The following is a 124014-nucleotide window of genomic DNA, read 5'->3' as shown; positions in this document are numbered from 1 at the left end:
AAAATATCACACACACAAAAAGATTATTTTCAGGTTGTGCTCAAGTCTTTTCACACAGTTCTCCACAGGCGTGCCCGAAAGGGAAACTAACGTGCCTTGAAGCTGTAATTGTGCCAGACTGATGAGACACCTTCAAGCCCAGGGCCCTCCAGGACGTCCCAGTTACCCCAGTTACTCTCCCAGCTGGCTGCACCGGTCAGGTCCAGCCTCAGCGGGGGATCCCGGGCCAGCCCCAGGCGCTCACCTGGCTCCTTTCCCCCTCCCTTACCCCTTCTTCTGCATTTCATGGCCCGTTTCCCTTCCCTTGCTGCCCCAATGGCAGATTTTACCCTCCCTGCTTCAGGGCTGACCCCAAGCTCCCACCCACCCGCTCAGAGCGTTGGTCCCTGGCCAGAGACTGGTAACGTGCAGCCAGCGAGACCCCGAGCCGTGACCCGCCGGGGGGACAAGACCCTGCGCAGGGCTGGGAGAGGACAGACACGGCCTGGAGACCAAAGCTGTCAAAAAAAATAATCGTTCCAGCTGGTGGCAGCAAAGCTTAAAAAATCGGGGCTCTGCCTGCAGCAGGTGCCTCGGCCTTGGGGGGCTTGGGACAAACCGGGGTGCAGCCCGGGGTGGGAAGCCCACGACGCCATCCCCACGCTGTGACAAACCCGCTGCGGGGCACACGGCAAGGGGGGACGCGTCCATGGGCGACGGCAGCGGGTTCTGCCGGGCGCAGAGAGCGGCTGCAGGCACGGCCCTTGCTGGGGGCACCCGCTGCACCCCATTGCACCCCCACTGCACCCCATTGCACTCCCACTGCATCCCACTGCACACTCACTGCATGCCTGCTGCGTGTGAGGCTGCACGCCCGCTGCACACTCGCCGAGCTGCGTGTGAGGCTGCACACCCACCCAGCTGCATGGGAGGCTGCACACCCTCTGCACGACCACCCAGCTGTGTGCAAGGCTGCATGCCCACTGTGCACCCACTGCACACCCACCCAGCTGTGTGCGAGGCTGCACGCCCGCTGCACGCCCACCCAGCTGCATGGGAGGCTGCACACCCGCCCAGCTCCATGTGTGACTGCACACCCGCTGCACACCCATCCAGCTGTGTGCAAGGCTGCATGCCCGCTGCGCACCCACTGCACACCCACTGCATGGGAGGCTGCACATCCACTGCACGCCCACCCAGCTGCGTGCAAGGCTGCATGCCCACTGTGCACCCACTGCACACCCACCCAGCTGCACAGGAGGCTGCACATTCGCTGCACGCCCTCGGCCTTCGCCCGCAGCCCAGTCGGTCCCAGCAGAGCGAAGCAGAGCAGGACCCAGGCACAGCCCTGCCGCCCAGCCCATCTCTTCTCACCCAGATCCCAGCGCCCTGCCCGGAGCGTCACCCTTCGCTCCCTCCCTGGCCCTTGGCGAGCGACCGCATCCTCCCGTCCCTCGGCACCGCGTTTCTGTATCTGCTGAAGCCAAACAGCACAAGGGGGTTGGGGGGAGGCTCGGAGCTAGCTGCAGTTGGGCAGAAACGCCGCGCTCCGCAGGGTTTAGGGGTTTACAGCGTCCTCCTCTGCACACTAATGGAAAACTCAAAAATAATTCATTGTGTCACCCCGCTACCTTTCTGACTCCTATTTCATGCTTCCATATAACCCCAACAATGAAGGTTCCAGAAGCCACCTGCGTCCCCCAGCACCCAAGGGGGACGCACCGCAGGCTCGCTGGGAGGAAGGGCAGCAGGACTCACCCCGGCTGTCGGCTTGCGGAGGCCAACTCGGGGTCAGCCGGCCACTTTGGCCACCCTCGGGCCACCCAAGATGGGTGCACAAGTCCTGGTTTGGGGGTCCGCACCGCAGGGTCAGTTCAATGCTGATGCCGGGCAGGTCGCCGTCCTGCTCCAAGGCGTCACCGTTCAGGCTGCTGGGATCTGAGCTGCCGGACCGAGGAGTCACAGCACCCCAGCTTTCCAGCCCCCAAACCCCACGGCAGCTGCTTGTGGAGAGGACAGAACCAGCCCGGGGGGAGCGGCTGCCCGAGCCCCCTCCTCGCCCCGCTCCCCAGGGATGCTCACCCCAGGGACCGTGGGGTGGGTTGTCCCCAGCTGACTCCCAGCATAGCACAAAACAGCTCGGTTAAACATCAAACCTCACTGTAAATAATTCATTCACTGAAACCAAAACAAAGAGAATCCCAAACGACCAAACCCCGACGCCGTTTCCTCCCCGTGCTCTCAGAAAGGCTCACTGAAAATCTGGGATGGGGGAAAGCCAGTAACAAGGATCCAACCCATCATCTCAATCTTCCATCCTCTTTCCCAGGGCCAGGCGTGGGCCCACCCTCCCCAGGAAAATGATGAAGATGAAGCATTTTTAAACCAGGTCATGGCATTTATGCTGTTCTTACTGGTAGGTGCGTGCAAGCTGAGGGTGGGGAAGCGTGGGGCTCTGCCTGCGGCCGGTGCCTTCCAAAGCACCATGGTTCTTCGGACCCCCCTCAGCGCCATGCTACGGCCAGTGCTCCCTGCCCGCTCCCCTCGCCGCAGTCCAGCCCCCCGTGCCTACACACGGCATCGTGGATTTCCGCATCCTGCAGATTGCCCCTCGCCTACTTACCGGTGCCGGTCGCTACTCAAAGCAAACTCCCAGGGGTTCCCCAGAGCTCCTGCCGAGGAAGGCACCCGCGGGCGATGCTCATCCTCGCGCCGGAACACGGGCACCCGCGCTCGCCCGCACCCGCTCCGTACAGCCCGTACCAGCGTCCGTAGGTCAGCACTTCCACCATACCCAAAACATTTATTTCTCCAAAACTATTGCTACTGACAATGGATACAGTTTGTTGCCCCAGGATGGATTTAACATTTCCAACACATAAACTCCTAATACTGTACAATACTGTACCAAAAGGAAAAAAGGATGTACCTCCATATTGTACAGTTATATATACAAAGTACAATTTTACACAGTTTAATATATACACCATATATATATTGGTGTAGAAGACATGAAACAATGGAAACTGTTTTAGCAAGAACATTCCATCCCACCGTGAGACAACCGCTGTCACAAAACCCCAAACCCCAATGCGCCAGATGAGCCCGCGACCGCAGGACTCGGGCTTCAGAGCAACAGCGACGACAAAGCCCGCGGGACTTTGCGCCCCAACTTTCCTACATTACAGCAGAACCACACCCCTGCCATCCTTCGGAGTGCACCAGAGGTGGTTTTCAGTAATTGCCCTCTTTTGGCTACATCGAGCTGGTTTTTGAAGACCCTGCTGCTCACGAGTATTGCTCCAGCAGTTTGGCACGCTCACGAGTCCAAGCCTGTTGGACTCTGGTTATCCAAATTACAGGACTCTGCCTGGAGAGAAAGGCTGGTGAAGTCCGCTTCAGACGGAAGGTTACTACAGTGCCTTGAAAAGGAAGGGTCCACCTATGGTTTCCATTGCAAACTGCTAAATATTTACCCTGTATGAAGCTTGGTAGATCAAGTATTAGTACAGTAGGGAGCTGCCCTCCCTCTCTGCCTTCGCTTCTTTTTGGCCCATCGTTGAGAAACACCACTCTCTTGTCTCAAACCACGTTACAGGAAGCACAAAATAGAATGGGGGAAAAAATCCCCAACAAACCTTACATTTTCCAGGCTTTGAATTGCTCTTTTGGCACCTCTAGATCCACCGAAATAGACTCCTAGAACCAAGCCTGGAAAATCATTCCTCTGCCTTCCGGCGGGGCGGTCAGCGGACGCAGAGCGATGCAAACCCCCGCAGCCGCCGACCGCCCCGCTGGAGCCTCGGCGGGCACAAGGCAGCGGGTCAAGTATTTTTTATTTTTTCAAGTACCAGGTTGTCGCACACACAGAGAGACAAGCAGACAGCTGATCTGGAGAGAGGATTATCTTCGAAATCAGTATGTAAGCTCAAATCCCAAAGCTCGGTCCAGTGCTCGGTGCTGTCCCAGAGCAGCAGGCTGGAAGCATCCTGCGAGGAATGACGTTCACCCCCGGGAGAACATCGCTCCCTCCTGCAAAAGCCTCTAGTGCTAATGGTCTGCTGAAGAAACAGCTTTATCTCTGCAACTGCATTTGTGGCAGGGTAGCCAAGGCCAGATCAGACCACTTAAAGGCTCATTATTTTTGTGAAAACAAAAAATCTCAAAATGAATAAATCCCCAGCTTGTTAAACTCATTTTCTGTTCTGGACAGCCTCATTAGTGATGGGAGTGTCCACACACTTCTGGTTTCCTTTTAGGTTTGAGCAGTTTTCCTAGCTTGTGGCTTACAGGCCAGTGAGTAGACGTATTTATCCTTTGCAGCACATTCCTCTGCAGTCGGGGCTTGACCCTGCCAAGCGCAGGTACCCCCGACCTGGCCCACTACACCAGCCCCACACGCTTGAACTGGGAGGGATAAGGCGCAGAGGCGGCTCCCGTGCTTAAACGCACGCCCGTGCTCACCGATCTGCTGGCTGAGGGCCCGACAGCCCAGCGTCTCACCGAGCCCAGCACACAAACCCTCTCGATGGGCATCCTTCCATCATTCTGCTGCCTCTGTAGCAAGCTGCGCCCTGCCGAGAGCACAGCCTCCCTGTGCCCTCCACACGTGCTCTGCCGGGTGAATCGCGTCTCAAGGGCAGTCCACGCCACCAGGCACACGTGTGTAAAGCATCCAGAGTGCTAACTAGAGGCCTTGCTTTCTGTTGAAGAACATCTCTCCAATGCTTAACAAATCCCCAAACCTATACAACGTTCGACTGAATGGGAGGGTTTGACACAGAGGAGAAATAAGGCAGCAAACTCCATCTGCGACGACCTCTTTTGCCTTAATATTGCTAGAGCTCTCCCAAGACCGCAGGCGAACAGCCGAGCGACTGCTCGCCCTGGACCACGTGCAAGGTGGGGAACTGCAACAGATGGAATTTCTTGCCAAACTGAAGTGTTTTGATTCGGTAAATAAAATTACGAGAACTTGGTTATTCTTAACCTACTTTTGTGCAAGAACAATCTTGCCTTAAAAAAAAAATTAAAGAAAAATAAGCAAAACTCCCAACATATGAGGTATTCATCACAGGAAACCCAAAGACTCTTTCTGAACAGGTATCAAAATACATACATATACAACAATCTTTTTCTGCTGTCACAGTGCACTCTCATTATGTAACCACTTCCATTCCAACCGAATATCCAGCACAGATTGAGTGAGAGAGTTTGATCACGACCCACTGCTTCGACACGAAGAACAAATTCACAAATTCATAAACTGCGAGCCTTTGGATTACCTTAGAGAGGCAGAAATTTAGCAATTGTTAAAGCACACTGCTCAACTCCCAGCTAGGGAAATAAAACATAAAAGGTTAGAGCTTCAGAAACTATGAAGATTGATCACCTAAAATTGCATTTTATTTTCAAAGTTTTGCTTTGGATTATTTCAATCCAACATCTGATGAACAAGAATCCTTTGTTCATACAAAGCACTATCAAACAGACATACGCTATTCCAGTTATCAAACACTTCTTGTCTTTATATTTGACACAAACATTACATAAAAGTCAGGAAAGAATTGCTGTGGAAGAGCTAGTATTTCTTCTGAATATGAAGATATGAAGTAACATTGATACCTCCCCAAGCAAACCACCGTGTCGTACTTGTCCACTCTACACTGGTCTCTTCTACAAGACGCCCACTGGTTTCGCAGGGAGCGGTGCCGACATTTCCAGTTTCTCCTTCCCACCTCTCCTGCAACGACTGGTCATGAAACACTTGTGGCAAATGTCCTCTCCGCCCTGTATGTTCACAGAGACAAGCTAAAAGGTTCCTTTTTTTTTTTTTTTTTTTTTTTTTTTTTTTTTTTTTTTCCCTTTTTCCTTCTATTCTCCCATGTGTGTGCACGCATGTGAATTTTCTGCTGGCTGGCCAGACCCAGAGCACGTGGAAGAGGAAGGACCATCTTCAGCCTGCCATATTGCTTGCTGGAAGGGTAAGTGTCAATCACAGTGCACACCAAAATTCCAGTTGAGTTGCTCAGGATACAGGTTATCCTGCTGAGCGTATTCCCCTTGACAGCAGGATTGTCCCCGAGCTGTGGATGCTAGAGATAAGCACAGTAATTCATATACAGACAGTCGCTGTTACAGTAACCTGAAGTCTTTTTCCTCTATTAATTCCCATGCATACTTCAGACCTCGAAGACAGAAAAGAGCATCTCCTCCAAATGTGCTGTGCGTGGCTGGACACTTAGAAACATGAATGCTAGGCATAAAAATATAAAGAAAATAAGGCATTACAAATGAGTCAAATTTACAGAGATCCTGCTCTTGACACAGATTCACTTTGGTCGTTCGAGACCAAAAAGAAAGCAAAACCAAAAAATCCCTACTTAAAAGTAAATGCCAGAAAGTTCTGCCTGAGCAAAAAAATTACCAGTTTAATTCTATTTTTTCCCCAAAAGAAGCAGCGATTCCTTGGTGGTAGAAGTCCATCAGAACCTGAGAGCCAAGGTCGCTGGTCGCACTGCTGGGGATCTTCCCCTGCGAGAGGAACAGGGTGAGGTCCGGTGACAGTCACAGACGTACCGCGGTGCTTCCCCACGGCAACTGCTGCTACCCATCAGCTAAGGAGAACGGAATAATGCAGAGGGTTCTCAGGGAAATCTTGCCGGTGTTCCCCAATTTTCATATGTTCTTGATCTGGGGCACAGAGAAAGCTGGTGTTTTTAAAAACCATCATTAATACGGATGTCTTACTTCAGTAGAGATGGTGGTGTGCATGTGGGGATGGACAGGGACACCACAAAACCCTGTTCATTTCTCTGAGTAACATCCTAAATGAATCGGAAAAGTACACTGAAGAAACTGTTCTTAGAAATGCAAGATTTGCTTCTTTTTTAATTACTAAGTGCCAATTAAAACAACATTGCAGTCACAAAGAAGCTAGGTGTGAGCAACCCACAAATCTGAAAGAAACTCAGCCAAACAGGAGAGAAAAATGACAGTTCTTATCTTGTCCTTGCCTGAATTTATTTGATGAAAACACAAGATGTGCAGCTTTTTTCTAAATCCCAGGAAAGTTTGGGAACAAGGTGGACGGAGGGTCAGCCAGTCTCCTCTCTTGCAGAACTGTGATATCTTCTTTACCGTTGTAAGTGGCACATGCCTTTTTTTTTTTCTAATTAAATAAATGTTAGCATTGTGGAAAATTCTCAGTAGAGTACAAAAGAGTTCATGCAGCCTGCTAGCGGCTGAAGCATTTGCTGCCTACCATATAAATACAAACACTACGAACTCATCCGCACCTCTGCGGAGCCCTGCGGAGGCATGCCAGTCTGCCAGCGAAGACGCAGGGAAGCCACTCCAGAAGCTGCATGCTGCCACGTCACCGTCCCCAGCAGCGTCTCCGACACCGCTCCACAAGAGCGGAGATCCCTAAAGCAGTTCGCAGCGGCCACAGCCACCAATTGAAGCATTTGCAACCAGAAAGAGGGAGAAGATACAAAGCTTGAGAACTTCTGATTGAAGTTTTTACAGTGCTTGGAACTGGGATTTTGGTAAGGATCCATCTTGATATATGATCAAAACAAGAACGTGTGCGTTAGTAAATGAACTCCCATCAGAGTACGCTTAGTTTTCAAAAGTTAACTTGTTTTTACATTCAGTCTCCTGAGACCACACACCACATCATAGCCTACGGGCTGAAAAATACACTGAAAAACAATAAAGCTGGGTTTTTTTTTTCAGTATGGGAGAGCAAAGAGGGAAAACAGCTAGATTGTCCATAAGTAACAACTGGGCTCTTTCTTATGCTCCTAAACCTCAGGAACATGTTTGTTTATATTTGCACAGACACATATTACGTATAACTCCACAAAATCTAAGAGCGTTCCAGAGTAAACTATTTTTCATGACAAGCGTCGACTAAAGGATGAGGCTGGATGGCCAAGAGCTTTGGCACTGGGGGAAGGCATGGGGGAGCAAACAAACCAAACCAGAGGATGTGACGGAAGTCGAGACAGACCCTTAACCATCGTGGCACCAGCGGGCGATGTAGTAATAATAATAATGCACAAGAAACAGGCATGTCCAAGCTCCACGTAACCAGTGGCACCAAAACATGCAATAGACTAAAATCTATCCTATTGTTTCCCTGTGATAAACAAAACACAGAATCTCTAAGTCACTACACCAGTCCTCAAAACATGACGCCACTAAATACTTCTTTCAGTGGTCAAACACTTGAACGAGGCATCAACTAGAAACCAAGATCCAACTCATTGCTTTTTGTGTGTTTTCCTCCTCAGCTTCACAGTGACCCGACACTGGATTTCCTAAGCACGGCATGAACTGTTTTGCCTTACGAACATCCTGATGCGGGTACATGGGACAAGGTCGTTACCGCTTAGTTTACTGCCAGGAAGTGCTCCCTGCAGTAAGGAGCAGTTCACAACTGACCTTCAGCAGAAGTTCAAAAACATTAGTTAAATAGGAATTTTAATGTCTTTAACCGAGTCTCTTCATCTGAAACAACACAGTTATATCCACAGAGCAGCATCGAGTTTATCAGACAGTACATGACTTGTCAGCAGGCTGCTGAGACGCAGAAGAGGCAACGCCGGGGCTCGTGGCGTTTGTTTTGGGGAAAACCGTAGGCTTCGGCCGAGTTGCCGGGGGTTTCACCTGGGTGGCCATTTTGACCGACTTCACTGGCCTGAAGGTGCACGGTATGTCGCTGGCCGTGCTGGCACTGCGCTGGAAAGCTGGCTCAGCGTCCTTGAGGATCTGCGTGTGCAGAGGGCTGGAAGGTTCCGAGGTGGGGGCCACCACCGGAGACGTTTTCAAAGGCTCCAGGGTGTCCAGGACAACATCTGGCGTGTGCTTCACGCTGCTTTGCCTCTCCAGCTCCCGCAGCTCGTTCAGAGCAGAGTTCATAGTAGCTTCGATATCCTGCAAACACAAAAGAGGAATCGAGTGAGTAACAGAACCCAGACACATAAATACAGAGATAAAAGTCAGCCTTTGAGAACAACGTGCTTGTTTTCAGCCTGTAAACACCAACACTCAAATCAACGGGCAGGTCACGGACCTTTAGGTGTCAAAGTGAAACCTACGCCAGACTGCACAGCATTACATACTGAAGCCAATAATAAGCAGTAATATTTTCCATCAACAAGGAGCAAAATAATTGCTAGAACTTTCTTGATCCTAATCCTTTACTGGTCCTGATGCTGCTTGGACTTCAAAGACGAGTATAATCCCAAAACGCAGCAACAAACGGAAAAAGCATGCCATTCAAAGTATTAGGATCAGTTCTTGTACTTTAATTGGCATGTGAGATTCAGGAGAGTAAGTTCTTGAAGAAAGGATTGATGACTTTGACACTGGCTGATGGGCCACACATCGAACGCCGAAATCCTTGTGTGCTCCTGCTGCCTCGCTGGTTTGCCTGCTGTCCGAGTTGTCTTCCCTTCCCAGCAAGGTCTTATACAGGACTCAAAGTGCTAATGTTTTAGAAGACACAGAAGGTATCAGAAACATATATAGAAATTAAATTTAGCACTTCTCCTTCCTCTTATAAAATATTATACTTATTTGTGAGTAACTGTTAAGAGAACTTTAAGGTAAAACCGTGGCTTTTCGTGGTCTCAGCCGCAGCGGGACCTACCCGTTGGCTACGGCCCGCACTGCGGAGCCCACTGGTGCACAGAACTCGCTGGAGAGTGGAGGAGCTCGGCCTTTCTGTGACTCACAGTTTGGCTACAGCATTTCAGCTTCCTGCGAGGTTTTCCAGGGGGTGGGGAAGGTAAATCAGTCAAGGAATGGTGGAAGAAACCAGAGGCAGTAATCTGACACCTCCGAGTCTATCTTAAGGCCAGGCAGATTCTACTTTTGAAGTTAGGGAAAATATGTAAAATGCACAACGATCACAAGATGGTGTTTGAACAGACACTACAGGGCAAAGAGAAACACTAATTTAACACAGCTTTCCCCCCCACACCCCCTCTTCCTCTCCTCTTTTCTTTTTCTCCCCAGACTCTTCTCCAGTGAAATCAATGGAGTTACGGTTCTGGCAGAAGAGGAGACAGAACAACTTCAGTTAGAGCTTAATTGAAAAAACAAAGAAATGGATTTATGTCAACCAAAGCCTTGGAAGGACAATGAAATATGAAGACAATAAGAACCGTATATTATAATTCCATTCGAATAAATGGGCTAAAGATACTCATAACGGCAAAATACAGCCTTCCATCAGAGTATGTATCAGATTTTTATTTGGACCTTGTTTGTTACTTGACTTTGCTGTTTTGTCAATAAAAAATGATGTTTAACTTTCACATATTATCCCCCAGCTCTTTGGAAACCAACAAACTCCCAAACCAGGCAGAGCAGTCAGGTCTCCCAGGGCTGGCTTTGTAATCCGAGAGCCAAGCATTCCTTGGCTTTAGATAGATCCATGGCAGACTGCAAACAGTTGGTACAGACAACATACATGTGCAGGCACATCTAAGGGCTTGGAGGGGGAGCAAGGGGAGAGCCTTTGTGGAAGAGGGAAATCTGTAACGTTTACATCGGTCACCCCAGTGGTAGCTGTCACTTGGTCCAATCGAAGTCTGGCTGTCGGTTGTTTTCTGTTCTACTTATGAAACCACAGATGCACGGGTGGGAAGACACTGCTTGCCTTTTTGTGAACAACAGTCACTGCTGTGGCAGGTTACAGTCCCAGGGACAGGGACAGGACAGACCGCTGTGTAGAGACGAAGAGAATACACACACAGACGAGGAATCGGTAATAAACTAGTCTGTGCCAAAATTAGCAAAGATATAGAAAAATATTCAGAACACCTTTCTCTCTAAGCTGCACAGAAGGAATCTGAGCAGACGGTTCCTTGTGGTCTGGTCAGTGTGTGGAGTCAGCCCCAAAAGCAGAGCTCTCTGCAACGTTAAAGCAGAGCTGCATACACATTGGTAACCTGCTCTCATTTCAAGGCACTTGTCTAAATAACTAACTAATGAAAACTTGCAGTATTATGTTCAAAGTTGGGTTTTAATCACACACTGAACCCTGTGAGCATATAAAGATGCCACTGTGAGCACCGTGCAACTCAGCAGCCTGCTTTTATTTTGACTCTACTACTCCATATGCTTCCAATGTCTAACCACAGGCAAGTTTGCACAAGTGACAGCAGAATGTTAAATTGACATTAAATACTTTACTTTTCTCATGTCTTGAAGTTATGATTATTTAATTTTTTGCTGACAGCTTTGGAATCTGTGTAACTTTCTGAAATTGACATTTTTATTGTTGAAACTGAATTCCGAATAATGAAGAGGGCCAAGTTTTTTTATAGAGGAAGGACCTGACTGTTTATCCTCACTCATGAAAGCAGTCTCAGTGACTCGCGCAACGTGAGGCTGGAAGGCTAGACTCAAGCTGTGTAGTAAGTTAATATTGCCTTGAGAGAAGGGAAGGGATATGAGATTAAATCAGATTTTGCATGAAAACATCTCATTGTATCCAACATCCTTTAAGTTTCCACAAGAAATCTTTAAGGCAAAGCACTCCTATTTACCTGTGCAATAACTTCAGGGTCCATGGGCCGGTGGTTGTTGAAGCTCTTGGACCTCCCTGCGGTCACAGTTTTCCGGATCTGGGGGCTGTCTATCCTGTTCTTCAGAGACGAGTGCCGGCTGATAGAATTGAGGCTGCCGTGGCCACTGATGGAGCATTTATCTGGAACCTCCTTGGGAAGACTTTGGCTCATAATGGGCTGAGATGAGGGTCTGGAACCGGCTATGGCTCCTGGGGAGGCTGGTTCTGCCATTGAGCTACCTAGTCCATGGCTGTCACTTTGACGGAAGGCTCTTCTGATGCTGCCTGACTCTGGTTTCTTTCTTTGCCTTCAGTCACAAAAGCAAAACAAGTCAATGCAAGCAGGTACACACAATGGGCTGTAATTTGAAGATATCCCCCCAAAACAACACAGAGGACAATGGGAAGAGACATCAAAATACCCAGATTACAAACACAACCAGGATTTTAGGAGTCATTGTGAAACAGTAAAATCATAACCATTCCAGTTTAACACTTCTAACAACAAGACTGAGTTTCTGGCAGCTGTGCACATTCATAGCAAAAACAGAAAACTTGGATGGAACGTAATTAACCTGGTCAAGAGGAAAAGAATTTATATTTGAACAAAAAAAAACCCTCTGTGCCATCAACAGGTTTTGATGATGTGTTTTTATTACATTAGAAGAGCAGAGCTACAATTTTTGACTGGAGGACACAGTATAAGTCTACTAAGCTCCTGGCCCAAGGCATCAAGTTGTTATTTCCAGAGATTGGCAAGCGAAGAACCCCATAGTCTGGGGTTAACGATCATTTCCAATATTTGCTGGTGGTAATAGAAGTTTCTTTTTCATTGCTTTAGCAGGACCATGAGGCATTATCTAAGTAGGGCTACAGATATACCAAAAGATGATGTCAAATGGATGAGCTGGTCCAAACAATTTAGTTTCTACCCCAGCACCATGTGGTCTGACAGCACGATTCCATTCAAATCGTATGAAGGCCAATGCAGCAGAATACTTTATGCCATAGGTCTGAAGCTTGGCATCCATTATACAGGGAAGGATCCATTTATATATAGCACCAGCCCCATGAATAACTGCAAGAAAATGTTAACTCCAGTAGGATTTTGGCATCCAAATAATAATTCAGTGGGTGGCACAACTGTCATTGCGAAACCATCTGATTTAATTTTGCCCAAGTCTGTTCACACATAGGTCAGAAGATTCATTCCTAAAGAAAAAACAACAAAATGAGTCTTATGCTAGTATTGCTAAATACCAGTTTCCCTACTAAAGGGAAAATAAAAAATGGAGTGGACGTTACCCAGGCTTCTTAAAAACACTACATACAACACTACCACAACCAGGAGATGGTGAAGCTCCAGCAAAGGGCTGTTCGTTATACAAATCTTCCCATAACCAGCAGAATGGCATACTTCAATGGCTCTGACAACAAACACCACAACAGAAAACTCAGATCTCAAGCTGATACAGATTAACATAGCTTCATAGGTATCAGCGGAACTCTGCTGACTCCCATAAACTAAGGACCAGGCTCTGTGTAGGACATTAGCAGGTCCAAACCTTTAAAAAGGACGCACTTCTGTTAAACTAATTGAGGGTTAAAAATATCCACTCCCATAAAACTGTAATTATCATATTAATACCTTCACTGCACAATAGAGAGATGTGGGGTTTTTTAATACTAAGGAAATAATCAGAAAGATACAGGGGATAAGCATGCTCTGGAATAATTAAATAAAAGATCAAGAAATTTAGTCTGTTACTAGCTTAAATTCCCATTTTTTTATTATGTTGAATGTTGGCTAAAGTAACAATTTCTGGTTGAGGCGGTGAAGTTAGAGCAACAGGGAGGTGTGTGGTTTCGCTGCAAGCATATGGTTTAGTAACCTAAGGTGAGAAGTGCTGGAGAAACAAGAGAATGTTACGGGCAATGCCAGATGGTGGGCCTTAAGGTATGTCATTTAACACAAAACGTGATACTAGTTTCTGAAGAAACTGTCCCCCACCCCATAAAACAAATCATGTTAAAATGTAAACGAGATATAACAAATCACAGAACGTAACAAGGAATGGGAACACACAATTACAAGGACTCGCTTTGCTGTTCCCCTCCCCTTCTCTGTGTGCTTAGCTTACAAAATAGGACATATTTGGGAAACCAGGAACAGATGGCACCTTGGGGATAGGGAAGAGAAGCCAGTGGGATTTTAAACGACCTTTGGCCACACTGGTGACAGAGAGAGAGGGGACAGCAAAATGTGAGCAAGTTAGAAGCAGGGGAAGCAGAGAATAATGGTGGCAGGGCTCATTAGTTCACCTTTTTCAGGGAAGGAAGTATTTCACTGTACTCATCACGAAGATCTTTACAGTTAGGTAAAATAACGCAAGGCTGTTCTTACTTGTTGATGTTTGCAAGGTAAATATCTGCGACGTGACCCCCGCTTGGGCAACTGGCACCAGCTCTAGCAGTCACTTTTTCTTCCGGTGGCTCAGAATTTATTTCTATTTCAGACTTCGGACTGGATCTTTCCGAGATACCGTCCTCACTAGGAAGGAGGAGGGAAGGAAATCACAACCAAAACAGGACCAACAGCACCAAGTTTCAAATACAGCACCGTGTATGTAAACATACATACAGGACAACAGCACTGTGCTAGCATCTTTCTCTTAAGAATCATTACATCTCTCTCAAATGAGCGAGCCTGCTTTCTGTGAGCAACCTGGAGATCCCAGCTGTGCATCCTTAAGAGGCTGGCAGCACCAGAACAGTTTTTACATCACACCTCCACACACATGGACACCTACGCTTCTGCGGAGCTCGGCTTGTTTCAAGAGGACTCCCTTCTCGCAGGGAAGGTCGAAGGATGAACTCTCCCCACCTGGTGTCAACACCGTGACACAAATGCTCCATTCCACACCTGAGTTTTAAGCAAGCTCATCTTGCAGATGGGCTTAAAGTGTAACATACGTGTCTTGAACGACGATATACTGATGAGGAATAAGGCCGTCAATTCCATTGTGGCGTCCCTCCCACCAGTCATCTGAGGCCCGCTGATAGAGTAAGAGAGAAGCTCCTTTTTTAAAGGACAGCTCTCGTGCAGTCCTGCCAATGTAGTCGAACTTCGCTATTGCTTCTATGGGCTCACACTCTAGGAGATAGAAGGGAATAAACAATCATTCACTAAACACTTGGGCTCAGGTAAGTATTCAACAGTTTAAACCTACCATAAAACAGCTTATGACGAGAGCGTGGAAGAGGACAAAGTGTTGCTTCTTAAGGCAGCAGAGGGTTGAAGCAGTACGACTCAGAGGGGAACCCCTATAACATGAGGATGTTGCAATTTCAGCATTTACCTAATCCCTACGTGGTGGACACATTCTTGTTTTCCAAGTCATAAATCCACTTACAGCAAGTGAAGTGTACAAAGATGGAAGTGGCAATGGCAAAATTAGCATCTCATTATAATAATTAAAAAAAAAAAAAAAAAATCAAAGCTGGGGAGCAATCAGGTATGTTCCAGAAAAAAATCTGCCTGTGGTACGCTTTCTTAAAGGCAGCTAAACTAAACCTCCTGGGCAGGCAAGCAGGAGTTGTTATTAGCATTTAGGGAGGGAAACATCCTCTGATTCCAAGCTGCTTCAGAAATAAAGCGTCTATTCAGAAGAAAATTTCTGCTGCCTGTGAGGTTCACCTGACCCAGGAGACCGGATTCTGGCACCGTGGGAGGCCGTGCTATTCACCGAACCGTCGTGGAAGCTAACGAAAACAGTCAGTGCCTCCACCGCCACGGTTTGTGCAGCGAGCAGAGAGCAAGCGGCTCCCCTGGGCTCTGTACAGCCGGGCTGCACCCTGCACGCCGAGCACAGCGGCACCGCGCTCCAAATCTGACTGCTCCTATCCAAAAAGCTCACGGAAGAGCTACAGCTGTGCTGGGTCTGCAACCAGCCACAAATCCGGGTCCCTGAGGACTCTGATATTATACAGAGGAACAATATGGCCATTTAGACACTTGGGAAAATCAGTATGAAATTCACATGGAATATTTTTAAGACTTAGAAAAATCTGCAATTGGTTGAGTCTAAATATATATTAAGTCAGCTCCCAATTCTAGGCAGGAATCAGGGGAATGGAGATGAGCTCAACCACACAGCCCCAGTGGACTTCAGCCTCTAATTAGTTTAAAGGAGCTTTAACACAGCCAAGCAGTCCATGGAAATTGAGTTCTCTCCTGAAGAAGCTGATTTGTGGTTTCTCTTCCTGGTCAAGGAAAGACTCGCCATTTCATACAGAGATCTCCTCTGCATCACAGGAAGCTTCTACAGTGCAAGAGCCAGCCAAAAAGGACTGGAAGGCCAAACGTGAGCCACAGCTTTTACAACTGTTCCTCGGGAGAGCATATGCTCAAAAATTAGGTCTCCAAGGCTCCATGCAGGCTGGGCTTGAGAAAATAGATAGTGTAACTGCATCGGAGCGAGCTGACGCTGCAGTACCATCGTCTCATCAGCTGGTCTGGGAGAGCAGAGCAGAAACATCCCCCACCAGAGAGCCCCATCAACATCTGCAGTTACAAAGCACAGTGACGGAGCGCTGAGGGCAATCAGCCACAGGATCTGCTAGATCGACCCCCCAGCAATTAATTTCTCCATTACTAAACCAGGCAGCTCAGAATTCTGTCAAATCACACATGTTGGGTAAGCCTGTGGTCAGCCTCACACAAGCCCCGTTATCAGCCCTCAGCAACCAGTGGGAGACTTGCAAGGGTGAGAAGAACCTGGCCCACGTCTGCAGCTTGTGATAGCCACCGTGCTCCAGACTCCCCAAAGCACGTGGTTATCTGGTTTTGGCTCCTTCTTTCCTCTTGCTTGTTTTGCCTCTGGAGCCAGCTTCTTCGTAACACTAAAAAAACGATACTGCTGTTTTTTGGTGTCCCCCTCCATTTATGAAGGGGATGGGAGTGTGGTTTTGTAAACTCCATCTGTTTCATTAAGAAGTGTTTATTGTTCCAGATGAGTGCGGCACTCAGGTTTCTTATGTTTCCAATTTGCTTTTTAGGACTCTGGCTTTCGTCCAGAGAAGTGATTTTAGACTCTAATTTCCAGTAGCTTTTTTCCTACTACAATTCTGCTCAGACAAGAAAGCTGTGCGAATAAAGAGCAATAAGGCTAAGCCAAACAACTACCCCTGCCAGTCTGACAGCCCGTGCAGGAAAGCAGCAGTTTAAAATCTTTCCACTCCTACACATAATTTAACAAACATATGACCTGCTTGTCTTTCAGCATTTCTGACCTCTATGCCTGTCTCAAATCGGAGTGTCCACTCACTCGGACAGTAAGGCCAAAGAGCATCGTACAGATGCTCTACAAAACACAACCTCTCCCCCTACCCCAAATCGACTCCTTCCTTCAGCGAAGGCGGCTGGGATGACAGCTTTCCTTTGGGAGGAGGAGTGCCAGCCTCACGAAAGAGCTAAAGGAGCAAGTGCTTGGTCACATCTAAAGACCGAAGAAGTGAAAAAAACCTCTGTCCCACTGAGTCGGAGTTCTGTGCTGCACTTCTGATGAGCACGCCCACGGTGTGACACTGCACAGCTCAATTAGAAGGATGTGAGACTCCTTCGTCAACCAGACTTTGCTGCTCCCTCAAAGAGATAGAGGCCCAGCTCTCTCCTCTGCTTCGGCGCCAAACGCTCCCTCCCAAATGCTTCCTATGGAATATTCCATGTAGGTTGCAGAACTCCATCCAAAACGCCTCCAAGTTTTACCTTGCTCAGGGGCCCCACGCAACCTAGTTCCAGAGGCTGTAAAACAGTGTCGTCTCTAATCTCTGACTGCTCATTTTCCCATCATTGTGCCCTTGCAGCTACACGAGCAATCTAAAAATCCCATACAGACACAATGCCAAGCACACCCCATGGTGTTTCAGCCTGCAGACTTTAGTCCCAGGCCTTGCAGATGTGGGATAAGTTGACCTTTCATTACAGCAATGAAATTGCTCCTTTTTTAGGTGCAAACTGGAAACGGACATGTTGTCATGCATTTTTAAGAAGCTAACACTTTTCATAAAGAACACCCTGTTCAAGACAGACAACGAATTCATGTTTTGTTCCTGTCTGCTTTGTGTTTCCTCCTGACAACCTCGGTGAGCAGTCGCTGTGAGAGCGCTTGACCTCGCCGAGGGAGAACTGATTTTCCACCATTTCTAGCAGTGCTCAACATTGTTTCCTTTGTTATTGTTGTGTGAACATCACAAAGCCTGCAGGAGCACAGCAATGCCATGGGAAAGACTTGTTAGGCAACTTCTGGAGCAAAGAGAGCAGAAAGCAGCACAGGAGCACATGACAGGGCTATTGAGCAAATATCTAAACACCAGCCCAAAAACGATGCCACCTAATTTTAAGGGAATGCTACCTTCTTCCCACCTTTACAACTGAGGCCATCACAAGTACAACCATCACAGAACCTACTTCGATGATTGCAAGGGGCCAAAACCCAAGAATAAACCCATATTCTGTCCTGCGTTGGTCAGTCTGCTTCACACGCTGCTCAGTGCTCTGGGGATCACCGTTTCACATCAGTAATATCATCTTTTCCTCTGCTCTGGATGGGGCTCACGGGCAGCTGCTCCCCATCGCAGAAGGAGGCTCTGCAGTATCAACAACAGACACTCCAAGACTGTGGTGTCACCTTTCCCTCAGGAAATACCGTGAAACTCTCAGCGTTGGCACTCCTTTTTTCACTAATCAGACAAGAACGGTAACAGAGTTTGCCAAAGACAACCCAAAAATTATCAATTAGAGAGGCCACCAGGACCTTCTACCACAAAACCTGGCTCCTAGTGGAAGACAAACAGTTCTTTATTGAATTTGCCTGCTTCCTTACAGCAGCAACACTGGGGCTTAAGGCACTCAATTACCTTGCCAAAGCTAGCAAAAGGGGAAATGCCTGGCACACGCAGAGGGGAGTGGGAGCGCACACTGAAATGTATCCAGCCTTTGGCTCTGCGCTTCCCCCATGACTTCCAACTCTAAGATCCCTCTAGGGTACAGAGGAGCTCAAACAGTCGCGCAAGCATGGAGTGTGCCCACGCCTGCTGCTGAGTAAAGATACCCTTGAAAAAAGGGATACTTCAAAAACAGTCAGGTAACTTCTAAAGATCCCTGTTGATCCCATACCATTTTACTTTTTGGCATCAAATGCTGTATGTGATGTTTCAAGTGACTATCCTGATCCTAATGCCACTTTGGATCTGACTGAAATCAAATTGCAAGGCACTACCTTCTCTGCCTCCCCCACAGCAGGTTGCACCAGTTAACCAAGGAGTTAATAGACTGCATACCATCATCACTGGTGTGGTGTTCAGCCGTAACGTCCTGAACCGAGTCTTCCGTCGAGGCTCTCTCTCCGTGAGGACTTTCACTACAACAGAAGGAAACAGAGACAGTGCTTTACACTTGTAGAAATTGAGTTTCCTCATTTACAACAATTAAAGATAACTTAACTAGAACATCCACATTGGAAGCCAATATCTAGGTCCTGCTGTGACACACACTTTGGGGATGACACTGAAGTCTGTGCGTCTAAAAATCAAGCTAAGTTCTTATTTGATCAAGCAAACTGAACATCTTCGTTAACCTTCTTGTATGCTACCAGGGAAGTCCAGCTTCAGATCTTATGACCCAGACCTCTGGAGATGTCTGGAAGTCAGATAGCAGTGGCATGTTTGGTCTAGCTCCTCTCTGCCATGCCAGAATTATTCCCTCAGCTGTGTTCTCCACTGCTCTAATTAGCTCATTAGATGACTGAAGAAATAGATGCCACTTCCTGGGGGAAATTATTTCTCAATTCAAAAGTATTTCCAGGCCTGAGTTTGTCCTCTCCCTCCTTCTCTTTTATCACAATTTTAAATTGTCCCATTCATTTCACTGAACGACTCCCAAGCCAGATAAATTGCCTGGAATCTTTATTTACAGAGCACCTAAACCACCACTGTTTTGCACGAAGAAAAGCTTTGAAAGGATCAATAGACAACAAGTGGCAACCAAAGGTTATGTTTTTGTAAGAAGCTACACGAGCAGCTCCCTCAGGACAGGAGCAGAAAGGAAACTGGGAGAGGATCTGCTGCCTCCCTGCAGACCTGCTGCCAGCGCTGCCCACCTGCCCTGCCTGCTCCTCTGCGAGGGAGAAAGGGCTCGCTCCTCATCTCACCCAACGCTGCTGCAAGACAAAATGTGTTTGCTGCACTCTTACGCTAGCTCATTAAAGGTGATTTTTAATTCTCTTCACACAGTAATAACTTCACCCCTCATTTTGGCCTTGCAATGGTTAAACAAGCGATCACGGATGTTAAGTGCTCTCCCTTTTGCAATCTACCTCCTGTACTCCTTTCGAGAAAAAAAAAAAAGGAGATGGGATAAAATGTTTGGATAACTCTGGCGTCTCCTTATGCTTAGTCCACATGACACAAAGCTGGCCCACCATCTTCTGAGTCAATACCTCAGGAATCAACCTTTCCCATCCTTTGCAAAACCTTTATGCTACTTAATAAAGTTTACAGAAGAATCTGAAGCCAAATGGAGGTCCCAAGAGGAACACAGCATTGAGGGCTAAAGTTTCACACAGACTGTGAAGTAATGTCGCGCAGAGCCAATGCTACAGACCCAAATACTGCACAAAGACCACGTGCCTCTTCCTAGCCGTGCCTCCAACAGCACTTTCCACCAAGAAACCCGTCCTTGCTGCAGACACAGGCTCTCTGTCACCTGAGCCCCGGGATGCCGCAGCGGTTAGTGCTGGGCTGCTGGGTCTCACCCCGAGGGCTCCACAAGTGCAAGCACTATCTACTGCTGGAGGAACACAGTGCAAGCTGAGCATCTATAAGCCATCTTCTTCCCGGCAATTCTGATGGTCTCACTCGCCGGTATGCAGGACTCCTAGACTCTCCCCACGCTGTCCTTATGCAGTCTCGGAGGGACAGGCAGATGCAGCACAGTCCTAGGCTTGACTCCAAGGCAGTGCTTCAAAGATGCCTGCAGCACAGCCCTGAATCTGTCATCAGCTCCGAGCCTTCCCCTACCCTCCTCTGCCCGAGGCGAGTCGTTCCGCGGGTCCTCGGCAGCTGCCGACTGGAAGCGAGCGCTGCTCGCAGCAAGAGCACAGAGCACAGGGGCCATGGCACGGAGCCCGGGCAGCCTCCACGCCGCAGCACCGCCGCCAGCTCCCCAGCACAAAGACGACTCAGCCCAGTGAAGTGGCACCGGGCGATTGCAAACGTTGCAGGCTCCGAGCCCCGATGAATCAGCTGAACTACAAGGATTCACTCTGCTGCCTGCATGTTTTGTGGCAAGAAGCCCTATGAGCAGTAACTAACAACTATCTAAACACCAGGGCTATGAGAAGGCTTGAATGGGAACCAGATGCTTCTTCCTGAATTTAAGTGGTCTCCCTCGCTTGCTTCTGCCCTTCTCTCCTTCATAGGGTCTCAGGTCAGGGTGGCTGGGAAGGACAATGAAGAAAAACCAAACGCCTTCGGAAAACTGGTGTTCTGTTCCAGGACATTTTGCCTCCCACCTACTCACCCGAAGCATCACCCATACCAAGCGTACGGAACATTTCACATTCTTACTGCCTTCACCTTATGGGACAAAACTTCTGGTCAAAGGCAATGTGTTTCTTGAAGGTCATACAGATTCTTAAGTTTTCTTTTTTTCTCCACAATTCTGTCACTTATAACATCAGCTAAAAACATCAGAGTGAAGGGTAAAATTAACAGCATTTCCAAAAGAGGCTCTGGCAAGTGTTCCGCATACAGCAGTTCGTATAGAGTAGCCTCTCCTCGCTGCACGTACCTGGAATGAGCTGATATTACAGCTACTCTGAAGGAAGTCGGGGAAACAAGGCTAACTCTGTCACCAGAGTGACTTCATTTTAAAGAACTATTTATTTTAGTATATGAAAATAATCATTTGCATTCCTGGGACACTGGAAGAGGGAAAGAGCGGGAGAGAAGCAGGACACAATTTAGCATTCCTCATTTTCAGAGGGAGAGATCAGCTTGGCCAGTAGGAAAGAAAACACCTCCTTTCCTTCCCCCACTCCCCAACCTTCCACCCCAGATGACAGGAGCCGCTCTGGCTGAATTGTTTCCAGATGTGGCTTTCAGACTGAACACGCGGCCGGGCCTCCTGAGCTTTAAGCTGGATGGAAACGGTGATTTTGCATTCCTCCCTCTTCCCTCCCCCACCACCAGTGCTGCCCTGAAAATTAAACCATGCCACAGCTTTCTAGGTTCAGTTGCAAGTGACCCCTGTGTCTGAAGCAAAGGCACTCAAGACAAGCAGAACAAAAAAAAGAAGGCCAAAGCAGGAGAAAAAAAGAAAGAAAACATAAAACAAAGAGCTTGACTTTGGCAGCTACCACACCAGAACATCCAAGAAAATCCCTACACAACCTTGCCCTTCAAGATAAGCGAGCTCTGTTTGACAAATGAATAGCTACTTCCTACCAGCTTATTTCTTTAAAGTTGATGACTCTCCAGAGATACGAGAGCCATCTTCTCTTCCACAAAACAGACTTTTTGAAAGGCTGGGCCAGATGCTCCAATCCAGAATTAGTCAACACAGAACCCATGACTGTAGCATGCTAATCCATAAATAAATATCCAGCCATTCCTCCTCTCCTCAGTGGTATCTATCATACCAGTAATCCTCAGCGTTTCCACCTCTGCTATACACTGGACCCTCCAGCTCCCTTGGTCCTGGGAAGATGTTCTCATGTTGGATGATGATGGTTTTGATCAACTCATTGACATGAGCCTGGCAAGAGACTTGATCATGACCTTCAGGCACAGACATCAGTGTTGGCCCAAAGCAGATGGCTAAATTGTAGGGATCCATCATGTTCTCTTCACTGAACTGAGATAAACTGCAAAAGACAGAAGTGGGGAGGAGGGTTAACAGCTGAAAACAACATTATCATCATCATCTTCTGCTGGAGAACAGAGCTGAGCTGGGAAGGTTTGCTCTGGGCTTTCTACTGTTTAAAGCTGATCAGCTGGGACATGGATGTCCTGGGTCCGTGTAAAAAATGAGATACTGATGGCATTTAAAGAGAAATGAATACAAACTCCAAAGGGAGTTTGAAAGCTCGAGACTATGTGAAAAGTACTGGGTGCTGCCTTTACACAGGGAGGACATTCTTCTTTAATCCTTCTGTATTATTGTTGTTCATAGTCCACTTGCAGCCCAACACTCAATACCAGTTATATCAGGCGCCCTCTGCCTAAGTGCATGTGATCAAGCGTGCAGATTGTTATATTCTTTCTCCAAAACCCAGGAGCTTCTAAGTGGGCCTTTTTGGGACTTTTCTTTCAGGATTTCCCAGCAAAACTGAATCTTATAGTTTCCATATGGTGCCATTTTTTAAAACACAATATTGTCTTATGTTGTATTTCTCGCCCACCTAAATGGCATTCAAAGGGCTTTGACAATGTATATACAACCTTCTGGTTAGGACATTTCTCCTTTATGCTACCTCAGATGTCAACACAACATTACTGGAGGACACTGCTGACTCCTCACTGCCAAGCTGTCCAGGGAACCAGGCAGATGCAGCATACTCACTCTCCCCCACTGACACTATGTAGTACTCGCTGCTCCTTGCTCCTGCGAGACCCAGTTTCCAACTCTTTTCTATGACTTTTTGCTTGGATTATCAGCACATTATTCACTTTCATTTCTGGAACTCCACTGAGATTGCACTCGTATCATTGGGATGAATTTCAGCAAGGCTGAAGAGCTCAGGAAGGCAGATGCAATAGCAAGATGCTGTGACATTTGTACCTTGAACTGTTGCTCAGATCACACGCAGCAATGTTAAGGCTGGTTCTGCCATTTATCACGTTTATACCAAGTCCTACAACAGGGCCACGGGGCTCTCACGGATACTCACTGATTGAGGAATGCAAAGAGGTATCTCATTACAATCAGCGTGGTCTTCGGCAGGTTCAGAAGCACTTTCCGGATGTGGAGTGCTCTCTCTTGTAAGTTATCCATTGCTGAAAGGAGGAAAGAGCATCAGAGTCATCGTATCACTACAGCCACAACTTGCCACTGAATCTAAATGCAACCAGTACACTATGACGGTTCCTGTGCAAACCATTAAGAAGGGCAGCCAGCAGAGCAGCAGCAGCAGGAGGAAGGAAGGGTCTGCCCATTTTCCAGATCCTCCAGTGCTGCCCGCCATGGGAATGCAAAGGCTGCAGAACCTGCTGGCAAATCCTTTGACAGTGAAGGTCCCTGAACACATGAAACTTCACTGCAAGTTCCTTCCTAGCGTGGGAGCACTGGTTGTCATCTGTTTCAATAGTTTTGGCACAATAGCTCATTCAAGTTAGCTCAGAAAGGTGGGTGTTCAAAAAAGAAACTGTATAACTCTCAAAGGAAAATTAACATAGTTAAAGGGTGAGGCAAAAAGCTCTGTGTGCAGCAGCCTACTGAGAAGTAAGTGGGCAGCATAAATCATCTCAGAAGGGAGAACTTATTTGGAAGCAGATTTTCCTTTTCATATAATGTGAATTCAACTCTGTAAATGCATTTATCAGCAGAAGAAAACTACGAGTCATTTTAGAAGCAGTTATCTTCTGCTTTACTTCAAAGGCTGCCACCGCAAAGGCCATATCGTTACTTGGACAATAGAATCATTCTTCAATTCTGAAGGACATGGCAATAGTCAGGCCATTTAAAATGGGGTTGTTTATGTACAAAAACCACAAACTACCATCTGCCCACCAGAACCACCTTTAGAAACCATCAAAAATGGTAACAACTGGACTGTGACTGATCTCATGGTTGATATTCTTTAACAGGAGTCAACAGATGGCCCATCGTGGTTATGAAGCTAGAAGGTATACGATCACTACCTTGCCAACTGCAGAGAGCAGCAGGCATACAGCCAGTGTGTATCAACCAAAGTCCGGGAAAGCCCACAGGACAAGAAACCCTGCTGGTGATCCCTGCTTCTGAGATGGCCTTTCTGAGACCTTCCAATGAGAGGTCTTAAAGATTATTTTTCAGAAGTGGAGGTTTTTGTTTTAAAAGAATCCTGTCACGAAGCACTATCTCAGAAAAATCCCTTACACAGCTCTTAAAATCTATTCATTTCTATCTCCCTGCTCATTCATAAAAAAATTGCTATCAGAACGAGGCTGGCTGTAACTACCTAGTTACCTGTAACGCCCAGACTCTGGCTAATAGAGCCCAGGATACCAGTGCAACGGAAACCCAACCAAATAACCATAAAAAGCTCATGCTGGAGTCACAGAAAAAGGGGGAGGGGAGGAGAGCAAAGTGGAAGATGAGACTGGAAAAATGAATCCTATTTCTTTTCAATTCTTCACATACTTACTGACACAGGCAATCAGATCGTGAAAGATATCCTTGGGGAAGAGAGGGTGCTCCAGCCCTCGAAAATAGAGCTTCAGAACTCCTGCTATTGAATCCATGTCATGGTCGTTCTGGTCCCCAGCCAACGGATCTTCCCCTTCATGATAAGCAAAGAAAAACAGGCAAGAGAAATCAGAATACTAGAGAAAAGAATCAGAATGGAAGGATGCACCTCAGCTGAAGAAAATGCTTTACACAGCACAAAGTTAATGCCACCTACTCCAGCTGCGCTACAACCAGTGTGAGGCAGAGAGAGAACCCCCCTGCAGATCACACTCGAGGAGAGAAGCCTCGGGCAGCAACCCCAGGAGAGCGGGACAGCTTTCTCTCAAGCCGCGTGCAGGCTGGCCCCGGCTGGTGCCCACGCAGGGTGGTCTTGCTCCTCAAGCAGCAGCAACACTTCCAGGCTCGGTGCTCCGGGTGTTTCGGTGGGGTATGACCTACAGAGATCCTCCACAGAGGTGAGCGTTACACGCAGCCAGGAGCGGGTCCTTACGCAAACGCACAACCGAAGCTACGGTGTGAGAGGCCATTTGGCATCGTACCCTCGGCTGCGAGCACGCAGACATCTAACGCTGAATTGGCGGTGGGGAGGGAGAAGCATTTCTGGGACAGATGATTTGTCACTGCAGATATGCCACAGTTTGTATTACAAAAGAAAAGATGCCCACTTAAGGAGTTGCTCCCTAGGGAAAACTCCGTATCAGATATAATTAGATTTAATGACGGGGCAATCCTCAAATTGAAGCTATATATATCCATTATGTGACTGAAATTACCAAAGCTTGCCTATTATCTTAATAACACACAGGATAATAAATGGGCCACTACAAACCAGAGCATTCTCCTTGATATTAACTGCCACCAAGGGTTCTGGATGAAGTAATAAACTGTAGAGACATTATTGTTAACTTTGTCAGTTCTGTATATCATATGCTTTACAGAGACAAGTGAGATGAAGCAAAAAAAAAAAAAAAAAAAGAAAAAAGAAAAATCATCTTTTTATTTCTGCATGTCCTTGCTGGAACAGTTGGCTGTTTTCCCCAAGATCACTGGTATTTCCTTTATTTAAAAAAAGAGGTCTTTGATTCCGATATCAAGTCTATACCTGCAGCCTGTGATACACATTTCTGCTTCCTCTATTCCTGAGGATTTCTCAGGTAGATGGAGGTGAAGACAGGAGAAATTAGAAAATTAGATGCCACATTTCACACATGTTGTCCATGAAGCTCCTCACTTCCCAAAAGCAAAATAAACTTGCTATGCCTAATTAATTACTGCTCGTCTCTTCCAACAGCAAGCACAGAGACACACTAACTGTATTCTTACAGAGTGATGGACTCAGGGAATCAACACGAGCGCTGATGTTTCCAGTGACCCACGCAAGGCTGGGGAGACGGGCTGCCAGGCCTGCCTGAAGAGCAAGCTCTTCTGAACCTGCTCTGCTAGGGAGAGCAGCCCAGCCAGAAGCTGATGAGTCAGGAGGCTCCCAGCCGTTCGTTGCCTTTGTATGGAATGGTTCTTCACACAGAAAATCAAATCTATTAAAAGCTATGTCAAGTTAACAGCGTCTTGAAATCTACTCTCTCACTTGCTGATACTTAGAGCAAATGTAGCCAAGCTGTGCCTCAAGAACACGGAAAACACAGAATTTCATCCTCTAGCAGCCAGCCTGTTCACAATGAGCTGGGAGGAGAGGGCAGGAAAATGCAGTCACACCCAGTAAGGAAATTCTCTATATCCTTTAGTGTTGAAAATAATCAATAAACTATCAGACATGAGAGAAGATTGAATTCAGAATATTTATTATACAGACACTCTACAAGATATAAAGCATGATGCTAAACAACTGAGTATTCAAGGTTAAGGACCACTGGAAAAGTGTTTGGGCTAGACTCACTTTGGAACCACAGAAATCAAAGGAACATACAGCAAGTCACATTCAAAACATTTAAACAAATTAATACATTTGGCAATAATTTCTGAGATCCTCCTTACCTCTCTCGAATGCATTTTTTATGTCATTTACTTCAACTTGTGACCCAGACACTCTGAATATCCCCTCATGCTGCAAACCTGTAAGATAAGAGATGTTGATAACAATAAAATAAGCTGGCACCTCCATCAGCTTCAGCATATATGATAAAGGAAAGGTAAGTAACATGGGCAAATGTATGCTGTTTTAGAAGCTGTCTTTCCCTGTATGTCCAGGCACATACAGAATATGTAAAAACAGAACTCAGCACCACAGAGAAATATTAACCCTTCTTCATAAACTGACAGAACAACTGGATTATAACAGCCATGCATGTTATCTTTCACTCTGAAGGATCCCCAAAGGATTTTACAACCCAGAGAAAGTCGTAAATATGGCTAAGTAAAATATGGCCAACTACACAATGAAGCAGCTTATTTTGCAAGAGCGATACCGCGGAGGCCCAGAGCAAATTAGCCAAGTGAAACGGAAGCATTTAATTACCCCAGCATGACCTGCTGTCTAGGGTTTTAGGACAGTCTTTAAGACATTCTTGCTAAAAAGTAAGCGTTAGCAATGTCATTAAAACCAACTATCAGATAGGTGAGATGTTCCAATATACTACCATCACAGCAATTTTGTTGATACGTGTAAGATGAGCAACAATGGTCACAAATCAACTAACGAACAAAGTATATGCTTCACCTCGAGAAATCAACTCCCATTCATTCCAGCCTTTTAACCGCAAACCTTCTGAAACAGGGAATGCTGCAACGTCTTTGCTTTATTTAATAATGATGGCTATAAACCGATCAGCTCTCCTGAATGCTTCTGTGGCCTCTTCCTCTCCATTTCTGTGACCGTTCTTACCACAGTGCAACGAAGCCTTTGCGCTACGTGGCTGTGCCTGGTAGCTGTGACACACAGCTACGAACAGGGAAAAGAAACAATTCCAAGTGCAGAGAAGCAAGAATGAAAATGACATTCATCCCACACCTACGTGGCAAAGCATTCAGAAATGTCAGGCTACCTCCAGCAAAATCCAGTCCTGCAGTGTAACTGCGTCAGGCAGGCAGTTTCATCATTTCTTCCACCTAAAGTGGATTTGTTGTATAAAACCACATTCCTTCTAATTACAAACTGTACCTGTGATGCCACAATCTGACATTCAGAGCAAAAAATCATTTGAGTCTGTTGGAAGAATCTTTCTGTTGGGGACATAAGCTAACCCAGGAGGCTAAAAAATACAACCTCCCCGTGGCCCCAGTTTCGCATTGCAATGTGGTTTCAGTGATTTTTCCAGCAAACGTCCAAGTATGGCCTTAAGGAAGGATTACAGCACTTGGTTCTTTCAAGTGATGATGAGAATGGGACTCCAGATTATAGTTTCTAACATGGTAATTAAACAATGAAAATGAAACGGGACCTACTGTCTGGCTCTGTGTTTCGGTTAATGAAGATAAATTCAACCTCTTTCTACATATGTTAATTAACAGCTGTTTCATATGCTACTAACAAATGGTATCGATTAAAAACAAAAACAAATTACAATAAACACATAAAATCTTTTACAGCACTCAAGGCTGTGAATTTAACCTTCGAAACAGGTATAAATCATCTCATTGCGGCAATAAATCAGCAATTAATTCACTACTTGACCTCCTACATTCAAATACTCTGAGTACCCCTCCTCCTCCTCCAGGAAAAGGACGATTATTGTTGGTGAAGGCCACATTTCAGGGCCCAAAGCAAGGTGAGTGGAGGTGAGGCATGAGTGGCATCCAAGGATGCAAACCTTATTTTACAAGAAAGAAAGGGATATTCTTGGAAGAAGAAGATCTGCAAGGTCAGTTATTTGCAATAACTACTTGGAAAAGTGATCACACACAATACCAACAATGCAGCCAAAAGTCAGTGATTGTTTCTTTACGCTGCAGTCTCTAGGATTGCTCTGCACAAGCACGGTGTCCCGAGCTACTCTGAACGCTTTTCAGAAAGCTTCTCTGTCACTATTGATTCTATTGAAATATGACAGGATACCTTTCGTCCATGAACTCACCGTGCCTGCTAATGAATCGTATGCAGCTCTCCACGACCAGGGGAATGGCTTGGGAGGAATCCTGCGCAAAGAGAGATTTAAACAAGAGCAGCAGTCAGAATGCAGAGTGATGGTAAATGTGGACGCGGGGAGAAAAAAAGAAAAGATACAAAAAAAGAAAAAAGACTGGAACACAAATTCATCCTCTCATCAGCCATACTCTGCTTCCATGCAGTTGCAGATGTGTTTAGTTTCTGGACTGATTACCAAACACCTCAAATTAAGCAATGTCAGGACTGCACCAAACTCCTGCTGTTTTGTCACACACATTTAAAATCGCTTATCAGTACCCTACGGTCATGATCCACTCAGGAGCACCATAAAGGTACTGCTCATGGAAAACACTGTCTTCAGTCCAAACACAGCAAAACCTTCTAGATTCCCAGTTTCCAGCTTAAACAAGGTTAACTGAGACTTTCAGTATGGAAACAAGCACTTCCCCAGCCTCTGCTTCACAGCACCGCAGATGACTCCTCAGACACGCGAGTTTCGGCAGTTATTCCTTCCATTTTGGGGAACAGCAACTAAGCAACAGAAGTGCTGCAGTTGGCTTAGGGTCAGATGCCAGTGATTAAAGCTACCATGTGATTAAAACTTCCAAGTTTCTGTTTACATATAGCCTTTTCTGCAGTAGTCTTGCACCGCAACAGCTCCTCTAATTAATATTAAAATGCTCATTTGTTCAGATGCTACAGTATCACACTTCAACAGGCTCAGAAGGGTGACAGTCCTCTGCTCAAAAGCATGTGTTAAAAAACCAGTTCAACCATTTTCCCAACTTGTTCAGGATTAATGGTTTCTTCTTTTAATGAAATGTCATAGAACTTGGTCATACAGTGACAATTAATAATCTCTCTACTAATTAGGCACAGCCAGTTAGAACTAGTTTTCTCTATGCCGTACAGAACACCACCAACCAGTTAAGAGTACTTCAGCAGCCATTCTGCTGCTCAGCTGGCCCCTGAGGACATGCTTTATTAATAATAATCCAAACAGCGTTATAACCCCCAGACTTCTGTGGGAGTTTGAGAGGAGGAGCCCACGGAGAAGCACATATTCTGGGCCTCCAGCAGAGATTACAACTCTCAGAGCAGTTATGTTTTAAACTATTAGCTCACAATCAAAAAAAACCCATTAAAACCACACAGAAGTGATTTCACATAGGCTACTGCGAGCTGTGGATCCAGTATTTGCAGACAGATTAGTTTTTAATTTAGGTTTCTAAATCAGAGACCAGTCTGTCAGCTTTACTCAGGTCAGAATATGTTTCCGAGACACCTCAGAAACTACTTGTGAAAATGGCAATCCAGACACGCACAATACTTCATTTTCAGCATAGGAAAGGACCATTTTTAGAGCATAAATACAGGAACAATTCAGCTCAGAAAATGAAAAAGCTTTGACTGCACACCGAAAAAACCTGCTCTCTTACTTAATTTCAGATACACAGCGATCCTAAGATCTACAAAGCAACACCCCAAGACAGACTGTGTGAAATGAAATTCCAGGCCAAATTTTGCCTTTACAGTATCAACAAGAAACACCTTGGTTTTCCCCTATCTCAAAGAAACATATTTTAGCTCATCAGGTACTAAAAAGTAACAGATTACCCACCACAGCCAGGAAAACAAAGCATCGCTGTTCTAAGTCTCTATTACAGGGCAGCACAACCAGGCGAGCAGTTCCCAGTTCAGCAGCCTTACAGGGGCATATGGGTGAAAACAAAGGGAAAGGGGACAAGCAACCGACAGCATGAAACCTCTGAACCACGGCTGTCCAGACAGCTCACGCCTGTTGGCCATTTTCAGTTCCAGGTCTGCCAAAACACAGAGTAAAACGACTTTAAATTTTTGCCAAAGAAAATGAATCCAGGCTGTGGATTCATGTTTTACTGAGTTCAGCTACTGAACGAGCACACACCAGTGCCACTGGAACAAGACTGAAAAGAGAAGGAGCGAAGGATAAAAACACTTCCCTGCTTTCCACCTCTCCTCCTCTACACACACACACACCCCTATCGCTGTCTTGTTACTTACAGAAAGGTTTATTACCTGTTTCCTTACGGTGGAGCTGCGCCTGCCGCTGATGAGATCAGAACCGCCCGTCGGTGCAGGAGGGAAAAACAGAACAGAAAAGTCAAGATAACCCTCTACCACCATTGCTCCCCTTCGGTTGGTATCCCAAACCACATGCATTTTGGAGGGGGGAAGGTGTCAGATATACAAGTCAACCATAATGACTTAGTCTCATTCAATTTATGGAACTTCATAAAGATTTTAAGTGACTTTAAATCACGAAACCTGAAACAGACACAAGGGAGCCGACTGCCTTGACAGAAGATTACCCTTGACACCTGAACTCCAACCACACAGCAATCTGTTCGATAGGGCTCCTCGTTCCCAACGCAGTGTGTTAGAAACGGCACATAGCTGTTCTCCGAGACAGCCTCTCTACGAGGGGAGCAGCAGGCGGGAGCACGCTGGGTCCTGCCGCGCTGTCACCAGCGGCCGTTGGGGAGTCCTTCTTATGGTTTCTGATAAGACTTCAAATAAATAAATAAAACAAACCCCCTCAAAGACCAGCACACACCAGCTAGGCTACGCCTTTTCAATATAAACCACGATGGCCTCATTTATTTATGTTGCCAGATATTAATGGTAGAAAAACAGGAACACAGCCTTCCTTTGCCAGAATTTCCCCCTCAAAATTTATTACTGAGGTTTAAAATTCCTATAGTTTCTTGTAAAAATGAAGCACGAGAGACAATAGTAGAGACCCTAATGTATCATTGAAACCAATTCCCTGCTAGGGCAGATGGCTCCTGAATTATAAATAAGGTGATTAGAACTGTGATTTTTAAAAAGACTGTAAAATCCGTTAATTCAGGGGAAATTCCTTTTATAAAAATCAAAAACACTGAATGAAAAAAAGAGAAATCCGATTCCACGGGCTGTCACAGACAATACGGTCTATTTTAAACTATTAGCAGTAATGATTCTTTGATATTTAAAATTGTTTCATGATGAATAATATTTTATTATTACAGATGTCAGGCTCTAATTAGGACCTGTCAGCTATGCTTTGCTGTAAGGAATGTGAAAAGTAGTAATGACTCCCGATCAGTAGTAATCACCTTCCTTTTGTGAACAAGGCAGGATGATGCACAGCCCCTGCTCCAGCTCCTCCTGCCCAGCGGAGCCCCTTGAATCCATCAATTTGGAGATGGAGATTTGTTACGTTTCATACAAACCCCATCAGGAGAAGCTTAGTTATGGTTCTGTGATTGGTCCTAATTACAACTGAAAAGTTTATTCTCCAAGACCTCTACACTGCTGCGATCCAGCTCCATGACACAGCAAGTGCCAACGGGACAAAGAGTTTTCCACTTTACTTTACTCAGCCCCGTACACCAGCCATACGGATAAACCCTGCGGAGTCACGGGTGCATCTCTCTCTCAGAAATAGAAATGCATTTATCAAAACCTTAGCTTGAAGAATATTCCACCAGACAACAGTCCCAAATTGAACAGTTTCTCGCACCTGCCCATCCCCTTCCTGATCCAGATTAAATGCACCGGGGCAAGAAAAAGTGCTAGACCCCCTGGCCTTGGTTATTTTTAACCCCAGTTGCTTTCCCAGCCTGTCGCAATGGCAGCCCTGCCAGCAGGTGTACGGTCACGACTGCGGCGGCCGCAAGCAAGGAGAGGTGGATAAGCAGGCACTGCACCACAAGGAATACTCATTACTCAGCTCAAAGGTTACTAGACATCTGTATAAGCTGCACCACCACCTTGCACAGAGGTGGTGTAAGTAGTAATAGTAATAATGATGGTATTTTAAGCCATATTAACTAGCAGGAATTTGCTTATTTATTAGCTAAATTAACATCTTTTTCTATCAAAGACATATCCTGGGCCGGTAACTGCTCTGGAATGGCAGTGTCCAATATGCATCAGATGTTCCTTATAAAAATTATTCCCCGAGCTGCACCTACCTGGCAAGGGAGCAGTCAGTCCTTTGACCTGTTCAGACAACAAAGAAACACAGCATTAGGAGAAAGGAATGGGAAAATACTTTCAGTGGCTTTGTAAAGTCAGTTTTGGAAGGAGGTGGAGGAGGAACAGCATCGGAAAGGGAGGGGGCAGCTCCGAGGAGCCGGGCAGGGGCTGTGCTCCTGCCGGAGCGCTGCTGGGAGGACCCCCGCAGCCCACCCCACCAGCACAGCTCCGCCACACCGACCAGGAGACGCAGCAAACAGCTCGGCCTGCCCGAGGACTCTTCCTCTGGAAAGCACTGTTTCTGAAAATGAGGTCCCTGTGCATTCTAGTTGTTGAGGTCTGCTGCCAAAAACCTGGGCTTGTCAACCTCTCCCTCCCTTCCCCCTCCCAGGGGAACTGATGGGGCGAGAGATTATACTTTATAAAGCCATGCAGTAAGACCGAAAACATTCACGGATTTGTTAGCCCACAGACTGAACGTGCTGGCATTAAGCTATTTTGGGAGACAGACGTTTCATGATATTTTCCACAAACATATTTATAACAACATTCCGTTAACTTGCACTGAGTTTGCAAGGAAGCAGCCAAGCTAACGACTCCTGCTAACGCAGGCATCATTTTAAAATCACGCAACAAGGAGTAAGAGAGACAAAAAACTAGCACGTGCCTTTGGGAACGGCACGGGCCAGATCTTTTGCTGGAATAGATAACCATCAGCAAAACCCTACTGATTTACAATAGCTGAAAATCCACCTTCCCTACAGTTGTCTTCCTGCTCCTGGGGAGATGGAAGAATGAACGAGGGGAATGTCTAATTGCTGATGGCTGACAATTAGTTGAACACATCTCGATAGCCACTTTCCTCTCCCCACGTAAAGCCAAAACAGTGCATAATTTACATGAAAATGTTATTCTGCAGCAGAATTTCCAGCCATCTGTCCCATTTCCATCATAGAATATTCATATATATAAATTACATGGCTGTGGCAACATCAGGGGGCTCCCACATCAGGGTGACAAATGTGTACAGTAGGCAGGGAAATAATTACTTGTAGCTAGAAAGACTTGCTGCTATTTTTATTACTGGAACTTGTCATCTTTAGATTAAGGTAATTTGCAAGAAGACTACTAAATGTCACCTGAGGATGGGGCAAAGAAGAACAAAAATTGTAAGCAACCCCTCAATTTTCCAGGGACTGAAGACATGCAGCTGTACGCACATTTTTCAGTAAAGCTTCTAATCATGCTCTGGGGACTCGTGAAAGTAATTTTATTTGCCCATTTCCCAATTAAGTGACATTTTATGGATAAGCCTAGGCATGGTCCCCAGTTTGTACCATTAACCTGCTAATGTGGTTTTGGAGGCAAAATGCACCTCCCTTTCTCAGCTCCTTTTGATCTCTCAGATGACAGAAGTGATTTTTTTTTTTTTCCAGACGCTGCTGGAGCTCACCCTGACACACACTGGGTCCCTTCACAGAGTGACTAAGAAAGCTCTGGTATTGCAAAGCAACTGCAAAAAAACAGAAGCAGCCTTTAAATCTACATGACGATACAGAAATTGCATTTAATTTCCTCTTCTTTTCCCTCCACCACAGTTGGAGCTGGGTTCAAGGGGCAGGCAGGTTAAGAGGAAATAGGTCTCGGTATGCAGAGGTCAGCTATGATCCCGCAATGCAATTAGTCACAGGGGCAGCAGGGGTGTCGTTTGGAGATATTTAGAGGCAGAAGAAAAATACCCTAAGGACACAGATCTTTGGCTTCATCCACCCTTTCCACAGGACAGCTGAAGAGGCGAGCAACTTTAAACAATAAAGCTCAAAACAATGGCAACGTCCTTTCCTTACCTTCTGGTGGTTTGGGTCTGATAAACATGAAACTCTTAATTACTGTAGCAATAAGTATTTTATTTTTATAGTGCATTTTTAAACTGAAAGCAAAGCACTTCAAAGACCACATGCTGTTTAAGTTTTCATTCAGCAGATTTGCACACCATAAACTGTGGGGAGTCCAGTTAAGTTACATATCCAAACACAAGCCCTGCTCCAGCATATAAACCCAGGAACGCGTTGAGCCATTTTTCGACCTGACATTTAGACTGTTAAAACCTTCTCCTCTGCAAATACGAGGCAGGCAGGTTTCTATGGAAACTTGGATGCATAGTTTAAGCGTGTTTGGCCAACAGGATTTGCCCATACCATGAAGGGAAAGAAATCTTCCTTTGTTCTGACACTAGCAGCAAATGCATATTCAGTTCTGGCTGCTGCCCCTTGACTAATGCCCTCTGGATAGGCAACATACTTTACATGCTCTGAAATTTGTTTGTTATTCTCCTAATAAAAGCCCATGCTCACATAACTTAGCTCGGTCTGGACTGAATCCACAGAGGTGAGAAGGCCCTACACTAGCATGCCAATGACACTTCTGACCAGCCTGACAAGGGAATACTTCTCCACTGATCAGTAAGCTGTAAACCACAAGGTCTACCCAATACAGAGTATTAAGTGAGAAGCAGAATGTGCGTGTATGGGGAGGGGACAGGATGAACAAGCGGGCATATGCTTCATTTCAACAAATAAGTGATGCACATTAGTGATTCATTAAGCATTTTTCGTTCACCATTAATCAAGCAGCCATGTAGGTCATTTGGCTTCTCCATCATGCAGATTGGAAAAATAAATTAATAAAACATGAGTACGTCCACTTTGCATCGGTAATCCAAGACCGTTACACTCATTGAGCGCAACAGCCTGGCTAGCAGCAGCGACCAGCAGGTCCCACACTCACTTTCTCCCAGGGTCTTCTGAAGAAGGTCGTGTTTGGCTTGCAGCTTCGTTATCAGGTTCCTGCCTTCCAGATACTCCTTCATTTTCTGTGAAGGCAGAAAAAACCAAGATCATGAGTTGACAATTAAACTCTCCGATCGCATCTTTAGGTTACTGGATTCGGAACATAATGCTGAAGTACAGAATTACACCGAAATTTACAGTGCAAAGGATGAACTACGTCCTCCTGGTTTACATATCCAGGCACATCTGAAGCTCAGTCCCAATGTATCTGCAGCGCAATTTCTATTGTTTCCCTGGGGAATCAAGCTGAATGCTTGCCATCTTTTAAGACATCTGAGAAGCTGTCATGCGTCTCCTCTCCAGACAGGGTGAGATGGAAATGCGCTTCCCTCGCGCGTCACAGGCAACTGAATGAGCAATCTGTTTTAACCAACTAAAAGGCTGCTACTGTGCTTATTCTCTCACTTAACCTCTCTCACCCCACTTTACTTGTCAAATAGTGTGTCTGCCTCCACGCTGGATGATACACAGGGTTGCAGGGGGGGTCACAAGACAAAACAAATAAAGATATTATTTAAGCTCAGATTTGTTGTCTTGGTGAAATATTATACAATCATGCAGTCGTTCTTCCCACTTCTTTCTGATTTTTCACAGCTCTGCAAATGCTAGTTTTCTTTACAGCTCTTTCATCTTTTACGTTGCAGCTCAGGACAGCATTATTTATCTTCACCATGCCGCAGCGCATAAAATACTCCGCTGTACAGTAGCTGTCCACATTATAATTAGGACATGTTTACACTCAAAAATAAATAGCACATAGCTCTTCAAATATCACAGGCCATTCTTTAGAATCATGAGATATCTTAAAAATCCAGCTAGCAAAATAAACACAAAGAAAGCATTCTCATTTAATAACAAAGTGTTCCAGTTCTTCTCTTCAGCTTTCCCCAACTCTGTTCATCATCTTCCAGTTCTGCTCTGGTATTGCAATTCCTTGAGGTGAAAAACAGCATTTTAGCAATGAGCGTGCCTGGACCCTGCTTGTCCTATGCAGGTCGTAACACTGGCAGCCTGCGGACAAGATGTAAAGAACCAGGATTCTGTATGTACATACAGATCTGCTGCAGCAGTACTGAGGGTGGGGGGAATCCTCCCAGGAGCTAACGAAGCCGCCGCTGCGGGCTCTCCAGCAGCAGTGCGTACCGACACGACCGACAAAATAGGCTGAGCTGGGACTTAAAACCCAGACTCTGGCAGTTAATTAACGTCCCTGTGGTTGACAACACTGGAAGAAAAATTTCACAAGAATGAAGACCCTTTGGAGAGTCTCAGCATTTCCTGCTTCCTACACCAATACTTCAACTTTTTGTTGCTGTGTTAGAAGAGAACAGGAAGCGTGATCACTGTGGCAAAAAAAAAAAAAAAAAAGTTAACCATATTTTTTTGGAATTTCCCTGTAGAATCTGTTTGCCAAGCCCCAACGATGTATTTTGCTCAATCAGTTAAATTTTTGAATCCCATTTTGACAGAAGAAAACATGACGAGTATAAGCTGCAAAAATAACCAGAGAATTCGAAGAGGGGATTTGAGGATAAATCCAGTTCTGGGGGGTGCCAAGCTCCCCATCTCGAAGTCACGATCAAGCAAAGAGACAGAAGGGCTAAAAGGCTCAGCTCCAAATAGCTCAAACAGCAGCTTAAAGATGAGCAGATCAACTTGATTTGGAAGAGCATTAAGCTGCCCTTTGAAGCAGATGTAAAATTTAAGCTCAGCCTACGGGGCTCGGTTCCGCGCCAGGCTGCGGGGCAGGGCAGAAGCCCGCTGCTGCTGGCACTCGCAGATGCTCCGGCTTTGAGGAGCTCGCAGCGGTGACATAAGAGCATGGCCTGCCCGCAGACGGGTCCCAGGGACTGTCTGAAAGGACAAAGAGAGAAGGTTCCTATCCAGTGAAGTATTTCATGCGTTCTTCCTATTTCCTCATGCCTAACATTCTGTACCCTGCCTTTAACCAGTACGCTTATGAAAAAATAACTGATTTCAAAATAAGGCTTCAGGCTTTTTTCAGCGCATTACAAAGATCCACTAGCATTTGACTTCTGGCTTAATAAAAATGGTCCAAAAAAATATCGAACTACAGGAAAACTCCTAAGGATTTCACTTCTGGCAGAGCACAGCTGGAGGCGGAGTACAACCAGACACAAGTAGAAACATCCTCAAGTCATGTTATTTCCACATTGAAAGAATTAAGAGGTGAAGATCTGTTGTTAGTCAGAGATGGTGTGCATTGTGCACCTACCATCTCCCCCAAACCATGCAACTTTGACACCCTCTCCATGCCCAAACTCATCGTGGTATTTTTCCAGTGAGAACCAGCTGTCAGGCGGGATACGTAATGGAGTGAAATGCAAACTAGACCATATCTGCCTGCCCTGGGGGAAAGGAGATTCTGTGCTTTTGAGTGTAGAAAGAAAAACAGTTTCTGTCACTGTCCCACATCCTTAACTGTCTCCAATCTGGAAAGCTCAGCAGTTTTCCTCCCTCCCTCCGCCCCCCAAGCATTCAAACAAGGCACTCGATTGAGGGAGCGAGTGAATCAGATCCCCGCTCCCCTGCGAGCGGCTGAACGTGGGAACAGTGGCACATTGACACAACCAGCATGGCATTTCTGGAGGACTGATTAGCAGGGGAGCTTTCTATAATGCTTACCCATGTCTTAAGGGTTTGGTAATAACAAATTTACATTCATTTCTAAAGCGCTTCACAGAATGAGCATTGTACTAGGTTTTAATCTTTCTAGAGGAAAAAAATCGCTTTTCAACTAGGAACTAAAATTATCCCTTGTTTTAGAGGTAAAAAGAACCAAATCAGTCATTCCCCTTTCTGCCGCTCAGGTAGGGCAGAGTGCCAGCCGTACGGCGACGAGCAGGACGACCCCAGCGCTGACGGACACCCTCGCTAGCTCCGATTCCGCCAGCTCAGGAGGCAGCCGCGCAGCCATGGCAGCGGCGATGCCCAATGCCGGCACCCAGGACACAGCCCCATGTTTGAGCGCCCTGAAGTCACCGCTGCTTCCTTGCTTTAGCTGCCTGCATTAGCTCAGGGCTAAGTCAATCCCCATTCCTGTGCTCTTCACGGACAGGGGGGAGTTTACGCTTCCATTCCGAACACAAACCTTCCTTCAAAGCCCTAACCACAGAGCCAGCTCGGCACCAGTGTGCAATGATATGCCTCTGGTGGAAATGCAGCTTCTATCGGTGTAGAGACGCTACAGTTGTACTCCTTCCATTAAATCCTCCTGGTGCACTGTATTTACCCAAGAGCTGTCTAGCTAGCAACGCAGCACGTGGCATTTCCAACTCGAGTTACACAGTAATACGGAACATTCTTTCAAACTAGTGTTTTTCTTTCAGTTCCTATCGCTCCGCATTTAGCACATCATCAGGTACGAGGGGATCGAAATCTTTATTCTGCACTACACTCTGTTCTTTCCCCCTGCACAAAGAATGCCTCGCCCATCTTGCTACAGAGCTCTCCCCTCAGCCTCATTAATACTTATCCCAGCATTTTTGCATACACTGAAAAAACTGCTCTTTACAGATTCAAAGCTTGAAATCCTTCTAAAGGGTATTTTGTCAGCCTGGTCAACAGTAGATCAATCCAGCACCTGATCAGGCTGGTTAAAGAGGGACTCCATGAACAGCTTCGCTCTGTTGATAGTTATTTCACCCACATGGCGCAGGACGGGACAGATTGCACCTCTGCTCACGGGGACGGCTCCGCACTCCTGCTGCGACCTCACTGCTCTGCAGCAGGATAACACCACCATGGCACGGAAAAATACCGCACCCAGATACAGTCCGGGGTGCGGTCTCCTATCTGAACTTACAATAGTCTCTCTCTAGACAGCAAGCACTTAAGAGTTTAATCAAAAATCATTTTCCTGGTTTCTTCACCCTGGGCAGAGTGGTCAATCCCTTCTTAATCACATCAGTTTCTCCAGCCACTTTTCTCAATAGCCAGTCTCACCTTCTACAAAGGCTTCAATTTTTGTAAGGCAAGACCTGGCAGAAGCCATCCTGCCAGCTAGAGGAATTTGCACAGAAACTTCAGACTTTTAATAAGCAACACGACTCTTGGAAGAGGAACGTAAAGGGCATTAAGTATAGCAAAAGATGCACAAAGGAATGACAAAGTAACCAGTATAAGAGATATGATCTTCATCTGCTATTTTGAAATATTTTTAAAATGGAAACGAATGCAACAGTTTAACATATATCTCATTCAGGAAAAAACATACAGTCTGGTATGAAATTCAATATAAAAAGCTCTTAGCATCTTGTAAAAATGCACTGACTCAATTAAAAGCTTATGTGAGCTGAAACTGTAAGACAATAATAACAAAAAATGGAAGAGCTAAACATTCTTTTAGTTTGTATTATGTTTGAAAATTGATATTTACAAGCTATTAAGTTTTCTCAGACAATTCCTTTTTAGATGCAGAAGAAATCAAATTTTACACAATTTAGCCACAAAGTTTGCATCAACAAAGGTATTCAATATGTTAGTAAAGAATTCAAAGCATCCATTTTTAAAACCTAATATGCTTACTCTGCTTGTCCAAAATCAATTACAGAAGCATTTTTGTAAGATGATGGCATCATTTTGCACTTTCTTGTGACTGTAATTCTAAATACATTCTATGTGCTCATACTGAAAATTAACTCCTTACTGTGAAATAGAACTGCTCCGTCTCCTGCTGGTTGGCCCGTCTCTTGGCAATGCTCGGTTTGCTCATGAACGTTTCTGAGACAGTGGATTTAACAGACTCCATAGAGTTGCTGTACTGAAAGCAGTCAGAGACATCAAAGTCCTCTATCGTGACTATATCCTGGATTGTCTGGAGTGTAGCTTCCATAGTCTTCTTAACCTGTCCAGCAAGAAAGAGTACTTAAAAAACGAAGACAGTATGTTGCAAGTGAAAAACAGAGGTAGTAAGTATCCTGGAGCATTTTCCTAATTAACAGATATCACTGGTTTCACACCCTCTGTTCATTGCCAGCACAGTCCATATAAACAAAGGGCTGGCAGCGCACAGAACCTGCCAGAAGTAGGAGAACGCCTGTAATGCTGTAATCTTACAGGCTGGGATGAGGAGGAGATGTAAGGAAATATAACCTCAAAGCAAAGAGTGCTGGAACAACAATCTTAAATAGTCTGCTGTAACTACATCTACTGGGCATCAAACATTAGGTATTAAAAACAGGACTTTGTGGCACTGTACATTTTTACTGCAGGCCAAAATCAACTCACTAGATGTAAAGGAGTTGCAAATTTTGCCCAAAGAGGATTAAAAATGCTTGAACACAGAGGTGCAGGTTAGGTATTTTGACCCGGTCCCAAACAAATGGTATTGATCTAGTCTTTTCATCTCAGATGACCAATTAAACAAAAAATAGCTCTTACCATAAATTACGCAAATTCACTGTCTTCAATTCAAAACATTAAATTCCCCTTTTTCTATTTGCTATTCAAATACAATTTCTGCAACATAGCCAGTCCTATCAACTTAAGGATGGGAAAAGAGATATGTGTGGGTATTTTAAAGGATGCTCTCCAGGCACCCAGTTTTCATGTGAATTCACACGCTAATATCCTGCTGGCCTCAGTTATCTCATTCTTGAATTTCATCACAAGTCTTCATAGAAGAGGACCACAGAAACTAGATTCTTCCTTAATTAGTCCCCACTCCCCACTGGAAGTAGTAAACGGGTTGTTGCTTTCGGTTGTTTAGCTCACCTCTTCATTTTCAATCTTCAGCGTAGATAATCTGGACTGCAGTTGCTGGCACCTCTGCACTAACTCACTCTGGACCGGCTGTTGGGCACACAGCTGAGACTCCTGGAACAGAAACAGCATCGTTTGCAGAGGGCTAGGAAAAAAAACCCCAGATAACCAAGAACATGGCAAATAGTTCGTTGTATTTATATAAACATCCTCCAAAGTGCTTAGTTTTAAATCTTTGTAGCCCTGGATTTCTACCAGTGGAAAAGGTCTGTGTTCTACCAAACTGCAGTTCCTTTCCCGACTGTGCTGAGAAAAGCAAGCAAGAAAGTGAACATGAACATCAAAGAACTACTGAAAAAATCAGCTACTTCCAGTAATGTAAGCTTGTCATGAGTTTTTGAAAGTCTGATGGTCCTCTGTCACAGGTGTTAGGCTAAACCACACCCTAAGACCTCAAGAAGCGAGCGTGCTTGTCAGCACATCGAGAAGAATTTGGTTCAACGTATCAGCCAGGCATCCTGGTGCAGGGGTTTGCGTGGCTGAGCTTGCTTGGCTGAACCACCTGTACACTACAGCAACAGGCACGATTCACCATTTAATGAATGCAGTGAAGGCGAAAGAAAAACCAAAAGAACAGGTTAGGGACCTGCCAAATATGCCAGAACAGTGGGCTTCCCTGTACTGTTAAGAATTAGTTTTATTTTACAGCATGAGGCAGCTTTTCCTTTTTGGTTTGTTTTGGGTTTTTTTGTTGTTTGTTTGTTTGTTTTAAACAAAAATGTTGACCTCATTGCATAAGGCTATTGTTTAAAGACAGAAATTGGAGTTTTATCACACAGGTGCACATATACCATCATATGTTCAATCTGGTGTATGCAGGACCATTGCAACAAGACTATCAGTCTGCATTTATTAACATCCCTTCAGCCTTGAGAAGAACGAAGACAAATGATGCAGTGAATGTGAGCTGTTAACTGACAGTCTGCAGGTAGCTCTTTTTCTCCCCACGGCCTTACTACCAAAGCGCAGAAAAAATGAGGAAGGTTATTTGCAGTGTGAGGGTTTCACTTAAGAGAGAAAAGACAAAGAAAAGCCTTAAGCAGCAACTGTAAGAAGAGGCTGACTGCAAAAGCCCATCCTTACAGTTTTTCCTCAACATTTAGGAGGATAATCTAGAAATCCAACAAATTGACCTAAATTAGTACAGTGTACATGTGCTCCCATTTAGATTTCTGAACCGGTTTCAGCTTGTGTGACTTTAAACAGTTCCCAGATGAGAAACTACATCTTGATAAACCTAGAGAGACACACTTTCATTGCCAAAAAATGAAAGCCCTGTGACTGCCTTGTCTCACAATGAAGATGCATCAAGCACCACTATAAACCATTCGTGCATGTGATTACACACTCAAATGCCCCCCAAAAAAGCACTTCAGTTTCTTACCTCGTTGCCCCTTCAAATCTCTAACTTCAGAGTCTGTCTCAGGGTGCAGGGGTTAACTTGTGGGTTGAAGAAGAGGTTAAAATAGTGCTTCCTATCTACATTTAGTATTGTACCTAATCAAGCACTTTCATCTGCAGTAGCTTTGACAGTGAAAAAGTGAGTCAGACATATTCAGACCTCCGTGCCATGAGCCTCTGCTTAATCTTTACATCGGCTCCCTTTTCTCAGGCTCCTCTCTACCTCCCAAAAATAGAGCCAAACAGGTGGCCTTTTCGTGGTCTATCTGTCAAAGACGAGGGAAGGACACAGGCGAAGCTGCACGTGTTTACGGAGCTAGAGCTGGAGGAGGAATACAAACTGACCATATCACCCATATGCGGCTGAAACTCGAACTTCATGGGCGGACAGAAGACATTGTTGTACATCTCCATCAGGCGCTGCTTATCACTGTTGGCATCCAGGTTCTCAACGGCGTTTTCAATGGCATCCAGACCCTCATGCTTCGACTGCTCCAGGTTTAGCTCAGCAGACAAGAATGTCCTGAGCGCTCTGTTGAGGCTAGCGTGGTATCCCAGGTCACAACACTGCTGGAAAAACACACACAATTCTATATGAATAAGCAAAGAAATTCTAGAATAGAAATTAAAATGTTTCCGAAGCTAGAAGTCATACAAATGGGTAACAAGTCATGGATATTTTATCACCTTCTGGGTACCAGAGCAGCCCCACATCTTGACTAGGGGTCCTCAGCATTGGCCTTAAACAGAACTCTCAGATTATAATCCCACACAAATTTCATCAGCATGTTCTAAGTAGCTGCCAAGAGAAGGACAGCTTAAACTATTACAACAGTCTGCGGAGTTCTCCCAGACTACTAGACACTTCATTTCACACTGTTAAAGTACCCCAGAAGTGGGCATGTTCAATAGTACAGCAATGTATTTCTTTAAATTCTAACCTTACTTTTAGGGGCACCGATTCCCACTGAACACACTCTGAAATCCTTAAATAAAATTATTCAAAGTAAGAGGAAAACAAGGCACTAAAGTACTATGTGGAGACACAAGGCACAGGATTTGGATCATCTGCAAAGGTTAATCTGCATCTAAATAATTCCACACCCAAGATACACAAAACTGCTTAACTCAGTGTATTTCAGGAAGCAAGAACATGACCTGTACGCCACAGCACAAAGAACAGAGTCATCCAAAAAGCAAGCAGCGATCAGTTGGGATGACTTCATTGCTGGGGTGAAACAGAAGAGCAAAAATTTTCAAGCAGAAAGTGGCCGTGGTCAAGAATTTCCTGGCTATTACTGACACCAGGATGATGTCACTGGAAGACAATCAAGCAGCTTCATCTCCACCATGGCTGCGCAGCCAAGTCTTCATGTTTCAGAAGGGAGAAAGGCGCTTTTCATTAGCTGATCAGAAACAGCCTGGATTTTTCAGACATCTAATAAAGCCAGCAAGCAAGGAGCCCACCTTCTTGGAATTACAAGCAAGATTACATACTCTAGGAGACCATCCAAAAAGAAAGAAAGAGACCATCTGCTTGATTGCTGTGCTGCTCTGTAAGCAAAATTCACATGAAATCTCCTCCTCACTCATCATTTAGGTCTCATCACTGTCATTGTGTGCAAACGCAGAAAAAAAAAGAGGGGGGGAGGGGGAAGAAGGGGTGGGGGGAGAGAGAAGAGCGAACGACTACTGGACCATTCCCTGCTTTCACAGAATTTCCGTCACCAAGTGCTGCTAGATGCCTGCCTCCTGTGCCAACAAGCTGTGGCAGGTGTGGAGTCTTGTAAAAAGAGCTGCAGTTGCTGGTTAGGCTGGAGGCAGAGAATTAAAGGACATTACATTCAATCAGAAAGAACAAAAACCAGCCAAAAAAACAAAAGACACTTGATTGAGAATTTGCACGTGTGGAGGCAGTCTTGGATCACCAGCTACTCCCAGCTACTGCTCTTTGGTGTGCACATGACAGTGCCATCCCTGTAGTATTTGGGGAAAGCCAGTCCGAGTTGGCCCAACAGCCCAGCCGGGATTAGGATCAGCTCAGATCTAACACGAGCAGCCGCTCTGTTTCGCCTCCAACCTCGGGCCAGACGCTGGCACACCCACCCGGGGAGCCCAGCTCGCCCTTCCCTGCCCTCGCCCTCCTCCGGCACACATCCCATCCCGAGGGCAAGCGGCTCTCCTGCACAAGGGGAGTTCACTGGTGGGACTGGGAAGTCAAACAGGACTTTGTATTTTACACCCCGCCCCGCTGAGCAGCAGGACTACATTAAGACAGCAAAGTTTTTTAGCTTTATGTTATTGAAGCCAGTGACAGAAAACGTTTTTCAGCCCACTCCCCCACTTTAACATTTTTAAGAGTCCAGTGTACCCTATTTATAAATGTATCAGACTTGCCATCCCTTTTCTGGGTTATATAAATGTTTGATGGAATCGTTCTCCAAGGAAATCAATTTTTTATAAGAATTTAATGATAACTCATTCAAATTCACTTCCCAGCATGACAGCTGATTAACCCCTTGCCAATCAGCAATTTTCAAACAGGCCCAAAACAGAAGATATAAGGAGGAGGAGCCCTCTGTTTTAAAATGCAATTTACATTTGGAAAGGAAAGTATGAGATCTTGCAGTAAACAGCAATAGTTTACCTATTCCTAGAAGAGCAAAGTAAGCTTTATGACTCACACATACACATGAGCTTTTCTCTTTTTTTAAATTCTGTCCTAGAGACCCTTTCATAAATATGAGTTAATACCAACGTCCCCATTACTGTGATATTTCATTAGCATCAAAGAGCTTCCTCAGTCCCCAAAGTGAGGAAATTCAAAACTACTGGATTGTGTCAAGAACAATTTATTGCTCTTAACTCACAAAGAAGAATTAACTCACTGTTATCCTTCCACGCACACTGGAGGGGGAACACAGTATGTTGTATAAATATGACAAGTTTAATGCCATTTGGCCTAACACAATCTACTTGTATGTAACTTTGAAGATTGCTTTTATATTGTATTTCAAAATTCAGTATCATTAAATTATTAGATTGAGGAAAATAATTAGGACCTGGCTTAAAAAGCACATTTTTATTTAAGTCAGACCCTTCAGATAACCATCACTTGGTTATAGTTGGTAATTTTCAATCATTCAGATCAAAGGCATTAGTAAATCTGTATTCCCTGTGTCTTAACAATGAAATAACTGAATTCCATCTCCTGTGCTCCCAGGCAAGTCCCACATTTTTCCATGCCTTCTGAACACAGAGCAGATAATACTTTTCTTCCAAAGCTTATGAGAACTTCAGCATAGGGTTAAACTGAATGCTTCAAGGAACACAAGGGTTAACATGGGCATGGACTCACCCAGAGCTCCTCTCTAGGAACAGTGACAAATCCATGTACTGCAGAAGCTTGGCTTCTTGTCTTGCACCACTGCCTGCCATGGCCCAGAGCCAGCTGAGACTATCCAGTGAGAGACGCACCTCCTTCAAAGCTGCATAACCTATATTTGTCCAAGTACTACTTCAAAGATCTCAGGTCTGTGCTTAAAAATTGTCATGGGTTTGTGAAATCCAAATGGATTCTTTACTTGTCGGACTCATGAAAACGTACTAAGGACAGTCTGTTAGCAGACAACTGAACCAAGCACATGTGCAGTATTTGGGGGAGGACTTATAGATCGGATTTTAAAAGGAAAAATTAAAACAATTCAGTTACGCTGATGTCAGTGAAATGAATCCCTATCTTGTCTTTTTCAATATAAAAATATACAGAAAGTTATCATTCATTAAAAAACCAAGATGGCACAACTCAAGTGGAGTAATGTTAACCAGAAAAGGTCTCCTCAACAGGCAGCAAGTATAAATGAAACATGGCTCTCTCCAGTACAGCAATTTTGCAAAATGTGACATCTTGAAATAACAGTACTTTTCAAACCCATCTAGCACTAACAATCCCGACCTCCAAAGGACAGGTTTAAATAAATACCTGGCAGAAGTGCACTTCACGTGATTTTATGATCAGCTGAATAAAATTTATTAAATACACTGTTAGGTATTATAATAGCTGACTAATTAATAGTGATCTGAGTGCTCTTTATTGCCTGTGTCTAGAGAGACCTCTGTTCATTACTCCCCCTCTCCTACAAAGACAGTTCCCTTCAGGCTTTGCAGCTGAGTGTTTCTAACAGTGACAGCAGCAGGCTGTCCTTGGCAGGCAGAATGACACCAAGCAACAGTCAGCGACCCAGCACAGTGCTTTCAGTGCACTGGTACTCCAGTCCTGCAGGCTGAAGCGGGTAGTTACGTATTTGTGACACATCTTGGGATTCCTAGCTGGCTTTTCTGAGTTTTCAAAGAGGAGAGATTTGGGTTTTTCTGATGTGCATTTTACTAAAAGCAGAACTGATGCCTCCTGAACACTGCAAGCATCATTCAACTGCAGAGCACAGGGCTTGCAGGCACCTGGGGACCAAGGTGCCCCCACCCTCTGCTCCATTACCCAATTTCTGCCGAGAGCACTCTAAGGAAAGTGGGAGACTGGTTTCTACAGCTAGTTTATTTCTTCGTTTCTTTGCATAGACAGAAAGACTGTAGAGTGGCAAGCAGTGGAACTCCCATAATTACCAACACTCCTCTGACCCCTTTCAGAACTGGACTGAAAGTGCTCTGCAGTCCCAATGACAGAAGAAATGCATCAAGTTGCTGCAGATGGTGGGTTTGGATATGAGAGAATGGAAAGTCGAAAAGGCAAGGAGGTTCATCCCTCTTGTGAGATATGCTAGAGAAAGCACTAACCTTGAAATATATGGAATTATTCAAAATAAGTTAAAAGCAGCTTTAGAAAATGCTTCTGCCCTCATTTCTTTTACCAACTGGTATACTGTTTTACAGATAACATTCCTCTTTTTTCCAATGTGCTTCTGAGTTATGATCTTGAGGGCTTGCTTAAAATAGTAAATAGAAAATGTCAAGCGACAGTGTGATACTGAAGCTGAGTTTCATCTTAACTAAGCCACTCCTCCTTCTACATGTTTCATTGCCAGGTTTCTCGCGCAAGCTTTTATCTGTGCAACAGACTCCCAGTAAGCCATCAAAGAAAAGCTCACTTAACAGCTTAACGACTGATTTTCGCTTCTGTTGTTACTCTCTAAGCTGCCCATCCAAGATCAGATTCCACAGCTGTACAGAGGTTACCAGGTATATAAGATGCTGAAGCACGAGAGGCACACGTGAGGGTTAATGGCAATGATATTCATTGCAGGCACCCGAGCAGCAGCACTTACATCAATGAGATCAGACAGGTCATGAATGTAATACTTGAATACAGATGCATTGGTGGCTTCCAGAGCTAGCAGATACTCGTTTCTTGCCTTAATAGCCTTCAGTCTATTTTCTGTGTACTTTGCTTGGCGCTGAAAGATAAACCAAAACCAGAATATATTTTAAGACGAGGTGCAGCAGGAGTAGTAGCAGTCTTAGTAACACCACAGTACACTGAACAAACCTTACCCTGCTTGCACAGTTTTTGTTCATTGGGATTCCAGTTTTATAAAGACTCAAAGACCTAGAATTTAGATGAATTATTTAGGTGTTTTTCAGCATTACTATACTAGACAGCTTTGCACTTAAGAGTCTTCTCTGAGAACAGATTAAGGAAGTAGTAATGGAACAAGGTGGGTTTATGAGGTTATGGCCCAGCTCCAGCACTGCCAGAGTGGCTGCTAGCAGCCCATAAGTAGTCTGAGGGCTGCCACAGGCACTTCACCTCTTCCAGCAGAAATTAGGCCTAAACTTGGTACTTTCAGAGCATCAATCAATCAAAAAATAACTCTTCATCTTCTATTGGCTTGAATCTTAGTGCTGAACTACTTAACTGACTGATGGCTAAGGCAACTGGTTCTGCCTATGAAGCCAGTTTGGGATTGCATGTCTCCCTGTAGCGCCGGCCAGATCCTAAGCTGGCACGAAATGGAAAACAAAAATCTTGTACTCCATACCAGAGAAAAATATATTAACCAGGACTTCCAAGAAGGTAGTAGTTACTTTCACACTCTAACCACATTTTAGCTTTCTATACCATACCTGTATAACCTGGGATAATACAAAACGCGTATGTGATTGTCCTAAAAGAAAACTGGTGCTAGCTTTTGACTCTCCTAAATCTGAAGGTTTAAAACTTGTACAAAAACTGAGACTTGTATTTGAATGTTCACAAATGAGGGAACTCAGTAGCTCCCATGCTCAGCTACTGCACCGGGCTCCTCCTCAAGCACTCTACACAAGCAGTAGCAATGCTGTGGAAGTACCTTCTCCTTCATTTTCTCAATTTTTTTGACAGAGCTTCGTCGAACATGTTTTTCTTCAAACTTGACGTTGGAAGTTGAGTCAGGGGAGCGTGGCGTCTGCTTGTCCTCTTGTTTCACTGACTTCCCAATCTGCTTTTCTTCCTGCTTCTCCGCCTCTTTCAGCTTGCTCTGAGCACTAATGCTGTCAGCGTTGTACATATGGTAGGTTTTCATAACCTGCAGAAAATGATACACAAGAGTCAGAGAGCACCACAGTTTGATGTGCTGAAGAAATGAGTTTACCTAACCAACAAACTAAGCACACAAATGTTTTGCCTTACTTTACCTTCACGACCAAGTCTTAGGGAGAACATAATACCTGGATCTGGAAGCTCACAGGCCAGGAGGAAGGAAAAAATCCTAGGAAAGAAGTCACCTGCTGCGACACTTTTTTTTTTTTTTTTTAATATTTGGCCAATGCACTGCCCAAAACTGTAAGGTTCTTTAACATAACTATTTCATAACAGCTGTCCATCCTGTTTCTATTGAATACAGGATATCACACTAACTAAGCAAAGTCACTTGGACGGTGACCTGGTTGCTAGTTGAGAGTTAGAAATATCTAAACTGGCAAAAAACTCAGGGAAATTTCACATCTCAAAAAAGCATGACAGAAGATACACAAATGAAAGTGTGGCTCTCAAAATGAATCTGAAATCAGCGCGGATTATTTTGCAGCTGCTTTTTTGTTTAACTTTGGCATGCGCCTTCTTGTGCAACCCAATAAAGGAGTCATAAAAACCAAAATAAGATACAGACTAAATCCAGCCTCCTTACTATTCAAAGAAAATTATATGCCAACGCTGGAAAATGATAGCTTTTCATCAGCAGGTAAGGTTTCAGATGGGATGTCTCTCAGTCTTTCATCTGGATGAATCAGTGCTTTAAGCATCACAAGTCTCAAGGAACTGTATGCAAATCGCTAGTCTGAATATAATGGCTGCAAAGCAACTCGGGTTCAATTTGTTTAAATCAAATTTGATATGAAAAAGCACTTCTGTTTACCTTATGTAATAAAAATATTAATATGAGTGTGGTTCTTTTGCTCAGGGAGACCCAGACCCTGTACTATATGGACAACTTCCTTTATAGCACATTTTTTATAAATAAGTAGAGCTAAATATCCCCCAAAGTGACAAAAAAACCCCAAAACCCTATTTGTTTCACAGGATATTCATGTCTAGCTTTGTGTTAAGAAAACAGAACCAAAAAACCCAAAGGGCACGATACATAAACTAGCTTTTTTTATCCACAACTGCTAAGCACTTCAATTCACATACAGACACCAAAGCGAACATTATAATGACATAATTTTGATAGGGGGCCAAAGAACTGCACAGTTGCATAAAGACACCCTAATAGTGTCATCCCAGCATTCACAAAGACCCCACTCCCAAATCAGTTGATTTATTTCAGATGAAAACCTATTTCTACCTATTTCACCTTAGTTTGAACCATAACATAATTTTACATAAGTAGGACGCATGCTCTCTCTTTATGCAGTGATCAGCAATGGTTCTCAGATACAAAGAGATGTTGTATTTAAACATGAAAGAGAATGTGAACGCAGCCAGTATTAGAGAGAGACTTTCTGAATAATTTACGCACACACACTTTCAGCTCCTGCATACGCTCAGACTATAAAGCAGGCATTTATAATAATAGATGCAAAGCAGTTTCTTTTCCTCTCTCACTGCAAGTGGAATTGGCAGAAAGCAAGAGAAGCAGAACAAGAAATCACAACTTTAATGATTCTCCCCTGCAGACGGTGCCACAGTGCCAACCACCCGCCCTGGCTGTGCCGTGTCCAACGACGGGGTCGGTGCCATCTCACCAGTGCCCGCTGAGAGCATCAGCGCAGCCAGAGACGGACTGCACGGGACAATTCAGGGCAAAAACTCAGAAGTAACAAGCCTCTGTATTTCATCTGTGTAGTGAAACTAAAGACTTGGTCCATTTTCACAGGCATCCATTTGGCCCGAAAATAGGAATTCTGCCAATTCTTCAGATACCCCCCAGAACAAGAGGTTAGTTTATGGAACTATTTCTGAAAGTACCAATGAAAGCAATTCCACCTCTGATTGAGCCCAGCAAGAACCATCTTCTACTATAAGCAGAAGCAGCATTTTCAAAGCAAAATAAATTTTCTGGTGAAGGGACAATTTAAAATTTTACAGCAGAGGAAATTAATAAATAGATTTAAAGTTCCTAGCACTGACACTGAGAAAGTTAATACGCTACATCACTTTATCAAAGGCTGAATTCTGGAAGATCTTCCAGTGATAGAGAAATTCGCAGGACTCAGCATTTGGCTCAATGATCTGTCAGAGCCTGGCATGCAGCAATGACTACATATGTCTCTGTGAACTCCACTAACCCGTCACCTTATCAACTTACATGCCAAGTGAACTTGGATTAGAAATCAATCTCAGTTCCTAAAACTCTGTGTTTAGAGACAGCTCTATATTGTTCCTCAGGATCCCATCCAAATACACAACTCAAGAGCTGAGTGAGATTGTGCCCTTAAATAAAAAGTAATTTCGAGGGTAGGCAGCGCTGATGACAGGCAGGGCTACATTTACAAAGCCACCCTCACACCCACAGTAAATTGTTTGCCTTTCAGCAACACGAGCACGCCGCAGTTTGCTCACGCTATTGTAAACCGAGGCTGTATGAACTACAGGGACAGGGCACCGCACCGCAGGTCAGCTGCAAAGCGCCTCCAGCTCCACCCTATTGCTCGCTCTTGGCTTTCCCGTCGGGGAACACAAACCCTCTTTGCCCACAGAAAAGACTCAGCAATGCTAGGCACTCTAACCCAGAAAGGAGGAAAATCATAAACCGGATTCAGCGTGTCACCTCTTCAAAAGCCATTTCAGCAGCAAGAACCTTTTTCCTACTCCTGAGCTGCCTTTTTTCCTAAAAGCTTAGTCTTGAGTATTTGGCTTCAACGCTCTAATGACATAATTCCCTTCTATACATTTTGTTGCTATGGGAAATTTCAGGGACACGCCCCTCATACTCTAGCATTGATATTAATACCAAATTTCATCACAAGGCTGATATGCCATGGCTTGAGAAACATCCCTGGATCATCTTTTGCAAGAACAAAGCAAAGAACATGCACCTCAGTGTAATGACCCAATCTCTCACTAAGGAGGGACAAAAGGAAAGACATTTTGAGCAACAAAGACGTGTGTAGGTTCTGCTTTTAAAAGAGAACTAGCTCAGTAACAGCTGCAGAAAGCAAAAATTTAATCAAACAACAGGCTTTTCCATTTATCTATGTGAAAAGAAAAATCCCCAAGCAGCATATGAAGTTTTATGAACACATTCCTTCTCCTTCCTGAGGCAGTGCCTCTTTTTCTTGGTGTCTCCAATGGATATACTGAGAAGCAAAAAGCACAGATGGAAGACTATTACTCTAAAGGGAGCTGTTTGGCTGAAAGAGTTGAGGAACAAACACACACAGTGGGTCCCCCCGCTGAAGCCGTATGCTGCCTTTTGTATGCTCAGACCACACAAAACCACGGACTGAAGATTTTCAGCGTATTTGGAAATAATTCTAATATCTCTTTTTAAAACCAACGCTGCAGCTAGCAGCAGGTGTGCATTACGGTGAGATCTCTGAGAACCGGAGCGAACACTTCAAGCTGAAACAATATAATAATAGAGTGAAAAAGTGAGATTTATGGCGCTCCGTAGACTGGCGAACACAAGCTGCCTCAAACTGCAAAGACTGCAGACATTTATCAGTCTTGGTGCTTAGTCTCTGCTGTAACGGCAGGCTGGGAGAACTCAAACACTTCTTCCTTCTGCCTGAAAAGATGCCAAGAAGTCAGCTTGATTTACCGTGTAGAGTTCATTCAAGACCTTCATCAAGTCTTCCTGGAGCTGCAATCCCACTTCCTTGCTCTGCAACAAAACAGAGAAATGAAAGTTAATTGGGGAAGACGGTAAGAAGGCGGAGGAAGTGAGCATGCTCCACATCTACAAATAATTTAGGTTCAATTAAGCACTGCTATTTATGCTAACTAATCCAATAACTGCTTTGCCCAGAGCCAGTTATGGTCAAATTGCACAAACAGTATTAATAAACCAAAACATTATATATGCACAGTCAGAAAAGCCCTACGGTATGGAGACAGGGAAGTTTCCAGAGAACGTGGGGTTTTCAACATTACAAACCCGGAAAAACACAGATTTGGCCATTTTAGCAGGATGAAGCAAGACCATGAATATAGGACAGCTCGGTATGGAAGCTGGTGAAATGCAGGATAAGAAAGTCAACAGGAATGATCTTCTTTTATTGAACAACACACCACAAACCCATCAATACTTCTGTTCTGCTGATGTAAGGTACCTCCTCGACAAAGGCAGGCTCTGAGGGCGCGGTGACAGCCGGCCACCACCTCCGTCAGGCTCCCATCTCTCCAGGCGGCCCTGCTGCTCCTTGCTTCAACCTTGCACCACGCTCCCAGCCCTTCGGTGCTGCCTGCCAGCCCCCCCTACCCTCGTTGCTTGTCCCTCGACCAACTGCAGGCACATCACGGGTTGCCAGGGCCACCCCTTCATAACGATTCCTGAAGAAACGAGGTTGCTCAGCTGGGGTCTGGCAAGCTGTTACAACCTATGGAGACGGATCGAGGAGCGAAGCCTTACTGCAGTGTCTGCCAGCTCCCACTTCATAAGCCTTGTGCCCAGGTTATGAAATCTATTTCTCAGATTCACTAGGAAAACAGTCGCTCTTGGATACTTTGGGATACTGGAGTGGAAATGCAGTGTTTGAACTGAGAAGCAGTTGAAACTGAAGAAGCAGTGTTTGCCACGGAGAGGTCTGGGGGAGCAGGGAGATGAGCTCAACAGCAGGTCTTTTTCCCTGTTGGTACTGAAGGAGATGCTTTGATCCAACTAGAGTTTGTGCTGAAAGACTATACAGAGCCACAGTATTTTTAAGCACAGTGTTAATGTCAATTTATTTTTTTCTTTTTTACTTTTGTATGATAAATAAAAAAAACAAACAAAAAACCAAAACATCTCTGAGTGGATTTGTTTGTTTGTTTTTTTAAAAAAGTACGTGCTTTCAGATACACAATCTCTCCTTTGAATCTCCATGAGATTTACCAAAAGATTACCTCTTCTTCCACATATACCACAACAGCCTGCCACCCCCCTAGGCTCCTCTGGCAAATGTTCCCTCACTTCTGTATTTCATCATCAGAGCTACAAAAACAACTACCACACCAACATTAAAAAAAAAAACAACATTACTCTGACAGGGCTTTAGATGTATACATTCCCATTTCCATTCAAATTCTAAATCAATATGGGATTTAGCTCAATAGACCAAGCAATTGGCTTCTTTATTTTTCTTAAACTACAAGGACTACAATACAATTTAACCATATCAAAACAAATCACTGTCCTGGGGGACACCTGCATTAGTGAGCTGCCTAGTTAAACCTAAGGCTATATGACTCAAACTTGTTTCCTTCACTAAAAGAGCAGAACGAAAAAAAAAAAGCTGCGGATAGACATGACTGGATGTTAAAACCAGCTGACACCCAGAGTAGCCTGCAGCAAAGTGTCAGATTTTAAAAAATATATTTGCTTATTTAAACTGCCCTCTAAGTAACAAGCAGTCAGCACTTCTGCATCGCAACTGGACTCAACTACTGCATGACGAGCTGGTGCTGGCACACATTTGGCTTTAGCTAAATACCGAAACAGGAACAGATAAGCTTCTGGTTTTCTAATAAAGACACTAGAATGCCCAAAGACAAGCATCTGTAATTACCGGCGGACGGCACCTCCGTATGCAAAGCCCTCTGTGAAGAGGCATTTCTGCATGCAGTGTAGCTTGTATGCAAAGCAGGGTGAAGCAACATCCTTCCTTAACGAGTTCAATGGTACTATTAATCTCTGCTGCGTAGAGACAGGATTTCATGCTACAACTGTCACTGTTTGCATTCTGAAAAGCTTCCACGAGCAAAGCCGAGACATTCAGGCGTTTCTGAGAAGCTAGCTCTTCTATTACAGACTGCCTATGGAGGCTGTGACCACAGAATCACAGAATAGTAGGGGTTGGAAGGGACCTCTGTGGGTCATCTAGTCCAACCCTCCTGCTGAAGCAGGGTCACCTACAGCAAGCTGCACAGGACCTTGTCCAGGCGGGTCTTGAATGTCTCCAGAGAAGGAGACTCCGCAACCTCCCTGGGCAGCCTGGGCCAGGGCTCCGTCACCCTCAGAGGGAAGAAGTTCTTCCTCATGTTCAGACAGAACTTCCTGTGCCTCAGTTTGTGCCCATTGCCCCTTGTCCTGTCACTGGGCACCACTGAAAAGAGCTTGGCCCCATCCTCCTGACACCCACCCTTCAGATATTTATAAGCATTTATTAGGTCCCCTCTCAGCCTTCTCTTCTCCAGGCTGAACAAGCCCAGCTCCCTCAGCCTCTCCTCGTAGGGGAGATGCTCCAGTCCCCTCATCATCTTTGTAGCCCTCCGCTGGACTCTCTCCAGTAGCTCCTCATCTTTCTGGAACTGGGGAGCCCAGAACTGGACACAGTACTCCAGATGGGGCCTCACCAGGGCAGTGTAGAGGGGAAGGAGAACCTCCCTCGTGCATTCCGACCAGCCTGGCATCGCGCTGTCAGAGTGCGATGGGACATACAAGCAGAAGCAGCCAAACCCTGAGCTTGAGTGCTTTGCATTTTTGCACGCTCCCGTCCCGTGTTCCTAAACCTGCTCCCCAGCTGGCTGGACGTGCTGCTGGAAAACAAGGGTCTGCCACAAACACCGACACAGGGCAGCATCCTCCTTCTTCTGAGGAGTCTTTAACTCAAAGGAAAGAAAAAAGTTGGTGATTCCCAATCTCCAGGAGAGTTTGCAGAAACAAGAGCTATGGTTTTGCCAGCTCTGAAAGCAGACAGAAAGCTGAAGCTGCAGCTCATCACTGCAGTGGTATGGGTCGCAACGATTTCATGACTGCCTTTTTCTCCACGTTGGAGATGATTAATGAAAGTGACTGGCTGGGTCTGTTTTAAATGCCCTGAGCACTGAACTTTTCACACAGAAGGAGCTTTTCAGCAGCATGTTTCGCTGTGCTGGTTAAACTGCCTGGACTGGACCAATCCTCTGCCTTCCACCCAGCTCTTTTCAGCCCATTTGCTTATTTCTTGCATAAAACTGCTCATTCACTGTATAAACTGCTGAAGCATCAATTATGCGAAATAGATTAAAATGAATAATTTAATGCATATTCAGGTTGAAGAAGAAAAGAAGAAGTGTAAGTGCTGAAATTTCATAACACAAACCTCTTTGTGCTTCCAAATGAGCTCTCCAGAAAGAACCTGCCAGATCGCTGGACTGGAAAAAGCCTTACATTAAGATGAAGGTGAGATAGATCACAGGTACCATGAAAATAAGAGCACTGTTAATTTAACATTGTTAATTCAATGCTGCTCCCTGTACTGACTCCACACCAAAAAAAAGGTTTAGGAGAATAAAGCTGAGCTAGCTGAGCCTGATAAATGAAAATTGGAGGAAATACATTGGGAAGTGAAATACTTCCCAATGGGAAAGTCAAAAGAAAATGCCTTGGACATTCGCAAAAAAGTTGTTACTCAAGTGCTGTAGAGGGTGGTGGACCTGATGCACAAAGCAAACTTAGCTCTGCGGTCCCACAGAGTTCGAAGTGCAGCTGGATTAAAGGCTGCTGAGCTTCACCATTGCCATACAAGCACAAAGATTTCACATTTGTGCTAGAATGTGGCATAGAATTATGAATAAAATGCATGCCAAGGAAAAATAACATCATCTCCACAGTTGCAAATGTCTCCAGGCATCAATTTCAGGTTCAACATCAAATTCTATCTTATGTTTTTCAAAGGCAGACAGAGTTTAGAATGATTCATTTTGCAAACAATCTTCCAGGAAAAAGCAATAAAAAAGCAAAAGAAAATCTGATAAATGTTATTATTATCTGTTCCTGGCTGTACCTGCAAATAGAGTCTATCTGTACATCCCTTAAACAGTCTGAGGAAGGGCTTGTGCAACAAAACCTTACCCAACTGGCTCCAATAATAAACTGTGTGTGCATGTAGGGAGGGGGTGTCCCCACAAACCTCGTCTCCTTCCTATCCCATCAGGGCTAAACACTCGTCCTCCTGATCTGGGAGGTTATCTAGCTCGATGTGCATCATTAATGTCCTTGGAAGATGGCACAGCAGGGCACCAGCACCACCTCACCTGCGCTGCTGCAAAGGTACGCGCTGATCAGTGACAAACACCGGCTTCCTGTTCTCTGCAAATCAGGAAAATTATCAGCAGCACACAAGAGAACAAGAAAGTCATTTCAGCACCGTGACAACAGTAACTGTAACCCAGGAGTGCTGACTTGCATCCTCTGTATTCTCCTTGCAAGATGCCTTTCTCAAGCCTTTTCTTCATCCCAAAGCAAGCAAGCAAATGAAGCTGCCCTAAGCACGCGTGCGTGCACATGCATACACACACACACTCACACATGCACACATACTCCTTTGTTACAACAGGGTGTATATGCACCATGTGCAGAGCTGTAGGTTGCTGCCACCCCTCGCTGGAACATAAATTCCCAGCCTGCCGTGCCAGCTTCTCAACGGCCTCTTTGTTCCAGCCCTCCTCCCCTCCACCTCCCCTCTAATTTAATCAAGATGTTTTTGGGATCTACTGCAGCACTCACTCGGCTGTTCCGCATTCCACCAAACATTAACGACTTCAGTTTCAAAATATTTAGGGGGGGGGGGATAATAAATACGAGAGCTAAGGAATGCTGTCAACATTTTATGCCCCGGATCTCAAGCCTCAGTAACGTAGTTCCAAATCTGATAGAAAGATGGGACGGCTTCAAAACAAACATACCGTGAAGTTCACGAGATGCTTTCCGTATAAACTCAACAACAGCAAGGAAGCACTCGGAAACCATTGGCGGGTGAATGCGTAACACACTGAGATAAAGAGATTTTATCTAATATATCACTTAAAATTATGTCAGCCAGTGACAGGACTGGAACTGGAACCCAGAGCTGCTCTGACAACCGCTCTCTAACAAGACCATTTCTCTACATCTTTTAAAAAGGAACAATTAAATACACATAGGTAGAAAACAAACATTAAATGTTCTAATGTGTTTTGAACCAACAGTGGATCTGGGAGGCAAGTGGATTGAGTTCTTGCTGAGACCAGTGAGCAAATTTGCAGAAATGCAAGATCCTTCTTATTCCTGTCTAAATCAAGGTTACAATACAGGGTATTTATTATGCATTAGTTAACACCTGCTTATGAGGTTTGTTAAAGAGAAGGCTTGCCAAGTAAAATTTTCCAAGGTCACACATGTAGCACTTCAATAGAATTATAGAATTTGCTAATTAAAGTTTAGAATTCTTTATAGGTAAATTCTTGATAATGTTCTTTTTTTTTTTTTTTAAACAGGCCTGCCTTTGAATCATATTTGCTACTACATACAAATGAATTATCACCTTTATGTTCTCATCGCAACAATCAACTAGCTTCACTGCACAGAAATACTCCATCATCACCCTCAGCCCAAGCCACTTGTTAGAAGCGCAGCCCGCATGTCACAAGGACGTACTCACTGAAGCCTGTGCAAGTTTCATGCAAGTTTCTCCCACAGCTTTTATGGATAAAGAGCTTGGCCATTACCACATGGCCCTACAGAACAGGAATTCTGTAAAGACTTCTTCCAAAGCTTGAAACTCCCCAGAATTAAAGAAAAGCTATGAAAACAAAAATCTATGTCACACAATACACATGCATATTTTGGGTGACAGATCATCAGTTTCCAGTTTAATGATCCATTATGCATTGGTCGGTCATATTTACATTGCAGTTGTATTATCTAGTTTTCTCCACCATTTCACCAGTGATTTGTTTCACCACTATGTCAGTTACAAGGAATTTTCCTTATTACAGCGGAATACTGAACTCTGAAAAGCCATTCCTACATGCAACCACGTCAACCGCTGCCTCCTGTACTTGGGCTGAAAGAGTTGCTTCCCAACAAACCCCACCCTCATTTTCTCCTCTTCCCCCCCCCCCCAGAATTCTGTGCTGATCCTATTGAATCTTGGGCTTCAGGCACTCAATCTCAACAAACCAAGCAATTTTATGGCTGAGAGCATTCATTCTGGTTGTGAAGCCAGCTACATTTTCCCTCACTGAACGAGTCGCATGTGAAACGGGCTTCAGAAGCTGGCAAGACCTACCAGCAAGTGGTGACGTCCCATGAAATCCTGGAAGTAATGTTCGGTGATTCTGCTCACAGTTTTAATGCTCTGCTTCGCGCTACCGACTTCCCCCCGTGCCCTTTTTCAAACTGCTGTGATGTTTCTCTAGGAAAAACCGACTGCAGGGATCAGAGGCAGACGGATGACCTGGAGCGTACAAGCGCTGTTACCTTGCTCCTGGCTGACCTGAATTCACACTGCGGCGACAAACAGACGAGCGTACTGGTGTCGTGAAAGACAACGTAAGCATACAGGAAATTAGAAACAAAGTGTAGTAACAATGGACTACTTTCACACACTAAACAGAGCCAAATGCAGTGTGTTCCTTGCCCAATCTATAGGCAGAGGTGACATTTTTAGCCTGTAACGTATGCAGTAACATGACTCCAGCTGTAGCCTTCGGTATTCAGTACCTCACCCGGCAACAGGCTCCGATCCTATCATCGCGTCTGACCGGGTCCGAAGCGTCGGCAGCGCAACAGAAACCACGCACTCCAGTTACAGGTGGGGGGAACTGAATCTCTAACTGAGAAGCAGATTTATGTACTGCTAACTCAGATAAGAGCAGCATGCAAATTATTTCACTCCCTCTCCCTTCCCCCATCCCACTTGTTCTAAAAATCAGCAGGTAGGAAAACCGGAGATTTCATTTCCCCAACAAAAAATCCAAAAGCACCATTTCCTAACAGGCCCCTGTGCCCTTTCACTTTTGGGAAAACAGTAAGAACTCAACGCTGCTATTTCCTACGGCACAGAAGACGCAGTGGCTAAGGATGCAAGCACGAGAGCAGGGATACAGCACATACTCTGCACGTCAGTGACAGTTTTACTTATACCATTAGTATATTTACATCTTTACACTGTTATGGAGAAATATTTTTACAAATGCTCAGCATTTTGGCCAGTGCATTTCTTTCATGCACGTGGCTTTTCCATGTGTAGTGTATTTTAAGATTTTCATATTCTGGTACCAATGCAGCGATGATACATGTTGCAGCTGTAAAGTAGGTCATCTTAAGCACAGACCCCCTAAGAGAATTAGCAATTCTTCTTCCTTGATTACTACGAGGCTTGTAACCAACTCACTGTGGATTTTTCATTTCAGATCAAACGCTGTGCAGTGTACTAGTAGATAAACCATTTTTTTTCCACGATCAAAGATATTAAACAGGGAGTGAATTTCAAATCCTCAGTTTTGTTGTCTTCTTTCCTTACAGGGTTTTATCCCTACAAATATCATAACTGAACTTGATACAACAGTGTAAAGGAATGCTATCCTCTCAAGGCACGATTTGTAGAGCAACCACCCCTCCCTGTTCCCACTACTCTGCACCGAGAGGACACGTCCACCTGAAGAAGCCAGCAAGCAGGGCAGGACAGGGTTACTGCTCCGAGCATCTCCAGTGAGCCTCCCAGTTAGCACTGCTGCAAGGGGCCCCACATTAAACACAGAGCAGAAGATGTATGTTCTAAACGCAGTCGGACCGATGCTGCATGACAGGGGCACTAACAGCCGGGCAGGCAGGTGCTGAGAAGGCACCTGGCTCTGTTCAGAGGCACGGCTCCAGCAAGCAGCCAGTGACAGACCCTGCGTGTCCCGAGGTCCCTCTGGGCACAGCAGCTTATGCAGAATAAATCTGCCTTTCTGCCTATTAACACCTTCCAATTACTTTATTACAATTTTGTTATGTAAAAGTCTGTCAAGTTGAAAAAAGAAATCAGTTTCTCCAGAAACTACTCAAAGTGACTGAGGCTCCACAGTCCATTCTTTTAAAAAGATACTTGTTTTTTGTTCTATTAAATCTGAACAAGAGCTATGGGTCTGCTTCTAGTGACATCTCAAAGAGACAACAGAGAAAGCGTGATTAAAGATACCAAGTTAAAGAGACCGCTTGTCAAAAGGCTGTACATGTATAAATAATACCAAGGGATCCCACTGAAAAGGTATGTCCGTAGGCAAGACAACCCGATAACCATGCAAGAAACAGAACGGTTGTTATCATGCAGAGAAATCAAGGGCCACATGAAAACAACAGGGTGACAGGGGGCCAGAGTGAAAAGGGAGAAAAGGGGAAATCAGCGGGAATCAACTCAAATGGAAGAACATTTTAATACATACATAAAAATAAAAGGGTCACTCTGAACGAGGATAAGCAGGAAGAAATGAAAGGAGTGCTCTCCACAGACAGAGGAACGAAAAGGAGCGTGCACGAGAACAGCCACTGACATCAAAGCAGGACGTGCCTCCAGGAGAAGGAGAGGTGACCAGAATAGCAACGCCGGGTGGCACACGGGCTTTAAACTTCAACCTTGTACAAAATCCAGGGCTAAATCATTAACTGTTGGACAAATAAGAAAATATTACCTCCTTCCCAAGGTGCAACAATTTGTTATTAGGACAATTCCACCAGTTCTACCTGCTCAAGAGAGCGGTTGGTTACTTCACCATTTATCTTCCTTTTCGTCTGTAGCAGCGCAGAACTGCACTGACACTGCTCCCCGGGCCAGCGGGGCCGCTGAAACCAAACGCCAGGTCCCCACCGGTGCCAGCGAGATTCAGCTGCCAGACTGCTAGCGCAGCAAGCCCCTTATTAACCTCATCCCTCACTGAAAAGGTAAAAGTGTTTCCTCATGAGACACCAAAACAAAGTGCACGGAAAGAGTACAGTGTTCAGAGAGTACCTACACCTTAAGCTGCAAGTTTCCAATGAGGTATAAACCCACATTCAGAGCAAACAGCCCAGCGCCCAGACATGTAAAGGTTTTGCAGGGAGAGCTAATCGAGGAAGTAAACAAAGCGGAGAGGCAGGAAGAAACGGGGCTGACACACACTGTACATCCAGCACCACTTCAGCGCTGGCTTTGGCAGCAGACCCAGCTTCTCTTATCAGCAAAGATACCTTTGAAGTGGCTGGCAAGCTTCCATCTAACACTCCAATAAACAGGACCCTCCACATCGAAACAGAGCCCTGGAGAGGGATCTCTTCATCATCAGACACGAATAAAAATATGGCAAGAGCCAAAGCCACAGACCATGCAGGCTTCCCATGACACCGTGACTCCAAACACTGTGAACACAATCCCTCCAAAAACCTGCGTGCAGTGCAGGCACCGCCGCTGGCATTTCAGCAGGTCACCCACTTCCAGACAGCCCCGTCCAAACTCGATCGTCTGCACTGCTGTGCCCCTTGGAGAACTGGTCCAAGGGGTCCAAGCGTGAACACAGGAGAATATGTCTCAGCCTGAGGATTCTCCACTGCTGTCGCTGGAAGAGACAAACCCCACATCGCCACCACTGCTGATGCTCTTCAGACAGAGCAAGACCTGGTTTGCCCACCTCGGGCTCCGTGCTGCTCCAGCTGCGACACAGCCAGCTCCCAGCCCTCTTCCCCCCGCAACTCCGCTCCCTTGAGGAGGTGTTTCCTTCCCAGCCAGACCTTATCGCACCCATCCAGGCCCTTTGCAGCCTTAAGGCTGGATTACAGCTGCACGCTGTACTTAGATGTCTCTGCACGCTGTACTTAGATCTCTCTCGTTTGAAAAAGCTCGCCACTTCAGACAGTGCAAGATACAGCAACTCAAGAGTTTAGCAACAAAAGGGTTCTTAAGTACATCCTTTTTACTCTGCCTGTCCTCCTTAGCTCACCTGCTCAATCCCAGCATGACACAAAGCACTGATTCGAGAAAGCCCTAAATTATAAATGGCCCATGAAAAGGTTCTCATGCTTCAGGATTTTATTTCAGCTGCCCTCAGCAAATGAGGATCTCTGTATTGCTATCCTCTCCGTATTTCATAGCATTATTTACAACCTAGTTAGAGGTTCCTAAATGTAAATTACTGGAGCACCCACCTGCAATCAGCAAGACACATGTATAATTTTTTTAGAAGCTTTTTTCCACACAGAAGTGTAAAAAATAATGTTCCTCAGACGTCCAAATAATAAAGCGTCCTTGTTTTAACACAGATTCCCTGTGTAGCATAAAACGAGGACAGAGAGCTCCTAAACCAGCAGCAAGACGGGCAGCACAATGCCCACAGCTGCAATTTCCATTGGAAAACAGTAAAATCCAAGCTTTTCTGTTCAGCTAAACCCGAGTGCCCTAACTGCGTGGCGGCTGAGGCTCTTCCTCCTGCAGGCTGCATTTCATTACGCTGCGGTGCACGCTAGCTTGACTGTACCGCGTGGTCAGACCAGACAGGAGGCTGTAGAACCGGTGAATGAGCTGGAATGACCGCACGGCACAAGACAGGCAGGAAACTCCAGTCTCAGAAGCCATGGAGCCAGTTATTTCACCGACACAGCCTGGCTAGCTGGATCTGTGGAGAGACTGCATAAATTTGCTGAGAGGCAGCATCACGCTAATTCAGCTATGCCATTAAGAGCTCGTTCACATTCGCTTTTTGACTGGGATCTCTGAATTTGCCTTCCACAGCTTCACAGAAAGTTTTGCAGCATGGCACAGTAGCATTATTTTCCATGTAGCTCCTGTATGAACTACACCTGCTTCAAGACTGCTAAAACATGCTCTATTTTCTGAGCCGTCACATGCTATGGCAGCTCTGCTCCATTAAAAAAATCGGAAAGGATGTCTCAAAAGTTTAATAAAGGATGGGAGAAGCTAAGAGGAGAGGGAGGAAAATGTTCTTTCAGATGTTCTCATCAATAAGACTAATTCCCCTTTGGGCTAGCACGGTTTTAACTTCTGGTTAGAGGCACAAAAATATATGCCACTCCTCCTTATCTTGCCGAGTCACCTAATTATTCCCCTTCAGTACCTACAGATACTGATTAGAAAGGCTCCCTGGCTTTGCCAGCCACTTGCTGAGCAACCCTGGATAAGTGACTTCATCCACTTGTCCCTGTTTTTTCATCCAGTAAAAGGTACCATCTGTCTGCTTCTGGTCCAGAGATATTCTGAAGATTGTCTGCACTGCTCTTGAGGTGTACAGAGTACCACAGGCATGCCACACAGGGGTTTTATACATGGAGTGCATTTTTTAAAATCCATGAAATATAAAGATGATTTGCAATATTTTAACCACACATCACATCTGTTTTCTAGTCTACAGTGGCTTTTGTACCAATTCATGCTGCTTCCTGCAGCTCAGGAAGATACCAGATTCTAGTGAAAAAGCACAAGTCATGGCAGATCCAAGTTCAGCCAAACTTCTCCTTTTATCAGCTGCTATCTTACCCAACTGTGTGCGACACACTAGGTAAGACAGGATGCAATTTTTGTTTTTAACCACCCAGCACAAGTGGAATAGTAACCTAATACCTGGTTTGGCCCTCAGCCAATTTGGTATGCCTGGCAAACAGACAATAAGCAGTTGGAATTCAGTAACAAGTGCCTTTTGTTTGCACAAATTAAAATGGAGTTTGTGTTTGGTCTGTGAGAAAGAAGCCAGAGGGGTATTTTGTTGGTGGTCAGTTATTTGTTTGTTTTCATTCAAGTCCTACTGCCCAAAATAAAACAAAACAGGGCAAAAACATGCTTATACATGGGGCTGAAAACTAAGATGCTAGTTTCCAGCCAAACTGGAATAATATCAATTTCCATGTACTTCTTTGCCGAGGCATTTTCTCAGCCACCTTCCTCAAGCACAGCCCTTGCTGAAATTCAGTCAGGAGATTACTTATCCTTTGGAAGGATTAGAGGAATTGAAGAGTAACTGCCATTCAATAATCCCGTGTAAGTATCTAATCAACCATAAGGTAATTACCAGAAAGTTTTAAAAGGTCAAAAAGGCCTTAGCGCGATGTTACTTGCAAAAGAGAAGGTTCCTCCTCTGCTTGGGCAATGTCTCATAAAAAGAAATAAGAGAGAAACAGAAAGTAACACTTCAATATATTTTTCATACTCCTTTGCTATCCATTAAAAACCTCAAGAAAAACACAGGGGACAAGAACAGAACAGCACACTTGCTCTTACTTTCATCCCCCTACAGAAATCAGTTGCCAACCCATACAAACAGCTGCTGCAAAAGACCAAAATCATCCCGCTCTCCAGGTAACACACAAGAAGACGCTGCTCCTTCAAGTCCATCTTAACACGAAATATCACACACAATATTGAGTATAGTTCATTTTCTAGCAGTCTAAATGGACAGCATTGTATCAGCTCTCTGTATCAGTCAGCACAATATAGAGATGTTAAATAACTGAACGCATTTTCCTCAAGGCATTTCAAAAGACTGTCAAGACCAGAATGAAAAGCCAGCGAGGCCTCCCGTTACTACCGACCGCACCTAAACAGATTTCAATTTTCAAGTCACACACTACTCACATGACTCTTTCTTATTGTAACAACTGACACCACTGAAGGCAAAGACAGACCTGAAAGTACGCTAGGAGTTTTTTTATCAACGGTCTTCCTCTTCCATTACTCTCTTGGAGGCAACGTGATTTAGGATGAGCCTCCACAAAAGTATTTGCTAGAAAGCTTGAGTCCTCCTGCAACCCCCTTCTCCAGGCCTTGCAATGGCAGAAATAACTCTCAAAGATCATGACACGTTGCAAGGCGGTGGGGAGTGGGGTAAGAAAAATTGCTTTCAGAGTTAGACTTGCAATGTTTTTAACATTTTAACTAGCAGATGTTACACCAATTGACAAATCTCTGAAGAGACTACACATTACTACTTAACAAGAGTTTCAAAGCTTCCATATCGTGTTTCTTCAACTGGAAGAACAGATTCTTAATAGAAAAAAAACCTCCCACACTCTTCCACCCTTTTTTTCCAGGTAGAAATCCAGGGGAGAGAAAGCGCACAAGGCTAACAAGAGAGAACTCGGCTGCATTTTCTCCTTTTTCCAGAGAAGGACAATACATCCTTTTATTATCTAGTATGGTAGGAATTCTCCCTAATTTTTCTTTTAACAATAGTTTCTCCTCCATGGCGGATATAAATTTGTCTTCAGAGAGTTGTTCCTGATTATATTCAGAGTTGAAGACCTGGAGAGTTTCTGCTTTTTTAATAAAAGTTTCATAATGCATACAAAACTGTGAGCAGGTTAAGAGGAAAAAACATGGTCTGAATTTTGACCAACAAATCTCAACTGACCACTTCTGGGAAAATCCTAAAATACTAGAAGAAAATTACTAAATAAATCAAAGGCAAGTCAAGCACAGTCATCCACAAAGAGGAAAGAAGACCCATGTGTTAGGCACAGTCAACGATAAATTGATCCACCAGAAGTAACAACTAAAACTTTGTATTTCAGAAGGGCCAAACAAAAATACACTCAGTTACCTTCTTGAAGAGGCGCCCCGAATCTTCGCTGACCTGGACAAAGCGCGGGATGATGTTGTTGAGATAGATGTCACTTAGGGTGGTGTGATCCCTGCTCTCCCGCTTCACTTGATTTAGCAGGAGATTCCAGCAATTGACTGGTGATAGCACATTCTGATCCTTCCTATAAGGGACACAAAATAGAAACAAGAATTGGATAGGACTTCACCTGAAGTGGACAAAATGATTCTGTTCCCGACGTGCTAGATCTGTAAATGCTACACACCCAGCTACGGGACATACGGGTTTGCTGAGGGAGAGGAGAGCAGAGGAAGGCTATAAAATGGCTATCGCACACACAGAAGATAGGCCCTCAGTTACACATGGCTCCGTCCACATGGCCATGGGCTTTTGTCCCCCAACAAGCAGATCAGGCAAATGTAAGCTACAGTATGCCAAATGTAGGCTCTAATTTTTTCTTTGGAATCCAAGATTTTGTGCATAAATTACAGTGCCTGAGGGACAGCGATGGCTCCAGTCTCTGACAATAGGTTTCACAGTGCTGTCTCAGGCATTTTGACTTAACCACAACAAAAATATTTCAAGCATCCAGTTAGCTAAATAGCATCTGCATAGGAAACAAAATGTTATGTTTCATGTACAAAAACAATTATGTGCAAGCATCTGTATCTGTCCTGAGCAAAAGAGAAAGCAACATTCATACAACAAGCTTTATTTTCTCATCTTTGAACTTTCTCCACTTTATTATGGCTGATTCACTCTGCACCCTGCAAATAAGCAATACAAAGGGCAAAAGGGGAGATGAGAGGAACTTCAGTTTATTTGGATCAACATTTCATCTACTGAAAGGAAAATAAGTCATTTCTTAGGGCACCATTTGATATCAGATGAAAGCAAGGACATTCACAGGGATTTTGCATGGTCCTCCGGCAGCCCCGCAGCAGTGCTTGGAACTGGCAGATCTAGGTGTAGTCTTAACTACATCATTTACTTCTCTCCAGATCTGTTTCATCATTTGTTTACAGTACAATAATATTTATTTAGAAGAGAGTAAATCAGAGCTCTGGTGGAAAGCCAAAGCTCTTCTTGATTATTGTACGCAGTTGTATCAGATTTCTTTCCTCTTAAAAGAAATGCGGTTTAATTTCCATTGAAAAAGGGAATATTCTACACTTAAAAGGACAGCAATCTCTGCTGCAAGAGATGTCTGACATTGTGAAACATGAAAATTAAACCTCGGCAGACCTTCATTACCCTTCTCATGACATCAGCGGTTGGATTTGTAGTGCAATATGGATAATTTTAGATAAAGAAGAATAGTTTCAAAACAGTTGATCTTGATGCTTTGTTTCTTTTCCTTCAAAGAATCAAAAGCTCAGGAAATGACTGTCGCTTATGATCTGGACTGCTTTAAGGTCTGGAGCATGTGTGTGTGTAGTGGGAGTGGGTATCAAGAGGATTCTGGGCTTTTGGTTCTCCTGGTGCCAGAGAGCTAATTAGTAACTACGAGACCCAGCTAACAGCACTGTGAATCTACAGGTACCGACCAGGCTGCAGCCAGCCCTCGAAGGGCACACGCACAGATAAGGAGCCGTATGCTCCGACCCCCACTGGAACAGAGATAAAAGCTGCCACCATAAGAGAAGGTAATATTAATAAGGTTTTTCTTTATTCAGGTGAAACAAGAAACACCAGCCAGCTTTCTTCCACTAAAGGCAGGGCAGAAGGAGGAAAGGCAACCCCAGAAAGAGCTCCTCCACGGTGCAGCGTGTCCACGTCATCTGCAGAGCCACCACCTCTGCCAACAGACGCACTGTGGCTCAGGTAGGAGACAGGGAGCAAACTAAGACAGTACTGTGGATGGATGTACGTAGAAGTTTATGAAGGACAACATTAAAAGATGTTAAAAGTTGGCTAATTTGCTCCTTTACACCAATGATATCAAAGTACTTTACACGCTGACTTAGTATTTGCCCTCTAAAGCTGGAAGAGCTACAGCAAGAGAAAATTAATCAACTACCATAAAAAGTTTGGGGATGAAACTTTGGAACAAAAAGCTCAGACTGTCCACCAGCTGACCTTGTTCTAGCTATTCCAACTCCTGCCTCAAAACTCTTAACACCCTGTTACTGCTTCATCGCTTTGCTGCTTCCCAAGACCAGCACAGCCGCAGATCTCCTCCGAGCAGCCAGCAGTCCAGCCGCGTGCAGCACGCTAACCTGCCTTCTCAGGCTTCGCACCACTCCTCTGCACCAACTGCCAACCCAAAACCACCCAGCTGGTTTGAGCCTTAATATCTCCCATTGCATTCTCTACCTCGTTACGAATTTTCGCTGTCACCCCACTAAGAGCACCCGGCTGTTCATGGATGCTCCCACTCAGGTACCAGCCCACCCCACCTCAAGCAGCTTGGAAGAGCTGCGAGCAACAAGGACCAAGCGTTCTGACCGTAGACAAGAGCACATGCAAGAGCCTGGAGAGCAGCACTGCACGAGCACCTTGCTTTCCACAGCAAACTGAAGCACCAAATGGGAACCAGAAGAGATGCAATAGTTAACTGGACAATTCCCAGCTGTCCAGGCTGCCCTACCACAACACCCGACGCTATTCTAAGGCAGCACATAGCACGAATACCAAGAGCCCATGAAAAGTATGGTGAGTAAAATAGCTGGTGTCTAATGGCGCCAGATGGGTTGTTGACACACTCCGTGTGGTTAGACATGAAAGGCCATCCTGCAGGAAAAAATAATCACAGCCCCACATGCTTCCAATCTGCGACCGGGATTGTCACCTTCGGGTCTGCGCAGGGAGCGCCGCACCCTGAGCTCAACCTCATGCAACCACAGCTCTGCATGCTTCAAGATTTTTCTTTTGAATTCCTTTAATTTCTTGGTGTCTGTTGGTTTCACTAACCCCTTCAGTACCTGGTTAAAACGGTCTGTCTTGCTTTTGCACAGGTTCAGTGTTTTCACGGCAAAGTTTTTACAGGAAGCAAGACAGAAACGCCCCTTCACTACTCACTAGTGACAATTCTCTTTGCACTGGCAAAAAGCAGATAAAGGCAGGTCTTAAGACAGAAATGAAACAGAAGAGGAAAGGGGCAACTACTTGCTTCAAACCTTCCAAGTCGCCTTTAAAACTACACACACTTTAACTGTTAAAGCACCTTTAAAATGCAGCATTTTCTGGGGTGGAACATGGCAACAGTTTTCCCAACACGGAGCAGAAGTTATACAACTGTTTACAACAGACCCTTTTCTACCATAACCACAAGCAGATGGCAGGGAAGCAAATCGTGATTTCCATTAACCGTTTCAGTTCTCAAAGGAGCTGGCAAAGATACTGTGCTTCCAGTTTCATGTCACCACAGAGGAGGGATGAAAAAGGGAAGAAAGATACGCGGTAGGGACCACTGGGTACAATCGAGAGCGAGCTCGATTTCCACAGATTCTGCAGAATGACTGGAGTCAGTACTCGCCCTTAAGAAGCAGAACTGATGAACACAAAACTTTAGGACCTGGATATGAATTTTCACAAAGTGCTGGCGATCTCACATGCACAACTGTTTGACTCGAAATTCCCCTGCAAGGAGAGGAGGAGAAGGAAGATGATGCCAAGATCCAGGTTTATTTCAAGTACTATTTATACTCATTTAAAGATCGTGTGATGATAGTGAATCTGGAGAGTTTATTTAGGTTAGCCTAAATTACACCAGATCACAGCAATCGGGGGGGTTTGGGAGCAGGAAGAGGAAGTTGTGCACAGATTTTTAAGGAACCACAAAGTATGAAGCTCTGTGGTTTCTCGGCTGTTATCTTGATCGGGTTCTGTGCAACATCCACTTCAAAGGTTTCAGTCGGTCTCAAAAGATCAGAACAGAAGATTGAGTCCCGAGTATCTGAAACTTCTTAATTAAATTACTCATTCATACAAGGAACTCCCCAACAATCCAAGATTTATCTGCTCTAAGGCAAGCACAAGAGAGTGACGAAGGCGATGCTTAGTCGGGCACAGCAAGGTAACCCCGTTCAGAGCAACAACAGAAAAATCATCTTAAATAACAACCTCCTCCCCCCACACTAAATTAAAAAATACCAAACAAAAACCACACCCACAAACCAGCAATAGGAATATCGAGCTTCCATAAGGAGCACAAGATGAAGGAGTGAGGCAGATGAGAATGAAAATATTACTAACTAGGAAGACAGAAACATTTAAGTTAACATAGGCACGTCGCACCGTCTGTGTGAACAGAAAACTTCTCCAACCATCCTTCCTTCAAACTGCAGTTTTTAAAGCAAGTCTCCTGGTGGTAGATACAGAAACTGAAGTTTCCTGTTCCGCCTTCCTCCCCCCCGCTAAATATTTGGGACCTGTTTCCTAGACGTGTGCAGCAGTCATTTCAGACCTGGTACCTCCCGAAATAGTGGTCCAGATCCTGGCAACGGAGAAGCGGATTTATTCCCCGTTCTGCAGAGTAGCCTGCACATACTGCCTTTCCCATCTCAGCAGTGATCCATGGGCTCAGGTCTCTGAGCTCTGGAGGGTGCAGCTCTGCAGTACTGACCTCATGCCCAGCTCACCCGAACTACCTGCTAAAACAAGATACGAGGTGAAGGGAGAGATGAAAGGAAAGTTGTTTTCAGATCTGTGCAATTCTCAAGTCCACCCTGCAAACCATCAGAGATAGACCAAGTGTTACAGCAGAGACACAAGTCTTTCTGTATACACTTTTTCAAACCTGTCTGAATTTTGTCCTCTGCAGTGTGCTCCGTAAGAGTAGCTACAAACATACCAACCAACACAGTGCGATACTGGGATCGCTGATGTGGTGAAAAACACCATGAAGATCCTTCCTGAGGTTTTACATCAATTTTCGCTGGTGATGTAACCCTAGCTCTCCAAGTTCAATGAGGCCAATGAATAAGTGAATGCTTCATGCTTACAAAAAAAGAATCTTCCAAATGTTGTTATTTGAAAGACTCAGGAAAACAAAAGGCTCAGGACTCAGCTCCATCAAAAAGAATCACAGGTCAAAATAGCCTCTGACAATATCAATAATAATAACAGTAGAAATAATAATAATGATGATGATGTAACTGAAGTCCAGCTGACCCAAATGCTTTTGTCGATACCTCTCTCAAAGCCTGTATCATCTCTCCTTTAAAGAAATCATTTCACTTTTAATAAAACTGAAGTTGAATTTCTGAGCAAGCTGCTCATTCAAATCACTGTTTCATTTCCCCCTAAAGCCTTCCTGACACCACTCAGTGTTAACTGTAAATTTTGAGAATTACAAGCATGGACATACATGCTGCTCCCTGCCCTTCTCTTCCAAAAGATTCCAGTTATGAACATCTGTTGTTTACAAGTGCTCAGCCTGAAGGTTGCCAGACTTATTCTGCATCTTCTACTTCAAGGCAAAGGCTGCCAGAAAGCCATCTGAATTTCATGCTGGGATATCCTGGACATTCAGCTCTCCAGCTGACAATTGCTACTCACTATCCTGCTTCCAAAGATGATCTTGATTTAAAACATGGCCTTAAAATAGCATTGTCTTTTCTTTTTTTCCCTTTTTCCTTCCTTCCCCTCCCCCCCCAATTTCTCACTGGAACGGAATCACTCAAGGTTTGCCACAGTTTTCATATTGTTAACTGATTATTTGAATAGACAAACACCTTTAGGACAAAATCACATAAAATAGGAGAACTGAAGTCTGGAGGTTAAAGGTCTGAGGGTTTCACTGCAGTGGGAGAGAGCCGCCTTCTGCGGATGGAAATCAGCCCCACACCCAGCGCTGCGGCTGGCAGGGACCCCCGAGATCCAACAGACCCCTGCTGAGAGGGATGCTCTCATTTAACCGCTACACAAGAGACCTTTACTTCAGCAGATCTTTAAGAAGTGATGATTATACCAAACTTGTGACCGAACAACATGAGTTATTAGACTTGGGCTGTGAAATGCATTCTTTTTCCTCCAGTCCTTACATCTTGTGAAAGGGTATTTACCAATGGGTACTGAAGAAGCCTTACCAAAACATTATTTATGACTACTCTCTTTAATGATCTGTTCTAACTCAAAAAACATTTTTAAAAGAGAGTAGGCAAAGTGAGGTCTAACAGCTATGGTAGAGTAGTTAAAAGCAAGTAAAACCTGGGATATGTCCAACTGTCACCAACTCATGCGTCACCTTGGCTAAGCCAATCTGTTCCCCTTCTTCGCAAATATAAAATGAGAATAACATACACCTACCTCTGTAAATCATTTAAGATGCTCCGATGCAGCTAGCTTCAAACCATGCTATGTGCAAGCACCCTTTAAGTCCATCCCTGGCTATACACAGTTTGCTGTCAAGACTCAAGCACCTACATTTCAAAACCCGTATGGAAAATGTAGCTGACTGATCAGCTTACCCTCTGCTGCGGCCACATCTAAGAAAAACAAACCCCGTGCAATGCATTTGTCAGAAACCCAACACAAGCCTGCACCTCACATCGCTCTTTCCTTTAAGTGTGTGCTTTTACCAGCTTGGAGGTGGATGGTGCAGAAGCCACACAATCCAATTTCGAGGGTCAGACTGAAGCCTCCTGCCCTTGACAGCATTCCCTTAAATGAACACGTTCGGAGCAACTTGGCAATTACATAATAGCCACTGCGTATGAAAGCGCATGCAAATTACAGGGTTCCTGCCTGACAGATTTCCTCCTTGACAGCGCGTTATGAGATCTAAAAACGGCAAGGGACGTGGTAAGCACTCACTGAATGATACGGTACCTTCCGACATAATTATCATCTTATCGAAAGAACATGCTATTACTGTATATTTATGGGGTCACAGCCGGGCAATTACGGAGTAGCCACCCGCCTGTGCACATCTCAAAGTCATGTAATACCAGACTCCTTAGGAGGAGAGATCTGATGGTTGGCTTTGATCAAATGGTCTTCTGGGGACTTCCAAATGAGATTACAGGCTCCATATCTACAGAAAAGATACCAACCAAGTTACTCTTCGCTATTCAGACAGAGCGGCGTTAAGGATAGGTAATTATAATCGGAATTGCTTCCTTACTGATCCCTGTGGTATTCTGACACATTTCTGAATGCTACAGCCAGCAGACACAAATGACCGAACAAGTAATAGACGGAGCTACCCAGGACAGACAGCTTTACAACCGTGGGCCACTGCTGCGACAAATACTGCCCACAGACAGCAGCCTCATCGTTATTTTTTTCCCCTCATTCCAGCTCTTGACTAAGTTAACAACTTGTGCATTTGGGACTCAGACCTTGCAGCGGTAACATATTCCAAGAGCAAGACGCTTTTCTGCCAGGAGCTATCTGCTGCCAACGTAAGCGAAATCAGGAGCCTGAGCAGCATTAGCCCATGCTCTGCAAAGAGAAGTGAACCTGATGCTCAGTCACAGGCTCCAGAGTATTTCAGGCAACGCCCTGGACTTGACCGCAAAAGCATGGACATTTAATTCAGAAATTCAAAAAAAAAAAAAGTTTTATGTGGTGATAAAATCACCTGTCCAATTCAGTGTACACTCAATAGTTAGGATATTCAATGTCAGTTCTGTCCAGGTACAACTTTATAAAGCCTATCTAAAGTACAAACAACTCAAAAAACAGGGGCAGGACTTGGTAAAGAAAATGCATTAGTACAAACAAACAAAAAAACCCTGCAGTATCACAGCAAAAGCATTTAATTCACATGAAGCTTGACACCATATAGGAATTTGTCCAACTATGGTAAAAACTTCCACAATAAAAATACATTCTAAATCTCAAAATAGGAAGTAAGCCATATACAACTTTCCCAACACTGAAAGCTATGCATGAAAGTGTTTCTGATGGGATTTTTCATATCATGTAATATAAAGGAAATCACCTCAATTTTCACCAGGAATAACAACAAAATAAACTGAAAAAGACCAGTCATAATGCTGAGGAAAATTATAGTTCAAGACATCATTTCCTTAGTGCCACCCTGAAGGCATGTGCAGAATATGCACAGCTTATAGTTATAAGAATCCTTTCACTGGAAAAGAAAAAAAAACCTCCTAAGACAATTAGAGCTCTATAGCTACGCAGAATAACTCTTCTCCAACCTGTCAAGCAGCTAAGCTTGAGAGCCTTGCTTTCCTGACAACGCAGCATGCATGTGTGTTTTAAATGAGAACTAACGTAAACGACATCAAAGCTGTACAGAAAGGAAACTAAAATGGTGCAGACTTCATGGCTTTCACAGAAAGAGCTTCTAGTGGGAAGAGAAAGCCGATCTATCCCCACATCCCTCCAAATACAGCAACAACAAAAACACAAAACCACAAATAATGGCCCGACCCAAACAACGCTAAAAGCAACGCTGCACTTTGGGCGGAGACAGGCCCAGATGGATCCTCTCAGACCAATCTGTCCAAAGCAGAAGTGATTCAGATCCCAAGGCTGCTTTCGCTCGGTGTTTTCCCCAGCTGCTACCCTGACAACAAAACCCGACAAGCTTGCGCCCTGCCCAGCTGTCAGCTACAGGAGCTCCATCCTGCGACTCTGTGCCGGCCACCTACTCACTGGGCTGTCGTCTCGGTGCCACGCCACCCACCCAGCCCCTTCTTCACCCACAGGTCCTCGCCCGCATCCCTCTCCCTGGGACAAGCACCTGTGTCCCCGCCACCACACAGGAGGAAGCAGAAAATCAGAGGGCTTTGAATCCATGAGACCACACTCGATATGTGGCAATCATCCCAACGCAAACAGCTAAGCACGGAACAACCAAAGCAGCATGGTCAGACCTACCTGTACATAATGTTTCAAGCAGGTGAAACAAATGATTGTCAATAAGGACACTTTACATTTTAATTGAGTTCCATGAGCTTAATATCTATGGATTCCCTCCCCCAAATGGCACAGCTCTATTTGGAAGTACTATTGGCCTTATTTCTCCACTGTTTTGAACTGATAGTAGCAGAGATGCAGACTCTTCAATCCGACATTGAGTGCATGTAGGATATTGAAAACAGAGCACTGCAACAGCACATCACAGCATATAACAGATTAGAAACAGTTACTCAAAAAAAAACAGACCAAAGCCACTGACACTGAAGGAAATCCTGGCTTTGTCTATCAAATCTGGTGCACAGCTTTGCCCACCTTCCCAAGAAAATGACTCCTTTTAGACATGCCAATTTTTACCATTCTATTCACTGCTGACAACATACGACCTACCAGGAACTACTGAAAGGAAGCCAGCAGCCAGGCTATGCAGAAACATGAAATAGGTTCTGTGTTTAATACAAACTTGGGAAACATTTTATTCTGACATGCACAACAGTGCTGGTACCTACATTCACTATATCAGCTCTTTTTTTGCATTCCTATCCTTGTGACCACATCTACAGGTAAAAAAGGGCAAAAACAAAAGGCAAATACTCTACTTGAATTGTTGGTCTTTGGTGCTCCTAGTTTTAGCCAGGAATCTCTCAGCCAACTTCTCCAAATTCCTTGAGTAATCCATCTCAATCTCTGCCTTCTTGCGGAAGAAATCCTGCAAGTCCTGCAGTAACTGGACCCGAAGCTCACACTGTTGGTCAAGGCATTTCAGCTGCTCTACCAATTGGGCACGGATCTCTGTAACAAATAAAAGCACTAAAGATTAAACAAAATCCTGTTAGAGAAAACACCATAAAAATCTCCAGTAAAATATAGTTAAAAATAAGCTCCCTCATTAGCAATACATCAGCCAAGCTCCATTATGATACAGAAAATGATCGCGATTGCAATAACCAATAACCTGCACTCCGGTGCACAGATCTGCAAGCAGAGCTTTACTGCTGAACAGTGCATCAATTACAAGCGTCAAGTGCATTTCTGGCATCAAAATGAAGTGGTCACTGCCTAAAAATGTACTGAATCTCAGCCTGGAAAAAGGACTGAATGCTGCAATACCCCACATCAGCTCAGAAAATCACTTCAGGGAATTTCTATCACATTCCTTCGCAGACTACACTTGATGCAGAAACAAGACATTGCGCATACTGGGGCACTCCCCAAAGGCACCAATTTCAGATTATTCAGTTAGTTACTGAGTCTCCAGCTGTGCAGCTCTCATTATAAACCAAGCCATCGAAACAGATAAAGACACCCCTTTGGAGAGCCAACATGACAGTGCTTCCCATTACGGAATTATTTCCAGGAAGATTATTTTTCTTTTTAAAATCTCTGCAAGTAACATATCTATGTCTGAAGGACCCATAAAGCAGACAAATATAGGTGTTAATATTATTAGTATGCATAATTACTACTGAATTTATCTATTTGCATTAACACAATATTTTACAAACAGCTTTCAAACGTTTTACGAATACAAAAACTTCTCACATCAGCCCTTTAAGCCAGGCTGTTCATCTCCCTATCTTACTGATTCCGAATTTGAAAGACAGAATAGTGAAATGATGAACGTAGCAAGAAAACACATCAGAAATGCATCAGTCCTTTAGTCTAAAAACACAGAAATGTTCAGTGATACAGCTAGTAGAGGTTATTTGGCTTTTATACAGGCAATAAACTCAACACAAACACAATAAAATATGCACTTTCATCTAAAGATCTTTGAGCCCTCAAACTCTAGAGATGTCTGCTATTGCCTGACTGTTATTGCTGCTCTTTCTAATGATTTTCAGAGATGTGTTGTTCCAAGCTGAATTCAGAGTCAGCAAAAAAATGAGTAACATTCAGGTCTTCAGCATGCACAGCTTTGCTTATGTCTATGCATTGCACCTGCAGGCACCCACAACTCCGTCACCACAACTGAAGATGGGCAAGTATCACTTTCCAAATGCCATTTTCAAATCAACTACTTCATTGTTACTTCCTGAGAGATGCAATAACGGAGGCCAGCTCAGCCTCCTCAGACTGCTCGTGCCTTTGCCCAGAAAACGCATACCATCCAGACCTCCCAAGCGCTTTACTCTTACCATGCACTACAAGTATCAGTTGCCTTGAACTGTGCTCGCATCTGCAAGAACTGTTTCAGGGGGTCCAGGACTTGCAATGAAGAAAGCATGCATCCTTTTTGGTTTTTTTTTAGGGACTCCAAAACCTAAAACATGTCTATACAAGTACAGCTCCTAGTTTGGCTTGCCAAAAAAAAAAAAAAAAAACACACACCACCAACCCCAAAACCCCCCAAATCTGCAAAAACTTGGGGTTTTCAAGCTTAAAGATGACCTTGATTAGCACTTTAATTTGGGAGAACCACTTGTCTGAGACTGTTGTACCCAGGGGCTTCCGTACCTTTCACCACAAGGAGAAAATACAGGCAGCAAGGTCTAACACAGAAGGAAACAGAGTAGTCGGAACTGCGATGTGTGGCCAAAGCTGCTCACGTTTATTTTTTTTTCTCAGGAGAGAACTTTAGAAAACGGAAAACTTCTGTCTCATCAGGAAATACAACTACAAGTAAATGCACAGGCCTGACTTGACCACATACTTCTTTAACCAAAACCACGTCAGCACGGCCGTTTCTCTGGGGCCAGGGAAGCCCCAGCTACGCTTCGCTCTCCAGCCCAGGCACCTGCAGCAGGAAGGGTGCGGGTTCACCCCGGGCAGGGCCCAGCACTGTCAGGTCCTCAGGCCAGGGCTGACTGCAAGGCCGCTGCAGAAAACCCAGAGGAAGCTAGGAGGAGGCTCTACCCTACAGCACTCGCAAGGGCACAACCCTTGCTCCACAGGGAAGGCGGCATGGGGAGGCATGAGCAATACCCACACGCTGCACTTCTTGAAATTTCCTGAAATTTCTCCGTTTGTGAGATTTCTTTGTTGTTTGCTCAGTTCCAGCTGGCAAAAAGTATTTCAGGATTAGCAGGGGCTGGGAGGGGCACAGGGAAAGAACAGAGTTACGTACATTAGATCTGTTAGCACTCCTTTAAAGAATTGCTGCCTGATGCTCAACATACGCTGTCTCTCTCTGTACGTGTATCTTCTCCATTCAGCTCAATCCCCAATTACAAAACTACTAATGGATTTGCAAACCTCTGTATGAGTGGCAGGTTTAGCCTCGTGCAATGACAACCCCATTCTACCTGCGGCTTTGTCACTAAGACTTTCATAAAGAAAAGAAGGTGAGGTAGCTAGACGGTAACAGCACCAAAATGCGCCGCAGCGTAGTGTTTCCTTGCTGCCATGACTCACTCTGCCTAGTCCTTAAGCTAATGCTCATCTGCAAGGTCTCACATTCAAGAAAGAACATCCTTCAAGGCAAGGAGTAGTAGGAAGCTCTTCCTCCCTTTGTATCTTCTCCTCCACCCTTTCCTCAACAAAAGGGATGGTCCCAACATAGAAACAACTCCATGACCTTTTCAGAAGTCATCGGGCAAAGACACTAATTTTAGTAAGCTGTGGCTTAGTTCCTAGACTCATGAAAAGGTATCACACAAAGACGATACCTGAGCGGATCCGGCATCTTCTGCTGAGCAGATAGAGAACCAGGCACAGAATTCAAACGCAGCGAATACCTTCCTTGTACAGGATGTATTTGTCCATTCAGGGCTTGACCATATGCGCAGTATTATTTTTCAGGAAAAGTCCACTGTATCGTTAGCATGGATGAACAGTAGGCACCATGTTTAAAAAAGATCGGGATAGGAATAAAAAATACCAGGTACAGCGCAGGCAGGTAATGGTGTGGCCACCTGCTCTCCTCTGTGCTACAGCTGATGGATCTTCTACGAGGCCGATAACCCGGCAAACTCTGGTGTTCTCCATCAGTCACATTCTTGACTGAGAAACTAGCTCCAGGAGAAAGAGTAGAAATACAAAGGACCACTTCCAAAAAAACACTAGTTCTCAAAGACTATAAGACCTGCAGAGCACATGTATTTTAATTATAAAATTACAAGCAAGCTCAAGCTCTTGGTTCTCAAGGTGGGGTACTACACACACAGCTCTCCTGCTAAACAGCAGCAAGAACTAGTAAACTTTTCCTTCAGTAAGAAACGCGGTATCAGCACTTTTTCTTTATAAATAAACTCAGTGTTTTTGGAGGGGAGCAGTGACAGCTGATGGGGCTGCCCGCAGGGGAACAATAAGCTATTCAGCTCCAGCTTATCGAGTCTGTGGCGCTGGGCTGGAGAAGGGCAACCTTGCTCATCTTTCAAAAACACACCACACAGTACTTTGCCACAAAATAAAATCAAGAATGCGGGAATTTCCTGAGGCTTACTGGGCTTTCTAGACTATAAAGTGTCTGCTTGGGTTCCCATTTGCTTACACAAGCAAAAGACTTTTTTTCGGACTTACTCTGAGAACATACCATGGCAGAGTCAGGGGCTGTGCGTGCTCTAACCCGCGGGTCACCGTATGACATGGGACCTTTTTACCTCTGCAGTCACAACTACCACTTTAATTTTGAATTCACCGCTTTCGCATCTTTTAATTTAAACAGGTTATTAGGTTAACAGCCACTTCAAACACCAAAAAGCCTTCCACCTCCTTTCCTTTTCTAAAACTTGTAGACCTTAGCGATCCCACCCACTGCTCATTCAACACAAGGAACAGCCTCTTCAAGACTGCGCTCCCGCTGCCAATGCTTCAAGTGCCTGCAGGTGAATAAGCACGTTGAATTCAAGGTCAAGATGCCAATAGTAGAATTAGGATTAAACACCAGGTATTCTTATTCTCACACTAAGCCTTGCCCTGTATTGCAGAATCCTTTCTACTGTATTTCAAGCTCACGTGGCTGACAAGTACATAATTAAAACGTCCCTAGTAGCAATGGAAAAGTTTTCCATCCGTTTAAAGCAAACCATTTGTTCACTTCCATCACCAGATCACAAAGTCACCCAGGTCACAGAGGGACGGAGTATTGTATAATGCTAGGCAGTTGCATAATTTACTTTTACCCTTTTTGCAACTACCTTTTCAACATTCCCTGCAGCACTCGGGAGGCACGTCTAGTTTTTAATGAATTCAAAGGGTAAGGAAAGATCTTCTACGTTCTGTATTTTAGTCACATTTGTCGTTCTCAACATTTATAATGTATTTGACTCCCCCCCCCATCTAAACTTTGAAGCTTATACAGTACTGATAGGCACAAATGATACCACATTATCATGCAGGTAATTGTCCCTGAATAAAATGCTAGTATTTAAGCAATGGTGCCTCAAACACTTCCATGGAAAGGTCATCACCAGTAGCTTCCATCACAGGCTACTTAAGAGACACACTACATTTTAAGCTACCACCATACCTGGTCATCTCTTTAAAAAACCTGAATGATCTTCATGAATTGATTGTTCCTGCTTGGAAAAGGCCACTAATTTAAACTAGATCAGTGTCTACGTGGCTAGTTACATGACAAATCTGAGGTCTCAAAACACTCCTAACCCTACAATTGTGGGAAGGATCCAGTAAATGAAACTAATAGTAGGTTATACCTAATTTTAAAAACGGATACTTTTTTATGCTTGAGCAGAATATAAGAATTGTGGTGCAATTATGGACTTCTGCTGAACACTGGGGACTTCTCAAACTACACCAAACAGGAAAGGTTTTCTACAAAGCTCCTGGCAAGAATTTGCACTATCATAAAACAAAGACACCCAGAGCAAGCAGATATTTACGCTTTTGATTGGAACTATTCCTTGCTCTTCCACAGCATGCAACATTCAGCTTCTGAAAAAGAATTTACCAAAATTATTTTCTTTTAGGCTTAAGCATTGAATAAACTAAAGTTGGAAGTATGGAAACAAAGACATTTCTGTATCATCATGTTCATTCTTCGGTAGATAACGTACAGACCCAGGAGACCTCCTTGTCCAGTCATCCCATGCTCTCTGAGCAATGTTCCTGCTCCAAGCAGGATCACCTCCCTAAGCAGGGTTTCAGCTCTTCCCAGCGATAAGCTTTAACTGCTCTAACTGGATAGTGATACGGTGAATCACAGGCCTGCACAGCACCGAGCACCAGGAGAAGGCAGAAGCAGCCTGAGCTGCTTTTCCGTATCTAGCTGCATCTCCATGTATGTGCACAGTAGCTTTCTCAAGACGTTCCCACCCCATCCCAAATGCCATGCTGTATAAAAAGATGACAAGCTTGGGAAAGGAGTGGGATGACAACAATACAGAACCACCAACCCCCAGCTCCCGCCCAGATTAAACAGCAATCCTCTCACCCACACAAATCCGCTCCAACTGGCAGAGCTGAACTCCAAAACCTTCTGCGCCCTCGCCTTGACTTTGTGGTCCCCACGGCTGCTCTGCAAGGAGCGGTCCTCCTCCCGTGGTAATGCCATACAAGCTCAACACAAGCAGGAGGCACATCAAAATCAAAGCCAAACAGAATCAAGCCACGAATGGGAAGGTGGAAGTCAGCAGATTCAAAACTTTACGCATAGCTCCGTTACCCTGACTTTCAGGACCCCCTCCCAGCACATAAGCAGCAATTACGCAGAAGGATTGGAAGTCGCCGAGCATTAAACTGCACGCACAGCTCTAACACAATCTTATCTTTCAGGCTACTTGGCAGCATATGCAAGACAAAGCAGCCCAAAATGAGCAAAATCTCCACTTCACACAGAAGACTGGAGCAGTAATTTTAGATCCTGTGCCTTGTCTGTGACAAGTTTCCTAAATCCTCGTCTCCTGAAACCTGCCACGCACTCGGGGGCTGAAGATCAGACTATGGCGATGGCAACACAGCACCCACCTGCCTCCCGCTGAGAACCCGGTGGAAGTTTAGGTTAAGATTGTAGTTTAGTTTGAAGTTAACACTCCAGACTCTTTCAACAAACTAAAACCAACTAATACTACAGATTCGAGTAAAAGTTAAAACAGTTTAAATACATCAATAAGTTTTAGAAAATGTTTTGGATTGCATATTTTGACATATTCCCAGCACATTACTAATTGCTAAGAATTGTTCGTATTTCCTTACCATCATATATAAGAAAGGCTGTACTCCACAAGTGAAAAACTTTGTAGCTTTGTGAAAACAGCCTCAATATTTTTTTTGGTACATGATTACAAATAGAGCTGTGACAAATGACAGGCAACAGTCCAACGACCTTGACTATAGCTGGGAGGTTTAATGACGTAGAAAAGCCTTTAGTGAGAATTTCACGGAACAGACTCTGTTGCTAGCCAAAAGCTGTTGATCATCACAGCCTTAAAAAAATCTCACTGGTAATCTAAAAACTAGGCTTTGAAGTGAAAATGATATGAGAGGAGGAAATACAGTCTTTGGTTTAAGACCAGAGCCAGGAGGGAGATTCAGGTTCAGGTTCGTCATCCTGTCAAACTGCATGCCCTGGAAAAGGTAAATTTTCCTTTGAAAAAACAGGATATTCCTTACCCATTTGAGAAATATTAGTATTAGGTAATACACATTAACCAGAATCCTCTTACAGTTATAAACATACAAACAGAAATGTAGGAGTTAGTAGCTGAAATTCTTTCTAAGGACTGATAAAATCATCTTGAGGTATAAGACGAGTGCAATAAGTTTTGCATTAGTGAAGTAAAAGAACAGGATGCGAGACATGCTTAAAAGCAAAAATTAAGGCTAGTCTCAGTCTCAGCGCAGTACTGGGGACACTCATCTTTTATTTTCATACCTACATCATAATATATTTGCATCACTAATTACTCAGGTCTACCAGCTTTTCTAGGCACAACAAAAGTCTCCCTCAGAGGCGCGAGGCTGATGGTGCTTTCCGCCTTCATTCCAGCTGTACAACGCCTTCACCACAACTGGGAGCCTGAAAACTTTATAACTTTAAGCACCCTTCAGCTGGAATCCCACTGAGCTCAGCAAGCCTATACATTGGTTTCCCGTACCCGTATGAAAAAACACACACCCACAATTCACAGACTGCAAACTGACACAAGGCTTCAGATCTGCAAAGCTTTTAAGCAAATGCCCCAAATTATACAATTAAACATGCTGAGAAGGTTGCCAAGGCATTTAATCCAGGCGGAATTCAAATGAAATATTGAGGGGTTTTTGTCTAATGAAATAGCCACGGAAGTCTCCTCTGCTATTATCAAAGCACAGTCCGCGCTGCTGATTTTTCAGGGAGGATGTTTAAAAACAGAATCCAGATTAAACTCCCCTGTGCAGCGATTCTCTGCCCTAATTCCAACAGCAGAGCATGGCAACTCCTCCTGCGCGCACGAGCAGACAAAGTCCTCATCTTTGTAACTAATCCACAGCGTCCATTAAAACCCTGATAAATGTAATATAAGTATAGGGGGCAATGTTCCATTTTTAGGTTCTACAACTGTTTATTCAAAACAAATAGAAGTTTACCAATACATTTCAAACCAGCAAAACCCCCAAACCCACACGCAAGCAGCAGGAACATTACAACTACTCCTGCCCACAGAAGTTTCGCAGGTATTTTAGGATCGTCTGTACTCAGTTAAAGGTTTCCCCAGAAGACATCAAGCCAAAAAAGCATCAGACAAACCTTTGCTTACGCTTTCCGACTTTCTGAATGCTGGATAAACCACCACGCAGAAGTTGTAAAATTACATTTTATCACTAGTTTGCAGCATGGATTTATATAACAAACAATTTAAAAGTCGTTTTGACACATAGACCATTATCATAAACAAAAGCAACACACACACAAGCCAGGTCATATTTTCAGTAGTCAGAAAAATCGCTCCTGCTGACGAACTCGCCGTAGCCTCCAGTAACGAGCGTCCCGAGTGCCTGTGTGCTCTGGGAAGGCAGAAATCACTTTGGGCCCATTAAGCAACCTGACATCAAATTTTCTCCAGACGACTGTTTAACAGTTATTTGAATGGCTTCCCCTCACGCGGGGTGACGAAGCCAACACTGTGTAGATAGCCAAAAATTTGGGGAACGTTTTTAACGCAACAGATTTCTTTTTTCCTGCTTTAAAAGCTCTTTCCCATTCTGGCTCAAGGCAAACCAAGTCTCTCTGAAGCGCCAGGCTCTCGGGTATTTTTCACCACACTCTACTACTGACCCCTCAAACCTTTTTCCCCAGAAAGAAAAGATTCCTTCCTCAAACACTAGTGTGTTAATTACAAAAAAAGGTGGTTAGCAGCGCAATGAGCCTGGACATATGCTCCCAAGTATCAGGAGTCAACCAAAGGTAATAAATGCAGTAAGGAATAAAGCTAAGCACTTGCTGGACATATTTTCAATCAAATTACTCCCGATTTCTCACGAAACCAAGGTTGCCACTAAAATTTAAGTTTCTGGATCCTTTCTGGGAGAGAAGACAGGAGCGGGGATTTCCACCGGGTATTGCACAAGGCGCTCACGCTCCGAGGAAGAGAAATTTAACTCCTGCTCCCCCGCCATCTCTGGGACCAGCCCTGTTCTCCCCAACCACTCTGTTTCCAGCACGGGCTGTGCTGTCCAGCACACTACGGACACTGCCATTTAACATTTTAAACACCATGAAAAAGTTATGAAGGAGTGAAATATCAAGTCCGGGAAAGGCTCACGAACAGTGATCAATCCTGGGCTTCCCCATGGAGCATTGCAGTGCGAGAACTAATCTGACTGACCAGAAGGTGTGGGAAACGTACCGAGACACCCTCCAGAAACGACGTTAATTCATTTGCAAGCAATGAGCTGCCTGGGTGTGGAGAGAGGGAGGGAGGGGAGCCAGGTACTCAGGGCTCCTTATTTCAAAACAGGAGGAGATTTGAATGAAGAATGCTGTACTGCAGTGTTTCATGCTGCACAAAGGAAGCTAAATTCCTCTCTCAAGGGAGAGGCTGGCACTTGCTTTCAACAGAAATGTCTCTTTATTCTAGAATGAAATCCATCAGGAAGAGACAGCAGAACAGGTCCGTGAGACAAAAGCAGAGTGAAGGCGCTGCTGGCCCGGCTGAGCTCTGCTAGCACTGGGCACACTGGCTCTCACCCCACGGGTCAGCAATGCCCCAGCGCCGTGCAAGACGAGGGCTGCGGGACACCTCTTTGCTTTGGACCAGCTTCATTCATTTCTTGATACCATCCATGAGTGGGCTCCACAGAAAGCAGTCAGGAGGACCATACCTTACTGAAGGAGGCCAGAAAAAATAAAGGAAAAAAACCAAGCAGGCAGAACTACATCCTGAAACCACCAGGAAGCAGGAGATGTAGGGTCATTCTGCATCCCATCATTCTGCAGCTTGCTAGTACTTCTCCTATGCACTACATAAATGGGAAGAACACCCTAAAAAAATACATTGTAAAATGCAGAATTACCAGCACTATCTTAGGCTTCAGTTCAGATGCAACAGAAGACCGAGAGGGCTGGTTACCTCGGTTTTGCTCAGTCAAGGCAGAAGCAGCCTTGGTCTTTGCCATCAGCTACCTGACACGAGAAGTTAAGAGAAATTTTCTACTCCTAACTTCTGCAGCCCTGCTTAAGGCTCTTGTACCCTCATCTTCACAGGCAACGTTAGGTACCTGCAGTGCCACTGCCTCCTCCTATTGTCCAAGCAGGACAACTGATTTCCATTCCAAACACTCCCACTCCTTTAACAACTAATTAAGTCTGTGCCTCACTTTCTCCATTTATAAAGCTACGCAGGATACCAGACACGAGAGCTCTGAGCATTTAGTAAAACTCCAGCCTAAACAGCACCCAGCAGCTGCAGAAATGTTCACTTCCCACTCCTCAAAACACATCCCTCCAATCCCTCCAGCGATGAACAGCAGAACTTTTCTCAAAAGAGCTCAATAATATTTGTGTCTATTTCCCACTGTCAGTACTGTAATTCAGAAAGGTGGGCTTTAGGATTAGGAGAATTTTTTTTTTTCTTCTCAGGTTTAAGAACAATTCTGGCCCATTTCTCCCATCTATTGTTTCTCATGGTCTCTGCTGTGCTGTCCTGGCCTGTTTCAGAAATAGTTTCTCTCTGCAGCTCCACAGCAGCCCTTCATCACCACTGCCCTTCGTCCTGAAGCCTGCTCCCCTGCTACACAACACTGAGGAGCTGTTTAACACCAGCAGCTCCAGCCCAAGACTTTACATATGTCTCTGTCCTAACCGAGCGTTAAGATTTCCTCTACTGGTGGTGATTAAAACAGAAGTAAAACAACTGCTTCTTTTGCCTTCCAAAATTTTTTCTTGAAGTGTTTCAGCTGCATTATGTCAAATATTGTGAGGGGTTTATTTTAATGGTGGAATGGTACTAAACTGAATTGAATTATTCATCAGAAACGTGTAATGTGATCATTATTTCTGGCATTTGCCATATGTTCTTACCGCCTCAATTCACTTCAGGAATCCCCAATTAAACTCACGACATGCTATACATCACTAGACTACCGCGTCCATATGCACACACACACAGAAACATCTATAGGTGAGAAAACAGCATCCATACGCACACAGACACATCAAATCCTCCATCGTGCTAAATGTTTCCTTGGGAAAACAGTCCAGGGTTGGGCCAAATTCCTCAGACTCAATTCCCAGTTGCCTTTGGTCCTACTGCAAAAACTTCATTAATTTGACATTATAATTTTCCATTTCTCTATCTGTCAAGGGTGCTCCACAGGTTAAGTAAAGTCTGGAAGTGCTGAAAGATCCTGGGATGCAAGAACCCAATTCACAAGACCCGATTGTTACACTGTCAGACACAAGTCATTTCATGCAAAGATATATCAAGTGTATTTTTCAAATAGAACGTAAGTGGCAATTTATGACATATGTTTTAGTCTCTTCAATGAAAGGAAAATCCTTTGGTGAATTATGTCATACATTCACAGACACAAACAGAATGATTAATGCTGGTGCCTAATTTAATTTCACCTCAGGATTTCTTCTCCTCCCTCTCCTCTTTGGTAACTAACACATTAACAGGCATAAATGATCAAGAAATAAATGAAGAGGAACAGAAAGGGACATGTAAATACTTCTCAAGCACAGTACAGTAAACTAAATTTCAAAATCACTTCCAGCAGACTGCCAACTTCCATGGCTGTCTTAGGCAGCTAAGGGAAAGACAGATAAACGTGAGGTTGCGTTTTTTAATTCTAATTATTTTCATCCTTGCTTTGTGTTTAAGCTGACATTTTAAAGAACCAACACCACTTTACCTGGAATATTTCCTAAAGATACAAAAAAAGCCAACAGGATGAGGCTTCAGCTTAAAATCTGGTAACTATGTGACAATGAAAGATAACCCTGGGTTAGTACCACTGTTCCAGAGGCATCCTGAAGCTGCCATGGAAACGAACACCTCTCCCGGGTACCGCCAGCACGGTCCCCTCCCAGTCCCCGGTGTCCTTTGGATAAACCCCACCTCGGAGCTGCCGCAGCCCCAAAGTGGACATCCAATCTGCAGGCTCCCCCCGCAATGCAAGCGAAAGTGGGCGTCAGATCTGAAGGCTCCCCCCGTAACACAGACCCCCAGCTCCCGAGGCTGAGGGTCCCCGGACCCACCTGGTCGGTCGCGAACAACCCAGCGAGTGCCCACGCCAGCTGCAGGCCAGCAGCCTGGAGACTTGTACAAGTGAACCATGAAGGATCTCTGCAGCCCTGCTCCGCAGGCTCCCCCTTCCCTTCCCGCTGGAACACCGGGTACGGCTCTCAGTCCATCGAGAGGCAGACGACTGGCCAAAGAAGTCAACAAGGTGAGTCAAATATATTTCAGCAGCCTGATCTTGTCGTCACTGCCTCCCCGTCAGTCCCGGCGGAGCCACTGCCCTGCGTGTTTCTGGGAGGTTTTGAGAACTATTAATTAACCAGGAACATTCCAGAAGAGGTGAATAATAAGCATCATTACAGACATTTCACAGACGACTTCAAGATCAAAAAGGTCCAAGTTATTTGCCTGCAGTACCAGTGGACACTGATGACAGAGCTAGTTTCCACCAGAGCAGCCTTTTATTTTTCCCACTGTAATAACCAACACCTGCCATTAAACCAAAACCATTACATAAAATCAAAGTAATGCCTCTTTAAACCGGCCTGCGAGTTTACGATAAATCAGCCTTAACTGTTTACATAAGAAATCAAATTGGAGCATTGTTTTTAATTCATATACAGCACACCTAAAACCAGCAGATACCAGCTTAATTTAAAACTACAAATAAAGTTTACGTAAAAAAACTTGTTCCAGTCTCCCTGTTGCTTTCTGGCTCAGTCTTTGTTCACATTCATAAGAAGTTTACACCAGGAATACTCAACAAAAGCAAAGGTATCCCAGGCAATCACAGGAAACACAGAAGTCATTCCTCTAGAGTTATAAATATTCAGCTGCCTAAGCGGAGGACTGCTGTCTTGAAAGGAACTTAACATTTTACTCCACAGCACCTCTTGTAAGGAGGGAAACGAACATTTGACGGAGCCTGCAAAGCTCGAATTATGTGAATCATCATTTTTCTACCAGTTCTTTGTCAGCTACAGCAATACGCATTAATCAGCACAGCTTAGACCAGCTCAGGAACAAGGAGACGCTTGTTTTTCATGTGCATTTGCCAGAAAACTGATATTAAAACTCAGGTCCTCTTTTTTAAACACACACATGCACACACACTTTATGATTTAGGAAGCATTTATAAGGCTCCAACTTTTGCAGTAAATTACTCGAAGTTCAAGAGAAGCAAACCATACCCCATACACTGTTTGGAAGATGTGTAAGGTTCTACCTAGGTTTTGCACAGTAGGTAACTTCTGCAATAGAAATATAATTAAAATCTTCACCTGAAAATTTGTTTCCTCTCTGCTCCCCCTCCCCCCCATTCCCTCTGGGGAAAACCACCTACCTCCCAGAAAATGCTTTTTCCAAAGAAACACAGATGCAACCCGCTACACAAATTGCAGGCGTTCATTAATATGATCATGTAGAAAGATGACTAATAGTTAAAAGAAAGGAAAAAGCCCCAATTTTTCTAATATATATAACTTTGAACCAGTTGAAGCCAGAGTATGAGACACAAACCCAGATACTCATCTGGATTCTCAGTACTATTAGATACTAGAATCAACCAAGTATTCCCTGAAATCAAGCCTCTGGTACAGCAGACATGAAGTACATGTTCACTGAAAATCAGAATGTTGTCCAGTGTCATTTCCTTCCACTTCTGAGAAGTCAAAAGCCTTTTTATCAAATAGGCGGAAGCGGGGACAGAGGGAAGGAAATAATCCTGCTCTTATAGAGCGTTTGAAACACTGGGCGAAATCAGAGAAAACGCATTTGCTAAAAATACCTGAATAAAGCTGTGCAAAAGTTAAAGCTTTGCAGGATTTCATGTTTCTAGAAAAATTCAGCCCCTAGATATCAAAAAATATCACTGTTCAAAAAAACACATTAGGAAACTGAAGTCCTTCAGCACCTATCACCATCAGAAAGCTCTTCGCTCTAAGCAGAAGCCGGAGCAAAACTGACGACCGCACACATTTTCAAAGGCAGGAACAAAAAGCCCTTTTGTGCAGAAACGGGTGAGAAACACGTGCCTTCCGCACACCTCAGAGAACGAGGAGGGGGAGCACAGGCAGGGAGGAAGGCCCTGCTTCAGCATCCTCCACACACAACAGCGTCTGCAGCCGGGAGCTTCACTCTTCAGATCACGTCAGGTGGATTTTAGCTTCTGCTGCTGATTCCCAGAGAAATGGCAGGGCGCACGCACGTCTGAGAAACCGGAGCCTCTGCCCGAAGGTCTGCCTCCGAGCCCGAGCTGGCAGCAGGGCGATGGGCACGACCATGAGTCGCAGTGGGCCTGGTGTATTTCACAGAAAGAGTGGGAAAAAAAAAAAAAAAAAATCACTCAGATACACCAGACCACCTCTTGGTTCAGATCTCAGCTTCCCCTCACATCTGCAAGCCCAGGAACCTTTCCTGACCGCTGCGTTGAGCCTGGCCAAGTGCTTCTGCTTCCAGGCCCCCAATGCTTGACCTCACCAGTTTATCTTCAGTGGTTTGAAACCCCTAGAGATCTGCACTACAACTCTTCTTTTTTTCTTTTTCGGATTGGACCCCCAAAGGACAATACTGGGTTTTGAAATTTTTTATTTTTCCAGGCAGACTGATCCCGGCAGGGAAAGTGCCGTACTGTGTCTCCTCCATACAGCTCGAGCTCTACCTGAGCCCTGTTTAGCAACTCACTTCATTTTTCATTTGCTTAATGCAACTCCATAAATCAATTCAGTCCCTAGGAAATGCCACCAAAAAAGATATTAAGATTTATTAAAGCCATTTGGGCAGGAGGAAACCAAGGCACACGTAACCCATTCACTGTTGCAGCTCAGATACTGGGTGTGACTTCTTTCCCTGAACTATTTGAAGCTCCAGCCATCTGCCAGGAGGAGCCCCTGACCGAGCACCGCACAGCGCCAGCCAAAGTCAACATGGAAGCCGGGAGCGAAGCGTTCAGCTTCGGCTCTTCCGCCAGCCTCACTACGAGGAATGTTTATGTTGGTTCATTTAGCAGTGACTTAAAACAACACACCCAAATAAACCAACCAACCAAACAGCCCAGCACAGAAATATTAGAAATAGCTAGGAGGCTTCTGAGTGCCAACTATTTTATGGGCCAGCCATTCTCAGTTTCGGTGCAAATTCAGGTTCGGGTTACTTCAAGGCATCTCTCTATCCCCCCTTTGAATAAAGGACTATGAATTAGAGAAAGGAAACATTGCTCTGTGAAAGTCCTTCAGTGGTATGCCAGTGCATCCAGAGATTTAAGCAGCCCAGGAACATCCATGTTTCTCAGTCTCATTAAAATGCTAAGATAGTGGAGCATTGTTTTGGTTTTTATTTTGGGGTTTTTTTTTTGAAAATAGACGTACTTAACAAAAGCCTGTGTCAGGAAGGGCTATGAATAATACAGTCTTAACAGGATGGAGCAAGAAAAAAAATGGCGTAGTAAAATCGCCATTGATAAAGTTACATGTGTAACTTTTATTGAAAGTTCTTGAAATTTGATGTGTACGCTGATAACACCTTGGACAACTTATGAAGTCCAGTGACATCCTTGAACTATGAATTATCAATACAAGGCATTTCATTTTCTTTTATTGCTCATTACGTGTATAAATCATTAATGCTACGAAGCTGTGACTGACATTTGTGAATTCTCATAGTGGTGAACCATTACTATCAAGAGACATTCCTGCGAAGAGCCAGGACAGATGGATTTGTTATCACCATTTAAAATCCAACACTTTCACAGGAACACAAGAATAACTTACAGTGGGAAGTGAGCAGTGAAAGCTTCAGACACTCTGGTCCTATTTTCATTTTCAAGAGAATGAACGGTAATGTCCCATTAGCATGAGAGATCTGTTCTTTTACTGCTATGAAACCATCAGCCATCTGAACAGAGCGAGTAACCTTATCAAAGCAAGACACTGTACCTTACAGTCTGACTCACACCGAGACCATCTGGACAAAATATTCAGACAAGAGCTTTAAAAAACCCCAACATCTTGTAACAAATTGCCAGACAGGATTACACCAAATGATCTGTTGAACGTGTTAGAGACAGCCAGAAAATCTTTGAAAGTAGACAGAGGGTAGGAAAAGTGTATCCTTCTGGGACCAACACACGACTTATCTTTTTACATTTCAACGTTTTCAGATATAAAACCCAAGAGCAGGTAACGCACTGGGGACTAAAGGGAGCCCACGGTCCGGCAGTGCCTAAAGAGACATTAAAGGATCAGGTCACCATGTGCCATAAAGAATTGGTCCCCATCCCCCTTAAGTCGTTGCCGTGTAGGAGCAATTCTGGACCTGCCAGCCCATCTTCATCGGCTGCTTTGCCAAGTTCCATCAGCAATCCCCCAACGCTAATGTCGTGCCCCTGCTCCTTCTTACTTCACCAGAAAGAAGAAATACTCCAGGTATTCTTGCTCATTTCTACCTCGATTTCCCCTGCCAGAAATCAGCAACGGCTCCAGCTACTAAGTAAAAACCCCGATCTTAGACTTGATTACCCAGGGTAGTTTTAATCCTTCACCTGCCAAAGCAGATGCACTGATACAGATAAACCACTGAATACCGCTCATTTCACATTTGCCTTTCCCATTAATGAGTCCAGACATCATTTGTCAAAGGACATATAGATAAAGTCAGCCAAACTTCCCACTACTCCCCCTGACAGCTTAATTACTGTCTCAAATTTGGAGCAAGCCATGACAACTTCGCATTTGTTTCCACATTTCATTTCCATGACACTCCAACATCTGCAGAGGATGCTGTAATTAAAAACAGGAATAGAATTATGTTTAAAAAAACCCTCTGGACTCAATCAGCTTATTTGCCCAAAGAAAATGATTACATACCAAGCGAGCAAGTACGGATGCTCTTCAGCAAGATCAAGTAGTCAGTCAGCAAACTTTCAAGGCCTGAATTATACACACTACTGCAATTCCAAAAAATAAAGCCTGTGAAAAGCAAAGTAGACATTCTGTCTTCTTCTTAAGTATTTCACTCTTTTAAGAACCCTTGGCTTTTTTGTTTGATAAATTCCAGTATTTGTTGGTGAGCTACTTCTACGGGCAAGTCAGGGTTAAGCTTGGGGGAAGGCAAAAGGACAGCATGTAGAAGCAAAGCAGAAGAGAAAAGGGGTTAATCGAAGACTATTTTTGCTATTACCCGTCCAGCATCATTTCACAAGGAAAAAAGACACCAAGAAATGCAGTGAAGGGAAAGCAGTAATACTGCAGTATCATTGCAAAGGAAGAAAAAACACAAATGTAAAGAGCAGTGTGTACCAACACGGCAACCGCCCGTCTCACTGCGGGACAAACGCCTCCCCTTGCCCTGTCCCGTATTTATGGAGTACAGCAACTGCATCCCGCATCCCCAACCTTGCATTCTCTCTTGTTCTTCCTCCTGCGTCTGCAGACAGGGCAGACCAAAAAGAACTGCAAGAAAATCCCCTGTATTTAACAGCACTGTGTTAGAACAGCTGCTGATGTTACATTTGGCTGTCCCATACCGTGGCTGGAAGCTTACTCTGTGTTGGACTGCGAATACCATCACACTAATGAGCTAATCATAAGGCACCAATCATTGCAGCATTCCTACTTACAAGTAACCTACACTGCAAGCCAGAAGTGCAAAACCTCCTCAAGAACAGGATGTCCAGCTTCCAACCTCCTTCTGAAGTATAGCTAAGAAACCCTCGTATGGGAAGGAAGTCAAGCCAATCAATCTGAAGACAGCCTGACCCATTCCAGCTTTCCACCTCACCCCACCTGAAAAACTTCATCTTTAGCCACGGTGACACTCAGCAGCACTCCGGGCATCCTCACAGATGACGTACGGAAGGACTGGACTGAAACGAACAGCTCCGCATTTGGAGCTTGCATCAGCAATGTAGTCAGCAGCGCAAATGATCTTCCTCAAATTCAAGAGTCTGCTGAGGAAGAAGCCAACGCGCCTGGCGACAGCAGCTGCTTCCCCTGCAGCCCAGACCAACAGCAGAAGCATGCAGCAGCTCTCTTACAAAAAGCCCCACACTTCAAAATGAAGTTGTAAGAGAAACTACTTCTTCCCCCTGTACTTTGTAGGGAGGATTTTAGATGACCATCCTCGAAGGGGAGAGTTTCAAAGCAAATCCCAGTCACTGCGGGTCACTCTAAACAATGTTACGGTTTAACCCCATCACTCGTCTGCTCAATATCTCTTCTTGTGGTTCAGTCCAAGTGTATCGCAGCACAACTGCAGGGCTGCTAGCGCAAGACTGCCCGATGGATATACTCTCCTGATCACCATACACCTCACCCTAAGTGCTGATTCTTGCTGCAGCATACATAACTATCTAAATTTTACGTTTATTAGGTTGTACTTTCCTTGATTTCACAATATACTCAAAATAGAATGAACAGAAAATTCTTTCCTCGAGAGGTTTCAGTTCCCTCTTTTCGAAAACTGCTTCAATGGCTTATGACAAGACTGTTCCTTGTTTGACGCGTTCAGATCTCCAACGGTGGAGACTTGCCAATTATCCTTTGGGGCTTAACTTGCTTTTTGAAAGTCAAAATCAATTATCATTAATTAACCATACAAAAATGCAGGGCAAAACTGAAGAAAATAGGATACAATGCTGACAGAGAAACAGACCAAGATTTCAGTCTGTAAACAATTCAGGTAAAGAGCTCTTAAAATTATATTCAAATAATAAAATTATATTCAGTGCTGTGGGACAGTTGGGATTGTTTCTTAGGGGCCAGATACGTCATTTCAGCAGATCCAAAATGCTGGAGAGCTTGCACTAGGAGACGTTCCACTCTATAGCATCTCACATGAAAAATGCCTTTATCAACCGTGAAACTGGAAATTTGTCTTCTAGGCCCTCCTCCAAATGCCAGAGAGAGTTCGGCTCAGTTTGTGCCACTGCTGCTTTCTTCCACTGAAGCTTGGGAAGGCAAAGGGAAAAAGGTGCATTAAGGAAACCAGACTCGAAAAGGCACTTCATACAGTTTATTGTGAAAAACACGACGTAGCTGTCTGTCTTACAGCTGTCAGAAACTGTGTAGCCTTCAGACTGAGGCTCTCTCTTACCCGGACACATCCCTGCATGGACGCATCTGTGGAGGTGCACAACTCGAGTAGCCTGTGCCATAGAGATTACAAACGCACAGCCCGCTGTCTGGCAAAGAACTTTCACCTGCTCAGTCAAAAAAACCCTGTTCCTTAAAAATTCAGGCTCTGTTATTCCTAAACAGAGTGATGGACTGAGTCAGCAAAATGCCAAGAAATCCTTTGCATTTCTGACATCAGTCAAGGTCAAGATGAACTCCACTCGACTACATCAGCTTCCCCCGGAGCCCTGGGAGTTTTAGGCTTTTGAGTAATACCTACACAGCTCATCACTTCTCTTCTGCATGCATAAACCTCCTCTTGAAAACAGAAACATTAACAAAAAGGTATCAAGATAGCCATATTTTGAACTTACAGTCAACTCATCTTCGCAAAAACTGTCACCTTCCAAGCACTCGATGGGGAAAATGCACACAGCCTGTTAGATCGTCCTAAACCTTCTCCCACACAAGCAGAAAATGTAAGTCTGCTTCAAAAGCAGCCACTTGGCAGCCTTTTTCCTTCATAACCTCCACTGTCTCCAGCAAAGAAAAATAGCAAGAGGTCTCCAACAAGGAGCGTAAGAGAAGGAGATCCTGAAAGACCTCTGGCTCTCCGAATTAAAAATATCGCTCGCACACAATGGCCCAAACACGGTGCAGCGTCTATGGCTTTTCATTCCGGCTATTGTCATCTAATAATAGCCCTGCAGAGCCCCCACAACCCAGCGCTGGCCGTATTGTGTGCTCTCACTCTGCACCTCCCCATCAGAGAACTACTGAAAGTGTAAAACAAGCAAGTTTCTCTCTGAATGTCAGCTGAGTATGGGAAGTCAGGGCTAACACAGTCTTTGAGATGGCTGCATTTTAAGAACTCTACCCATGAATTAAGCAGTGCAGAGCGGATCTCATATGTAAAAACAGGAGTGCAGGAAAATCTTGCTAAGATCTGCAAAGCTGCATATGACAACACACGTATCCGTAAGCTTGCACCTTCCCAACAGGAGCTGGCCGCTGCTGCATCCAGGCCACCACCACCTTCAAGCTGGTTAAGGTTTTAAGGAGTATCCACAACAAATAAAGCCAGAGAACTACGGATGGGAGACCGCACAGGGAATTTTCCTCATACGGTAAATATATCCCCATTACAACCACTGCCTCCTACTATACCCGCAATAAGCCAACAATTCAGTAGTTTTATATTTAATTATCTGACCAGGTTTGTAAAAATACTAAAATCCTGCTATGATTTCTGATTCAGCACCATACCTACGCTGATGGAAATGATGGGTGCTAAGTAAATCAGACAAAATCACATGGCACGTCAGTCACAGAACTTGAAATCAGAAGCTACGGCTGCACCTCTGCTTTCCAAGAAAAAGATAACACCAGCTCACCTCCATCATTTGTAAGGAAGTCAAAATATAACAAAACCAGTAGGCACATAGTGGGAATGAATACCATTGCCTAGGGATACTGCACACGTCTCAGCAGGACTTCGTAATTACTTATGAAATGATACTCCATTCACAAAATAAAGCAATGTACTTGGGTTATTTCTATAAACATTAATTTTTTCAATTTGTAATTGACACAGAAATATCAGTCTTTAAAAAAACATGTTACTTAAGCCCCAAGAGCCCCATAACAACCTCACTGTTCATAAGACATCTGCAGAAACCAAAGGCAGAATTTCTTCTTCTATCTGCAGCCACCCAGAGCCAAAAGCTCCTCCCGGCTCCAATCTGGGTCCAGAGGAGCAGAGAAGTGATTCATCCTCCCACTCTCCATCCAGGCTCCTGCTTCTCTGCCGGAGCTGCCAGGAGGAGTCGGAGCCCACCACCTTTGGCAGCATGGTGCAATCCATCATGGAGACAGGAGTCACTCCCAGCTCTTCCGACAGTGTGAACATTTGGTGACATTTCAATTGCTACAAACAGGGAACGAATTTGAATCGGGACCTAAAAAAGATGAAGGTTGAGTCATCCACACTGACTTCTCACTCATTAAAATAGATTTTACTTACTCCCAATTTGCAGCTTGCTATATATGAACAGCATATTAAAGAAAATACAATTAAAGAATTCTTTAGCAAGCAAAGAAAAAAGCCAGGCCCCAAAAGTGAACTTACTAATACCCAGCTCTCTTCCACTCGCTGTGTTCACTGGACTTCTCATTCACCTAGAACAACCCTGCCAAGAGGAGAAGATTGAAACTAACCTCTATTCAAAATACAATGACAGCAATTAAGCCACTAACCAGTTGCTCAGCTTGATAAAAATGAGTTCAAGCCCTGGGCCTGTAGTATTTTCCAGGGAAGAATCACCACTCGCTTCTAAAACTCTCCCAAGGCCCGAGTGGATGGTTACAGAACCGATGTACAAAAAGGTGCATCTAGCTGAGCCATCAGCTTCATCTAGTTGAGCAAGAGAACTAAAATTAAACCAAAAAAAAGCCCACACCAGAAAGTTAACAGTAGGTGTATAAAAATATTAACTTAGGCAATGAAAGAAACACCGTCTGCACTATTAGTTTATTTAGACTAACCACATTATTAACCAATTTGCCATCAGTACTAACAGACATACCCACTGTCACCACTAGGCAGAGAACATCCGTTTTGTGAAACATGTCAGTAGCAACAGTCTAACCTCAAACCAAGCCAAGGCATGTAGAAAATTAAATCACCAAGGAGCCAGGCACTTGCTAAAATTTTAAGTCCACCCTAATTACCAACAAGGCAAAGCAGATTTTTTTTCTTCGCTCTTGACACACTCATCCCCTTCCTCAAACACATCCACTTGCTTTGTATCTTTTTCCTTTTCTATTTGAGTCCCAACTGACAAGGCAAAAAAAAAAAAAGTATCAACACCTTCACAGGGACTAACAGCATTTGGGAGCATCGAGAAAGCTTCCTAAAATCCTGCTTTTGACAAGAGCGGGCCTTGCAGCAGCCTCCCCAACCCTTCTCTTGCTGGACAAAATAAACAAGTCAGAAAGCAAGAGGCATCTCCCAGCACCACGGCTTCAAACCAAGGAGCAGGTCTCTGCAGCACAGGGGCTCTTCTGTCCACCCCAGCACAACCCCTCTTCCCCCCAAACACAGAGACATCCCCAAGGACCCAGAGCACCTGACATATACGAAAAGGACAAGGAATCAGCCCCAAATAGTCTGCCATGGCTAGCTTTTCCTGCTTGCTCTGACACCAAGAGAAATATCTAAGGTTCACAAACTTTCTCCTGTTTAAACTGAAAACTTCACACAGCTCTGAAGTTCACCGTCTGTGGGAACAGTGACGGTTTGCTTCAGCACTAAGTATTTCTCACAGATGTAGGAAAGTGTCAACAAAACCCCGGTACAACAGGTAACGAAATGAGCAGCTCTTTCAATATTCTCAACTGGCTTCTCTTCTTGGCAGTTTAACAATTTAAAAATTTTAAAATATAAATTCGACATCTAGGACTGGCAATCTAGTATCTTTGCCAGCACTAAAGTTCACATCAGTCTAACTCCTAAAAACAAATCTTTAAAAAAACCACATTAATTCAAGACTCAGTCCCAGGGGAGCAAAAAGAACTTTGGAAGAATCATAGAAAACTGGCACTTAAAAATAGCAAACCTGTTTATTTGTGTTAGGGAATCTTGGGGGAGTGTTTATTTCCTACCTAGTACCCAAACCTTTTCCCAATGGCAGAAGTCAGGGAGGAAGAGAACGAAAGAGCTGAAAGAAGGGATACCCCGACACATCTCAGCAATATGACAATCCAATTCAAGACTTCACAAACTTTGGCTCATTCATGGAATTGTTTTTGACTGTTCTTTGCAGTAAATGCCCTGAGTTTTATTTGAGTGGTGAGCTGCGGCATTCCCCCGCTCCCTGGTTCCACTCGGACCAGCGAGCGCCTCTTGACTCGACAGCCGTCTCATTCAAAACAATGCTGGGATTTTCCATTCCATCACCTCCAAAAAACCAAACAAGAACAAAAAAATAAAAAAGTAAAACCACTTTATTATCTCCTCTGTCCGAGTAAATTTTCTTAAAAAGAAGAGGCACATCCTCTCCAGCCATGCAGGCTGCATTGCAAGAAAAAGGGGGGGGGGGGGGGGGGGGGGGGGGAAGGGAAAGAGTTCAGTGTTCTCTCACCACATTTCAAGATCTGTAACTGAATCCCATAAACCTCACTGGAGACCTTGATCTAGGCCATTTGGAGTAATTCACTACCATTTAACCTTTTTACCTGCTTTCAGTCTACTTCAAACACAATGCCATTCCTCTGTGCAAGATCTGCTGAAAGACCTAATTCAGCAACCCAAAGAATACAGACTCCTCAAAATAGAATTAACGGCACCAAATACAGCGTGCCTCTCCTCACCCAAGGGGAAAACAGCACCCACAAAGCTCTGACACCATCAGACCAGTAAAAAGGCCGATTTAGACTGGATGTTCTTCCAATGAGTCTCCTTCTCTGGAGATATTCAAGACCCGCCTGGACAAGGTCCTGTGCAGCCTGCTCTGGGTGACCCTGCTTCAGCAGGGGGCTGGACTGGGTGACCCACAGAGGTCCCTTCCAACCCCTGCCATTCTGTGATTCTATGAAAGGAAAATGGATGGAATTTTAAAGGGAAAGGAAAGTAAATTGTTATTACATGCATGTTATAAATGCACATATAGACCTATCCAGAAATCATTTCCTTTATTTAGCTTCAAAGCACCTGAGGAATGGCGTCTATAATGCTTAAGATCTGCCACAGGAAGTTTCAGAATCAGAAAATACTACAAAAGACAACCCTGGCTTTTGGGCTTCTTTTTTTAAAAAAATATATCAAATATGCAAGAGTTCTCATGTATGATGTGGGAGTGTCCTCATTTTCACTGATAGGCAAGGAGTCATCACAAGACTGAAACCTAACTTGAGTTAAGATGTTAAGTAAAAGAAGACTTTATAAAGTGATGTAGTAATAAAATATGAACTGTAAGAGATTTATGATACAGCTGAACAGCTCTTTCGTGTATTGAAAAGAACCGGCATTTTGTTTGGGCTACCTAAAAACAAACTCACCTCTCCCAGGTAAACAAACATTTCATACATTGAAAGATAAAAAAAATAAAAATAAAGAGCTTTCCACATATCTGATAAAAACCACTCTACGTAAAAGTAATGAGAACACCTTTGCTCTAAAAAGTTAATGGTCAACAGATTTTAATATTGTTGCTGTAAGCTAAAAGCATGCGTAGTGAGGCTTCGGGGGGATCTTTGTCTTGTTAACAAAACAAGCTCTAAGAGAGGCACACGACTAGAAGCACAAAAAAAAAAAAAAAAGGAGGCAGGGAAGGAAAAGGAACCTGTTCTCCTTGTACGTCAGAGCGCCCTTAGTGCAGAGAGCTGAATTTATTCTTACTATCACCATCAAAGCCTCAAAGTAGTTCTGCAAGCACAGCACAACCTTTCCACAACAGACAGCAAGGCCAGCTGAATACTGATCGCTTTAAAAAGAAAAGATCCACTTACTCTTTCCTATAGATACGTGCAGCTGTCATCCTCTGCACGCACCTTTCCATGAAAGATCTCAAAGCAACCTCCCTCTTGAAAGGAGAGGCATCGACCTTTCACAACTGAAAAATCTGTTTAAATAGTCAACATATAAACAGCTTCTTACAGCAAAGACAACAGCAAACCTTTCACAAGATCCAGAATCCTTAAACTAAAGGTAACAACAAATTAGCAGCACTTTCATCCCAACCATAGCAGCTGGTTGTGCTGCTCTGGGCTTGGTAGAGGGTGGGGCATGAATGAGAACTATTTGCATGAAGTCTAATCATAAAACCACTGAAACGATGCGAGTGAGCTGGAAAAGGCAACAGAGCACAGAGAAAATTATATATGATCTTTCAGCTTACAGCAAGTATTTATTATGGAACTTCACAAGCTACAGATGCTGCTTTCTGCAGAAACCTCCAGCAGCAGAAAACCAACAGACTCGCCCACTCCCTGCGCGTTGGTCTGGCGACCGCGAGCTCCTTCCCAAAGTAGTGACGGAGCCTTCTCTCCTTCAAGACTGCAGTGCTCCTACCATGGGTGCTCCTTAAGCTCGAGCTAGAAATTAATCAATAACAGTCAAGCAAATTTATATATCACAGCAAGAATGACCAACTGTTACAGCATGTTGATCAGAAAATAACTTGAAGCTTCAGAACAAAATAAAACAAGAACCCAAAACAAAACCCTTTCTCATTTGCTGGCAACAGCTGTCACTGCTTTCCAGACATAAAAGAAGACTCTACCTACAGGGACTTTCCACAGAGGCCAGCGCCAGAATTTGTTCCCTTGTTTTAAATCTGAAACGAACCTACTACCTGCACCTCCAGGGGCACATTGCGGAGGGGCCATGGTTAGCCAAGATCTCTGGGGAGAAAGAGTGAAAGGTGGAAATTAATGGATGCAAGGAGCCCTTTACAGCCATCATCTGTCAAGTTCATTCTGGTGGAGACAGGGGAAATAGTTTGATTTAAAGACAAAGTAAAGATTAATTCCTTAAGTGTGAAGGCAATGCATATGAATGTGTTTGGCATCGGACAACTGGGCTAAATAAAAGGATTTCTCTTACATTTTTGGGTCAAATAATTTATCATTACAGGCTGAAATTAATCATATAATGGAAGGTAGCAACATATGGATTGATACAATATCAAACCAACCTCAAAGAAAATACAATCTGGATAAGAGCACATGGAGGGAGAGAAGGCAATTTAGCAATCAGTAACAAGACTTCACATGGGAAATAAAATCAACACTCAAGGGGTCCAACAGTCAGCTCGAGGGGTGCTTAGCCCAAGCTCTGAGTTTATCCAACAACCCTGGTCAGCAGCACTGACATCTTTGGTAACATAATTCAGTTCCCTGCTAAGAAACCTTACACATTTGTTTACCATAGACAAAACCTTGACTCGCAGTTTTATTAGGTTAACCAGAAACTAATAATGTCACAGCTCTGATTAACCCAGTAGAGATGAGCGCATTTAAGCCCCTCCTAGCATATGCGTGGGTGCTGTCCATCCTCCATTTTATCTTTTTTTTTTTTTTTTTTTCATTTCTATAGCACAACTCACGGAAGCTCACAAGAGCCAAAAAAAGAAAAGGAAAAAAAAGAAACAGAACAAGAAGTATCCAGAGTTTTTAGACATTCAGCTCCAGGGGGAAAACTCAAGAGCTCAGTCTCATTCATAGCAAGTTAAGTTTCCATCCAAACATCATTACTGTATCCTGTGACCTTTGTAGTGCTGCATTTGTTCCTCCCTCCATACAGCGCAGAAACCCTTTCCCCCTCCCTTTTCCAGCTGCACACTTTTAAGTCGTTTACTGGCAAAGTCTTTTGTTCGTATTTCAGCATCTGTCTGCAGCACTGGAGTCCGCCCCGTTGAGCTGGGACACAGACGGGTGCAAGCAGCCCACAATGCAACAGAAATGCTGGCGGTCTACATTTTTTTTTTTTAAAAAAAAGGGTAAATGGGATGAAGGAGGCTTCCTTCTTCCACAGATGGAGCGAACACAGAAAAGTTAGGAAGAGTTACTATCATTAAAGAGACCAAAGCAAAACCAGGCTCCTTTCCAAAACCACTTCACAGAGCTATTAATTTATTAAATTTCTGAATAACTGGTTACTGAACACAAGGGAAAACCTCCAAAGGCCTGCTCAGAGCTCTGTACTTCTACAGTCCATAAAATACTTTGTATGCTATGGTTTCTCATTATTATTCATTAACATATCCACTGTAGATATTAACAAAAATGGAGACAATATTTTTTTCACAGTAATAATGGCTGCTTCTCATTTACATGTTTTCTCTCCTAAGCTCTCCAAGCACTTCACGTTCATCAGACAGGACTCTTAAAAACACACCTGTAATACACCTGCTTTATGGTCCGTAGAACTGAATTTACATCTACTGATGACAAAATAAATAAGTAAATCAAAGAACCCTGTCAGTGGATTTGCCAAATACTCCGGTCAGGAAAGGAACCCTTTCAGAGGGCGGGCATGTCAGCATCATCATGAACTTCCCTCTGCCCTGCCTTTGTGCTGCGTGTCCAAATACTGTTTTATAGCCATAGGAAACCACTGTGGGTTTCCAAGCAGGTGGAAGAGCATCGGTTTTTTAGAAAACTTCATTACTGTTCACTGACCAAAACTGCCTGGCTGGTTATTTGTAGTGCCTTAGGAGAAGTTAACTCATCATAGTTGTGATTTCTGAGTAAAATGCTTAAAGCAGCCCTCCCCAGATGAACTGGGATGAGTTGGAATGGAGTGTGGTTGCCACAGTACTGCTGAACTTGAGCAACTACACCTGGTAGCTGAGTGGAAGTTTCTTGGACCCATAATCCTGTCCCTATGTAAAATTTCTTCATATTTTAATAACAAGCAGTGCTAATTAAACATGTATAAATCATCTTCCCCTCTTCCTCCCCAAAAGCAAGAACATCACATGAAATAGCATTAGAGTAGCAAAAGCACTGCCCTAGTGTTAACCTGCATAAAGAAAAGGATTTTGTGGAATTCCCCATAACACCTAACTTCATAAATTAAGTGCTAACAAGTAGGAGCATCCTCAAAGACACGAGTAATTTATCCCACTATATTTAAGCCCCATCCAACAGGCATCTGAAATATTCCCCAAATAAAGGCATAATCATATGTAACATGCCATAGCCTAGAAAGTTCCTTGAAATTGTCCGCCAATTTGGTTTCCTCCTGCCCTGCATGGATCACTCCCTCCCTGCTGAGAAGCGGAACGAGGGGATCAATTAATACCTAAATATAATGGTTGACACAGGGAATTGACAATCCCTGCCTCATTTCATTCCGATCACTAAAGCAACAACAAACAACTGCTGTGAAGGACTTACTACCACAAACTGCGTTTCCCCTCAAGACTTCTCCCCACTAATCCTCCATCAGCAGCAGACAGAATTGTATTTTATTATTGCAATATCCAGACACACGCTGAACAAAACTGAACGGGCTGGTGATTAAAACATCGGCATTCACCACACTATCTGCAGCACCATCCTCCCTATTTCTAGAAGTGGTGGAACAGGATGGATGGGAAATTGGGAGGGTGAGAAAAGAGGAACAGAATGGCACCCCATCCATCATTACCAAGTCCCAAGCTGCAAATGCAAGGAGGGGGGGAAAAAAACCTTCATGTGTTATAACAATAGCTTGAAGCCCTATACTCTCCTTTACTGTAGGGCTCAATGATAATGTGACCAGCAGCTGAACAAACGCAGCATTTCAGCCTTCCCGCGTGCCATGGGCATGCCGTGCACAGGCTAAAAAATGAAGAAAATAGAAAGATATCTTTCTAAACAATCCTGTTTGTTGAATAAGCACTAGTTTGTGCTGCTAATCATCCTCTCCCTTTTAAGCTAGCAAATAAAAGCTACAGTAAGAAAGACATATTCATTACGCCGTACAGTTTGCCTTATGAAAACCCACCGACACTGAACTGTTTCGATTGACTGAGGCTTCAGATCTTTGGTAGAAAACAATCGATCCACTTGCTCAGACCAAGCAGTTTAGCAATTCTGGCAGCTACAGGTCTGTCAGGAACAAACCCCCCCCCCTTCCTCACAGGACCATCAGAGCATGCCCCTGCAGTGGGACTGGACTGCTATGCAAAGAAAGAGGCAGCGACTAATTCCCAGGCAATAACTGTCGTTATTTTAAGGAGGTTCAATCTGCAAGCGCTCCCCATCTATAAATTGCACAGCTCCTTGGCTTACTATCTGCATGAAAACTGTTGTCCAGCGACAGCGCTACAACAACAAACCAAAAAGCTCTTCCCTACTTAAAAGGAGGGAAGCCAAAAGGTTCTTCCTGGAAAGTCCTACAATAAAAAAAAAAACTGCAGAATTGGTAGGACTGACCAAATCACCCTGCTGCAGCACTTCACAACTGCAGATTAAAATCCACTCTTGGTTTAGAGTTAATCTGTTTATTTGGCTCCTTCTCAAGAGTCAGAGCGCCAGGAGGTGCTTATGTGCCACAGGATAAGGCAGCTCCCCGGCCTAATTCACTTGATTTCACAGAAATAAATGTGAAGCAAAAATTGTTTCTGCAGCATGCAGCAAACATTAAGAATTTTTGCACTGCAGTTAGCAACACCTTGGGAGAAAATGTTGGAGACAAAGTGCTAAGTAAGGAGAGAGGGGAACCCCATGAACGTTTTGAGAATTTGCTGCTTGTAGCTTTTACCAAAGATTTACTGCACTATTCTGTGCAGCATGCTGCAGCATACAAAAGGCTGCAAACTAGATTAAACCGCACGGCTGTGCCAGGCATATCAGTTGAGATTTACACCCAGGCACAGCTCACATTTACATTTATAGGTGCTTCTCTGCTGCCTTGCTTGGTTAAAGAACAGCAAACGCTGGGCTCGCTCCTCCCGACGTGCGCATCCCTGCACCGCTGCCTGCCACTGCCTCTCACCCAGGCTTCGTCCCGCCACCCCAGCACCATGCCCACGCTGCCTCGGAGTGTGACCAGCGCTCCCAAATAACTCCAGCCCCTGTAAACACATGATCCTTTTATATTCAGAATTGCAGAGGAAGTGATTCTTTTTTTTTTTTTTAAATTTCCAGCCCCTTACTTTTTTTCCAAGCAATGATTAACTCTCACCATACCAACTGAAAGCAAAAGGACTGGGTCAGAAGCTTTAAACAACACTAAATAGTTCCTTTGATGGCCAAAAAAAAAGAAGACTGTAAATGGTTCAAATCCATTTGCAGCATCTACTTGGAAAAAATACCAGCTGCACTTCCTTGACACAGTTAGTCTATATACACACATGTTCCCTGACTTGATGCGAGTGTTTCAAGAGCTTCACTGATCACTATCTAGAGATTTCACAAAAAAAAGGTCCTGTTTTGTCCTTTGTAATACTGCTATTTTGGAAGAAGAGGAGAAAGAGAAAGCAGAAATGAAGAATGATGTCTAATAATGGAATTACGGTGAAGTCAAGACCCTTTCTCCCATCTTCTCCCGTACCTTTTTATCCCTCAGCAAATCATAACCCCGCATTTCCTTCCATCACCCACAAAACACTGACAGTATTTAGAGAGCAGGACTCCCATGATGTTGTAGAAATTCTCAGAAAGAAAGCATGAAATCTGCAAAAGTCATACAAAAATGAACTAAATAAAGTTGTAAGTAATGAATATCAACTACGCATGGCATAGCGAAAGCTATTCAAAAGAACATGTGTTTAAACATACTTTCCATCTCAAAAAAAGGTTTAGATTTTTCACTCTTCATAAAGACAGCTGAAAAAGTTGACCAGGCAAATAGGTCCTTCCAAGTAAATTCCCAAAATGGGCAAAAATTAGTAAGCATCACCAACAAAAAAACCCAGAAAAGTCAAGCCTTTTAACTAACAGAAAAAGGAAAAGATACTAATGCGTACCCTTACCACGAAAGGAAATCATTCAGAGCTAAGGAAAAATGTCGTGGGGCTCCCTTAGTTGGGAGCTGGGGAAAACTGGCTATCGCTAATAAACCTTTTTATAGAAACCCTACTGGCGTTACACTGGCAATTCCTTCTGCTTTTGGAAGAAACTGCAACACTTCAGCAGACTGAGGTCTTTTGGTCAGCTTTGGTCTCTACCTTCACAACACTTGATGAATCTGCAACAGAGGGATTTTGGAGATGGAGAGTAAAGAAGGAAGAATCTGCATTCTTCACCTCTTCCCATCCTCGTTAATAATCCATTAGCAGGAACTGTACATAGGACAAAAAGAAATAGAAACCACTGCTGTAACATCAAACCAGTCTCCCAACAGCCCCTTCCCCCTCTCTGGCAGCCGGCTGCTTCGCTGGCCCAATCCAGCTCCAAAACTCGAGGGATTAGCACTATCAAGAACTGCAGAAAACCAGATGATTCTACAGCAATTCCATAGTCGGAGTCTGGAGCAAGTCATTGTTGCAAACAAATGGAATCACTTACACGCACAGAGTAACAATTAACTGTAAAAACCCCTTAAAAGGTAGTTTTACATTTTAAATGTAAATGGCAATCCAACACATACAAACTCAAAATCTCAACATTCAAAACTATTCCACTGAACCACGCCAGGGTGCGTGGCTGAAAAGTCTGTTCACACGGTGGATTCCACGGGCGCTGCCAAAGAAGTGGCCAAGAGCTCAGCCGTAACTCTCCGCAGCACACACACGTGGTGCATGGATCTGCAAACAGAGCCACAGCCTGCAGCGACTGACCTGGGGACCTGAACAGAAGACGAACACAAGAGAGAAATTATCATATGTACATAACGTCACTAGTACTGAAAATCTCCAGGTGAACAAGTTTAATAACAAAACAAATTACAGCAATTTCAACTCATTGATCTAAAAATCCAAACAGTTCTACAAATACCTTCTTTCTAGGCAAGCACTGCATGTGCAGCATTAACAACAAAACTTTCAACAGTGGAGAGAAACGCCAATTTTGCTTCAAATCGCCACCAAAAGCACCACACCTCCCTTCTAGTCCCCGAAGCGCACCGGCTGACCCAGGCACAGCTACTTGTGTAATCTTTCACAGAGAAAAGGTCGGTACCACTCCTCAGAGTTTACCAGGATTAAAACCAGCCGACCATCACTCAAGGCGCTCAGAAGATGTAACATACAAACGAGATTTGTATGCAGCATTTAAAGCTTTCTTAAGCAGCATTTAAGGGAAAAACTCATAATCAGATCAAATAAACTATCAGCCGTTCAAACCAGAGAAGAAAAAGGGACTCAGCTGAAATTTATCAGCAATTTTGGGGAGATTAAAAACAAAGTCTTAAGACATCATAGTAGCCAGAATCCAGTGGCAGCTGGGAGGCTTGCCTGAAGTTCTTACCAGGCATCTTCTCTTAGCTCAAGACACACTCAGCTAAATAACCACGCAGCCACCTCTGTGCTGTGCTCTCTCCTGCTATAAACTACCTCATCTATTTTTCATGTTCCTGGCGCTTTTTGGACTGCGCTGCGAAATCTGCAAGAGGTGCATTTTAACCTTTGCTAGAGACTACTCAAGGACAGAAGTGGCTTACGAACCCGTGCTGTGTAAAAAATTTCAGTATTAAATTTCTGTAGCCCGGACCATGAAGCTATTTACTGAAGCTTTACACAAACTAATTAAATATAAGGCCCTCGTGGGACACGAGGAGAAAGAAAAGAAGAATTAAGAAATAAATCACTGGCTTTTCTTTCCTCAGCAAATGTACACTCCGATTTAATACAGTAAACCAAAAAACAGTCTGACAGCCCTTGGTGGGGCATAGATAGGCAACATCCAAATCTCACATGGAACACACTGCACAGCATAAACTAATTATCTCTGCTTTACCACAACTTGCACAAAGGAATTGGGAGAGACAATCCAGACAAGGGGATGAGCTTGAGATATCAAAGGCTCCATACGGAGACCACAGAATCTCACTTTCCAGCTTCACTGAACTCACAATCTTTGTGAGCACATGGTACAGAAACGTATCAAAGCAGCACTTCCCTCCCCTGCTGACCCCGTGTCATCTTGTCAGGAGAATTCCTACCGCATGACACGCAGCCATTTCAGTTTCCTCAAAGAGAGAAGCACTCCCAGCGAGTTTTGCAAGAAGAGCCCACTAACACTGGCAACCTCTCCTCGCCCACAGCGTGAAACACTCGAGGGCAGATGGCACAGCCACGCAACGCAGACTTTGCTTGCATCACCCAAAGACTAAAGGCTCAAGGTCAACACAGCTGTTGAGGAAAGCCCTCCTGTCTGGACACCTCAGCAGGTTAATTCACTTCTGCAGAAGGCAGTATGTTTGTAATTGAACCTCCGGATACTAGAGACCATGGGATCATTGGACAATTCAGGCTGGGAGGAAGCTCGGGAGGTCATCCAGCCCAGTCTACAGTGATCAGCTGTAAGGTCAGACCAAGTAACTCATGGCTGTATCCAATTTGGTTCCCACAGCCTCCAGGGATGGATGCACCGCACCAGTACCTACAGACCACAAAGCCTGTCCTCAACCACACTGCACAAGTCATTAGGAAGAAACACATCGCTCCCTCCATGTTCCCTGACCACTGCACAGCAAGTTTGATATGTAGGAGGTAAATAGTCTTCATCTTCAGAAATTCATTGCATCCTAATGCTGATCTCCCCTGCCATTAGCTGCATGCACAAACCATGGGAAGAGCTAACTCCAACCCAAAAGAAGCAAAGAACCAGCTGCTGGAAGAATGTAACAAATACCTGTAGCTCACGGCCATGAGAGAACAAAGAGTTTCACTCATCACACCCTGTCGGCCCTATACACCTTCCACAAGGAGAATTACCAAGTTCATTCAGCAACAGAAAGCCAAAAATTTTGCATAACAATGATCTATTAACCATAACCAAACTATTCCTGAAATAGGTTTTGATTAACAACTTAAGACTCTTAAACTTTTAAACAAAGCTCAATCATTCTATTAGCAATAATTTAAAGTGCTTAAGTATGTGTTTGTGGATTAATGGTTTTAAATGAAGCCTCTAAACACAGTTTCTAACACACAGCCAGAATGGAGCGTAGAAAAAAAATGCCGTAAGCTTCTAAACACCAGTGAAAAATTAGAGTTTTCTCATCTGATAAACAGATGATACCTTACAATTTATGTAGCACGCCAACACCTGATTCATCTCACTCCCACAGCAACTGCTTCATAGCATCATTTCACATCACAAGAGAAAAGATACCAAATACTCCAGAACCAGAGTTAAAACAATTTCTACGCCGTTCCCACAGTTAAAGTCAGAATTTGATGAGGACACCAAAATTTTTATGTAGCACTGCACTTTTGGATTGAAGTGTGCCTTCAGTACCTTCTCTCTACGGTAGAGACCAGCGCATCTCATGAGAGCTTCCCTACAGAGCCAAACCCTATCCAGCTCGGAACCACAGTATCTGCAAGATGAAAAGCAAGTTTCACGAAATTGTAATATGAGCTTATAACTTCAAAGTCTTCCTCCAAACTCGACACCTAAAGTAGAGGGACAATCGTCCCCATTGTCAAGGCAGCTTGTGAAAGGCCAGAGCCAGCTGGAGAAGGGAAACTCCCCTCTGTGCTTTGAAACACGAGGTGATGGGGGAGAGGATTGTTACCATACTGTCATGTGTATTTTTGAGGTGTTTGGCCCATCAACACCTCCCTCTCAAGGAAGGAGCAGGAGATGGATTAACACCTTCCACTAGCCACTTCTGGGGCTGCCGTGTCCGGAGTCCCCTGCGCAGCGAAAGCTGAACTGCGGGAGGGATGAATATCCCAACACAAACTCCCTCACCACTAATGCAGGAGGGAAACCCCCTTCTCACAGCTCCCCGCAATCCATTTACACAGTTCCAGTCTTCTTACCCTCACATATTTAAGACAGGAACATTTTATAAGCCAAAAAGCAAAAATATCTCTATGCCATGACAACAATTCACTTTTGGGACCACATGTACAGGCTGAATTGACAGGTCTCTGCAAAAGCACCTGAAGAGATGAGCTGAGTTTTGGCACTAATGGCCTATGCACACAGCGAAGGCTCATTTCAATTTTACCCATCTTGTTGGTCTCTTTCTAGAAAAGGAAAGATTTCATTCTTAATGTATGAAAAAAAAACGAGGTGAGAAGACGTAGTTCACTAATTCTAAAGCCCTGTTTCCCATTATTGTGTCCAACTCACAAATATTATGTCTACAAGCTTGTATTCATCATGCGCATTTTGATGGGGTAAATGATGAAGGAACATAGCAGCCTCTAATTTTACACTGACTTCAACTCCTATTTCCATTAGACAGCTAGAAAACAGGAATAGAAACCAAACTAGCAAAAACACCCCACGTTCTTCTCCATTTCTAAGACCCCAAAAATTAAAAAAAAACACAAAATAAACTCCTACCCAGCTTTATATTTGCTCAGACAAGCATTTGTAACATAAACGTCAAAACTACTTCTAGGTACAGAGTACTAGGTCAGTGTAAGACAAGCCTTTTGTAGGACAACATGTTTTAATGCGTCGCGACCAGTGAGCAGCCCCCCCCAGTATGAAAAATAACGGAGTACATAATTGCAAAACAATATTTTAATTGTCAGTTTTAATCTAGATTTCCTACTCACATTTAAATAGCTTTTTTTTAAATCACATTGATTTAACTCAATCAACCCTGCCCGAAGGCCATCTTTCCTGCATGCTATGAGCATACCAAGCAAGTTCCAACCCATTAGATAAATCACTAAATCTCCTAACTTCCTAGCAGCGATATATCAAGCCATACACAAGCCACAATTGTTTTTTTAAATACGTGTTACCGTGAAAACTTTACAAAAATGAGAAGCTAAGTAGACATTTCACCATCCTCCCTTTTCTTTCACCTAGGGCACATGATAGCCTGAAACCCAGCCAACCGAATTCTGCAGAAGACTTGCACGATCGTTGCAAATATGCCTCCGACTCTTTATTGCCTTCCTTACGATGATGGGAATAACACTGGTGCATTACTTTTATTCATTTATACATGTATGCATACGTATATGTGTGTATACGCACACACTCTGCAACCTTAAGGTGTTACACTCATGAGCACAGTAAGAAAAACCAGGCAATAGTATTACAGACCCACCAAGAGCAAAATCCTGAATAATGGAACTTTCTAGCACAAACAGCTTCACAGGGACCCTCAGCATGGCCCCCGTTACTACCAGTGGAAATATGCTCTTCTGACACTACACAGATTTTTAAAAATTCCCATGATAGGAGGAAGATTACAAAGCAATTAACTGGCTCTCATATTTCAAATGCAAAGCCATATTTTAGAACAGCAGACAGAAAAAATATATAGCTCTCAGAACTCAAAGATTTGTCATATTCTGTAAAAAAGCCCTCACTGTGATACCTTAAAACTGCAATACCATAGCAGGAACCCACCCCACGGGGACAAGAAAAAGCACTGCAAAGCCGATCCAACATTGTATTACGAAAAAGCCCTGCGAATTCCAGGCAATCTGCAAATGATTTCCCCCTTCCCCACCCAAACATCTACTGCAAACTCCTACAATTGCAAGTCAGGACTGCAACAGTGAAAGAGAGGAAAATAAAACCATTCCTACCTTTAACTTGAGTGTCATATTCAGCTATGATCTCCTTATCCTTTTTGAATTTTGCTGGCGACGTCATGTTTTCTGTTCCAAAAAGATTAACCTCAAAACAGATCCACCAGCACACAAGACACAAATGCAATTTCGCTCCTCTCAGTGCAATGCCTTGATTTTCCGCTCGTCCTCCCCCCCACAAAAAGGGAGAAAAAAAAAAAAATCAGTCCATGGAGAGAGGGTGTGAGATGGAGCACAGCAGCAGCGAAATGCAGATGTTAAGCGATCAGTGGATGGAAGAGGCAGCGGTTTCGTCTCCCTGCACCAAAACCTTTAGCAGCAGCATCAGACTGGCGAGCTCCCGCAGCCCCCAAAGGCTCTTCCTGATTGCTAACGTTAATGGCACAGCCAGGGAGTGGAAGTCCTTCCGCACAGCATGTTTTGTGCGGGTTTGGTTTGCCCTTTTTTTTTTTTAAATGTGCTCAGAGATGATGCAAATCAAATCCCAAACGGGAGCAGAAACGGAGGACAAGAAGCCGTTTTCTTTGGTTTGCTTGCCTGCAAATGCAAACAAACAAACAAACAAAATATATATATATATATATATAGAATCACGGCTTGCAGCCGGCAGTCACAAGATGCGCAGCCAAAATTTGCGAATGAAAGCAAAGCTGCCCTGACATTGCCAGCTGTCCTCAGGCAGCAGCATGAGGTGAGCAGCGCAGAGCGGGCAGGTAACCGAGGGAAACCGCCTCTGCGGGGTGGGGGGGGGGAGAAGGGGCTCGCCTGGAGAGCGGGGTCCCCAAGGGAGGGAGGGGACCCAGGGGAGCAACCGTTCCCCCATACGAGCAGCGATGGGGGGGGGGGGGGGGGGGGGAGTGGGCACGGCCCGAGCCCGGCCCCGCGGCTGCCAGCTGCCCCCGCCTCAGCCCCGCCAGCTCCCCGCCGCCCTCCCCGGCCCCGCCGCAGCGGCTCCGCCCGCAGCTTCTCCTTCGGCGGCTCCGGGCTTTGCCGAGGGGGGTTGGGGGGTTATTTTGGGGCTTTTTTTTTTTTCTTCTCCGGGGCACGGGGCAGAGCCAGCCCGCAGCCGGGGTGCCGCAGCCCGGCGTCTGCCAGGCAGCCGGGAACCTGCCCGCGGCGCGGCGGCGGGACGCAACTTTCCTTTTTTATTATTATTAATTTTTTCTCCCCCTTTTTTTTTTGGGGGGGGAGGGAGGGGGCGAGGCGGCAGACCCCGCGGAAGATGCGCGTCTGGGAGGAAGAAATAAATAAACACGGCACCCGCCGGATCCGCATCCCGCCCGGGAAGAACAATGAGGGCGGCGGGGAGAGGAAGCGTGGGGGGGTCCCGGGGGGGGCCGGGGCTGAGGGAGGCGGCCCCGTGCCCCGCCTCAGGGCCGCGCTGAGGGGAGGCTGAGGGGAGGCGGCGGGGCCGGGCGGCGGGCGCAGCCCGCGGTCCCCCGGCGGGATGGCAAGGGAGGGGAGGGGGCCCGGGAGCGCGGCGGCCGGGCGGGGCGATTACCTGGGCGCTGCGGAGCCGCCTCCCCGCCTCCCGCCGCCGGGCGTCCTCCGGCCGCTGGCGCCCGCCACCCGGTCCCCCTCACCGGCCCGCCGCCGGTCCCGCCCCACCGCGCGGACCGCCCAATGGGCGGAGAGCGCGGGGCAGGAGCGACAGGCGCGCCGGCCAACCAGATAGCTCCGTCTCTCAGCTGGGCACACCCCCCCTTCCCGCCGCCTGGCACTCGTAGCACCGCCCCGCCAGGACGGGGTGGGCGGGGCCCGGCGGAGCGCAGTAGCCTCCACCCCAAAGACAGCGCAGGGGCGGAGCGAGCTATGCAAAGAGACTGCCGGCGGGGCCAATGGGAGCAAGGCAGGGCGAGCCCCTCCGCCAGTATCCCGGCGGTAGGGGCGGTGCCACCCGTCTCCTCCAACCGCCTGCAAGGAGAGGGTGATCTCCACAAATCAGATCGGGCGGGCGGGGCCTCCCGCGCCCAATGGGAAACTGAAGTCGGGAATTCAAACTGACAGGTAGGAGCGTGGCCGTTGGCAGCGGACGGGACGGGACGGGGAGCGGCGGCGGGGCCCGGCGGTGGCCGCCCGCCCGCCCGCCATGTCGGCCAGCAGCTGCACCTTCGAGGACCGGTGCGTGGCCGTGCTGTGCTGCCGCTTCTGCCAGCAGGTGCTGAGCTCGCGGGGGATGAAGGCCGTGCTGCTGGCGGACACCGACACCGACCTCTACTCCACTGACATCCCGCCCTCGGGGTAAGCGCCGGGCCTCCGGGGAGCGGTGGGGCCCTGCCTGGCCGGACCGGGTGCCGCGGCCTGGTCATTCCCCGGGGCCGGGGCCTGGTCGTTCCCCGGGGCCGCGGCCTGGTCAGCCCCAGGGACCGCGGCCTGGTCAGCCCTGGGGCCGCGGCCTGCCCTGCAGTGACGGGCCCAGCGGGGCTGCCGAGGCCTCAGGACCCTCCCAGGCCAGCCGCCTTCCGAAGGCCGCTCCGAAAACCCGCTGTCACTGGGAAAACGGCCCTGCTCCCGCGTTTGCGGACCCACCCGTCAGCCCCGGGGGTGCCCCGGGCAGAGCGAACCACGCGTCCGACTCGGTCTCCCCGCTGCGGGCAGCTCCTCCAGCTCCTTCCTTCAGCGAAGCCGAGGGTTGGACACAACCACCTGCACATGGCGCAGACCTGATCCTGCGCGGGTTCCAGAACCCCTCTCCTCCCTGTCGGCTGCGCGTTGCTTTCCCATAACGATATTTGAATACTAAGGAAATAAGGTTGCCAAACGACATGTTAATAAGAAAGTCAGGGTTAGGAGGGAGATAAGAAATCAAAGGTTGGGTTTTAAACGTCCCAGCCTTCAAGCTGTCTTTCTGCGGTCTTGGCTGCGACTCGCCGGGAGCCAGGGCGATGGCTATAAGCAGGTTTCTGACCGGCAGTGGACGCAGCCAGCGGCGGTGAGCGTGGAGAGGAGCCGTGCGTTCTGCTCCGCTGTGAGAGGACTTACGGTGTATTAGCACAGCGTCTCGTGGGTATCTGTTGGTTTCCATATGAGTACGGCTGCTAGCTGACAGGAAAAAGGAACTGCATGTTCTTGGGAAAGGTTAAAACAAAAAAACAGAGAACCACGCAGACTGTAATGGTGACATCACTTTGTTGCGACTTCAAACCTCTATTATCAAAACACTCTAGCTGTAATCAGCGCCACATCTAAACTTCTGTATTTTCACTTTCTTGCCATCTAGTACTGTCGATTTCATCGGAAGCTGCTATTTTACTGAAATCTGCAAATGCAAACTGAAGAACATCGCATGTTTAAAGTGGTAAGAACGCTGTTCAGTGACACTAACGCCTCCGCAAGCACGCGTGCGCCGCCGCAACCCTGTTTAACCTGCTCGCTGTGGACTGCTGCAGTGCAAGAGTTAAGGGATGAATGAACAGCTTGCAGACTCTGTTTCAGATTCAATGCTGTTCGATAGAAACTCAGCCCACCTCTTCTGGGCACGGCTGCCAGTCTATTTCTGTGCAAGTCCCAAGTGGAAATGTGACAATCTTGTCAGTAGTCTGAGTATATGGGGAAGCTTGCATGCCGCCTGCCTGATTAAATGTCTGCTTCGACACCGAGATAATTGTGTGAATAAGGCCGCAGTAAGAAGTAGTTACTCATATTCTAATTAATAGAACATCCTCTTGGCAGATCTAGTTGTTGCTAGCAGATGGAACATGCTGTCACTAAAGTTCTTGGAGTTCTTTTATCCTCTTTATTAATGCCTGATATTTAAGAGTACAAACAACAACTCCCAAGTAGCTCACAGTTATTTGAGACGATCCTTTCAGCTTCGTAATCAAGACTTTTACCTTGTTCAGATTTAAACAGTGGGGGGTTGTGATAGGACCACAGTATTTTTTTTTTTTAGACAGGATTAGAGAAACAGAAATATCTCACCAGAGCGCGTGACTGAGAAGGCAGAAAAATGGTTGTTCTCAGTTTCAACCTAGCAGAGTAGAAAAGGCTTCGAAATTCTCAGTCTCATTACTCCTACTACTGATACTCTCCTGTGCACGGTGCTTCCGTGCAGATGATGGGTTTTATGTGTGTGATGAACTTCTGCATTGATCCCAATGGAATCTCTGGCCTTCCAAAAAAAAAAAAAAAAAAAATCCAACACCCTTTGTTGGTATGTAAACTAATCTGGATTACACAATTTAGGTTACTAAATGGTTCTCTATGCCAAAGATCTGAAACTTAGATATTCTGTAACTCCTGACAGATGTTCCCTAAATATTTAAGAAGCTTGTTTAACTATGCTCCCTTAACTTCATCAAAATAGGCGCATTCCATAATAGTCTGGTACCGTAGCTGTTTAACATTAGTTTGAGCTGGAGAACCCAACAACATCTCTCTTTTCACCAGGTCTTTGTGTTGCTCATGATGTCACTTGTCTTTCCAGCGGTAACATTGTCGGTTACCATGTGATTTCTCCCTGCAAACCTTGCCTGCTCTCCTGCAACAATGGCCACTTCTGGATGTTTCACAGCCAAGCAGTCTTTGGCATCAACAGACTAGACCCTTCTGGTAAGGAACACATATGTTTCCTTCTCTTCCGTCAGATCTTGAATTCTCAGTCCTCCTTCTAATGAGGCATCTCAATATAGTTAAAGCATATGGAGGGAGTGTAACATATGGAGGCAGAAGGCAAGTGTTACTGTATTGCTAATCTAGCAAACTACTTTGGGGAAGGTAGTTGTAGCTACTTTGTAAACGAAAAATTCTAAGTGATTATCTTCATCAGAAAAATTAACCTACCCCTTCTGTGGACAGAAGTCAGGGTTTTCTGAAGCAATATTATAACTAGTATAAACACAGTCACCAGCTACTATTTATAGCAGTATATATAGCTTTACTGTGCTATTAGGCAGCTGTCCAATGGGCGCTCTTCTTGGGTGAGTCATGTTGTCACTTTGACCCTATATAACTGAGGCCTCATTAGCTCAAGCTGAAGTTACGGCTCACGCTAGCTACTTTCTTCAGCTAGGTGTTGTGCAGATGCCAAGTGTCGAGCATAATTTGCCTTGAGTCCTCAGGAATGCACAGCGTTCTGACAAATCATTTCTCTTGCTTGCAGATGGGAGTAACTTATTGTCTAAACCTTTCAGTGTCACCTGTGTTTCAGATCAATGCACTTAAAAATAAATCAGCCATGAGGAGATTATCAATAGCTACATGAATTAGGTATAGAAATACATCTGTGGGCAGGGACTTATTCTTTGAACAATGCTGTAAACAACACCACTTGGAAGATCACTTTGCAGGAAAAGTAGGAAATAGTCTGGATATATTTATAGTGAACGTGACTTACCAGGTTTTGCAATGATCAGAGTAGGTATTTTCTCTGAAAATAGAAAATTGTGCAACTTAAAAACAAGGTCACAATCCAAAAATACTTCTTTTTTTTTTTTTCCTCCTTTGTGTTCTTACCTCCTTCCCACCAGGTGTGAATGTATTGCTCTGGGGCAACTTGCCAGCTTTGGAGGAAAGCACAGATGAAGATATGTCCTGCATCTCTGAGGAGGAGTATATCAGATAAATGTTACCTACAGTATACTACAGTATCTCCCCTAGATACGTTGCATTGCTGTTTGGGTTGGATTTTTTTTTTCCTGCTGGCCCACCAGAGCTGAAACAATGTGAGAAACCAGGAAATCTGGAAAAGAATCCTAGAAAAGGAAGGTATCATCTTGCTCTTTCTCTGTAGCCTTTCCTTGGACTCTTGAATCTGCCTAGTGTGCATCTTCTGACTACAGACCTGCCTTGGTCAGATCTGGAAATGCAGATGGAAGGTGCATTTGCTGGGGTCTAGGTCTGTTTTTTACACTGAAGTCTCAACAGTTGATAATCCTTCTTCACCATATTTTTTCTTCTTTCCTAAAGCAATATTCACAGAGCAAAGTCTTTCAGTTGCTGTACGTACAGCTTAAAAATCTTAAGAAATAGTCAGCCTGGTTGACGAAGTTCTGGAAGAGCTGTGCTTTTGTGGTGACACGGACCATTGCCCAGCGCTTCTGTTCAGAGCATGCAGAGCTGCTGAATAAGGGGCTTAAAGTACTAGATCTTTGGCTCTCTGATCTGCCTCTCCTGCTTCTAGCAGCTTGCTCCCTGGGCAGCTGAGGCATGCTAGGATGCTCCTGAATGGGGACTGGGGAGCTGACTTGCGGAGTCTTCCCATCTTCATCTTTCAGTACTTTTAGGATCATGTTTCTGTAGAGATCAAGTTCATTTTTTTCCCCTGAGAAAACCTAAATACTGCAGTTACTTGACGTCTAACAGAACTTCAAGACTACACTGGAGTTTTTCTTAAGGTCAACAGTAAAATCCATCCAGTTTTATGTGTGGGTTTTTTTCCCCTTATAGGGTAGGCATCCCTCCAGAACAGAACTCAGTCATGCGACTGAGTCTTTTTAGAGAAAGAAAAAAAACATCAGGTTAAATATTTGGTGTTCATGCCCAACCTGACATCCTGAAGCATACAGACAATCTGGTTCCTCTAAGAAGTAATGGATTCAAAGCTCATTATCCGAGTTGTTACGGCTGTAGTATTTAAGTTATGAACTAAGTACTGTCCCCTGCAGCTAAGTCACCTGAAGGATGACCTGTAGAAAAGTCAAGGTACGCTCAGATAGGAGAACAGAGTACACTTTTGAGTTTGGATTGATGCTGAAAAAATCATTCTATAGCCTCTTGTGGTACTTGGAGGAGGTGCAATGAAGGCAGATCTGAATTGTCTTAGCATTTTTACTGCATGTTGTATATTTCTGAATTAATGGTACTACCTCTTCTGCATTGTTTCAATGTGTATTGGTGTATATAGATATATGTGTCTGTGTGTCTATGTCTTGTGTTCACTTCCTGTGTTATGTCTGCTCCTTAAATAAAAAGTTTGGACTACATCATCTTCTGGGCTGTGATAAATATGGATGTGTAATGATATCATAATCAAAACAATGAAGTAGCATCTTATATTAAACTAGTTGAATAATTAGTCCTTACTACTATGACTTGTTTTAGATGCACCAAAAAAAAAATCATGTCCTTTTAAGGCTGAAAAACCTGACAGTTTCTCAGTCTTAAAGGTGTTTAGTCAGTTAACTCTTCTATAACTCAATATCCCATTTTTTGCCAAATTTTCTATGCTACATGAATTTGATCATGTTGTGACTACAGTATTAAGCTGGCAAGGTAACATCAAAGCTCTTTCCAACAGAATTCGTGAGCTAAAAATACATCTGGTTTTGTAAAAGTAGCACAACAGTTCAAATAAAATTCCCATAATATAATTCTGCTTTGCTGCAAGTTGCCATTTCTAAACTTCACAATTATGAGTCAACTCTGTGTCAGTGGCAGAGCAGACTGTCGAGCTGTTCTCCCACAGAGGAGAGCACTAGCATTCCTGCACATCAAGGCAGTAATTCTGGGGTTTGCCCCTATCTGTTTGCACACACAGAACTGGAAGTTCTGTTATGAACAACTTTAATTACACAGGCCTGTTTGAGCTAGTTCGTCTCAACCAGGCATCAGCTTGAAATAAAAAATGAGCCAACTTTTAAGAAAGTTCAGTGCTTTTTTTTTTTGAGGACAAAGAAGTTGTAGGTATTGCATACAAAGGAAACAAACACCATCTACTGCTCCAGCTGTCACAGGCGTTACCAAACAAACCCATCCTGGCTAGGGCTACTGCTGTTCCCTCCATCCGACGCTAAAGGAGAAGCGACTGAGCCGTCTGTGGTCAAGCGGCTGCTCCCTGTTCACAGGGCCCTCTTGTTTTGGGTGAAGTTTCCAAGGATCACCTGGCAGGGAGATATTTTCCAGGTTGATGGATATAACCAAGCTGCTGGCACAAAACCAGATCAATATTGCTAGAAAAACTGCCAGTTACCTCACCCCACCCAAATCTTTGTTTGAGATAAAACAACTCAGGCCTCTATGGGGGTTTTTTGTTTTCTCTACACTCTTCAACAGGCAAGATACATACGTGTAACACAGCCCTGGAATCCGTTGAGTTGTTTGGAAGGTGATGGCTCCAAGGCATTAGGTATAATAATGCTGAACTTTAGGACAGGTAAGTTCCAGAATGAATCTATCAATCAGCAGGATTCAGCCTCCCAATGGATCAGCAGTTGGTCTGATACGGAAACACGGGGCAGCTGTTGCCACCTTTGGTAAGGCTTCCACAGGGAAATTTAACATGATCGTTGCTGTGCAGCCAAGGAAGCCAAAAGCAGAGCACAAAGCTGAAAAACAAGAACAGAGTCCTAAGGCCTTTCTCTTCTGCTCATTAAGGTACACAAGGCAAGTCATTAAAGAACTTTAGTGTCTCTAATCAGATCTGGTTTTATTCAGAAGGGACTGAACACCAGGGAAAAGGTCTTCGATTCTAGACTCGGTGTCAGTGCTTGCGCAAGGCTGCCAAAGTCTGCTGGACTACCAGCGCGGCTGGGATGGCTGCGGCCAGCCCCGATGCCCGGGGTATCGCATCCGCCCGGGCGTTCCCCGCTCCCCGCCGCCCCAGGCCCTGCCAGCAGCTCCGCAGCTGCACCAGGTTGTGCAACACAGCCTTGCAGGCTCAGGGTCGCAGGCGTCTCTGGATGGAAACATTTGAAAGTAGAATTCCAGAAGCCACTGAGGATAAATAACTTGGATTTGATTTTTAAATCACAGGGACCTGTGTAATCATGCTGCCATCGATGATCAACCATTTTCCTCCCTGCAATGCACAATATTAGCTGGAGGGGTAGGAGAAAGTCATATCAAGACAGTGATAAATTGATTCCCCTCCATATTAAATAAGACTTACTACAAAAAGCACATTTAAATATTCTTCATTATTCCAGTACGGATTAATGCTTAATCATAGCCTCACATTTATGTAACAGCATTGATCCCAAACTGCTTTACAATAACAAACGGTTAAAAATTCTTTTACCATTGAACCGCAGCCAACTCAGGGTGCAAAGCAGCTGCCAAGTAGACAGCATGCTGCAAGGACCAGGGCAAGCATCATTCTGTAATGAAATTCAGTACGTGATCTCTATCGGTACAAACCAATATGTTGATTATTGAGGGAGGTTCAGCTTGAAAGCCTCTCTTCTTACACGGCCCGGAATGCAGTTCATCCACTTTGAGCCGGATGACAGATGGGTCACCTCTCCTAGGACAGAACCTGGAGTCCCAGGGTTTGAATCTGAGAAACACTCCAATGATAAGAGACAGAAATTATGAAGCGCTCTTATTTTCCGCTCTTCTCTCTGGCATGCAAGAGCTGGCATGCTTTTTAAAGTCAAGTAAAATGGTGATTTATTATAAATTACCCCATTACTTTGTCATGAGAGGTCATTGTTACATATTTTATTACATTTGCAGCCTGTGTGGTTTCTGAAAGCATACCCCAAGGAACAGTGCATATCCCGAGTAAACAGCCTTTGTGCGCTGTTATTTGGATTGAGGGAGTGTCTACAGGCTGGTATAGTGTAACAGCCACGGGCCCCTGTTGTGCAAGAAACTGTAGGAGCGTAGCGACTCGTCGACTGCAAACCAAGGAGCCAGGGGATGGTGAGGGAACGGCACCGTCGGCTCCATCGGAGAGCAGAGGTAAAGCCCGAACTGTGTAAACCTGACGAGGAGACTCCTTAGTTCCGAGACTCCAACAGAGAACTGAGCTGCGCCTGTTCCTGCAGCTGTGGATCACTTCCTCCCATTCCAACAGGCATTTGCAAGTCTGTTAATGTATTCTGCTCTCCCAGCAGTCATCCTCGATCATCTTGTGCTTAAAGCAAGGATCCTGCTCTATGCCGGTGTTCCTGGATTTCTACTGCGTTATGAGGTTTTTTCTCTTGCTCTAGCATACCAAGTGGCTATAGCCTCTAGTCAAATATCCACTCAAAGCCTACAAAGAAAACAGGTTATTTCAAACCCGTATAGATACAGCATTCATGGAATGGAGAGATGTGAGCTTCCATTTACACAGTATAGAAGAACGACAAGAGAGAAGAGCAGGCTGCCTGCCTTGAACACCTCCTGTGAAATCAGCTCCAAGTTGTTGACGCACCACCCAAAACGCCCTCTTCTCATCAGGAAGCATCAACTAGGCTATGCTCTGAAAAAGCACCAGCATTTCCAAGCAGCTCTTAGCCAGGGGGATGTTTTAGCTGCTTTGCTGTCTGCCATGTCTCTTGTCATCTCGCACGCGTGACACGAGCTTAACAAAGTGAGTCTGCACTCTATTGATTTCTCATTAGAAAGCGTGCCTCACATTTTGGACAGCAACGAGGGGGGAAAAAAAAAAACAAACAGGGAACAAAGCTGGTCAGATAGAAGCCAGATAAAATCTCTGGTGCTTCACTTCTTATGTCATCTGAATGCTGACAGCTTGATGTCTCTGGGTAATGCCACACAAGGGAAATTAGCACCATAGCACTCTTCGGCACTGCCATCTGCATGTCAGCGTATGTAGAAATTTGTGCAGGCAGCTAGAAAGCAAGACTGATAAAAAAGACTTGATCTTTTGCATTTCTCTGACTACACTTATTTCCTGGAGAAAAGTGCTAATTAAAAATAACCCAGTATCACTCCAACATAACTGCAGCCACACGAGGCTTCTTCCCTGCTGTGTTACGGCAGAAGCTTATTAGTTCATCCCACTCCAGCATATGGCCTGGTTTGGAACAGGAAATTTCCACTAACAGAGGAGACAATGCTGGAAATACAGGTGTTTGGGGACTCTGATCTTAACTTATATAAGAAGATAAAACCAAAGAGAAACCGGTCCTGGGTCTACTGGGCACATGTGACAGTTCCAAAAACAAAAGAAAGCTTGTAAGAACTATATTTTTTTAAAATTTCATCTCATTTTGCCTTTTCTATCCTCTTCCTGCCTCTCAGAGCCAATGCCATGCTCCAGCAACAGACTGCCCAGCTAAGCGAGGGGGTTTCAGCACCAAAGGCCACTGAGAAAACAGGGAGTACAGAGCCCACACGCCCTTCGTCTACACCCTTTGGAGGTTTTGCCAGTAGCTGTTCTTTTATTACTGATTTATTTGTCTTCATTTTAAAAAGTATATCTTTAGTTCTGAGATCAGCAAGGCTTCAACAAGAATAAATCTGGTCTATTATTTCTGCTATGCTTACAGAACATACCCAGAAAGCTTTTTCAAGAGATGTTGGCAATGGAAGAGCTACAAGATAGCGCACAGCAAGCTGCTTCGGATGTGAAGTGCCAGGCTTCACTGCGAGTGTTGCAAGCAGACTTTGGCCTAAATTAAAAACAGTGTGTGAAGAGAGAGACCCAAAGGCATATGAAGACCAGCACAGACAGGA

General features: G+C 44.7%; 2 protein-coding genes across 6 annotated transcripts; one reads left to right on the top strand and one right to left on the bottom strand.

Moving 5' to 3' along the window:
- Positions 1-5357: 5357 nt before the first annotated feature.
- On the bottom strand, positions 5358-114209 carry SRGAP2 (SLIT-ROBO Rho GTPase activating protein 2). 4 transcript variants are annotated; one of them, XM_075443236.1, is made up of 23 exons: positions 114170-114209; positions 112666-112737; positions 76425-76617; positions 66991-67153; positions 53309-53371; positions 49418-49633; positions 48395-48523; positions 43461-43685; positions 41667-41768; positions 40600-40797; positions 35869-35953; positions 33078-33105; positions 31135-31165; positions 29045-29105; positions 27009-27086; positions 24973-25107; positions 23518-23623; positions 22267-22491; positions 18908-18987; positions 14540-14720; positions 13971-14117; positions 11547-11874; positions 5358-8922 (listed from the first exon to the last, which is right to left on the bottom strand). In XM_075443236.1, the coding sequence occupies exons 2-23, from the start codon at positions 112730-112732 to the stop codon at positions 8539-8541; spliced, it is 3225 nt and encodes a 1074-aa protein (XP_075299351.1). In that variant the 5' UTR covers positions 112733-112737; positions 114170-114209; the 3' UTR covers positions 5358-8538. The 4 variants fall into 4 exon arrangements, with proteins under 4 accessions (XP_075299351.1, XP_075299352.1, XP_075299353.1 ...); XM_075443237.1 differs by lacking the exon at positions 114170-114209 and having other exon boundaries at positions 43461-43682; positions 112666-112944; XM_075443239.1 differs by lacking the exons at positions 5358-8922; positions 11547-11874; positions 114170-114209 and adding an exon at positions 12203-12778 and having other exon boundaries at positions 112666-112944.
- On the top strand, positions 113095-119580 carry FAM72A (family with sequence similarity 72 member A). 2 transcript variants are annotated; one of them, XM_075443240.1, is made up of 5 exons: positions 113095-113359; positions 114676-114909; positions 115889-115966; positions 117095-117219; positions 118137-119580. In XM_075443240.1, exons 2-5 carry the CDS (start codon positions 114758-114760, stop codon positions 118229-118231), a joined length of 450 nt encoding a protein of 149 aa, XP_075299355.1. In that variant the 5' UTR covers positions 113095-113359; positions 114676-114757; the 3' UTR covers positions 118232-119580. The 2 variants fall into 2 exon arrangements, with proteins under 2 accessions (XP_075299355.1, XP_075299356.1); XM_075443241.1 differs by having other exon boundaries at positions 113095-113381.
- The last annotated feature ends 4434 nt before the right edge of the window (positions 119581-124014 follow it).

The sequence above is a fragment of the Opisthocomus hoazin genome, chromosome 25, assembly GCF_030867145.1.
Source record: "Opisthocomus hoazin isolate bOpiHoa1 chromosome 25, bOpiHoa1.hap1, whole genome shotgun sequence".
Classification (NCBI taxonomy): Eukaryota; Metazoa; Chordata; class Aves; order Opisthocomiformes; family Opisthocomidae; genus Opisthocomus; species Opisthocomus hoazin.
The sequence above is the reverse complement of the archived record's forward strand: the minus strand, read 5'-3'. Positions and strand labels throughout refer to the sequence as shown.

Coding starts and splice junctions, on each gene's coding strand:
- SRGAP2 (XM_075443236.1), bottom strand. CDS start 112,732: ATGACGTCGCCAGCAAAATTCAAAAAGGATAAGGAGATCATAGCTGAA. Junction 67,154..76,424: donor ACCAAAGACCAACAATTCAA/GTAGAGTATTTG, acceptor TGTCCCTTATAG/GAAGGATCAGAATGTGCTAT. Junction 11,875..13,970: donor TACCTTGCAAACATCAACAA/GTAAGAACAGCC, acceptor TTGTGACTGAAG/GCAAAGAAAGAAACCAGAGT.
- FAM72A (XM_075443240.1), top strand. CDS start 114,758: ATGTCGGCCAGCAGCTGCACCTTCGAGGACCGGTGCGTGGCCGTGCTG. Junction 114,910..115,888: donor ACTGACATCCCGCCCTCGGG/GTAAGCGCCGGG, acceptor CTTGCCATCTAG/TACTGTCGATTTCATCGGAA. Junction 117,220..118,136: donor CAACAGACTAGACCCTTCTG/GTAAGGAACACA, acceptor CCTTCCCACCAG/GTGTGAATGTATTGCTCTGG.